The sequence below is a fragment of the Musca domestica genome, unplaced genomic scaffold (genome assembly GCF_030504385.1).
Source record: "Musca domestica strain aabys unplaced genomic scaffold, Musca_domestica.polishedcontigs.V.1.1 210, whole genome shotgun sequence".
Classification (NCBI taxonomy): Eukaryota; Metazoa; Arthropoda; class Insecta; order Diptera; family Muscidae; genus Musca; species Musca domestica.
The window spans coordinates 244,900-361,026 of record NW_026712259.1 but is presented as its reverse complement, the minus strand read 5'-3'; the positions used below and the strand labels follow the sequence as shown (position 1 = coordinate 361,026).

The 116,127-nt window shown below is 35.6% G+C and overlaps 2 protein-coding genes, 1 long non-coding RNA gene and 12 pseudogenes across 3 annotated transcripts; 1 reads left to right on the top strand and 14 right to left on the bottom strand.

Moving 5' to 3' along the window:
• Window positions 1–18,279: 18,279 nt before the first annotated feature.
• Window positions 18,280–23,076, bottom strand: LOC131802518 (male determiner protein Mdmd(V)-like; annotated as a pseudogene).
• Window positions 21,957–28,411, bottom strand: LOC131802540 (male determiner protein Mdmd(V)-like; annotated as a pseudogene).
• Window positions 24,673–31,239, bottom strand: LOC131802539 (male determiner protein Mdmd(V)-like; annotated as a pseudogene).
• Window positions 31,240–33,356: 2,117 nt separating this feature from the next.
• On the bottom strand, window positions 33,357–36,016 carry LOC131802538 (male determiner protein Mdmd(V)-like; annotated as a pseudogene).
• Window positions 36,017–38,106: 2,090 nt separating this feature from the next.
• LOC131802499 (uncharacterized) lies at window positions 38,107–42,447 on the bottom strand. Its single transcript, XM_059122851.1, has 3 exons — window positions 39,198–42,447; window positions 38,277–39,093; window positions 38,107–38,183 (listed from the first exon to the last, which is right to left on the bottom strand). Exon 1 carries the CDS (start codon window positions 42,445–42,447, stop codon window positions 40,840–40,842), a length of 1,608 nt encoding a protein of 535 aa, XP_058978834.1. The 3' UTR covers window positions 38,107–38,183; window positions 38,277–39,093; window positions 39,198–40,839.
• A 1,436-nt stretch (window positions 42,448–43,883) lies between these two features.
• LOC131802500 (uncharacterized) lies at window positions 43,884–44,409 on the top strand. Its single transcript, XR_009342249.1, has 2 exons — window positions 43,884–44,022; window positions 44,207–44,409. It is a non-coding gene; the product is annotated as an uncharacterized LOC131802500 (long non-coding RNA).
• Window positions 44,410–48,457: 4,048 nt separating this feature from the next.
• Window positions 48,458–49,411, bottom strand: LOC131802517 (male determiner protein Mdmd(III)-like; annotated as a pseudogene).
• Window positions 49,412–56,324: 6,913 nt separating this feature from the next.
• LOC131802512 (male determiner protein Mdmd(V)-like) lies at window positions 56,325–61,281 on the bottom strand. The gene is made up of 2 exons (XM_059122855.1): window positions 60,555–61,281; window positions 56,325–60,497 (listed from the first exon to the last, which is right to left on the bottom strand). Exons 1-2 carry the CDS (start codon window positions 61,279–61,281, stop codon window positions 60,283–60,285), a joined length of 942 nt encoding a protein of 313 aa, XP_058978838.1. The 3' UTR covers window positions 56,325–60,282.
• Window positions 61,282–68,451: 7,170 nt separating this feature from the next.
• LOC131802516 (male determiner protein Mdmd(Y)-like) lies at window positions 68,452–76,008 on the bottom strand (annotated as a pseudogene).
• LOC131802511 (male determiner protein Mdmd(V)-like) lies at window positions 73,302–80,576 on the bottom strand (annotated as a pseudogene).
• A 4,955-nt stretch (window positions 80,577–85,531) lies between these two features.
• Window positions 85,532–91,297, bottom strand: LOC131802515 (male determiner protein Mdmd(V)-like; annotated as a pseudogene).
• On the bottom strand, window positions 89,142–94,182 carry LOC131802549 (male determiner protein Mdmd(V)-like; annotated as a pseudogene).
• Window positions 94,183–97,391: 3,209 nt separating this feature from the next.
• LOC131802556 (male determiner protein Mdmd(V)-like) lies at window positions 97,392–101,278 on the bottom strand (annotated as a pseudogene).
• A 190-nt stretch (window positions 101,279–101,468) lies between these two features.
• Window positions 101,469–107,770, bottom strand: LOC131802552 (male determiner protein Mdmd(V)-like; annotated as a pseudogene).
• Window positions 107,771–110,758: 2,988 nt separating this feature from the next.
• Window positions 110,759–114,294, bottom strand: LOC131802554 (male determiner protein Mdmd(V)-like; annotated as a pseudogene).
• Between the last annotated feature and the right edge of the window lie 1,833 nt (window positions 114,295–116,127).

Genomic DNA, 116,127 nt, shown 5'->3' with positions numbered 1-116,127 from the left:
GTTTACCTTCGATGTTTCGTATGGATTGAGCTCAATTCAATTGGATTCGAAGAACTTCTGTAAAATGTTCAAAAGAATAATTATTTCAATGAAAATGGCTGTCTGTAAATTCATTACATTATTTATAACCCACGGCTTCTACCGTGCAATGTAGGGAATTTACTCGTATAAACTCACACATGCAATTTATATTAACAAAATTTTAAAGGTTAACAAAAAAAATAAAGTTATATTTTATAAGATTTACAGTTTTGAGATTTAACGAAATAAGCTTTTTGATTATTTCTGGTAATATACTTTAACTTTTGTACATTTTTCTTTTTAATTATAACTTCATAAAAATTTTGGTTTTCGTATTTTAACAATGGATACGTTATTATAGAATTTATTGACAAACATAATGATAAATTTAAATTTATTTATTATGTAATTGTGTGAATATGTAAGTTCCAAATGTGAGTAAATTAATAATGGTTGGAAATATTTAATAATATACTTAATAATTTCTTCTTCTATATGCAGAACCAAACCCGACGGTAAACAGGTAAAATTTTAAAAATTCACAAATCGGACCTCTGCATTGGCCATGCCCCACTTCACCTCATTGGAAATCCAGGCTTTAGGCTATAATTTTAGATGGTTATTTTCCTCCGCAATTTACTTTTTGAAACATCAATTTTCGTATTGGAGTTTAGCAAAAACATCTGACGTGGTAAACATTTTAACTTGATTTTGATTTTGTTTAGAGATTTTATTTGCGATTTTATTGTCTGTTAATACGTTAAAAATATATTTGGGTTTGGATAAATTCCATGTGCAACCTTCTTTTTTGAAAACAAAAATCACATTGCAGTGAGCACTTTTTATTGTAAAGTTTTTAAACTTGATGGTTTGGTGGTCAGAACAGAAGAGATCGATCTCAATATTAATATTTACAACCTAGCACTTAGCAACAGTCACATTTTCTTCTTTTCCTTATTCTTGTCGCTTTGCTTTGGTGTATGTCCAAAAATTGCTGTCGGTATTGGAATCGATCTGTGCAACAACAATACTATCTTTCTGGGTTTCTAACGCAAAGACATCATTAAATGTAGCTTGGAATGTAATGTTCGCAAGGTATTAGGGCAGAAGAGTGATACATGAACGATTAGTATAACACTATTAAATTGTTACCGCCTACTGAGCGAAGTGTACTAATTTACTTCATTCTTTATTACTAGACTTATGAGAGACCAAAGAGAGGAAGAGAGTTTATTTTATAGAGTTGGGGATATATACCCAAATTACAAAGATTAGATTCATATTTTTTTCTTTATACTTTTTTGTTATACTTTCGTTCTACCTGAACGAAGTACCATAACAAAACAACTCTTAAAACTAATTTCGACATGAACACATAAGAATAAAACTGGACTTTTAATACCGGAACGAAAATATTTGTGAGTCAATACTCAGATTACCTTTTTTTTACACCTAAAGGAGCTCGCTTAGACGAAAGTTTTGGGCATTCTAAATTCTTGTTCCAAAAAATATAGAAATGGTCTAGCTGTAAATTTTGAGAAAACCCTACACTCACTAAGGAAAAATTACCTGGGCATTAAATATCCTCACTATTATTTCTTAAGTACTATTTATCTAACTACTAACAATACATTTATCTTATATACTAAACTACACAATAACAAAAAAATATTTTTTATCATTAATCGACGAATTTCATATTTTTTTCTATTTTAATAGTTCAACTTCGACAAGGAAAAGGAACTTAATATGACTCTTTTAGCGGGATTTGGCTTTCATTCTTTAGGCTTTGTAAGTAAATTAATTTTTAAATTACATTAACTGCACAACGGCATACATATTCAACTTTTTTCTTCTTTTGCAGATTTTGATATAGGTGGGATCTACTGTTAGCTTCCTGGATCGGTACTGTCGCCCGTGTTACAATTTTTCACTGGCCGTTTCCCAACTGTTTCCAGGTCTTCTAGCAGTTTCCAGGACCTTTTCTGTGCCTGGAACCTCGGTGCCTCACTTGGCGATCTAACCAGTTCATTAAAACTATGTTTTCAATAAAAAATATATATTTCGCGTAAGCATGAAATTCAGAAATCTTGGTTCGCGTTAGCCGGTGTGGGACATACCCAGAGGAGAAAATCTCAAGCCCCGGCCGAAGGCCGTCTATTTACAAAAAGTGTCAAATTTAGAAAACTTTAGTTCGCGTTAGCCAGTGTGGGACATACCCAGAGAAGAAAATCTCAAGCCCCGACCGAAGACCGGCTTTTTACAAAAAGTGTCAAATTTAGAAAACTTTGGTTCGCGTTAGCCGGTGTAGGACATACCCAGAGCAGAAAATCTCAAGCCCCGGTCAAAGGCCGGCTACTTACAAAAGGTATCCAATTTAGAAAACTTTGGTTCGCGTTAGCCGGTGTGGGACATACCTAGAGGAGAAAAACTCAAGCCCCGGCCGAAGGCCGGCTATTTTCAAAAAGTGCCGAATTTAGAAACCTTTTGTTCGCGTTAGCCGGTGTCGGACATACCCAGAGGAGAAAATCTCAAGCTTCGGCCGAAGGCAGGCTATTTACAAAAAGTGCCAAATTTAGAAAACTTTTGTTATTCCGACGACTGCTACGCGACATAAACGATTTTTTTTATTGAAAACATCATTTTAATGAACTGGTTAGAATCGGAAACGGTATTAGCACAAATTGTAGCATTTTGGAAAGCTAAGAGTGTCAGCTATAATTTGGAAACAATTTTGTTAACCACCATAATGGGCCCTTTTCTTGACTTTTTGGGGTTTCATAAAAATTCCGGGTCCAAAAAATCGATATTTTGACTTTAACTTCCGAACCATGACAATTTCATGTGACCACTTGTTGGATAGGTATTTCCAAAAGCTTTCAATCGATACCCATATTGTCTATATCGGGTAAGTGGATCCGGGTCCAGGCTTTCCGGTCCAGACTTTCGGGTCAAAAATCTGCGGTCCTGGGTCCGTCCCCAAAGAAAAAAATAGTTTCCCGGGATCAGGGTAAAAATACCTATCCCTGGAAAAAAATTCGAAAAAATCGAAGAGTTAAACTCATTACGAATTTCAACGAAGACTCGTCTTTAAAAAAAAAAAAAAACAAAAAAAGATTTTAACAATTTATTTAAATTGCCAAACTTGTTGGGCGCCATTCTCTTTTGTAACAGTGGGGAGGGTTCTTTAACAAACTCATAACAAAAAAACTGTGCAAAGAGAAAAAAAGTTTAAAACCGTTCCAAGACTTAATAAAAAAAATCGATATTTGAACTTATTAGGTCATATAGTGAAAATCAAAGTAAACGAATGGGTTGTTCGCTGGGACACCTTTAAAAAAACCAAATGCAAACCGTGCCCTTGTGTTCTTTGAATTGTTTTCCCGAATTTAGGCCCATGAATCCTTCAGACAATCACAACCAACTATTCCAATGAAATTAATCTAGTACGTTTTCAAATCTTTACAATTCATTTATTAAAAATAATATAAACATTCGTTAACCGAATACTCTTTAGAGTTTCTAACAAATTAATGTCTTCTCAAATGAATATTTTAAGTAATTTTATATATGTAAGTTGCATGGTTTATTTACTTACAGTTGGATCGATGTAATATTATTAAATGTTCGATAGAATAGTTTACCTTCGATGTTTCGTATGGATTGAGCTCAATTCAATTGGATTCGAAGAACTTCTGTAAAATGTTCAAAAGAATAATTATTTCAATGAAAATGGCTGTCTGTAAATTCATTACATTATTTATAACCCACGGCTTCTACCGTGCAATGTAGAGAATTTACTCGTATAAACTCACACATGCAATTTATATTAACAAAATTTTAAAGGTTAACAAAAAAAAAAAAAAAAAAAAAATAAAGTTATATTTTATAAGATTTACAGTTTTGAGATTTAACGAAATAAGCTTTTTGATAATTTCTGGTAATATACTTTAACTTTTGTACATTTTTCTTTTTAATTATAACTTCATAAAAATTTTGGTTTTCGTATTTTAACAATGGATACGTTATTATAGAATTTTATTGACAAACATAATGATAAATTTAAATTTATTTATTATGTAATTGTGTGAATATATAAGTTCCAAATGTGAGTAAATTAATAATGGGTGGAAATATTTAATAATATACTTAATAATTTCTTCTTCTATATGCAGAACCAAACCCGACGGTAAACAGGTAAAATTTTAAAAATTCACAAATCGGACCTCTGCATTGGCCATGCCCCACTTCACCTCATTGGAAATCCAGGCTTTAGGCTATAATTTTAGATGGTTATTTTCTCCGCAATTTACTTTTTGAAACATCAATTTTGGTATTGGAGTTTAGCAAAAACATCTGACGTGGTAAACATTTTAACTTGATTTTGATTTTGTTTAGAGATTTTATTTGCGATTTTATTGTCTGTTAATACGTTAAAAATATAATTTGGGTTTGGATAAATTCCATGTGCAACCTTCTTTTTTGAAAACAAAAATCACATTGCAGTGAGCACTTTTTATTGTAAAGTTTTTAAACTTGATGGTTTGGTGGTCAGAACAGAAGAGATCGATCTCAATATTAATATTTACAACCTAGCCCTTAGCAATAGTCACATTTTCTTCTTTTCCTTATTCTTGTCGCTTTGCTTTGGTGTATGTCCAAAAATTGCTGTCGGTATTGGAATCGATCTGTGCAACAACAATACTATCTATCTGGGTTTCTAACGCAAAGACATCATTAAATGTAGCTTGGAATGTAATGCTCGCAAGGTATTAGGGCAGAAGAGTGATACATGAACGATTAGTATAACACTATTAAATTGTTACCGCCTACTGAGCGAAGTGTACTAATTTACTTCATTCTTTATTACTAGACTTATGAGAGACCAAAGAGAGGGAGAGAATTTATTTTATAGAGTTGGGGATATATACCCAAATTACAAAGATTAGATTCATATTTTTTTCTTAATCTGCTACATGGAGAACGATGCTTATGTTTACCAGAGGTAAGGTAGGGAATACCTAGGTTTCGAAAAGAGCCACCAATCCTCATCAGTTCCCTTGTTTTCCCCAGAAGTTATTTTAAAAATAACTTCTAAGACAAAAAACATTTTCTTACCCAAGTGACGAGATCGTAAGCTCAATAGAAGAGAAACCGAGGAATTAAATAAAACTAAAATTATTTTGGAAAATCTTCTAAATCTTACAACGGCACTTATAAACATTTACATCTTTAGCCACTTGTTATACTTTCGTTCTACCTGAACGAAGTACCATAACAGAACAACTCTTAAAACTAATTTCGACATGAACACATAAGAATAAAACTGGACTTTTAATACCGGAACGAAAATATTTGTGAGTCAATACTCAGATTACCTTTTTATTACACCTATGTTTCGTATGGATTGAGCTCAATTCAATTGGATTCGAAGAACTTCTGTAAAATGTTCAAAGAATAATTATTTCAATGAAAATGGCTGTCTGTAAATTCATTACATTATTTATAACCCACGGCTTCTACCGTGCAATGTAGAGAATTTACTCGTATAAACTCACACATGCAATTCATATTAACAAAATTTTAAAGGTTGACAAAAAAAAAATAAAGTTATATTTTATAAGATTTACAGTTTTGAGATTTAACGAAATAAGCTTTTTGATAATTTCTGGTAATATACTTTAACTTTTGTACATTTTTCTTTTTAATTATAACTTCATAAAAATTTTGGTTTTCGTATTTTAACAATGGATACGTTATTATAGAATTTTATTGACAAACATAATGATAAATTTAAATTTATTTATTATGTAATTGTGTGAATATATAAGTTCCAAATGTGAGTAAATTAATAATGGGTGGAAATATTTAATAATATACTTAATAATTTCTTCTTCTATATGCAGAACCAAACCCGACGGTAAACAGGTAAAATTTAAAAATTCACAAATCGGACCTCTGCATTGGCCATGCCCCACTTCACCTCATTGGAAATCCAGGCTTTAGGCTTAATTTTAGATGGTTATTTTCTCCGCAATTTACTTTTTGAAACATCAATTTTGGTATTGGAGTTTAGCAAAAACATCTGACGTGGTAAACATTTTTAACTTGATTTTGATTTTGTTTAGAGATTTTATTTGCGATTTTATTGTCTGTTAATACGTTAAAAATATAATTTGGGTTTGGATAAATTCCATGTGCAACCTTCTTTTTGAAAACAAAAATCACATTGCAGTGAGCACTTTTTATTGTAAAGTTTTTAAACTTGATGGTTTGGTGGTCAGAACAGAAGAGATCGATCTCAATATTAATATTTACAACCTAGCCCTTAGCAATAGTCACATTTTCTTATTTTCCTTATTCTTGTCGCTTTGCTTTGGTGTATGTCCAAAAATTGCTGTCGGTATTGGAATCGATCTGTGCAACAACAATACTATCTATCTGGGTTTCTAACGCAAAGACATCATTAAATGTAGCTTGGAATGTAATGCTCGCAAGGTATTAGGGCAGAAGAGTGATACATGAACGATTAGTATAACACTATTAAATTGTTACCGCCTACTGAGCGAAGTGTACTAATTTACTTCATTCTTTATTACTAGACTTATGAGAGACCAAAGAGAGGGAGAGAATTTATTTTATAGAGTTGGGGATATATACCCAAATTACAAAGATTAGATTCATATTTTTTTCTTAATCTGCTACATGGAGAACGATGCTTATGTTTACCAGAGGTAAGGTAGGGAATACCTAGGTTTCGAAAAGAGCCACCAATCCTCATCAGTTCCCTTGTTTTCCCCAGAAGTTATTTTAAAAATAACTTCTAAGACAAAAAACATTTTCTTACCCAAGTGACGAGATCGTAAGCTCAATAGAAGAGAAACCGAGGAATTAAATAAAACTAAAATTATTTTGGAAAATCTTCTAAATCTTACAACGGCACTTATAAACATTTACATCTTTAGCCACTTGTTATACTTTCGTTCTACCTGAACGAAGTACCATAACAGAACAACTCTTAAAACTAATTTCGACATGAACACATAAGAATAAAACTGGACTTTTAATACCGGAACGAAAATATTTGTGAGTCAATACTCAGATTACCTTTTTTATTACACCTATGTTTCGTATGGATTGAGCTCAATTCAATTGGATTCGAAGAACTTCTGTAAAATGTTCAAAAGAATAATTATTTCAATGAAAATGGCTGTCTGTAAATTCATTACATTATTTATAACCCACGGCTTCTACCGTGCAATGTAGAGAATTTACTCGTATAAACTCACACATGCAATTCATATTAACAAAATTTTAAAGGTTGACAAAAAAAAAATAAAGTTATATTTTATAAGATTTACAGTTTTGAGATTTAACGAAATAAGCTTTTTGATAATTTCTGGTAATATACTTTAACTTTTGTACATTTTTCTTTTTAATTATAACTTCATAAAATTTTGGTTTTCGTATTTTAACAATGGATACGTTATTATAGAATTTTATTGACAAACATAATGATAAATTTAAATTTATTTATTATGTAATTGTGTGAATATGTAAGTTCCAAATGTGAGTAAATTAATAATGGGTGGAAATATTTAATAATATACTTAATAATTTCTTCTTCTATATGCAGAACCAAACCCGACGGTAAACAGGTAAAATTTTAAAAATTCACAAATCGGACCTCTGCATTGGCCATGCCCCACTTCACCTCATTGGAAATCCAGGCTTTAGGCTATAATTTTAGATGGTTATTTTCTCCGCAATTTACTTTTTGAAACATCAATTTGGTATTGGAGTTTAGCAAAAACATCTGACGTGGTAAACATTTTTAACTTGATTTTGATTTTGTTTAGAGATTTTATTTGCAATTTATTGTCTGTTAATACGTTAAAAATATAATTTGGGTTTGGATAAATTCCATGTGCAACCTTCTTTTTGAAAACAAAAATCACATTGCAGTGAGCACTTTTTATTGTAAAGTTTTTAAACTTGATGGTTTGGTGGTCAGAACAGAAGAGATCGATCTCAATATTAATATTTACAACCTAGCCCTTAGCAATAGTCACATTTTCTTATTTTCCTTATTCTTGTCGCTTTGCTTTGGTGTATGTCCAAAAATTGCTGTCGGTATTGGAATCGATCTGTGCAACAACAATACTATCTATCTGGGTTTCTAACGCAAAGACATCATTAAATGTAGCTTGGAATGTAATGCTCGCAAGGTATTAGGGCAGAAGAGTGATACATGAACGATTAGTATAACACTATTAAATTGTTACCGCCTACTGAGCGAAGTGTACTAATTTACTTCATTCTTTATTACTAGACTTATGAGAGACCAAATAGAGGGAGAGAGTTTATTTTATAGAGTTGGGGATATATACCCAAATTACAAAGATTAGATTCATATTTTTTTTCTTAATCTGCTACATGGAGAACGATGCTTATGTTTACCAGAGGTAAGGTAGGGAATACCTAGGTTTCGAAAAGAGCCACCAATCCTCATCAGTTCCCTTGTTCTCCCCAGAAGTTATTTTAAAAATAACTTCTAAGACAAAAAACATTTTTTTACCCAAGTGACGAGATCGTAAGCTCAATAGAAGAGAAACCGAGGAATTAAATAAAACTAAAATTATTTTGGAAAATCTTCTAAATCTTACAACGGCACTTATAAACATTTACATCTTTATCCACTTGTTATACTTTCGTTCTACCTGAACGAAGTACCATAACAGAACAACTCTTAAAACTAATTTCGACATGAACACATAAGAATAAAACTGGACTTTTAATACCGGAACGAAAATATTTGTGAGTCAATACTCAGATTACCTTTTTTATTACACCTATGTTTCGTATGGATTGAGCTCAATTCAATTGGATTCGAAGAACTTCTGTAAAATGTTCAAAAGAATAATTATTTCAATGAAAATGGCTGTCTGTAAATTCATTACATTATTTATAACCCACGGCTTCTACCGTGCAATGTAGAGAATTTACTCGTATAAACTCACACATGCAATTTATATAAACAAAATTTTAAAGGTTAACAAAAAAAAATAAATTGTTTGTTTTCTCTTTCGAGACGAGCTTAATGATCTGAAATTTGCAGTGAAAAGGAACGGCGAAACGGCGAAACGCGTCGCATAGTGGTGAGTGTGTGATAGTGTCTATCTGGCTTTCCTTTTCACTGCAAATTTCAGATCATTAAGCTCGTCTCGAAAGAGAAAACAAACAATAAATCATAAAACATATGATCTTCGCCTTAACAAGGCAAAAACTCAAAAAAAAAATAAAGTTATATTTTATAAGATTTACAGTTTTGAGATTTAACGAAATAAGCTTTTTGATAATTTCTGGTAATATACTTTAACTTTTGTACATTTTTCTTTTTAATTATAACTTCATAAAAATTTTGGTTTTCGTATTTTAACAATGGATACGTTATTATAGAATATTATTGACAAACATAATGATAAATTTAAATTTATTTATTATGTAATTGTGTGAATATGTAAGTTCCAAATGTGAGTAAATTAATAATGGGTGGAAATATTTAATAATATACTTAATAATTTCTTCTTCTATATGCAGAACCAAACCCGACGGTAAACAGGTAAAATTTTAAAAATTCACAAATCGGACCTCTGCATTGGCCATGCCCCACTTCACCTCATTGGAAATCTAGGCTTTAGGCTATAATTTTAGATGGTTATTTTCTCCGCAATTTACTTTTTGAAACATCAATTTTGGTATTGGAGTTTAGCAAAAACATCTGACGTGGTAAACATTTTTAACTTGATTTTGATTTTGTTTAGAGATTTTATTTGCGATTTTATTGTCTGTTAATACGTTAAAAATATAATTTGGGTTTGGATAAATTCCATGTGCAACCTTCTTTTTTGAAAACAAAAATCACATTGCAGTGAGCACTTTTTATTGTAAAGTTTTTAAACTTGATGGTTTGGTGGTCAGAACAGAAGAGATCGATCTCAATATTAATATTTACAACCTAGCCCTTAGCAACTGTCACATTTTCTTCTTTTCCTTATTCTTGTCGCTTTGCTTTGGTGTATGTCCAAAAATTGCTGTCGGTATTGGAATCGATCTGTGCAACAACAATACTATCTATCTGGGTTTCTAACGCAAAGACATCATTAAATGTAGCTTGGAATGTAATGCTCGCAAGGTATTAGGGCAGAAGAGTGATACATGAACGATTAGTATAACACTATTAAATTGTTACCGCCTACTGAGCGAAGTGTACTAATTTACTTCATTCTTTATTACTAGACTTATGAGAGACCAAAGAGAGGGAGAGAGTTTATTTTATAGAGTTGGGGATATATACCCAAATTACAAAGATTAGATTCATATTTTTTTTCTTAATCTGCTACATGGAGAACGATGCTTATGTTTACCAGAGGTAAGGTAGGGAATACCTAGGTTTCGAAAAGAGCCACCAATCCTCATCAGTTCCCTTGTTCTCCCCAGAAGTTATTTTAAAAATAACTTCTAAGACAAAAAACATTTTTTTACCCAAGTGACGAGATCGTAAGCTCAATAGAAGAGAAACCGAGGAATTAAATAAAACTAAAATTATTTGGAAAATCTTCTAAATCTTACAACGGCACTTATAAACATTTACATCTTTATCCACTTGTTATACTTTCGTTCTACCTGAACGAAGTACCATAACAGAACAACTCTTAAAACTAATTTCGACATGAACACATAAGAATAAAACTGGACTTTTAATACCGGAACGAAAATATTTGTGAGTCAATACTCAGATTACCTTTTTTATTACACCTATGTTTCGTATGGATTGAGCTCAATTCAATTGGATTCGAAGAACTTCTGTAAAATGTTCAAAAGAATAATTATTTCAATGAAAATGGCTGTCTGTAAATTCATTACATTATTTATAACCCACGGCTTCTACCGTGCAATGTAGAGAATTTACTCGTATAAACTCACACATGCAATTTATATAAACAAAATTTTAAAGGTTAACAAAAAAAAATAAATTGTTTGTTTTCTCTTTCGAGACGAGCTTAATGATCTGAAATTTGCAGTGAAAAGGAACGGCGAAACGGCGAAACGCGTCGCATAGTGGTGAGTGTGTGATAGTGTCTATCTGGCTTTCCTTTTCACTGCAAATTTCAGATCATTAAGCTCGTCTCGAAAGAGAAAACAAACAATAAATCATAAAACATATGATCTTCGCCTTAACAAGGCAAAAACTCAAAAAAAAAATAAAGTTATATTTTATAAGATTTACAGTTTTGAGATTTAACGAAATAAGCTTTTTGATAATTTCTGGTAATATACTTTAACTTTTGTACATTTTTCTTTTTAATTATAACTTCATAAAAATTTTGGTTTTCGTATTTTAACAATGGATACGTTATTATAGAATTTTATTGACAAACATAATGATAAATTTAAATTTATTTATTATGTAATTGTGTGAATATGTAAGTTCCAAATGTGAGTAAATTAATAATGGGTGGAAATATTTAATAATATACTTAATAATTTCTTCTTCTATATGCAGAACCAAACCCGACGGTAAACAGGTAAAATTTTAAAAATTCACAAATCGGACCTCTGCATTGGCCATGCCCCACTTCACCTCATTGGAAATCCAGGCTTTAGGCTATAATTTTAGATGGTTATTTTCTCCGCAATTTACTTTTTGAAACATCAATTTTGGTATTGGAGTTTAGCAAAAACATCTGACGTGGTAAACATTTTTAACTTGATTTTGATTTTGTTTAGAGATTTTATTTGCGATTTTATTGTCTGTTAATACGTTAAAAATATAATTTGGGTTTGGATAAATTCCATGTGCAACCTTCTTTTTTGAAAACAAAAATCACATTGCAGTGAGCACTTTTTATTGTAAAGTTTTTAAACTTGATGGTTTGGTGGTCAGAACAGAAGAGATCGATCTCAATATTAATATTTACAACCTAGCCCTTAGCAACTGTCACATTTTCTTCTTTTCCTTATTCTTGTCGCTTTGCTTTGGTGTATGTCCAAAAATTGCTGTCGGTATTGGAATCGATCTGTGCAACAACAATACTATCTATCTGGGTTTCTAACGCAAAGACATCATTAAATGTAGCTTGGAATGTAATGCTCGCAAGGTATTAGGGCAGAAGAGTGATACATGAACGATTAGTATAACACTATTAAATTGTTACCGCCTACTGAGCGAAGTGTACTAATTTACTTCATTCTTTATTACTAGACTTATGAGAGACCAAAGAGAGGGAGAGAGTTTATTTTATAGAGTTGGGGATATATACCCAAATTACAAAGATTAGATTCATATTTTTTTTCTTAATCTGCTACATGGAGAACGATGCTTATGTTTACCAGAGGTAAGGTAGGGAATACCTAGGTTTCGAAAAGAGCCACCAATCCTCATCAGTTCCCTTGTTCTCCCCAGAAGTTATTTTAAAAATAACTTCTAAGACAAAAAACATTTTTTTACCCAAGTGACGAGATCGTAAGCTCAATAGAAGAGAAACCGAGGAATTAAATAAAACTAAAATTATTTTGGAAAATCTTCTAAATCTTACAACGGCACTTATAAACATTTACATCTTTATCCACTTGTTATACTTTCGTTCTACCTGAACGAAGTACCATAACAGAACAACTCTTAAAACTAATTTCGACATGAACACATAAGAATAAAACTGGACTTTTAATACCGGAACGAAAATATTTGTGAGTCAATACTCAGATTACCTTTTTTATTACACCTATGTTTCGTATGGATTGAGCTCAATTCAATTGGATTCGAAGAACTTCTGTAAAATGTTCAAAAGAATAATTATTTCAATGAAAATGGCTGTCTGTAAATTCATTACATTATTTATAACCCACGGCTTCTACCGTGCAATGTAGAGAATTTACTCGTATAAACTCACACATGCAATTCATATTAACAAAATTTTAAAGGTTGACAAAAAAAAAATAAAGTTATATTTTATAAGATTTACAGTTTTGAGATTTAACGAAATAAGCTTTTTGATAATTTCTGGTAATATACTTTAACTTTTGTACATTTTTCTTTTTAATTATAACTTCATAAAAATTTTGGTTTTCGTATTTTAACAATGGATACGTTATTATAGAATTTTATTGACAAACATAATGATAAATTTAAATTTATTTATTATGTAATTGTGTGAATATGTAAGTTCCAAATGTGAGTAAATTAATAATGGGTGGAAATATTTAATAATATACTTAATAATTTCTTCTTCTATATGCAGAACCAAACCCGACGGTAAACAGGTAAAATTTTAAAAATTCACAAATCGGACCTCTGCATTGGCCATGCCCCACTTCACCTCATTGGAAATCCAGGCTTTAGGCTATAATTTTAGATGGTTATTTTCTCCGCAATTTACTTTTTGAAACATCAATTTTGGTATTGGAGTTTAGCAAAAACATCTGACGTGGTAAACATTTTTAACTTGATTTTGATTTTGTTTAGAGATTTTATTTGCGACTTTATTGTCTGTTAATACGTTAAAAATATAATTTGGGTTTGGATAAATTCCATGTGCAACCTTCTTTTTTGAAAACAAAAATCACATTGCAGTGAGCACTTTTTATTGTAAAGTTTTTAAACTTGATGGTTTGGTGGTCAGAACAGAAGAGATCGATCTCAATATTAATATTTACAACCTAGCCCTTAGCAACAGTCACATTTTCTTCTTTTCCTTATTCTTGTCGCTTTGCTTTGGTGTATGTCCAAAAATTGCTGTCGGTATTGGAATCGATCTGTGCAACAACAATACTATCTATCTGGGTTTCTAACGCAAAGACATCATTAAATGTAGCTTGGAATGTAATGTTCGCAAGGTATTAGGGCAGAAGAGTGATACATGAACGATTAGTATAAAACTATTAAATTGTTACCGCCTACTGAGCGAAGTGTACTAATTTACTTCATTCTTTATTACTAGACTTATGAGAGACCAAAGAGAGGGAGAGAGTTTATTTTATAGAGTTGGGGATATATACCCAAATTACAAAGATTAGATTCATATTTTTTTTCTTAATCTGCTACATGGAGAACGATGCTTACGTTTACCAGAGGTAAGGTAGGGAATACCTAGGTTTCGAAAAGAGCCACCAATCCTCATCAGTTCCCTTGTTCTCCCCAGAAGTTATTTTAAAAATAACTTCTAAGACAAAAAACATTTTTTTACCCAAGTGACGAGATCGTAAGCTCAATAGAAGAGAAACCAAGGAATTAAATAAAACTAAAATTATTTTGGAAAATCTTCTAAATCTTACAACGGCACTTATAAACATTTACATCTTTATCCACTTGTTATACTTTCGTTCTACCTGAACGAAGTACCATAACAAAACAACTCTTAAAACTAATTTCGACATGAACACATAAGAATAAAACTGGACTTTTAATACCGGAACGAAAATATTTGTGAGTCAATACTCAGATTACCTTTTTATTACACCTAAAGGAGCTCGCTTAGACGAAAGTTTTGGGCATTCTAAATTCTTGTTCCAAAAAATATAGAAATGGTCTAGCTGTAAATTTTGAGAAAACCCTACACTCACTAAGGAAAAATTACCTGGGCATTAAATATCCTCACTATTATTTCTTAAGTACTATTTATCTAACTACAAACAATACATTTATCTTATATACTAAACTACACAATAACAAAAAAATATTTTTTATCATTAATCGACGAATTTCATATTTTTTTCTATTTAATAGTTCAACTTCGACAAGGAAAAGGAACTTAATATGACTCTTTTAGCGGGATTTGGCTTTCATTCTTTGGGCTTTGGTAAGTAAATTAATTTTTAAATTACATTAACTGCACAACGGCATACATATTCAACTTTTTTCTTCTTTTGCAGATTTTGATATAGGTGGGATCTACTGTTAGCTTCCTGGATCGGTACTGTCGCCCGTGTTACAATTTTTCACTGGCCGTTTCCCAACTGTTTCCAGGTCTTCTAGCAGTTTCCAGGACCTTTTCTGTGCCTGGAACCTCGGTGCCTCACTTGGCGATCTAACCAGTTCATTAAAACTATGTTTTCAATAAAAAAGATATATTTCGCGTAAGCATGGAATTCAGAAATCTTTGGTTCGCGTTAGCCGGTGTAGGACATACCCAGAGGAGAAAATCCCAAGCCCCGGCCGAAGGCCGGCTACTTACAAAAGGTATCCAATCTAGAAAACTTTGGTTCGCGTTAGCCGGTGTGGGACATACCTAGAGGAGAAAAACTCAAGCCCCGGCCAAAGGCCGGCTATTTTCAAAAAGTGCCGAATTTAGAAAACTTTAGTTCGCGTTAGCCAGTGTGGGACATACCCAGAGGAGAAAATCTCAAGCTTCGGCCGAAGGCAGGCTATTTACAAAAAGTGCCAAATTTAGAAAACTTTTGTTATTCCGACGACTGCTACGCGACATAAACGATTTTTTTTATTGAAAACATCATTTTAATGAACTGGTTAGAATCGGAAACGGTATTAGCACAAATTGTAGCATTTTGGAAAGGTAAGAGTGTCAGCTATAATTTGGAAACAATTTTGTTGACCACCATAATGGGCCCTTTTCTTGACTTTTTGGGGGTTTCATAAAAATTCCGGGTCCAAAAAATCGATATTTTGACTTTAACTTCCGAACCATGACAATTTCATGTGACCAGTTGTTGGATAGGTATTTCCAAAAGCTTTCAATCGATACCCATATTGTCTATATCGGGTAAGTGGATCCGGGTCCAGACTTTCGGGTCAAAAATCTGCGGTCCTGGGTCCGTCCCCCAAGAAAAAAATAGTTTCCCGGGATCAGGGTAAAAATACCTATCCCTGGAAAAAAATTCGAAAAAATCGAAGAGTTAAACTCATTACGAATTTCAACGAAGACTCGTCTTTAAAAAAAAAAAACAAAAAAAGATTTTAACAATTTATTTAAATTGCCAATCTTGTTGGGCGCCATTCTCTTTTGTAACAGTGGGGAGGGTTCTTTAACAAACTCATAACAAAAAAACTGTGCAAAGAGAAAAAAAGTTTAAACCGTTCCAAGACTTAATAAAAAAAATCGATATTTGAACTTATTAGGTCATATAGTGAAAATCAAAGTAAACGAATGGGTTGTTCGCTGGGACACCTTTAAAAAAACCAAATGCAAACCGTGCCCTTGTGTTCTTTGAATTGTTTTCCCGAATTTAGGCCCATGAATCCTTCAGACAATCACAACCAACTATTCCAATGAAATTAATCTAGTACGTTTTCAAATCTTTACAATTCATTTATTAAAAATAATATAAACATTCGTTAACCGAATACTCTTTAGAGTTTCTAACAAATTAATGTCTTCTCAAATGAATATTTTAAGTAATTTTATATATGTAAGTTGCATGGTTTATTTACTTACAGTTGGATCGATGTAATATTATTAAATGTTCGATAGAATAGTTTACCTTCGATGTTTCGTATGGATTGAGCTCAATTCAATTGGATTCGAAGAACTTCTGTAAAATGTTCAAAAGAATAATTATTTCAATGAAAATGGCTGTCTGTAAATTCATTACATTATTTATAACCCACGGCTTCTACCGTGCAATGTAGAGAATTTACTCGTATAAACTCACACATGCAATTTATATTAACAAAATTTTAAAGGTTAACAAAAAAAAAAAAAAAAAAAATAAAGTTATATTTTATAAGATTTACAGTTTTGAGATTTAACGAAATAAGCTTTTTGATAATTTCTGGTAATATACTTTAACTTTTGTACATTTTTCTTTTTAATTATAACTTCATAAAAATTTTGGTTTTCGTATTTTAACAATGGATACGTTATTATAGAATTTTATTGACAAACATAATGATAAATTTAAATTTATTTATTATGTAATTGTGTGAATATATAAGTTCCAAATGTGAGTAAATTAATAATGGGTGGAAATATTTAATAATATACTTAATAATTTCTTCTTCTATATGCAGAACCAAACCCGACGGTAAACAGGTAAAATTTTAAAAATTCACAAATCGGACCTCTGCATTGGCCATGCCCCACTTCACCTCATTGGAAATCCAGGCTTTAGGCTATAATTTTAGATGGTTATTTTCTCCGCAATTTACTTTTTGAAACATCAATTTTGGTATTGGAGTTTAGCAAAAACATCTGACGTGGTAAACATTTTTAACTTGATTTTGATTTTGTTTAGAGATTTTATTTGCGACTTTATTGTCTGTTAATACGTTAAAAATATAATTTGGGTTTGGATAAATTCCATGTGCAACCTTCTTTTTTGAAAACAAAAATCACATTGCAGTGAGCACTTTTTATTGTAAAGTTTTTAAACTTGATGGTTTGGTGGTCAGAACAGAAGAGATCGATCTCAATATTAATATTTACAACCTAGCCCTTAGCAACAGTCACATTTTCTTCTTTTCCTTATTCTTGTCGCTTTGCTTTGGTGTATGTCCAAAAATTGCTGTCGGTATTGGAATCGATCTGTGCAACAACAATACTATCTATCTGGGTTTCTAACGCAAAGACATCATTAAATGTAGCTTGGAATGTAATGTTCGCAAGGTATTAGGGCAGAAGAGTGATACATGAACGATTAGTATAAAACTATTAAATTGTTACCGCCTACTGAGCGAAGTGTACTAATTTACTTCATTCTTTATTACTAGACTTATGAGAGACCAAAGAGAGGGAGAGAGTTTATTTTATAGAGTTGGGGATATATACCCAAATTACAAAGATTAGATTCATATTTTTTTTCTTAATCTGCTACATGGAGAACGATGCTTACGTTTACCAGAGGTAAGGTAGGGAATACCTAGGTTTCGAAAAGAGCCACCAATCCTCATCAGTTCCCTTGTTCTCCCCAGAAGTTATTTTAAAAATAACTTCTAAGACAAAAAACATTTTTTTACCCAAGTGACGAGATCGTAAGCTCAATAGAAGAGAAACCAAGGAATTAAATAAAACTAAAATTATTTTGGAAAATCTTCTAAATCTTACAACGGCACTTATAAACATTTACATCTTTATCCACTTGTTATACTTTCGTTCTACCTGAACGAAGTACCATAACAAAACAACTCTTAAAACTAATTTCGACATGAACACATAAGAATAAAACTGGACTTTTAATACCGGAACGAAAATATTTGTGAGTCAATACTCAGATTACCTTTTTATTACACCTAAAGGAGCTCGCTTAGACGAAAGTTTTGGGCATTCTAAATTCTTGTTCCAAAAAATATAGAAATGGTCTAGCTGTAAATTTTGAGAAAACCCTACACTCACTAAGGAAAAATTACCTGGGCATTAAATATCCTCACTATTATTTCTTAAGTACTATTTATCTAACTACAAACAATACATTTATCTTATATACTAAACTACACAATAACAAAAAAATATTTTTTATCATTAATCGACGAATTTCATATTCTTTTCTATTTTAACAGTTCAACTTCGACAAGGAAAAGGAACTTAATATGACTCTTTTAGCGGGATTTGGCTTTCATTCTTTGGGCTTTGGTAAGTAAATTAATTTTTAAATTACATTAACTGCACAACGGCATACATATTCAACTTTTTTCTTCTTTTGCAGATTTTGATATAGGTAGGATCTACTGTTAGCTTCCTGGATCGGTACTGTCGCCCGTGTTACAATTTTTCACTGGCCGTTTCCCAACTGTTTCCAGGTATTCTAGCAGTTTCCAGGACCTTTTCTGTGCCTGGAACCTCGGTGCCTCACTTGGCGATCTAACCAGTTCATTAAAACTATGTTTTCAATAAAAAAGATATATTTCGCGTAAGCATGAAATTCAGAAATCTTTGGTTCGCGTTAGCCGGTGTAGGACATACCCAGAGGAGAAAATCCCAACCCCCGGCCGAAGGCCGGCTACTTACAAAAGGTATCCAATCTAGAAAACTTTGGTTCGCGTTAGCCGGTGTGGGACATACCCAGAGGAGAAAATCTCAAGCCCCGGCCGAAGGCCGTCTATTTACAAAAAGTGTCAAATTTAGAAAACTTTAGTTCGCGTTAGCCAGTGTGGTACATACCAGAGAAGAAAATCTCAAGCCCCGGCCGAAGACCGGCTATTTTCAAAAAGAGCCGAATTTAGAAACCTTTTGTTCGCGTTAGCCGGTGTCGGACATACCCAGAGGAGAAAATCTCAAGCTTCGGCCGAAGGCAGGCTATTTACAAAAAGTGCCAAATTTAGAAAATTTATGTTATTCCGACGACTGCTACGCGACATAAACGATTTTTTTTATTGAAAACATCATTTTAATGAACTGGTTAGAATCGGAAACGGTATTAGCAAATTGTAGCATTTTGGAAAGGTAAGAGTGTCAGCTATAATTTGGAAACAATTTTGTTGACCACCATAATGAGCCCTTTTCTTGACTTTTTGGGGGTTTCATAAAAAATCCGGGTCCAAAAAATCGATATTTTGACTATAACTTCCGAACCATGGCAAATTCATGTGACCACTTGTTGGATAGGTATTTCCATAATTTTTCAATCGATACCTATATCGTCTATATCGGGTAAGTGGATCCGGGTCCATGTGGGGTCTTGATCCCGGACTTTCGGGTCAAAAATCTGCGGTTCTGGGTCCGTCCCCCAAGAAAAAAATAAATGACAATTTCGACATAAACATTGAAATGTACATGGATAATAAAACTGACAGCACATATATAAAAAATATTCCCTCTGGTAGAGCCCTAATTTAGAACGTGTATATTCACGTGAGTGATTTTTTTCATGGTGGCGTTTTTTTTCGCTCTTCCCGGCGTCTTTTAATTTCACTATCATGACGTTGTGATATTTCATGATTCTGCTTATTACCATAGTTATCTTTCCTGCAATCTGGTCCGCCCTTCTTTAAATATTCCTCATTTCTTTTTTTATCTACAAGAGGTTCATATCCATATTCTGCCCTTTTCTTACGTTTAATATCTCGTTGATTGTCCGCGTCTACCCATTGAGATTGTTTAAACATCTTATTCCTTTTTGTTCTTGATTTCGATGTAACCCTTTCTTCCGTTTTTCATTCTCATTTTGGTTCGAGGCCGAACTATTTAATGATTTTGATTCACTGATGCTACTTTCAGAAGAAGAATCACTTGAAGAATCGTCGTCGGATGGTGCAGACAATTCCGATGATAAAGAACTTGATGATGAGGACGAGGGTGCAGATTTCGGAGCAATCTTTAGGAGTTGACACAATTCATTAGTTATACCGCCCAAACCAATGGATGTGAAAAAGTTAATGGAGAAGCGTATATTTCTGGGATTATCTTTAGAGAATAGTCCCGCCAAAGTTCCAGCTAAAACTTCAGTCTTAAGTTTTTTATTAAAGTGATCCAGACCCATGTATTCGACCAATTTTTGAAAGAAAATTTTTATAAAAATACAACGTGATGTTATTGCGTCATCTTCAGTTAGCTTTATGCAGTCTAAAACATCCCAACTAATTGCATCGGTAAACAACAAATGAGCAAAGAATTTGATTATATTCCGAAAACGATTTGTATCTAAACAATGCGTAGTCTGACAGATATCCTTGAAGATTTCTTTGAATGGTTCTATATAAGACTTGTTAATTTTACAAATTCGGTGGGCTAAAAGGCCATAGAACTTCTCATAGGTTCTTTGTTCAGCGCAGCAATCTAACAATATTTGGCAAAACTCATTTTCTTGGCAAGTTTCCAAATGCATTTTCATTGATTTTTGGGCACATTCCTCATAATCGAAACTGGAATTTAAGATAAGATATATTGTTCTTCTTAACGCAATCAGATTTGGTTTCGTTTCATCAATAATGTCACCACTCGTGTATTTATCATTAACCTCATTTTTGCCCTTATCACAGTCAGATAATGCAGTTTCGGAATTACTACCCGAACCGAAGGAGCCATCCGAATCTGAAGCATGGCTACCCAAAATATTCTTACTAAGTGCTTTATATTTCTCTTCATTGGTCTCGTACCGATCGTCGAATTTAAATTCGTCTAAAAATTAATAAATTTAATGACAAAAAAAAATAATTTATTAATTTCTATTAACTTACTCAATATATCTTTCGGGTATGTGACATCTTCCAACAATAGCAAATGAGTGAATTGAGCATATTCTTCTACCAATTCTAATGACTCAATAATCGATTGATGGTCCTTAAAGCCATCTCTGCGTACTTGAAATAAAACTTCAATCATATATTGTACAAGTTGGATAAAAACTTGCCTTGATGCAAGATATTTTAAGCAATTCAAAAATGCCTCCAACCCTATCCGATGATACCTCTGTCAATTTCATACCACATTCCTTAAGAAATGTTATGGCCACTTCAACATTATCATCAGTCGGCGATTCAATTAAGAGTGTTAGAATTTCTAGGGCCAAAATTTCATGGGCCACCATTTGATTAACCAAGTGGGCAATAAAATGTGAAGAAGACAAACAAACGGTCTCATCGTTACACCCAAATGCTCGTTTGAACTGTATGACCAAACGTTTCAATAGCAATTCCCCAATATTGGGAAATTTTGAATTAATAATGGCCACCATGGCGGCATAAACATGGGTAAATGTTGGCGATGCAGCTTGAGCTTGTATTATGGAATGGCAAAACAGGCCTCTAACACGTACTATATTTTCCTTAAGCAATTTTCGGGTGATAACTGCAACACAATCCACATTGACTTTATTGATGTAACCATGTATGTATTTCTCAAGAGCTTCCCGAGCTATACTTTGATATGCAGCCGATGATTTGTCCGTAATTTCTGCCTGTATCATACGCAATTTTTCGGGTGGTAAACAAACACCGCCTGTACGTGATGTTAGTATATCTAGACTTTTCCTTTGACGTTCTGTTATCTTGGCCTCGATTCTGCTACAGTACCATTATCGTTCCTCTTTCCTTTTTATACCCTCCACCATACTATGGAGGGTATATTAACTTTGTCATTCCGTTTGTAACTCCTCGAAATACTCATATCAGACCCAACAAAGTATATATATTCTTGATCAGCGTAAAATTCTAAGTCGATTTAGCGATGTCCGTCTGTCTGTCTGTCTGTCCGTCTGTCTGTCTGTCTGTCTGTCTGTCCGTCTGTCTGTCTGTCTGTTGTAATCACGCTATCTTTCGAATGAATTGAGATAGGTGGCTAAAATTTTGCACACATGTTTATTTTTCCAGTAGGCAGGTTAAGTTCGTAAATGGGCCATGTAGGTCCACGTTTTCATATAGCCCCCATATAACGGTACCTCCCTATATTCGGTATTTTGATGATTTTAGCGACATTATTCACGGGAATTGTTTCAAATTTGGTATTTGAAGCTCAAAATGGATACTACACCCTAAGACGGAAAATTATCCGTGCAGGTGCACGTCTTCGTGTAGCCCCCATATAACGGTACCTCCCGATACTCGGTATTTTGATGATTTTAGCGACATTATTCACGGGAATTGTTTCAAATTTGGTATTTGAAGTTCAAAATGGATACTACACCCTAAGACGGAAAATTATCCGTGCAGGTCCACGTCTTCGTGTAGCCCCCATATAACGGTACCTCTCGATATTCGGTATTTTGATGGTTTTAGCGACATTATTCACGGGAATTGTTTCAAATTTGGTATTTGAAGTTCAAAATGGATACTACACCCTAAGACGGAAAATTATCCGTGCAGGTCCAGGTCTTCGTATAGCCCCCATATAACGGTACCTCCCTATATTCGATGATTTTAGCTACATTATTCACCGTTTATTTAAAGTTTCGAATTTGAATATGGTAATGGCTTATGGCAAACAATGCCTATGTATGTCCACGTCGTATAGACCCCAAATTAACGGCTATATTCGGTATTTTTTAAATTTTAACAGAATTTTTTAAGGATTTTATTTTTTGAAAATTTCCAAATTCGTTGCAAATGGTGGAGGGTATTAAAAGTTCGGCCCGGCCGAACTTACTGCTTTTTAACTTGTTCATTCTCATCTTGGTCCGAGGTCGAACTATTTAAAGATTTTGATTCACTGATGCTACTTTCAGAAGAAGAAATGTCCTTTTCAGTCAATCGCTTCTTAGTATTTTTGTTTGGGGCTTTTTTATTTTTACTTAAAAAACTTCAGTCTTAAGTTTTTTATTAAAGTGATCCAGACCCATGTATTCGACCAATTTTTGAAAGAAAATTTTTATAAAAATACAACGTGACGTTATTGCGTAATCTTCAGTTAGCTTTATGCAGTCTAAAACATCCCAACTAATTGCATCGGTAAACAACAAATGAGCAAAGAATTTGATTATATTCCGAAAACGATTTGTATCTAAACAATGCGTAGTCTGACAGATATCCTTGAAGATTTCTTTGAATGGTTCTATATAAGACTTGTTAATTTTACAAAATCGGTGGGCTAAAAGGCCATAGAACTTCTCATAGGTTCTTTGTTCAGCGCAGCAATCTAACAATATTTGGCAAAACTCATTTTCTTGACAAGTTTCCAATTGCATTTTCATTAATTATTTTCTGGGCACATCCCTCATAATCGAAACTGGAATTTAAGATAAGATATATTGTTCTTCTTAACGCAATCAGATTTGGTTTCGTTTCATCAATAATGTCACCACTCGTGTATTTATCATTAACCTCATTTTTGCCCTTATCACAGTCAGATAATGCAGTTTCGGAATTACTACCCGAACCGAAGGAGCCATCCGAATCTGAAGCATGGCTACCCAAAATATTCTTACTAAGTGCTTTATATTTCTCTTCATTGGTCTCGTACTGATCGTCGAATTTAAATTCGTCTAAAAATTAATAAATTTAATGACAAAAAAAAATAATTTATTAATTTTTATTAACTTACTCAATATTTCTTTCGGGTATGTGACATCTTCCAACAATAGCAAATGAGTGAATTGAGCATATTCTTCTACCAATTCTAAGGACTCAATAATCGATTGATGGTCCTTAAAGCCATCTCTGCTTACTTGAAATAAAACTTCAATCATATATTGTACAAGTTGGATAAAAACTTGCCTTGATGCAAGATATTTTTAAGCAATTCAAAAATGCCTCCAACCCTATCCGATGATACCTCTGTCAATTTCATACCACATTCCTTAAGAAATGTTATGGCCACTTCAACATTATCATCAGTCGGCGATTCAATTAAGAGTGTTAGAATTTCTATGGCCAAAATTTCATGGGCCACCATTTGATTAACCAAGTGGGCAATAAAATGTGAAGAAGACAAACAAACGGTCTTATCGTTACACCCAAATGCTCGTTTGAACTGTATGACCAAACGTTTCAATAGCAATTCCCCAATATTGGGAAATTTTGAATTAATAATGGCCTCCATGTTGGTAAATGTTGGCGATGCAGCTTGAGCTTGTATTATGGAATGGCAAAACAGGCCTCTAACACGTACTATATTTTCCTTAAGCAATTTTCGGGTGATAACTGCAACACAATCCACATTGACTTTATTGATGTAACCATGTATGTATTTCTCAAGAGCTTCCCGAGCTATACTTTGATATGCAGCCGATGATTTGTCCGTAATTTCTGCCTGTATCATACGCAATTTTTCGGGTGGTAAACAAACACCGCCTGTACGTGATGTTAGTATATCTAGACTTTTCCTTTGACGTTCTGTTATCTTGGCCTCGATTCTGCTACAGTACCATTATCGTTCCTCTTTCCTTTTTTATATCTTATTGTTTTTGAAGAATTCATCTTCATCTCTTCTTTTGATTGGCTCAGATCGGCGTAACGCTATCCTTTCATAATCTGACTACATCGAACGACGTCGTTCATGTCGTCTTTCTTGTGAACGAATTCGTCGTGGAGATCTTGATGGAAGCTTCTTTTCCGGCCTTCAAAATCGACTGTGAGATCTAGTAGGGCTTCTGCTAGATCCTATTCTTCGTCTTAGTCGATTGTCCTTGTCCCTGGAGACAGATCTTTTGGTCGTAGAAGAATCTCGGCCGTGTCCAAAGGAAGTTCTTCGATTTCTTAATACACTTTTTTTATATCTTGATAGACTTTTTTCTACTGAATGAGTTCGGCTAATGTGTCCAGAATAACTTAAACGTGTGTTTCCAGAACGGCTTCTATAGGCGGATAGTTGTTTTTCTTTGGAGAGTGCTCGCAGAAGAGATTTTTTTTTAGTATTCTCTGTATTTTTACATTCTTCTGTCTTTGTCATTAGTTCTACTGGGTGTTCATTTGAATCCGTTGTGTAATTATGGTTAGTATTTATGCTATCTTCCTTGGGAAGCATTTCATTCGATCCATCCTCTCTAGGAAATCTTTCAACTAATTTTTCTTCTGCTTCCTTCCATATAGTATATGATAGATCACGTACTACTTCCAATACGACTTCCCTTTGCCCTGATAGAACTTTTGCTTTGTTATTTTTGAAATATGTTTTGGAAGACACTTCTCCATCACTTGATCCACTTGTGGACCCCGACATGTAATCAGAAGAACTAGGTTTATTTTTCGGTTTTCGAGATTCGGCGTCGGTGGCGTTCATTTCATTTTAATGAACTGGGAAGAATCGGGTTATGCGGATGGAAAGACCCACATCTCTGGACCCGGAAACGGTATTAGCACAAATTGTAGCATTTTGGAAAGGTAAGAGTGTCAGCTATAATTTGGAAACAATTTTGTTGACCCCCATAATGGGCCCTTTTTTTGACTTTTTGGGGGTTTCATAAAAAATCCGGGTCCAAAAAATCTATATTTTGACTATAACTTCCGAACCATGGCAAATTCATGTGACCACTTCTTGGATAGGTATTTCCATAATCTTTTAATCGATACCCATATTGTCTATATCGGGTAAGTGGATCCGGGTCCATGCGGGGTCTTGATCCCGGACTTTCGGGTCAAAAATCTGCGGTCCTGGGTCCGTCCCCCAAGAAAAAAAATAGTTTCCCGGGATTAGGGTAAAAATACCTATCTCTGGAAAAAAAAATTCGAAAAAATCGAAGAGTTTTTACTAGAGTTGTTCCAAAACTAGGAGTAGAATGTAAAATGACAATTTTGACATAAACATTGAAATGTACATGGATAATAAAACTGACAGCACATATATAAAAAATATTCCCTCTGGTAGAGCCCTAATTTAGAACGTGTATATTCACGTGAGTGATTTTTTTCATGGTGGCGTTTTTTTTTCGCTCTTTCCGGCGTCTTTTAATTTCACTATCATGACGTTGTGATATTTCATGATTCTGCTTATTACCATAGTTATCTTTCCTGCAATCTGGTCCGCCCTTCTTTAAATATTCCTAATTCCTTTTTCTATCTACAAGAGGTTCATATCCATATTCTGCCCTTTTCTTACGTTTAATATCTCGTTGATTGTCCGTGTCTACCCATTGAGATTGTTTAAACATCTTAATCCGTTTTGTTCTTGATTTCGACGTAACCCTTTTCTTCCGTTTTTCATTCTCATCTTGGCCCGAGGTCGAACTATTTAAAGATTTTGATTCACTGATGCTACTTTCAGAAGAAGAAATTTCCTTTTCAGTCATTCGCTTCTTAGTATTTTTGTTTGGGGCTTTTTTATTTTTACTTAATTTTTTTTTTTTTTTTGTTTTTTCCTTTTTATTCGAAGGATTTTTCTTTTTGGTCATCTTCTTATTTTTGCCTTTATGTTTTTCCTTACTTTCTGAATCATTTGAAGATTCCGACGACGAATAAGACGATGGTGCAAACAATTCCGAAGATAAACTATCTGAAGATATTGAATCGTTACTGCTACTTTCGCTTTTCAAAAAATTATCTTTGAAGAGTTGTCTTTGTCAGTCCTTCGCTTTATAGTTTTATTCTTAGCGGCTATTTTATTTTTACCTACAAATTTTTTAGTTTTTTCCTTTTTTTTCGAAGGATTTTTCTTTTTGGTCATTTTCTTATTTTTGCCTTTATGTTTTTTCTTATTTTACTGCTTACTGCTTTTTAACTTGTTATATCTTATTGTTTTTGAAGAATTCATCTTCATCTCTTCTTTTGATTGGCTCAGATCGGCGTAACGCTATCCTTTCATAATCTGACTACATCGAACGACGTCGTTCATGTCGTCTTTCTTGTGAACGAATTCGTCGTGGAGATCTTGATCTTTATGCTATCTTCCTTGGGAAGCATTTCATTCGATCCATCCTCTGTAGGAAATCTTTCAACTAATTTTTCTTCTGCTTCCTTGCATATAGTATATGATAGATCACGTACTACTTCCAATACGACTTCCCTTTGCCCTGATAGAACTTTTGATTTGTTATTTTTGAAATATGTTTTGGAAGACACTTCTCCATCACTTGATCCACTTGTGGACCCCGACATGTAATCAGAAGAACTAGGTTTATTTTTCGGTTTTCGAGATTCGGCGTCGGTGGCGTTCATTTCATTTTAATGAACTGGGAAGAATCGGGTTATGCGGATGGAAAGACCCACATCTCTGGACCCGGAAACGGTATTAGCACAAATTGTAGCATTTTGGAAAGGTAAGAGTGTCAGCTATAATTTGGAAACAATTTTGTTGACCCCCATAATGGGCCCTTTTTTTGACTTTTTGGGGGTTTCATAAAAAATCCGGGTCCAAAAAATCGATATTTTGACTATAACTTCCGAACCATGGCAAATTCATGTGACCACTTCTTGGATAGGTATTTCCATAATCTTTTAATCGATACCCATATTGTCTATATCGGGTAAGTGGATCCGGGTCCATGTGGGGTCTTGATCCCGGACTTTCGGGTCAAAAATCTGCGGTCCTGGGTCCGTCCCCCAAGAAAAAAATAGTTTCCCGGGATTAGGGTAAAAATACCTATCTCTGGAAAAAAAATTCGAAAAAATCGAAGAGTTTTTACTAAACTAGAGTTGTTCCAAAATTAGGAGTAGAATGTAAAATGACAATTTTGACATAAACATTGAAATGTACATGGATAATAAAACTGACAGCACATATATAAAAAATATTCCCTCTGGTAGAGCCCTAATTTAGAACGTGTATATTCACGTGAGTGATTTTTTTCATGGTGGCGTTTTTTTTCGCTCTTCCCGGCGTCTTTTAATTTCACTATCATGACGTTGTGATATTTCATGATTCTGCTTATTACCATAGTTATCTTTCCTGCAATCTGGTCCGCCCTTCTTTAAATATTCCTCATTTCTTTTTCTATCTACAAGAGGTTCATATCCATATTCTGCCCTTTTCTTACGTTTAATATCTCGTTGATTGTCCGCGTCTACCCATTGAGATTGTTTAAACATCTTAATCCGTTTTGTTCTTGATTTCGATGTAACCCTTTTCTTCCGTTTTTATACCCTCCACCATACTATGGAGGGTATATTAACTTTGTCATTCCGTTTGTAACTCCTCGAAATACTCATATCAGACCCAACAAAGTATATATATTCTTGATCAGCGTAAAATTCTAAGTCGATTTAGCGATGTCCGTCTGTCTGTCTGTCTGTCCGTCTGTCTGTCTGTCTGTCCGTCTGTCTGTCTGTCTGTTGTAATCACGCTATCTTTCGAATGAATTGAGATAGGTGGCTAAAATTTTGCACACATGTTTATTTTTCCAGTAGGCAGGTTAAGTTCGTAAATGGGCCATGTAGGTCCACGTTTTCATATAGCCCCCATATAACGGTACCTCCCTATATTCGGTATTTTGATGATTTTAGCGACATTATTCACGGGAATTGTTTCAAATTTGGTATTTGAAGCTCAAAATGGATACTACACCCTAAGACGGAAAATTATCCGTGCAGGTGCACGTCTTCGTGTAGCCCCCATATAACGGTACCTCCCGATATTCGGTATTTTGATGATTTTAGCGACATTATTCACGGGAATTGTTTCAAATTTGGTATTTGAAGTTCAAAATGGATACTACACCCTAAGACGGAAAATTATCCGTGCAGGTCCACGTCTTCGTGTAGCCCCCATATAACGGTACCTCTCGATATTCGGTATTTTGATGGTTTTAGCGACATTATTCACGGGAATTGTTTCAAATTTGGTATTTGAAGTTCAAAATGGATACTACACCCTAAGACGGAAAATTATCCGTGCAGGTCCAGGTCTTCGTATAGCCCCCATATAACGGTACCTCCCTATATTCGATGATTTTAGCTACATTATTCACCGTTTATTTAAAGTTTCGAATTTGAATATGGTAATGGCTTATGGCAAACAATGCCTATGTATGTCCACGTCGTATAGACCCCAAATTAACGGCTATATTCGGTATTTTTTAAATTTTAACAGAATTTTTTAAGGATTTTATTTTTTGAAAATTTCCAAATTCGTTGCAAATGGTGGAGGGTATTAAAAGTTCGGCCCGGCCGAACTTACTGCTTTTTAACTTGTTCATTCTCATCTTGGTCCGAGGTCGAACTATTTAAAGATTTTGATTCACTGATGCTACTTTCAGAAGAAGAAATGTCCTTTTCAGTCAATCGCTTCTTAGTATTTTTGTTTGGGGCTTTTTTATTTTTACTTAAAAAACTTCAGTCTTAAGTTTTTTATTAAAGTGATCCAGACCCATGTATTCGACCAATTTTTGAAAGAAAATTTTTATAAAAATACAACGTGATGTTATTGCGTAATCTTCAGTTAGCTTTATGCAGTCTAAAACATCCCAACTAATTGCATCGGTAAACAACAAATGAGCAAAGAATTTGATTATATTCCGAAAACGATTTGTATCTAAACAATGCGTAGTCTGACAGATATCCTTGAAGATTTCTTTGAATGGTTCTATATAAGACTTGTTAATTTTACAAAATCGGTGGGCTAAAAGGCCATAGAACTTCTCATAGGTTCTTTGTTCAGCGCAGCAATCTAACAATATTTGGCAAAACTCATTTTCTTGACAAGTTTCCAATTGCATTTTCATTAATTATTTTCTGGGCACATCCCTCATAATCGAAACTGGAATTTAAGGTAAGATTTATTGTTCTTCTTAACGCAATCAGATTTGGTTTCGTTTCATCAATAATGTCACCACTCGTGTATTTATCATTAACCTCATTTTTGCCCTTATCACAGTCAGATAATGCAGTTTCGGAATTACTACCCGAACCGAAGGAGCCATCCGAATCTGAAGCATGGCTACCCAAAATATTCTTACTAAGTGCTTTATATTTCTCTTCATTGGTCTCGTACTGATCGTCGAATTTAAATTCGTCTAAAAATTAATAAATTTAATGACAAAAAAAAAAATAATTTATTAATTTTTATTAACTTACTCAATATTTCTTTCGGGTATGTGACATCTTCCAACAATAGCAAATGAGTGAATTGAGCATATTCTTCTACCAATTCTAAGGACTCAATAATCGATTGATGGTCCTTAAAGCCATCTCTGCTTACTTGAAATAAAACTTCAATCATATATTGTACAAGTTGGATAAAAACTTGCCTTGATGCAAGATATTTTTAAGCAATTCAAAAATGCCTCCAACCCTATCCGATGATACCTCTGTCAATTTCATACCACATTCCTTAAGAAATGTTATGGCCACTTCAACATTATCATCAGTCGGCGATTCAATTAAGAGTGTTAGAATTTCTATGGCCAAAATTTCATGGGCCACCATTTGATTAACCAAGTGGGCAATAAAATGTGAAGAAGACAAACAAACGGTCTTATCGTTACACCCAAATGCTCGTTTGAACTGTATGACCAAACGTTTCAATAGCAATTCCCCAATATTGGGAAATTTTGAATTAATAATGGCCTCCATGGCGGCATAAACATGGGTAAATGTTGGCGATGCAGCTTGAGCTTGTATTATGGAATGGCAAAACAGGCCTCTAACACGTACTATATTTTCCTTAAGCAATTTTCGGGTGATAACTGCAACACAATCCACATTGACTTTATTGATGTAACCATGTATGTATTTCTCAAGAGCTTCCCGAGCTATACTTTGATATGCAGCCGATGATTTGTCCGTAATTTCTGCCTGTATCATACGCAATTTTTCGGGTGGTAAACAAACACCGCCTGTACGTGATGTTAGTATATCTAGACTTTTCCTTTGACGTTCTGTTATCTTGGCCTCGATTCTGCTACAGTACCATTATCGTTCCTCTTTCCTTTTTTATATCTTATTGTTTTTGAAGAATTCATCTTCATCTCTTCTTTTGATTGGCTCAGATCGGCGTAACGCTATCCTTTCATAATCTGACTACATCGAACGACGTCGTTCATGTCGTCTTTCTTGTGAACGAATTCGTCGTGGAGATCTTGATGGAAGCTTCTTTTCCGGCCTTCAAAATCGACTGTGAGATCTAGTAGGGCTTCTGCTAGATCCTATTCTTCGTCTTAGTCGATTGTCCTTGTCCCTGGAGACAGATCTTTTGGTCGTAGAAGAATCTCGGCCGTGTCCAAAGGAAGTTCTTCGATTTCTTAATACACTTTTTTTATATCTTGATAGACTTTTTTCTACTGAATGAGTTCGGCTAATGTGTCCAGAATAACTTAAACGTGTGTTTCCAGAACGGCTTCTATAGGCGGATAGTTGTTTTTCTTTGGAGAGAGCTCGCAGAAGAGATTTTTTTTTAGTATTCTCTGTATTTTTACATTCTTCTGTCTTTGTCATTAGTTCTACTGGGTGTTCATTTGAATCCGTTGTGTAATTATGGTTAGTATTTATGCTATCTTCCTTGGGAAGCATTTCATTCGATCCATCCTCTCTAGGAAATCTTTCAACTAATTTTTCTTCTGCTTCCTTCCATATAGTATATGATAGATCACGTACTACTTCCAATACGACTTCCCTTTGCCCTGATAGAACTTTTGCTTTGTTATTTTTGAAATATGTTTTGGAAGACACTTCTCCATCACTTGATCCACTTGTGGACCCCGACATGTAATCAGAAGAACTAGGTTTATTTTTCGGTTTTCGAGATTCGGCGTCGGTGGCGTTCATTTCATTTTAATGAACTGGGAAGAATCGGGTTATGCGGATGGAAAGACCCACATCTCTGGACCCGGAAACGGTATTAGCACAAATTGTAGCATTTTGGAAAGGTAAGAGTGTCAGCTATAATTTGGAAACAATTTTGTTGACCCCCATAATGGGCCCTTTTTTTGACTTTTTGGGGGTTTCATAAAAAATCCGGGTCCAAAAAATCGATATTTTGACTATAACTTCCGAACCATGGCAAATTCATGTGACCACTTCTTGGATAGGTATTTCCATAATCTTTAATCGATACCCATATTGTCTATATCGGGTAAGTGGATCCGGGTCCATGCGGGGTCTTGATCCCGGACTTTCGGGTCAAAAATCTGCGGTCCTGGGTCCGTCCCCCAAGAAAAAAAATAGTTTCCCGGGATTAGGGTAAAAATACCTATCTCTGGAAAAAAAATTCGAAAAAATCGAAGAGTTTTTACTAAACTAGAGTTGTTCCAAAACTAGGAGTAGAATGTAAAATGACAATTTTGACATAAACATTGAAATGTACATGGATAATAAAACTGACAGCACATATATAAAAAATATTCCCTCTGGTAGAGCCCTAATTTAGAACGTGTATATTCACGTGAGTGATTTTTTTCATGGTGGCGTTTTTTTCGCTCTTTCCGGCGTCTTTTAATTTCACTATCATGACGTTGTGATATTTCATGATTCTGCTTATTACCATAGTTATCTTTCCTGCAATCTGGTCCGCCCTTCTTTAAATATTCCTAATTCCTTTTTCTATCTACAAGAGGTTCATATCCATATTCTGCCCTTTTCTTACGTTTAATATCTCGTTGATTGTCCGTGTCTACCCATTGAGATTGTTTAAACATCTTAATCCGTTTTGTTCTTGATTTCGACGTAACCCTTTTCTTCCGTTTTTCATTCTCATCTTGGTCCGAGATCGAACTATTTAAAGATTTTGATTCACTGATGCTACTTTCAGAAGAAGAAATTTCCTTTTCAGTCATTCGCTTCTTAGTATTTTTGTTTGGGGCTTTTTTATTTTTACTTAATTTTTTTTTTTTTGTTTTTTCCTTTTTATTCGAAGGATTTTTCTTTTTGGTCATCTTCTTATTTTTGCCTTTATGTTTTTCCTTACTTTCTGAATCATTTGAAGATTCCGACGACGAATAAGACGATGGTGCAAACAATTCCGAAGATAAACTATCTGAAGATATTGAATCGTTACTGCTACTTTCGCTTTTCAAAAATTATCTTTGAAGAGTTGTCTTTGTCAGTCCTTCGCTTTATAGTTTTATTCTTAGCGGCTATTTTATTTTTACCTACAAATTTTTTAGTTTTTTCCTTTTTTTCGAAGGATTTTTCTTTTTGGTCATTTTCTTATTTTTGCCTTTATGTTTTTTCTTATTTTCCGAATCACTTGAAGAATCGTCGTCGGATGGTGCAGACAATTCCGATGATAAAGAACTTGATGATGAGGACGAGGGTGCAGATTTCGGAGCAATCTTTAGGGGTTGACACAATTCATTAGTTATTCTGCCCAAACCAATGGATGTGAAAAAGTTAATGGAGAAGCGTATATTTTTGGGATTATCTTTGGGGAATAGTCCCGCCAAAGTTCCAGCTAAAACTTCAGTCTTAAGTGTTTTATTAAAGTGATCCCGACCCATGTATTCGATCAATTCTTGAAAGAAAATTTTTATAAAAAATACAACGTGATGTTATTGCGTCATCTTCAGTTAGCTTTATGCAGTCTAAAACATCCCAACTAATTGCATCGGTAAACAACAAATGAGCAAAGAATTTGCTTATATTCCGCAAACGATTTGTATCTAAACAATGCGTAGTCTGACAGATATCCTTGAAGATTTCTTTAAATGGTTCTATATAAGACTTGTTAATTTTACAAAATCGGTGGGCTAAAAGGCCATAGAACTTCTCATTTTCATTGACAAGTTTTCAATTGCATTTTCAATAATTTTTGGGCACATTCCTCATAATCAAAACTGGAATTTAAGGTAAGATATATTGTTCTTCTTATCACAATCAGATGTGGTTTTGTTTCATCAATAATGTCACCACTCGTGTATTTATCATTAACCTCATTTTTGCCCTTATCACAGTCAGATAATGCAGTTTCGGAATTACTACCCGAACCGAAGGAGCCATCCGAATCTGAAGCATGGCTACCCAAAATCTCCTTACTGAGTGCTTTATATTTCTCTTCATTGGTCTCGTACTGATCTCGAATTTAAATTCGTCTAAAAATTAATAAATTTAATGACAAAAAATAATTTATTAATTTCTATTAACTTACTCAATATATCTTTCGGGTATGTGACATCTTCCAACAATAGCAAATGAGTGAATTGAGCTTCTTCTTTTACCAATTCTAATGACTCAATAATCGATTGATGGTCCTTAAAGCCATCTCTGCGTACTTGAAATAAAACTTCAATCATATATTGTACACGTTTATCCAACTTGCCTTGATGCAAGATATTTTTAAGCAATTCAAAAATGCCTCCAACCCTATCCGATGATACCTCTGTCAATTTCATACCACATTCCTTTAGAAATGTTTTGGCCACTTCAACATTATCATCAGTCGGCGATTCACTTAAGAGTGTTAGAATTTCTAGGGCCACCCTTTGATTAACCAAGTGGGCAATAAAATGTGAAGAAGACAAACAAACGGTCTTATCGTTACACCCAAATGCTCGTTTGAACTGTATGACCAAACGTTTCAACAGCAATTCCCCAATATTGGGAAATTTTGAATTAATAATGGCCACCATGGCGGCATAAACATGGGTAAATGTTGGCGATGAAGATACTTTCTTATTGTTTTTGAAGAATTCATCTCTTCTTTTGATTGGTTCAGATCGGCGTAACGCTATCCTTTCATAATCTGACGACATCGAACGACGTCGTTCATGTCGTCTTTCTTGTGAACAAATTCGTCGTGGAGTTCTTGATGGAAGCTTCTTTTCCGGCCTTCGAAATCGACTGTGAGATCTAGTACGGCTTCTGCTAGATCCTATTCTTCGTCTTAGTCGATTGTCCTTGTCCCTGGAGACAGACCTTTTGGTCATAGAAGAATCTCCGTGTCCAAAGGAAGTTCGTCGATTTCTTAATACACTTTTTTTATATCTTGATAAACTTTTTTTCTACTGAATGGGTTCGGCTAATGTGTTCAGAATAACTTAAACGTGTGTTTCTAGAACGGCTTCTATAGGCGGATAGTTGTATTTCTTTGGAGAGAGCTCGCACAAAAGATTTTTTTTAGTCTTCTCTGTATTTTTACATTCTTCTATCTTTGTCATTAGTTCTACTGGGTGGTCATTTGAATCCGTTGTGTAATTATGGTTAGTATCTTCCTTGGGAAGCATTTCATTCGATCCATCCTCTCTAGGAAATCTTTCAACTAATTTTTCTTCTGCTTCCTTCCATATAGTATATGATAGATCACGTACTACTTCCAATACGACTTCCCTTTGCCCTGATAGAACTTTTGATTTGTTATTTTTGAAATATGTTTTGGAAGACACTTCTCCATCACTTGATCCACTTGTGGACCCCGAAGACGAAGACTCAGAACTAGGTTTATTTTCCGGTTTTCGAGATTCGGCGTCGGTGGCGTTCATATTTTTGTTGTTGTCAGGCTCTGTTTATTGTTTATTCGAGAGTCGTTATTGAAATCCTATGAGAATATGATAAACTGATGGTGTTACGTCCAGATTAACCGCCAGGTTATTTTCTTAATATATCGACAAAAGGTTTCGAATCTAAGAAATATATTGCCATTAAGAGAACAAGGGTAGGTAGTCCGTCTTTTAATACCCAAAGTTCTGAAGCGAGTGAAGTTAGTAACGTTGCTACCTATCGATAGCATCGATTTTTTTCCTAATTATAAGGTGGCTCGGAACATCATAATTTTCCATTTAATCACTTTTTCAAATGTTCGACAGAAAAAGTAATGCAACATATTTTTAAACAATATTTATTTAAAAAAAAAATATGAGTGAAAATGTTCAAAAAAAAAAAAAAAAAAAAAAAATGTTGCTTGCTAATGAATTATCATACTCCATACATAATATAGCAAACGGAAATTGTTGGACTAACAATAAAATTTTGATTTCTCAAAGAAACATTAAACGGCACCGGGACACCTTAACAGAAGCTATATGCTACATGATATTTTAAGACCTAACGATTATTTTAGCACATAACATTCTCCAAATCAGTTTTTGGTAGAATAAATTTAGGGCTGTTTGCCTTGGGCTTGGTTTGTGTGTATTTTTTCTGCGCAAGAAAATTTGGATATACCTAAACAAAATTATTTAAAGCTAATCGTATATACCTAAAACAATTTTTTGTATAAAGCATGTCGATTAAGCGCAGTTACAATTTTTTAAACACAATTGATCGAAATCCGTTCTTAAAATTATTAAAAATCGTGTTTTTCTGAGGGCAAATTTTTGAGTTGATAAACTTGTTGTTGCAAAATGGTAAGCCTGACCCTTTATTGTTGTTTTTATAAAAACAACGTTTTTTTATTAGCGGAGAACGATGATAATATTTACCAGGGGTAAGGTAGGGAATACCGAGGTTTCGAAAAGAGCCACCAATCCTCGTCAGTTCCCTTGTTTTTTGTCTGGGATATTCTCCCCAGAAGTTATATTATAAAATAACTTCTAAGACAAAAAAACATTTTTTTTTTACCCAAGTGACGAGATCGTAAGCTCAATAGAAGAGGAACCAAGGAATTAAATAAAACTAAAATACTTTTGGAAAATCTTCTAAATCTTACAACGGCACTTATAAACATTTACATCTTTATCCACTTGTTATACTTTCGTTCTACCTGAACGAAGTAGCATAACCATTGTAACACTCAGTCTACGCGGCGTTGTGGTGGGGTTCCGCACTAGCTCAGGAGGGAGCGGTTATCCAGGTGGTTCTCAACCATGCCACAATCAACCCTAGGTAATGAACACTTAAAGAATTGAATCGAATAAACTCAAACTTAAAACTGAAAAACAAACATACACAACATACACCAATGACACAGGAGCTTGATATTATTGCTCCCCCACTATGCCCACCCATCCTTGAGCCTTTAGTCCATATACACACAAAAAATTTAAAAGGGCCCCAAAAAGCCACACACACTCTTCTTCTTCTTCTTCTAAATCTTACAACGGCTCTTACATCTTTATCCACTTGTTATACTTTCGTTCTACCTGAACGAAGTAGCATAACCATTGCAGCACTCAGTCTACGCGGCGTTATGGTGGGGTTCCGCACTAGCTCAGGAGGGAGCTGTTATCCAGGTGGTTTTCAACCATGCCACAATCAACCCTAGGTAATGAACACTTAAAGAATTGAATCGAATAAACACAAACAAAAAACTGAAAAAACAAACATACACAACATACACCAATGACACAGGAGCTTGATATTATTGCTCCCCCACTATGCCCACCCATCCCTGAGCCTTTAGTCCATATACACACAAAAAATTTAAAAGGGCCCCAAAAATCCACACACACTCTCTTACTTACAACATCATTGTTCTCTTAAAACTAATTTCGACATGAACACATAAGAATAAAACTGGACTTTTAATACCGGAACGAAAAAATTTGTGAGTCAATACTCAGATCAGATTTGGCGCTAGGAGCGCGAAATTTTGGTCAAAAAAAACTACTCTAAATTCTGCCTAAAGGAGCTCGCTTAGACGAAAGTTTTGGGCATTCTAAATTCTTGTTCCAAGAAATATAGAAATGGTCTAGCTGTAAATTTTGAGAAAACCCTACACTCACTAAGGAAAAATTATCTGGGCATTACATATCCTCACAATTATTTCTTAAGTACTATTTATCTAACTACAAACAATACATTTATCTTATATACTAAACTACACAATAACAAAAAATATTTTTATATAGTTTTTTTCTTTCTTTTGGTTAAATGCCGATAATCATTAATCGACGTATGTCCTTTTTTGTTATTTTCCAGGAATAAACCTAAACTCGGCTGGCTCCCAAATGACAAGACTGGCAGGATTTCGGCAAAATAAAAAGCTGCGTTTATTTGGTTTGTTTGTTTACAAATAGTGAGTTTAGTTGTCGTTGTTTATTCTCTGTAAGAATTTTAAAAATTTAACAAAAATTAAGTTTACAAAAAAAAAATAAAAATATTTAATTTAAAAACAATAAAAATTAACACGACTTACTTATTTTTGGGTTCTAACAAAAAAGGGAATAAACAATGGCCAGAAGGGCCTATTTATATAAAAAGTGACATTAAGCAAAACAACAAAAATAAACAAAATGAAGATGTTGGCATAAATTTAGTTTTGTCTCCCTCTTCGCTTGGGATATTTCGGCCATTTATGACAATGGTATTTCAAATTTGGCTACACTTTTTAGCTTTGGTAATTGCAGGGTTACCATCTCCAACATCCCCACCCTCGTGAACTGACCCAGAGGGGGAGGCTTCACCAACTCCGTCACCAACCGCTTCCACGTCCAAAATGGCAAGTTTGGACACAGGTCTGTGGTATACACCGGCACTCGTTCTCACCTTGGCTGATCGTGCCACTCCGCCTTTGCCCCTGAATACTTCGACCAACATCCAACGACCGAGAAGGAAGACACCATTTTGTTCTTCGAGTTAATTCTGGAAGATATTCCCGAAGCCACTGATGCCACATGCCATTCTTCAAATTTTGGGTGACGCGCCACTGCTTCCTTAAACACATCAGTCTAGGCTCAAACGGTGCTGGAGTCTGGGTTGAATTGGTACATCCAAGCAGAAAGTGGTTTGGAGTCAATGGATCTGGGTCTTCTGGAGTAACTGACAAATGCGTAAGTGGCCTGCTGTTGACCATATTTTCCGCTTCAATCAGGAACGCTTGTAGAGTCTCCAGTTTTGGGGCTTGCTCCTTTAGCATGATGTAAAGAGCCTTCTTAACAGATTGGACAAGACGAACCATACTCCGCCTTCGCTGGGATTCACTGGCGTATTGTAGACCCATTTTATTCCAAGAGCTGTCAGACCAGAAGAAACGGAATTAGTGTCTAAAAAATTGGTTATACCTTGCAGCTCCAAGTGGACAGCGCGAACTGTAAGTCATGTAAACAGTGCCACCCACCTCTTTTCTCGTTGTCTCCGGATTGACACTGTTACAGGACCAAAATAGTCAAGTCCTGTGTCGGTAAAGGCTCTGACATAAGGTGTGAAACGTTCCAAGGGTAACGGGGCCATTTGTGGTTGAATTGGTTTGGCCTTACGAATCTTGCAGACAAGACATCGGGACTGAACGCTTCTTAAAAGTTGACGAAGTGACGGAATCCAAAATCGCAGACGAATTTCGCTCATTGTAGTGGCAACATTTATGTGACAAAAACGAGAATGGTAAAATTCCACCAGCAAAAGTGTAAAACGATGACCTTTGTGTTGAATTATTGGTCATCTGGTATCCAGGGACAAAAAAACAGCATTTTCTATTCTTCAAGAAACCCGAAGCAAACCATCACTTCCAATTTGTGGATTTAAAGACTTTATGGAGCTGTTGGCAGACACTGATCCAGTTCTCTGTATGTCAAGAATTTCATCCCCATATACTTCTTGCTGTACGCAGCGACAGAGATACATTTCTGCCCGTGCTTCTTCTTCCACCGTCAAATCACCCGACACCACTGATTTCCTCTTCATATTTTCAACGAATCGGAATGTCCACGCCATTGCCCGTTTCAGCCTACGATATTTTGAAATCTATTAATATCTGGAATACAAAAACATACTTGGCAAGCCACCAAAACTTTGTATTTGTTTCTTAGCTGTGATCCACACAGGTTCCAATTTGTCCCTCGTCCGGCCAATACTTCTCTTCTTTTCTCAGGAATTCTGGCCCATTTTTCCAACGTCCTTCTGGCTGGTACTTCTTTGGTCTTTTAGCACGGGTCCCTTCGTCAGCTGGGTTTTCCGCTCCTGGACACCACCGCCACTGCTCCATACGGCTGCTTTCCAGAATCTCCGACACTCTATTTGCCACATATTGTTTGTATGTACGGTGTTCTGAACGGATCCAAATTATCACTGTTGAGGAATCTGACCAAAAATAAATGTTATTAATATTCTTCAAATGATTTTCCAAAATTTTTTCCTTCATTCGCACTCCAATTACTGCTGCTTGCAACTCAAGCTTAGGTATAGTATGGTATCTTGTTGGGGCACAGCTCGTCTTGCCCATAACGAACACAACACTTACACCACAATTTGTTACTATACGCCAGTATGCCACAGCAGCCATTGCATCTTCACTGGCATCCACAAACACATGCAAATCTACTATAGCATTAAAAAATCCATTACTGTAACACCTCGGAACTTTGAAATCCTTTAATTTAGGCAATTCCTCCAGCCAGGTCTTCCAGCGGCTATAAATCGCGGCCGGCAACTCCTCGTCCCACTTTATACCACTTTTCCACACATTTTGCATAATTATCTTCGACGTCACCATAAAATCACCAAGAAACCCGAATGGATCGAATACGGACATATTTAAAGACAACATTTCTCGTTTCGTTGGCACTTTTTGCAATTTCAATATCTTTTCATCCACTTTGTGTAATTTTAATTCAAAACAAAAAACATCTGATTTTGGCAGCCAATGAATACCGAGTACCCGTTCCATTCCATCATAAAAATAGGGGTTGCCATCACTTTCATCAGAAATAGGGTTGCCAAACATACGTTGTAAAACAAGGGAATTAGACTTGATGTTGCGGAGATTAAATCCACCCTCTTTGTGAATTTTTATGACATCCCACTTCAACTGCCTCACCTTCAGTCTGGAAACAGTCGACGTAATCGTCTACGTAATGACGATCGATGTTTCCTTGTACTGCTCTTGGCGACTCATTTATAAACCTTCGGGCATTTAGGTTTTTCACATATTGGGCTATGGTGGGCGAACAAGTGGCTCCAAAAATCATCCGTTCCATTACATAAGTTTCTAAGGGTTGGCTGGGATCCCCATTTCTCCATAGAAATCGCTGACTGTCCTGATCTTCTTTGGCGATTACAATTTGGTGGAACATCTCTTGTATATCTCCGCACACGGCTACAGGAAATTCTCTGAATTTAAAAAGAATAGAGATTAAAGAGTTATTTATGTCAGGTCCAGGTAATAAGGCTTTATTTAATGAAAATTGTTGAACTTCAGCAGCAGCATCGAAGACGATACAAATTCCATCTTTGTTGGGATTTTTAACGCCAAAATGTGGCAAATAAAACGTTCGGTCGCTCCTTCTTTCTCGTTCTGCTACTGAAAGTTTACGGCAATATCCTTTTTCCTCGTAGTCTCTTATCTTTTTGCAATATTGAGCTGCATATACACAGTCCTTTGCCATTTTTCGTTCCACAAACTGCAATCGGTTGTACGACAAATTGTACGATTCTGGAATTGGAGAAAAATGTTCTTTCCACAAAATCGGACACTGATATCGCCCATCGATTCTTTTCGTGTTTTCTCTCAATATTTTTAACGCTCGTTCATCATCTATGGACAGAATTGGTGTCACATTTACCTTGGTACCCAATGTCTCCACGTCGAAATATTGCCGCATCATGGTATGCATTTCCTTAAGCAAGTCACAATTTTCTTCCTCGAAACGTTTCCTAACGTGTAAAGCCCGCTTAAGATTGGAACTCTTCTCGCCTGGGATCGGTCCATAAATTACGGCGCCTAATCTCGTTAGGGTAATGATTGGTCCAACATCGGTCATCATACGAGGAGCTTCCAAGGGAACTGTTAAAAATGAATGTTGCAAGCTTAATATTAGTTTAGGTTGTACATTCGAATAATCCCGGAATGGGATTTCGGCGATTTGGTCGATTTCACGGGATTTAATTAAATGAGCCAGATGGCAACTCTGTATTGGCAATGACAGATTGGACGAAATGTAAACATTGGTTATCGGGTACTTGTTGTTGTACCCACCGACACCACTAATTGCCAAATTAATTTTTTCTGTTTTTTCGTTTATGTTTTGGTTATTAAGCCACTGAATTTTTAAAATCTCCGGTTTCCCGTGTACTCCGAGTTCGCGAGCAACGTCCTCGTCCAGCATGGACACATTGGCGCCGTCGTCAATGAACGCGTATGTCGTTATTTGTTTGTGTGTTCCGTATAGCGTCACGGGCAAAATCTGGAACAGTACGTTTTCGGTGTAGTGGGCGGCATGACAATTTCTTCGTTGTGTTTGTGACGGCGGCGCGTCGGGAAGAGATGGGGTGTTCGTTCGTGGCTCCAAATCGTGTGTGGGTAATGTTCGGTTCCTGGGATGGCGTCGCGAGTGTTTTGTGCAACAATTGGTGGTGTGATTTTTGGCAATCATTTATGCCACAACGACGCTTATAGTGGCAATTTTTAAGTTGGTGGCCTCTCTTTAAGCAACAAAAACAAGTTTTAATTTGTTTAATTTTATTCCATCGGTCATCGATGGTCATTTTTAAAAAGTGTGGACAGATTTTTATATTGTTGCACTCTCCCTGACAAATTGGACAGCTCGAACTGATAGCGACATATGCGTATTTTTTTTTTTTTTTTTGTTGTGTTTGTGTGTGCTGAAATTGGCTGTGTGTCGTGGACCATATGTGCGAGACGGCGTAATATTCCCAACCAATCGCTGAAATCAACTATAGTGGCGGGGTGCTGGAGTTGCAGACATTTTTCGGCCCATTGCATTTGGCGGTTTATCGGCAGTTTGGACACTAGCTCACTCAGCAACGATGGATTGGATAGATGGTGTTCACCCTTGGCGTTTTTTAGGAAAGTGGCCATATTGGAGAGTTTGTTGGCAAAGTTGACAAGTGCATCCAAATTATCATCTGCCAGCGGTGGAATGGCTCGGACATTTTCTACTTGGCTTCGGATAAGTTGCTCTGGTCGACCAAATGTTTCCTGCAGAATTTCCAAAATGGCGCTGACGTTGGCAGAACTCCCCAACATGGATTCCACTGTTTCCCTTGCTCGGCCCTTCAATGCGTCTCTCAAACGCATGATGTTATGGAGATTGGAGTAACCAAATTCGGTTGTGGTGCTCTCGTAGGCTTCGAAAAATGCCTGCCACTCCTCTGGAAGACCTGAAAAAATAGGCAAGGGATAAATTTTTTTATGTTCATTTCCGTTGGAGTTATTTGAAAGTGAATTTGGAAAAGACTCATCTGTGTTGATAGACAGTGGCGGCAGTTGATGCACTTGAGTCTGCAACTGTTGACTTGTTGTTGGCGGTACTGTTTGTGGTGGCAAAACTACTGAATGTAATGGCAGATTCAATGGCGGCTGTGGTGGCAGACTCAATGGCGGCTGTGGTGGCAGATTCAATGGCGGCTGTGGTGGCAGATTCCTTTGTGGCTGTTGCGGCGTATTCAATGGCGGTTGTTGTGTCGTTTGATTTGAGAAAATTGGTGGTTGTGACGTCAGTGTAGGCAATGCTTGCTGCGACATTGTGTTTTGCAAAGAAGCAAACTGCTGTGACGTATTTAATAGTTGTGCTTGCATTTTTGCTTGTGCTGCTAAAAATTCGTCTTGCATTGCTTTCATCTGACGTTGCATCTGTTCCATTTCAAATTTCATAAGTTTTCTCATCTCGGCTAATTCATTTGCAGGATTTGGTGTTTTGGCTGGTGTATTTGAAGGCGGTTTTTGGATCTGTAACTGAGAAGTAGAAGAAGAAGATTTAGAAGTATTGGCGAGCGGTGTATTGACGGCTGCGGCTGCCTCTGGTATTTGTTGCTGTTTTTGGTGGCTGCTGGTAGGCGTATCTCCTGTTGGTGAGCGAACGACAGACATATCGTAAGTGTCAGGGTTATATAGGGCTGGCGGAATTCCTTGAGTGCTGCGTCCACTGGTTCTTCTGGTTAGATCTTGGTTTTGTGGCATAAAACCGGCAGAAATTTCTTGAATACAGGTAAGAATTATTTTTTTTGTGACTTAAAGTGGTGACAGCTGTTTTTATAAAATGTCCGTCCGTTTTAATGAACAGCAACAATAAACACAAATTCAAAAAGACAATTGACGACAGAAATTAAATTGACATAAAACAAATAAACAAAGAGTAAAGAATAAAGTTGTCCTTTTTTGTTATTTTCCAGGAATAAACCTAAACTCGGCTGGCTCCCAAATGACAGGCAGGATTTCGGCAAAATAAAAAGCTGCGTTTATTTGGTTTGTTTGTTTACAAATAGCGAGTTTAGTTGTCGTTGTTTATTCTCTGTAAGAATTTTAAAAATTTAACAAAAATTAAGTTTACAAAAAAAAAAAAAAATAAAAATATTTAATTTAAAAACAATAAAAATTAACACGACTTACTTATTTTTGGGTTCTAACAAAAAAGGGAATAAACAATGGCCAGAAGGGCCTATTTATATAAAAAGTGACATTAAGCAAAACAACAAAAATAAACAAAATGAAGATGTTGGCTTAAATTTAGTTTCGTCTCCCTCTTCGCTTGGGATATTTCGGTCATTTATGACAGTGGTATTTCAAATTTGGCTACACTTTTTAGCTTTGGTAATTGCAGGGTTACCATCTCCAACAACGAATTTCATATTTTTTCTATTTTAATAGTTCATCTTCGACAAGGAAAAGGAACTTAATATGACTCTTTTAGCGGGATCTGGCTTTCATTCTTTTCTAGAGAGGAGAAAATCTCAAGCCCCTGCCGAAGGCGTCTTTTTACAAAAAGTGTCAAATTTAGAAAACTTTGGTTCACGTTAGCCGGTGTAGGACATACCCAGAGGAGAAAATCTCAAGCCCCGGTCAAAGGCCGGCTACTTAAAAAAGGTATCCAATTTAGAAAACTTTGGTTCGCGTTAGCCGGTGTGGGACATACCCAGAGGAGAAAATCTCAAGCCCAGGTCGAAGGCCGGCTATTTTCAAAAAGTGCCGAATTTAGAAACCTTTTGTTCGCGTTAGCCGGTGTAGGACATACCCATAGGAGAAAATCTCAAGCCCCGGCCGAAGGCCCACGACTGCTACGCGACATAAACCATTTTTATACCCTCCACCACATTATGGAGGCTATATTAACTTTGTCATTCCGTTTGTAACCCCTCGAAATACTCATATCAGACCCAATAAAGTATATATATTCTTGATCAGCGTAAAATTCTAAGTCGATTTAGCGATGTCTGTCTGTCTGTCCGTCTGCCTGTCTGTCTGTTGTAATCACGCTATCTTTCGAATGAATTGAGATAGGTGGCTAAAATTTTGCACACATGTTTATTTTTCCAGTAGGCAGGTTAAGTTCGTAAATGGGCCATGAAGGTCCACGTTTTCATATAGCACCCATATAACGGTACCTCCCTATATTCGGTATTTTGATCATTTTAGCGACATTATTCACGGGAATTGTTTCAAATTTGGTATTTGAAGTTCAAAATGGATACTACACCCTAAGACGGAAAATTATCAGTGCAGGTGCACGTCTTGGTATAGCCCCCATATAACGGTACCTCCCGATATTCGGTATTTTGATGATTTTAGCGACATTATTCACGGGAATTGTTTCAAATTTGGTATTTGAAGTTCAAAATGGATACTACACCCTAAGACAGAAAATTGTCTGTGCAGGTCCACGTCTTCGTGTAGCCCCCACATAACGGTACCTCCTTATATTCGGTATTTTGATGATTTTAGCGACATTATTCACCGGAATTGTTTTAAAATTGGTATTTGAAGTTCGTTATGGGAACTACAGTCTGTGGCAGAAAATTGTCTGTGCGGGTCCAGGTCTTCGTATAGCCCCCATATAACGGTACCTCCCTATATTCGGTAGTTTGATGATTTTAGCTACATTATTCACCGTTTATTTCAAGTTTCGAATTTGAATATGGTAGTGGCTTATGACAAACAATGCCTATGTATGTCCACGTCGCATAGACCCCAAAATAACGGCTATATTCGGTATTTTTAAAATTTTAACAGAATTTTTTAAGGATTTTATTTTTTGAAAATTTTCAAATTCGTTGCAAATGGTGGAGGGTATTTAAAGTTCGGCCCGGCTGAAATTACTGCTTTTTAACTTGTTTTTATTGAAAACATCATTTTAATGAACTGGTTAGAATCGGGTTATGCGGATGGAAAGACCCACATCTCTGGACCCGGAAACGGTATTAGCACAATTTGTAGCATTTTGGAAAGGTAAGAGTGTCAGCTATAATTTGGAAACAATTTTGTTGACTCCCATAATGGACCCTTTTTTTACTTTTTTGGGGTTTCGTAAAAAATCCGGGTGCAAAAAATCGATATTTTGACTATAACTTCCGGACCATGACAAATTCATGTAACCACTTGTTGGATAGGTATTTCCATAATCTTTCAATCGATACCCATATTGTCTATATCGGATAAGTCCATGTGGGGTCTTGGTCCCGAACTTTCGGGTCAAAATTCTGCGGTCCTGGGTCCGTCCCCCAAGAAAAAAAATAGTTTACCGGGATTAGGGTAAAAATACCTATCTCTGGAAAAAATTCGAAAAAATCAAAGAGTTTTTACTAAACTAGAGTTGTTCGAAAACTAGGAGTAGAATGTAAAATGACAATTTTGACATAAACATTGAAATGTACATGGATAATAAAACTGACAGCACATATATAAAAAATATTCCCTCTGGCAGAGCCCTAATTTAGAACGTGTATATTCACGTGAGTGATTTTTTTCATGGTGGCGTTTTTTTCGCTCTTCCCGGCGTCTTTTAATTTCACTATCATGACGTTGAGATATTTCATGATTCTGCTTATTACCATAGTTATCTTTCCTGCAATCTGGTTCGCCCTTCTTTAAATATTCCTCATTTCTTTTTCTATCTACAAGAGGTTCATATTCATATTCTGCCCTTTTCTTACGTTTAATATCTCGTTGATTGTCCGCGTCTACCCATTGAGATTGTTTAAACATCTTAATCCGTTTTGTTCTTGATTTCGATGTAACCCTTTTCTTCCGTTTTTCATTCTCATCTTGGTCCGAGGTCGAACTATTTAAAGATTTTGATTCACTGATGCTACTTTCAGAAGAAGAAATGTCCTTTTCAGTCATTCGCTTCTTAGTATTTTTGTTTGGGGCTTTTTTATTTTTACTTAATTTTTTTTTGGTTTTTTCCCTTTTATTCGAAGGATTTTTCTTTTTGGTCATCTTCTTATTTTTGCCTTTATGTTTTTCCTTACTTTCTGAATCATTTGAAGATTCCGATGACGAATAAGACGATGGTGCAAACAATTCCGAAGATAAACTATCTGAAGATATTGATTCGTTGCTGCTACTTTCGCTTTTCAAAAAATTATCTTTTGAAGAAGAGTTGTCTTTGTCAGTCCTTCGCTTTATAGTTTTATTCTTAGCGGCTATTTTATTTTTACCTACAAATTTTTTAGTTTTTTCCTTTTTTTTGAAGGATTTTTCTTTTTGGTCATTTTCTTATTTTTGCCTTTATGTTTTTTCTTATTTTCTGAATCACTTGAAGAATCGTCGTCGGATGGTGCAGACAATTCCGAAGATAAAGAACTTGATGATGAGGACGAGGGTGCAGATTTCGGAGCAATCTTTAGGAGTTGACACAATTCATTAGTTATTCCGCCCAAACCAATGGATGTGAAAAAGTTAATGGAGAAGCGTATATTTCTGGGATTATCTTTGGGGAATAGTCTCGCCAAAGTTCCAGCTAAAACTTCAGTCTTAAGTTTTTTATTAAAGTGATCCAAACCCATGTATTCGACCAATTCTTGAAAGAAAATTTTTATAAAAATACAACGTGATGTTATTGCGTCATCTTCAGTTAGCTTTATGCAGTCTAAAACATCCCAACTAATTGCTTCGGTAAACAACAAATGAGCAAAGAATTTGCTTATATTCCGCAAACGATTTGTATCTAAACAATGCGTAGTCTGACAGATATCCTTGAAGATTTCTTTGAATGGTTCTATATAAGACTTGTTAATTTTACAAAATCGGTGGGCTAAAAGGCCATAGAACTTCTCTCAGGTTCTTTGTTCAGCGCAGCAATCTAACAACTCATTTTCTTGACAAGTTTCCAATTGCATTTTCATTAATTTTTGGGCACATTCCTCATAATCGAAACTGATTTGGTTTCGTTTCATCAATAATGTCACCACTCGTGTATTTATCATTAACCTCATTTTTGCCCTTATCACAGTCAGATAATGCAGTTTCGGAATTACTACCCGAACCGAAGGAGCCATCCGAATCTGAAGCATGGCTACCCAAAATATTCTTACTAAGTGTTTTATATTTCTCTTCATTTGTCTCGTACTGATCGTCGAATTTAAATTTGTCTAAAAATTAATAAATTTAATGACAAAAAAATAATTTATTAATTTTTATTAACTTACTCAATATATCGTGACATCTTCCAACAAGAACAAATGAGTGAATTGAGCATATTCTTCTACCAATTCTAAGGACTCAATAATCGATTGATTGTCCTTAAAGCCATCTCTGCGTACTTGAAATAAAACTTCAATCGTATATTGTACACGTTTATCCAACTTGCCTTGATGCAAGATATTTTAAAGCAATTCAAAAATGCCTCCAACCCTATCCGATGATACCTCTGTCAATTTCATACCACATTCCTTAAGAAATGTTATGGCCACTTCAACATTATCATCAGTCGGCGATTCAATTAAGAGTGTTAGAATTTCTAGGGCCAAAATTTCATGGGCCACCCTTTGATTAACCAAGTGGGCAATAAAATGTGAAGAAGTCAAACAAACGGTCTTATCGTTACACCCAAATACTCGTTTGAACTGTATGACCAAACGTTTCAACAGCAATTCCCCAATATTGGGAAATTTTGAATTAATAATGGCCACCATGGCGGCATAAGCATGGGTAAATGTTGGCGATGTAGCTTGAGCTTGTATTATGGAATGGCAAAGCACGCCCCTACCACGTACTATATTTTCCTTAAGCAATTTTCGGGTGATAACTACAACACAATCCACATTGACTTTATTGATGTAACCATGTATGTATTTCTCAAGAGCTTCCCGAGCTATACTTTGATATGCAGCCGATGATTTGTCCGTAATTTCTGCCTGTATCATACGCAATTTTTCGGGTGGTAAACAAACACCGCCTGTACATGATGTTAGTATATCTAGACTTTTCCTTTGACGTTCTGTTATCTTGGCCTCGAGTTCTGCTACAGTACCATTATCGTTCCCCTTTCCCTTTTTTATATCGCCAGATACTTTCTTATTGTTTTTGAAGAATTCATCTTCATCTCTTCTTTTGATTGGCTCAGATCGGCGTAACGCTATCCTTTCATAATCTGACGACATCGAACGACGTCGTTCATGTCGTCTTTCTTGTGAACGAATTCGTCGTGGAGATCTTGATGGAAGCTTCTTTTCCGGCCTTCGAAATCGACTGTCCTATCCTTCGTCTTAGTCGATTGTCCTTGTCCCTGGAGACAAACCTTTTGGTCATAGAAGAATCTCGGCCGTGTCCAAAGGAAGTTCTTCGATTTCTTAATACACTTTTTTATATCTTGATAGACTTTTTTCTACTTAATGAGTTCGGCTAATGTGTCCAGAAGAACTTAAACGTGTGTTTCTAAAACTGCTTCTATAGGCGGATAGTTGTATTTCTTTGGAGAGAGCTCGCACAAAAGATTTTTTTTAGTCTTCTCTGTATTTTTTCATTCTTCTGTCTTTGTCATTAGTTCTCCTGGGTGTTCATTTGAATCCGTTGTGTAATTATGGTTAGTATTTATGCTATCTTCCTTGGGAAGCATTTCATTCGATCCATCCTCTCTAGGAAATCTTTCAACTAATTTTTCTTCTGCTTCCTTGCATATAGTATATGATAGATAACGTACTACTTCCAATACGACTTCCCTTTGCCCTGATAGAACTTTTGATTTGTTATTTTTGAAATATGTTTTGGAAGACACTTCTCCATCACTTGATCCACTTGTGGACCCCGACGACGAAGACTCAGAACTAGGTTTATGTTCCGGTTTTTTTTTTCTTTTTAAATCCCTAAGCGCGTTGGGAGCTAAAAGGGGGGAAAAGGGGAGGGGATACTTGGCGAACTCTCTTTTGGAGAGGTAGGGGGTATATTGCCACACGAAAAAACAGACTTTGTTTGTGTGCCTTCATGTTATATTTGCGATGTTGTTTCTTTTATGAACTTGACCATATCATACAGGTGTTCCCAGTGATGTTTGGCTATGAAATCTTCGACGGTGAAGATTCCATTGAAGGATTTGTACTTGCTTCTGATGTTGTCATGTTTGGTGCAACTGAACAATATGTGTGAAATGGTTTCTTCTGCGTTGCATGTTTCGCAGTCTGCTGCGGGTACCGCATTCATTTTATAAAGGGTGCTCTTGCTGAATGTATGGTTGGACAAAATTCGATTCATCATCTTCTGGTCGTCAGGGTGGTTTGGTGAAAATTTTGAAGAAGTGGGAATTACTGTGCTCTGCAATTCTGGAGTATTCTTCTGACCAGTCTTCCCATATTTTGTCTTGTATATGGTTTATGGCATCATTTATGGGCCATCTGATGTTTAGAAAGGTGCCTTCATTTCCTGCGTTTTTCGCTGCTAGGTCTACTGTCTCGTTTTGGGTTATGTTGAGATGCCCTGGAATGTAATGCATTTCAACTTTGATCTGTGCGCTGTTTGATATGTGTACTAAGTCATCGATTAAATAGCTCTTGTGGTTTTTGGATTTTATTGCTTGTATTCCACTTTTGCTGTCAGTTAATATTGCAATTTTGGTCAACGCGTTATTTTGAGCAAAGATTAGCACTTGATGGATGGCAATTATTTCCGCTGTCATGGACGCAAGCTTTTTGTCGGTATAGAAGGATTTTAAGGTATTGCTGTTGATATGCAAAAATGCGGTTCCACTGATATTGTCTATTACCGATCCGTCGGTAAAGAAGATTTCGAAGTTCTCTTCTTTCAGTTGCGCAATTTTCTCATTTATGAGTTGATTGACAATTTGAATGTTCGCTTCCGATTTTTTAGTGGCAATACCTTTAAAGAATTCTGTAACTATGTTGATGTATTTTGAAGACGCAGCTGTCGCTCTTGTTGGGGCAACGTTTAGGATGATCTCATTGAACTTTCTTAGGGTTAGTGCATAGCTGGAATTAATGTTCCCTAATTTTTGAACCTGCTCTATTACAGGGAGGCCGTATGCTTTGCTTTTTATTAACTCTTTAGCTGTACTTATCTGAAATCTGTACCGTGGTGGAAGATCGTCTGCCAATTGGTAAATGATTGGAGTTGGGGTGGATCTGATAAGGCCCAGAGATTTGCGAAGCCATCCATGAATACATGTTTTAATTCTTGTTTCTGCGGTTTTTGTCAGATTTGACAAGGCTGCTGCACCATATTCGATTTTGGGACGCGCAAAGACTTTATAGAAATGAAGCGCCCTGTATGGGGCCACACCAAATCTACATCCGCTGAGAATTTTAAGGAAATCGCAGGTATGGTCCACTTTATGCACGGTTTCATCCACATGGACCCTAGCAGACCCACTGGCTGTGATATGTATACCAAGGTATTTAATACGGTTTGTTTGGTTCAATTGTTCATTGTTGATGCTTATGTCCAGATCGCGTGGCCGCCTACAGAAATGAATGATGTTGACTTTGCTCATGTTGAAGGTGAGATCAAGGTTGGCACATTTAGAAAACATATTATGTAGCCCTTGAGTTAAAAATTCTTTGGCTTTGTTGAAAAGTTTATCATGACAAAGGATAAAAAAGTCGTCCGCAAACTGAAAAATGGTGGTTCTATCTGATGTGGTGTGATGCAACTGTGCTGTGTATATGTTAAATAACACAGGGCTAAGTCAGCTGCCTTGAGGAATACCATTTGTTATGGTTTTGGTACATTTACCCAATTCTAATCTTCTGGATCTCATGCCGTCGAATATCCACTTGATTATATGCATGTTAAAGCCTTTCTCGAAAAGGATTCTTGATAGTTTGTGTACGTTGGTGTTGTCAAAGGGGTCTTTGCCCCTTTTTGGAATTGGCGTTATTCTGATTTTCCGCCATTCTTCTGGAAAGTCACCTTTTTTCCATATTTCTAATAAAATGTTATAGAATTTCTGTCTTTCTTCTCCTTTAAGACTGGCGATCATGCCGTAGGTGATATTGTCTGGTCCAGCAGCAGATCTGGAACTACGACTGGTCAAAAAACGTTCGAATGATTCCTTATTCAGTAGAGGGCGGTCACTGATTATATTTCCAAATGCGATTTCCATTGATCCTGTACTTGAATTTGCTTGTTCCGCTACTAGGTTTAGATAGTCGATTTGTTGTTTCTCGTTCCACACGTTGTTGACGGGCTTTTCTTGACCATATTTTTTAGTGTTTTTGACCATGTCCCACATGTCTTTGGTTGAGTTTGCGGTGTTGAGCTGGCATTGAAAGATTTTAAAAAGTTTCCTCTATTTCTTTGCTATTCTATTGTACAGCTTCCGTTCTGCTTCACCAAGGGCTAGAGCATCTGTCCATGATTTACTTCTGGTGTATCTTCTTCTAGCAGCCGTGCGTGCTTGATAGAGCTCCCGAATCTCCTCATCCCACCATGGTTTCGGTACGTAGTTGTTGTTGGGGCCCAGTTTGATCGTGTTTTCTTGTATTATTGTATTGACTTTACTGTTGAAATCTTGTAGTGTGTCACCCACTGACATTTCGCCCATCTGCGACATAATTTTGGCATGTTGGATTTTTTTGCGTTTTCTTGGTACATTGGCATTGGCGGATGTTTCCCTTAAAATGGGCAAATGGTTGCTGCTGGTGATTTTGTCGGGCAGGACTTTCCATGATATTGCAAAATCTGTTGAGTTTATGAAAGATAGATCAATAGCCGAATGTGTGTCACTAAGAGTGAAGGTGGGGTTACCATCATTTAAGCAGAATATATTGTATTCGTTTATGTGGGTTGTTATAATATGGCCCTTCGCCTCAGTGATTGAGTTGCCCCAACTGACCGCTTTCGCATTGAAATCTCCAGTGATTAGAGTGACACCACTTAGCCTTGATGCGGTTTCAAAGATAGCCTTGCTCATAGTTTTGAAGGCGTCTCTTTGAGTACTGGGCGGAATGTATGCAGTGATTATGTTTATGTTTTTCCGTAGATTGTGGGTTGTGATACCCATTATTTCGTATTTCGGGTCGAAACCGATGATACTGTAGGTGATATTGCGTCGTATGGCGATACCAACTCCACCATATCCATCCGATCTCCCCTTGCTCAGAAAATTATAGTTGCATAGACTGACTTCCGCATTGTTTTTGACCCAGGTTTCGGCTAGCAGGGCTATGTCTATATCTTCGTTTTGTAAAAATAATTCAAGAAGATCCTTGTTTTCTTTTTTGTTGATACTTTGTATATTGTATTGGAGAATTTTCATTTTGTTATTTGTTATTTTATGGAAAAGAAGAGTAACGTGATTAATTGGTTACATATTCTTGAGATGATTCCATCTCCTGTACTTTGGATCTCATTATGAAGGTGTCTATGTCAGCTAGCTGCCTATCGATCTTTTGCTTAAGTTGAATGAGAAAGCGCATATGTTCGTTTGTAGTTTTGCCAGTGTTATTTCTGTTGATGGCTCCGAGATCTGCTGAGATTCCAGTTAAGAAGTTTCCTAATTCCTCAACTTTGTTGGGGTTGATTAGTGCCGTGCCGTTGCCGGATTTGTATACGTTATCCACTTCAAGTGCTTTTTTGTACTCTAACATAGTTTTGGCAGCGTTCTCTTGCTCACGTTGTCGATTTATGTTTACTTTTGCCACCTTAGCATAGGGTTGTTTGGCATGGATTAGTTTTGCCGACTCCACATAGCTATGTATTGTTTCAGTCTTTTCTCCTTTACTTTTGTTGGACGACTTTGAGAGTGCCGGGAAATTGTCCTCTAGCTCCTCATCGAGTAAACTATAGCGATTTGAGAAATGTTTAGCGTACTTGATGCGAGCTTCGCCTTGGGACACATTCTCCATGGTCATGATTCTTTTAATCTGATAGGCTCTTTCCCTTGCCGGGCAGTCCTTAACGATGGGTGAGTGGTTACCTTCGCAGTTGGGGCAGACAATTGGGAGAATGCATGGTGCATTTTCTTCATGTCTGTGGTAACATTTACGGCATGAGCTAATTTTTTGCTTGCAATGCTGTGCATAGTGGTTGTGCCGGTAACACTTTAGGCACGTTCCAAAAGAGATGAAATGTTTAACATCACGTTTGGTGCATTCGTACAGTCTTATCGTCTTGGGTAGATCGAGGCCTTTGAAAAGAATTTTAACCCGGGGTGTATTGACACGCACACCTTGTTCCATTTTGGTTACTCGGATCACCTTGAGGATGTCCACATCAGACTGGATGGCTTTTGTGAGTTCATCTTCAGTGGTGTCGACTGGAACTCCAAAAATGATTCCCATTTTCGAAACGAACTGTCCAAATATTTTTTCTTGGTATCCTGACTCCATCAATTTTTTATTGCCAGCTAGAATGTTCGCCGCAGCAGCATTTCTGCATACAACTTTGGCCCTGCCAAAGCCAATCTTGTTTACGTCTAGGACGCCAGCGAAACCTAGATCTTTAATAATTCTGGATAGTGCGACACTGTTTATGGAGGATATCTTTCCGTTTTGGTCTACTTTGTCCACGTACCACCATTATTTTTTTTCTAGGTTTGAGATCTGAGAGTTTCCACCCTCAACAGAAAGTACGTTAAAATCGTCTTTGGTTTGGCCCATTTTATGATCTTCTGAATTTTGCTGTTTATTTTTATTTCAATAATCCAGTTATTTCTAGAGGGTTCATCATCTACGCATGGTCTTTTTTCTCGCATTCCACTACGGCTTCTATCCCTACTTTTGGGTGGTTGTTTGCTCTCCCGCTTATAAAGCGGAGGAGAGATGTTAACCCCCTCCTCCATTAGGATTTAGAAAGTTACCTATTGTCCGTTATTTACGTGTTCGAGAATGATCTCGACCCAGCAAATTCGTTTCGGTTTACCCGCACACACACACACACTGTTCTGGAGTTTTTAGAATAGAGCCGAAAAAGTAACGTGCGTCTACGCACAAATACACACACACACAAAGTACGCCAACAGCAGCCCGGCCACAACGAACACCAAACTTCTCAAAGAAACATTAAACAGCACCGGGGCACCTCTAACAGAAGCTATATGCTACATGATATTTTAAGACCTAACGATTATTTTAGCACATAACATTCTCCAAATCAGTTTTTGGTAGAATAAATTTAGGGCTGTTTGCCTTGGGCTTGGTTTGTGTGTATTTTTTCTGCGCAAGAAAATTTGGATATACCTAAACAAAATTATTTAGAGCTAATCGTATATACCTAAACCATTTTTTTGTATAAAGCATGTCGATTAAGCGCAGTTACAGTTTTTTAAACACAATTGATCGAAATCCGTTCTTAAAATTATTTAAAATCGTGTTTTTCTGATGGCAAATTCTTGAGTTGATAAACTTGTTGTTGCAAAATGGTAAGCCTGACCCTGTATTGTTGTTTTTATAAAAACAACGTTTTTTATTAGTGGAGAACGATGATAATGTTTATCAGGGGTAAGGTAGGGAATACCTAGGTTTCGAAAAGAGTCACCAATCCTCATCAGTTCCCTTGTTTTTTGTCTGGGATATTCTCAATAGAAGAGGAACCAAGGAATTAAATAAAACTAAAATTCTTTTGGAAAATCTTCTAAATCTTACAACGGCACTTATAAACATTTACATCTTTATCTTTATCCACACTATACACTCGTTCTACCTGAACGAAATAGCATAACCATTGTAACACTCAGTCTACGCGGCGTTATGGTGGGGTTCCGCACTAGCTCAGGAGGGAGCGGTTATCCAGATGGTTCTCAACCATGCCACAATCAACCCTAGGTAATGAACACTTAAAGAATTAAATCGAATAAACACAAACAAAAAACTGAAAAAAAAACAAACATACACAACATACACCAATGACACAGGAGCTTGATATTATTGCTCCCCCACTATGCCCACCCATTCTTGAGCTTTTAGTCCATATACACACAAAAAAAAAATTAAAAGGGCCCCAAAAAGCCACACACACTTTCTTACTTACAACGCCTCTCTCTCTCTCACAACAAAATTTAGCACAACATATTATTCTTGAAACTATTAGACATTAAATTTATTTATTTTAAACATCATTGTTCTCTTAAAACTAATTTCGACATGAACACATAAGAATAAAACTGGACTTTTAATACCGGAACGAAAAAATTTGTGAGTCAATACTCAGATCAGATTTGGCGCTAGGAGCGCCAAATTTTGGTCAAAAAACTACTCTAAATTCTGCCTAAAGGAGCTCGCTTAGACGAAAGTTTTGGGCATTCTAAATTCTTGTTCCAAAAAATATAGAAATGGTCTAGCTGTAAATTTTGAGAAAACCCTACACTCACTAAGGAAAAATTACCTGGGCATTAAATATCCTCACAATTATTTCTTAAGTACTATTTATCTAACTACAAGCAATACATTTATCTTATATACTAAACTACACAATAACAAAAAAATATTTTTATATAGTTTTTTTTCTTTCTTTTGGTTAAATGCCGATAATCATTAATCGACGAATTTCATATTTTTTTCTATTTTAATAGTTCATCTTCGACAAGGAAAAGGAACTTAATATGACTCTTTTAGCGGGATCTGGCTTTCATTCTTTTCTAGAGAGGAGAAAATCTCAAGCCCCGGCCGAAGGCCGGCTTTTTACAAAAAGTGTCAAATTTAGAAAACTTTGGTTCACGTTAGCCGGTGTAGGACATACCCAGAGGAGAAAATCTCAAGCCCCGGTCAAAGGCCGGCTACTTAAAAAAGGTATCCAATTTAGAAAACTTTGGTTCGCGTTAGCCGGCGTGGGACATACCCAGAGGAGAAAATCTCAAGCCCAGGTCGAAGGCCGGCTATTTTCAAAAAGTGCCGAATTTAGAAACCTTTTGTTCGCGTTAGCCGGTGTAGGACATACCCATAGGAGAAAATCTCAAGCCCCGGCCGAAGGCCCACGACTGCTACGCGACATAAACCATTTTTATACCCTCCACCACACTATGGAGGGTATATTAACTTTGTCATTCCGTTTGTAACTCCTCGAAATACTCATATCAGACCCAATAAAGTATATATTTTCTTGATCAGCGTAAAATTCTAAGTCGATTTAGCGATGTCTGTCTGTCTGTCTGTCCGTCTGTTGTAATCACGCTATCTTTCGAATGAATTGAGATAAAATTTTGCACACATGTTTATTTTTCCAGTAGGCAGGTTAAGTTCGTAAATGGGCCATGAAGGTCCACGTTTTCATATAGCACCCATATAACGGTACCTCCCTATATTCGGTATTTTGATCATTTTAGCGACATTATTCACGGGAATTGTTTCAAATTTGGTATTTGAAGTTCAAAATGGATACTACACCCTAAGACGGAAAATTATCCGTGCAGGTCCACGTCTTGGTATAGCCCCCATATAACGGTACCTCCCGATATTCGGTATTTTGATGATTTTAGCGACATTATTCACGGGAATTGTTTCAAATTTGGTATTTGAAGTTCAAAATGGATACTACACCCTAAGACAGAAAATTGTCTGTGCAGGTCCACGTCTTCATATAGCCCCCATATAACGGTACCTCCCTATATTCGGTATTTTGATGATTTTAGCGACATTATTCACCGGAATTGTTTTAAAATTGGTATTTGAAGTTCTTTATGGGAACTACAGTCTGTGGCAGAAAATTGTCTGTGCGGGTCCAGGTCTTCGTATAGCCCCCATATAACGGTACCTCCCTATATTCGGTAGTTTGATGATTTTAGCTACATTATTCACTGTTTACTTCAAGTTTCGAATTTGAATATGGTAGTGGCTTATGACAAACAATGCCTATGTATGTCCACGTCGCATAGACCCCAAAATAACGGCTATATTCGGTATTTTTAAAATTTTAACAGAATTTTTTAAGGATTTTATTTTTTGAAAATTTCCAAATTCGTTGCAAATGGTGGAGGGTATTAAAAGTTCGGCCCGGCCGATCTTACTGCTTTTTAACTTGTTTTTATTGAAAACATCATTTTAATGAACTGGTTAGAATCGGGTTATGCGGATGGAAAGACCCACATCTCTGGACCCGGAAACGGTATTAGCACAATTTGTAGCATTTTGGAAAGGTAAGAGTGTCAGCTATAATTTGGAAACAATTTTGTTGACCCCCATAATGGACCCTTTTTTTGACTTTTTTGGGGTTTCGTAAAAAATCCGGGTGCAAAAAATCGATATTTTGACTATAACTTCCGAACCATGACAAATTCATGTGACCACTTGTTGGATAGGTATTTCCATAATCTTTCAATCGATACCCATATTGTCTATATCGGGTAAGTCAATATGGGGTCTTGATCTCGGGTCAAAAATCTGCGGTCCTGGGTCCGTCCCCCAAGAAAAAAAATAGTTTCCCGGGATTACGTTAAAAATACCTATCTATGGAAAAAATTCGAAAAAATCGAAGAGTTTTTACTAAACTAGAGTTGTTCCAAAACTAGGAGTAGAATGTAAAGTGACAATTTTGACATAAACATTGAAATGTACATGGATAATAAAACTGACAGCACATATATAAAAAATATTCCCTCTGGCAGAGCCCTAATTTAGAACGTGTATATTCACGTGAGTGATTTTTTCATGGTGGCGTTTTTTTCGCTCTTCCCGGCGTCTTTTAATTTCACTATCATGACGTTGTGATATTTCATGATTCTGTTTATTACCATAGTTATCTTTCCTGCAATCTGGTCCGCCCTTCTTTAAATATTCCTGATTTCTTTTTCTATCTACAAGAGGTTCATATCCATATTCTGCCCTTTTCTTACGTTTAATATCTCGTTGATTGTCCGCGTCTACCCATTGAGATTGTTTAAACATCTTAATCCGTTTTGTTCTTGATTTCGATGTAACCCTTTTCTTCCGTTTTTCATTCTCATTTTGGTTCGAGGCCGAACTATTTAAAGATTTTGATTCACTGATGCTACTTTCAGAAGAAGAAATGTCCTTTTCAGTCATTCGCTTCTTAGTATTTTTGTTTGGGGCTTTTTTATTTTTACTTAATTTTTTTTTTGGTTTTTTTCCCTTTTATTCGAAGGATTTTTCTTTTGGTCATCTTCTTATTTTTGCCTTTATGTTTTTCCTTACTTTCTGAATCTTTTGAAGATTCCGACGACGAATAAGACGATGGTGCAAACAATTCCGAAGATAAACTATCTGAAGATATTGATTCGTTGCTGCTACTTTCGCTTTTCAAAAAATTATCTTTTAAAGAAGAGTTGTCTTTGTCAGTCCTTCGCTTTATAGTTTTATTCTTAGCGGCTATTTTATTTTTACCTACATATTTTTTAGTTTTTTTTTTTTTTTTTGAAGGATTTTTCTTCTTGGTAATTTTCTTATTTTTGCCTTTATGTTTTTTCTTATTTTCTGAATCACTAGAAGAATCGTCGTCGGATGGTGCAGACAATTCCGATGATAAAGAACTTGATGATGAGGACGAGGGTGCAGATTTCGGAGCAATCTTTAGGAGTTGACACAATTCATTAGTTATTCCGCCCAAACCAATGGATGTGAAAAAGTTAATGGAGAAGCGTATATTTCTGGGATTATCTTTGGGGAATAGTCCCGCCAAAGTTCCAGCTAAAACTTCAGTCTTAAGTTTTTTATTAAAGTGATACAGACCCATGTATTCGACCAATTCTTGAAAGAAAATTTTTATAAAAATACAACGTGATGTTATTGCGTAATCTTCAGTTAGCTTTATGCAGTCTAAAACATCCCAACTAATTGCATCGGTAAACAACAAATGAGCAAAGAGTTAGCTTATATTCCGCAAACGATTTGTATCTAAACAATGCGTAGTCTGACAGATATCCTTGAAGATTTCTTTGAAATTTTACAAAATCGGTGGGCTAAAAGGCCATAGAACTTCTCTTAGATTCTTTGTTCAGCGCAGCAATCTAACAATATTTGGCAAAACTCATTTTCTTGACAAGTTTCCAATTGTATTTTTATTAATTTTTGTGCTCATTCCCCATAATCGAAACTGGAATTTAAGGTAAGATATATTGTTCTTCTTAACGCAATCAAATTTGGTTTCGTTTCATCAATAATGTCACCACTCGTGTATTTATCATTAACCTAATTTTGCCCTTATCACAGTCAGATAATGCAGTTTCGGAATTACTACCCGAACCGAAGGAGCCATCCGAATCTGAAGCATGGCTACCCAAAATATTCTTACTAAGTGCTTTATATTTCTCTTCATTGGTCTCGTACTGATCGTGGAATTTAAATTCGTCTAAAAATTAATAAATTTAATGACAAAAAAATAATTTATTAATTTCTATTAACTTACTCAATATATCTTTCGGGTATGTGACATCTTCCAACAATAGCAAATGAGTGAATAGAGCATATTCTTCTACCAATTCTAAGGACTTAATAATCGATTGATGGTCCTTAAAGCCATCTCTGCGTACTTGAAATAAAACTTCAATCATATATTGTACACGTTTATCCAACTTGCCTTGATGCAAGATATTTTTAAGCAATTCAAAAATGCCTCCAACCCTATCCAATGATACCTCTGTCAATTTCATACCACATTCCTTAAGAAATGTTATGGCCACTTCAACATTATCATCAGTCGGCGATTCAATTAAGAGTGTTAGAATTTCTAGGGCCAAAATTTCATGGGCCACCATTTGATTAACCAAGTGGGCAATAAAATGTGAAGAAGACAAACAAACGGTCTTATCGCTACACCCAAATGCTCGTTTGAACTGTATGACCAAACGTTTCAATAGCAATTCCCCAATATTAGGAAATTTTGAATTAATAATGGCCACCATGGCGGCATAAACATGGGTAAATGTTGGCGATGCAGCTTGAGCTTTTATTATGGAATGGCAAAACACGCCTCTACCTCGTACTATATTTTCCTTAAGCAATTTTCGGGTGATAACTGCAACACAATCCACATTGACTTTATTGATGTAACCATGTATGTATTTCTCAAGTGCTTCCCGAGCTATACTTTGATATGCAGCCGATGATTTGTCCGTAATTTCTGCCTGTATCATACGCAATTTTTCGGGTGGTAAACAAACACCGCCTGTACGTGATGTTAGTAAATGTAGACTTTTCCTTTGACGTTCTGTTATCTTGGCCTCGATTCTGCTACAGTACCATTATCGTTCCTCTTTCCTTTTTTATATCGCCAGATACTTTCTTATTGTTTTTGAAGAATTCATCTTCATCTCTTCTTTTGATTGGCTTAGATCGGCGTAACGCTATCCATTCATAATCTGACGACATCGAACGACGTCGTTCACGTCGTCCTTCTTGTGAACGAATTCGTCGTGGAGATCTTGATGGAAGCTTCTTTTCCGGCCTTCGAAATCGACTGTGAGATATAGTACGGCTTCTGCTAGATCCTATTCTTCGTCTTAGTCGATTGTCCTTGTCCCTGGAGACAGACCTTTTGGTCGTAGAAGAATCTCGGCCCTGTCCAAAGGAAGTTCTTCGATTTCTTAATACACTTTTTTTATATCTTGCAATGAATAAAAATGACTACAGACAAAGAATGAATAATATAATAAATGACATTATGATATATCAGCGTATAAATAAGGACCCTACAACACATTTAATAAAAAGAAATAATGAACTGGTAGATGAACTGTTTAAAAACAATATAATTTCAGTTTTAGAAAAGAAAAGACTTAAAACAGACGTGGCCACAGCTCCTAGATTATACGGACTTCCTAAAATCCACAAGGAAGATTACCCTTTGCGTCCAATTTGCTCATCAGTCAATTCTCCATCAATTAAACTCCGCAGATATATCGTCAACATTTTGAAAAATCTTACCAGCAATTCCAGATACAACGTCAAAGACTCTATAGCTTTTAAGGATAAACTACAGAAGGTCACCATCAAAAAAACGGAAAGAATGGTGTCCTTTGATGTTGTTTCCCTGTTTCCTAGCATTCCCGTAGACTTAGGAATTCGTTTAGTAGAAGATAGATGGGACGAAATAAAAGAATATACAAGTATGACAAAGGGCTTATTTTTCAATATTCTTACTTTCTGCATCAAGGACAACCGCTATTTCAAATTTGACGACAAAGTGTACAAACAAAAGAGAGGACTTCCAATGGGTTCGCCGGCTTCTCTGATTGTAGCCGATTTGGTGATGGAGAAATTACTTGACACCTGTTTGGAAAAACTTACAACAAAACCGACGATTGTGACGAAGTATGTTGACGATCTTTTTGTGATTCTTGAAGCAAGTGCAATACAAGACACATTGACAATATTAAACAGCTTTAATAACAATATCAAATTTACGATGGAGGAAGAATTACATGGAAGATTACCCTATTTGGATACAATAGTCTGTAGGAACAATGAGAAAATAGAATTTGATTGGTACCAAAAACCGACAGCTTCCGGCAGAATCATTAATTTCTTTTCAAAGCATCCGAAACAAATATTAATTAACACTCAGCGACACTAAAAGCAAAATAAACACCGAAGACAAACACAACGTAATTTACCAAATTGAATGTGAGGGAAACAACAACGAAGAATGTCGGAAACTGTACGTTGGGACAACAAAAAACAGACTTAAAACGAGAATGTCTGCTCACAAATCAAACATCAAATGCAGAAACGAAAATGAGATACAAAAGACAGCTCTTGCTGAGCATTGCAGGAGAAATAACCACACACCAAACTTTGAGAATATTAAAATACTACAAACGGAGAGTAACTACAACAGGAGTTTGACTTTAGAAATGTTACATATTAATAACCTACCAACAACAAAGAGAATAAACTATAAGAGCGACACCGACAACGCAGCTTATTGCTACCGCCATCTCATACAGAAAAATAGATCGTGCAATATGTAAAACAACTCAGTGCAATATTTACCACAGACGATGATAGTGAAATTCTATCCTAGGTTTAAGTAAAACTTGACACTTTTATAGATGTTTTACATGTAAGCAATATATTTATTTTCTGTGTATTTTCTGTTTGTCTTTCATTGTTTTGTTAAATAATTTAATGCTGTTATAACATGAAATATAAAAATCAAAATGTATTTTTGTAGATCTCCCTGAAGATGCAATGTAACCCATTGCGAAATATCGGATTTTAATAAAGAAAAAACCCAGACCTAAAGCTCAAAGAAATATTTATTTATTGAAATTACATTGGAAAAGGTCGATTAAAAAAGCAAACTTGAATTATACTTAACACGGAGAGCACGCCGGAAAACAACAACAAAATGATTTACAAAAATATTAAAAGCAAAGGTAACATCAAACACAGCATAAATAAACACAAGAACACAAAAGTTAAAGCGGAAAAAATCAAATTTTCAATAACTTTCCTGATAAGATGTCGCAATCATGGTGTCATACCAAACTTTATAAAAAATGCTCTAAAAAACATTTACAAACTGTTTAAAAATTCATACAGATTGGACATTCACAAAACTTTAAGAGGACATATTGATATATTTCAAAACAAAATTCTCAGCCTAATCATAAAACAAAAGCACTTAGAACTAAAAAACATTTAAACAACCATTTAACAGAAGAAGAGAAGAATTGCATTACGCTCAACGAACAAAATATAACATCAAATATACAAAACAAAATCAAGAACACACAGAAAGTGAAATTTGATAAACTAAAAAAACAACAAATGATAGACCTTAACTTAAAACATAATGAAAAATGGTTCGTTAACAAAACAGAAACCCAAATTCCACAAGATGTAAAGTGGCTTCTATCTCTTGGTGACAAATTCGGTCTACCAACAAAAAAATCACAGTTCCCGTTATTTAAGCTCATAGCAGACGGGGATGATGTTATTCAAACATGGAAGGACAAAGAGAAACAAGAAGTTATGAGAACGAAGTGTACGACAATGATTGACTCACACATCAATAAGATGAGAGAAGACGGGAGAGATAAGTTTATAAATAACACAGTGGAACACACTCGAGATTTTTTGAATAAAAACAAAAATATTTTAATATTAAATGTTGATAAAGGGAATGTTACAGTTGCAATGAATAAAAATGACTACAGACAAAGAATGAATAATATAATAAATGACATTATGATATATCAACGTATAAATAAGGACCCTACAACACATTTAATAAAAAGAAATAATGAACTGGTAGATGAACTGTTTAAAAACAATATAATTTCAGTTTTAGAAAAGAAAAGACTTAAAACAGACGTGGCCACAGCTCCTAGATTATACGGACTTCCTAAAATCCACAAGGAAGATTACCCTTTGCGTCCAATTTGCTCATCAGTCAATTCTCCATCAATTAAACTCTGCAGATATATCGTCAACATTTTGAAAAATCTTACCAGCAATTCCAGATACAACGTCAAAGACTCTATAGCTTTTAAGGACAAACTACAGAAGGTCACCATCAAAAAAACGGAAAGAATGGTGTCCTTTGATGTTGTTTCCCTGTTTCCTAGCATTCCCGTAGACTTAGGAATTCGTTTAATAGAAGATAGATGGGACGAAATAAAAGAATATACAAATAGGACAAAGGGCTTATTTTTCAATATTCTTACTTTCTGCATCAAGGACAACCGCTATTTCAAATTTGACGACAAAGTGTACAAACAAAAGAGATGACTTCCAATTGGTTCGCCGGCTTCTCCAATTGTAGCCGATTTGGTGATGGAGAAATTACTTGACACCTGTTTGGAAAAACTTACAACAAAACCGACGATTGTGACGAAGTATGTTGACGATCGTTTTGTGATTCTTGAAGCAAGTGCAATACAAGACACATTGACAATGTTAAACAACTTTAATATCAATATCAAATTTACGATGGGGGAAGAATTACATGGAAGATTACCCTATTTGGATACAATAGTCTGTAGGAACAATGAGAAAATAGAATTTGATTGGTACCAAAAACCGACAGCTTCCGGCAGAATCATTAATTTCTTTTCAAAGCATCCGAAACAAATAATAATTAACACTGCTAAAAATTTTGTACACAGAGTATTGAATATAACTGACGAAAAATTCCACAGCCGAAACAAAAACAAAATCAGAGAAATATTGACAATGAATAATTTTCCAATGAACATGATCAACAACTTTATTGAATATAGATCCATAAGACCAAAGCAGGAAAAAGAGGAAAAAACATACAAGTCGATGATTTACATACCACACATGTCAGAAAGGTTCTTAAAATCTAACATATACGACAAGAATACATTTGCAATAGCGCAAAAAACGAACAACACTCTAAAAAAGTTTTTCAGCGACACTAAAAGCAAAATAAACACCGAAGACAAACACAACGTAATTTACCAAATTGAATGCGAGGGAAACAACAACGAAAAATGTGGGAAACTGTACGTTGGGACAACAAAAAATAGACTTAAAACGAGAATGTCTGCTCACAAATCAAACATCTCTTGCTGAGCATTGCAGGAGAAATAACCACATACCAAACTTTGAGAATATTAAAATACTACAAACGGCGAGTAACTACAACAGGAGATTGACTTTAGAAATGTTACATATTAATAACCTACCAACAACAAAGAGAATAAACTATAAGAGCGACACCGACAACGCAGCTTATTGCTACCGCCATCTCACACAGAAAAATAGATCGTGCAATATGTAAAACAACTCAGTGCAATATCTACCACAGACGATGATAGTGAAATTCTATCCTTGGTTTAAGTAAAACTTGACACTTTTATAGATGTTTTACATGTAAGCAATATATTTCTTTTCTGTGTATTTTTCTGTTTGTCTTTTATCGTTTTGTTAAATAATTTAATGCTGTGATAAGATGAAATATAAAAATCAAAATGTATTTTTGTAGATCTCCCTGAAGATGCAATGTAACCCATTGCGAAATATCGGATTTTAATAAAGAAAAAACCCAGACCTAAAGCTCAAAGAAATATTTATTTATTGAAATTTTTTTATATCTTGATAGACTTTTTTCTACTGAATGAGTTCGGCTAATGTGTCCAGAATAACTTAAACGTGTGTTTCTAGAACGGCTTCTATAGGCGGATAGTTGTTTTTCTTTGGAGAGAGCTCGCGCAAAAGATTTTTTTAGTATTCTCTGTATTTTTACATTCTTCTGTCTTTGTCATTAGTTCTACTGGGTGTTCATTTGAATCCGTTGTGTAATTATGGTTAGTATTTATGCTATCTTCCTTGGGAAGCATTTCATTCGATCCATCCTCTCTAGGAAATCTTTCAACTAATTTTTCTTCTGCTTCCTTGCATATAGTATATGATAGATCACGTACTACTTCCAATACGACTTCCCTTTGCCCTGATAGAACTTTTGATTTGTTATTTTTGAAATATGTTTTGGAAGACACTTCTCCATCACTTGATCCACTTGTGGACCCCGACATGTAATCAGAAGAACTATGTTTATATTTCGGTTTTCGAGATTCGGCGTCGGTGGCGTTCATTTCATTTTAATGAACTGGTTAGAATCGGGTTATGCGGATGGAAAGACCCACATCTCTGGACCCGGAAACGGTATTAGCACAAATTGTAGCATTTTGGAAAGGTAAGAGTGTCAGCTATAATTTGGAAGCAATTTTGTTGACCCCTATAGTGGGCCCTTTTTTTTTGACTTTTTGGGGGTTTCATAAAAAATCCGGGTCCAAAAAATCGATATTTTGACTATAACTTCCGAACCATGACAAATTCATGTCACCACTTGTTGGATAGGTATTTCCATAAGCTTTCAATCGATACCCATATTGTCTATATCGGGTAAGTGGATCCAAGTCCATGTGGAGTCTTGATCTCGGGTCAAAAATCTGCGGTCCTGGGTCCGTCCCCCAAGAAAAAAAATAGTTTCCCGGGATTAGGGTAAAAATACCTATCTCTGGAAAAAAATTCGGAAAAATTGAAGAGTTTTTACTAAACTAGAGTTGTTCCAAAATTAGGAGTAGAATGTAAAATGACAATTTTGACATAAACATTGAAATGTACATGGATAATAAAACTGACAGCACATATATAAAAATATTCCCTCTGGCAGAGCCCTAATTTAGAACGTGTATATTCACGTGAGTGATTTTTTTCATGGTGGCGTTTTTTTCGCTCTTTCCGGCGTCTTTTAATTTCACTATCATGACGTTGTGATATTTCATGATTCTGCTTATTACCATAGTTATCTTTCCTGCAATCTGGTCCGCCCTTCTTTAAATATTCCTCATTTCTTTTTCTATCTACAAGAGGTTCATATCCATATTCTGCCCTTTTCTTACGTTTAATATCTCGTTGATTGTCCGCGTCTACCCATTGAGATTGTTTAAACATCTTAATCCGTTTTGTTCTTGATTTCGATGTAACCCTTTTCTTCCGTTTTTCATTCTCATTTTGGTTCGAGGCCGAACTATTTAAAGATTTTGATTCACTGATGCTACTTTCAGAAGAAGAAATGTCCTTTTCAGTCATTCGCTTCTTAGTATTTTTGTTTGGGGCTTTTTTATTTTTACTTATTTTTTTTTTTTTTTTTTTTTTGGTTTTTTCCCTTTTATTCGAAGGATTTTTCTTTTTGGTCATCTTCTTATTTTTGCCTTTATGTTTTTCCTTACTTTCTGAATCATTTGAAGATTCCGACGACGAAAAAGACGATGGTGCAAACAATTCCGAAGATAAACTATCGAAGATATTGACTCGTTGCTGATACTTTCGCTTTTCAAAAAATTATCTTTTGAAGAAGAGTTGTCTTTGTCAGTCCTTCGCTTTATAGTTTTATTCTTAGCGGCTATTTTATTTTTAACTACATATTTTTTAGTTTTTTTCCTTTTTTTTCGAAGGATTTTTCTTCTTGGTAATTTTTTTATTTTTGCCTTCATGTTTTTTTTTTATTTTCTGAGTCACTTGAAGAATCGTCGTCGGATGGTGCAGACAATTCCGATGATAAAGAACTTGATGATGAGGACGAGGGTGCAGATTTCGGAGCAATCTTTAGGAGTTGACACAATTCATTAGTTATTCCGCCCAAACCAATGGATGTGAAAAAGTTAATGGAGAAGCGTATATTTCTGGGATTATCTTTGGGGAATAGTCCCGCCAAAGTTCCAGCTAAAACTTCAGTCTTAAGTTTTTTATTAAAGTGACCCAGACCCATGTATTCGACCAATTCTTGAAAGAAAATCTTTATAAAAATACAACGTGATGTTATTGCGTCATCTTCAGTTAGCTTTATGCAGTCTAAAACATCCCAACTAATTGCATCGGTAAACAACAAATGATCAAAGAATTTGCTTATATTCCGCAAACGATTTGTATCTAAACAATGCGTAGTCTGACAGATATCCTTGAAGATTTCTTTGAATGGTTCTATATAAGACTTGTTAATTTTACAAAATCGGTGGGCTAAAAGCTCATAGGTTCTTTGTTCAGCGCAGCAATCTAACAATATTTGGCAAAACTCATTTTCTTGACAAGTTTCCAATTGCATTTTCATTAATTATTTTCTGGGCACATCCCTCATAATCGAAACTGGAATTTAAGATAAGATATATTGTTCTTCTTAACGCAATCAGATTTGGTTTCGTTTCATCAATAATGTCACCACTCGTGTATTTATCATTAACCTCAGATAATGCAGTTTCGGAATTACTACCCGAACCGAAGGAGCCATCCGAATCTGAAGCATGGCTACCCAAAATATTCTTACTAAGTGCTTTATATTTCTCTTCATTGGTCTCGTACTGATCGTCGAATTTAAATTCGTCTAAAAATTAATAAATTTAATGACAAAAAAAATAATTTATTAATTTCTATTAACTTACTCAATATATCTTTCGGGTATGTGACATCTTCCAACAATAGCAAATGAGTGAATTGAGCATATTCTTCTACCAATTCTAAGGACTCAATAATCGATTGATGGTCCTTAAAGCCATCTCTGCGTACTTGAAATAAAACTTCAATCATATATTGTACAAGTTGGATAAAAACTTGCCTTGATGCAAGATATTTTTAAGCAATTCAAAAATGCCTCCAACCCTATCCGATGATACCTCTGTCAATTTCATACCACATTCCTTAAGAAATGTTATGGCCACTTCAACATTATCATCAGTCGGCGATTCAATTAAGAGTGTTAGAATTTCTAGGACCAAAATTTCATGGGCCACCATTTGATTAACCAAGTGGGCAATAAAATGTGAAGAAGTCAAACAAACGGTCTTATCGTTACACCCAAATACTCGTTTGAACTGTATGACCAAACGTTTCAACAGCAATTCCCCAATATTGGAAAATTTTGAATTAATAATGGCCACCATGGCGGCATAAACATGGGTAAATGTTGGCGATGTAGCTTGAGCTTGTATTATGGAATGGCAAAGCACGCCTCATTGACTTTATTGATGTAACCATGTATGTATTTCTCAAGAGCTTCCCGAGCTATACTTTGATATGCAGCCGATGATTTGTCCGTAATTTCTGCCTGTATCATACGCAATTTTTCGGGTGGTAAACAAACACCGCATGTACGTGATGTTAGTATATCTAGACTTTTCCTTTGACGTTCTGTTATCTTGGCCTGCTACAGTACCATTATCGTTCCTCTTTCCTTTTTTATATCTTATTGTTTTTGAAGAATTCATCTTCATCTCTTCTTTTGATTGGCTCAGATCGGCGTAACGCTATCCTTTCATAATCTGACTACATCGAACGACGTCGTTCATGTCGTCTTTCTTGTGAACGAATTCGTCGTGGAGATCTTGATGGAAGCTTCTTTTCCGGCCTTCGAAATCGACTGTGAGATATAGTACGGCTTCTGCTAGATCCTATTCTTCGTCTTAGTCGATTGTCCTTGTCCCTGGAGACAGACCTTTTGGTCGTAGAAGAATCTCGGCCCTGTCCAAAGGAAGTTCTTCGATTTCTTAATACACTTTTTTTATATCTTGAATGAATAAAAATGACTACAGACAAAGAATGAATAATATAATAAATGACATTATGATATATCAACGTATAAATAAGGACCCTACAACACATTTAATAAAAAGAAATAATGAACTGGTAGTTGAACTGTTTAAAAACAATATAATTTCAGTTTTAGAAAAGAAAAGACTTAAAACAGACGTGGCCACAGCTCCTAGATTATACGGACTTCCTAAAATCCACAAGGAAGATTACCCTTTGCGTCCAATTTGCTCATCAGTCAATTCTCCATCAATTAAACTCTGCAGATATATCGTCAACATTTTGAAAAATCTTACCAGCAATTCCAGATACAACGTCAAAGACTCTATAGCTTTTAAGGACAAACTACAGAAGGTCACCATCAAAAAAACGGAAAGAATGGTGTCCTTTGATGTTGTTTCCCTGTTTCCTAGCATTCCCGTAGACTTAGGAATTCGTTTAGTAGAAGATAGATGGGACGAAATAAAAGAATATACAAGTATGACAAAGGGCTTATTTTTCAATATTCTTACTTTCTGCATCAAGGACAACCGCTATTTCAAATTTGACGACAAAGTGTACAAACAAAAGAGAGGACTTCCAATGGGTTCGCCGGCTTCTCTGATTGTAGCCGATTTGGTGATGGAGAAATTACTTGACACCTGTTTGGAAAAACTTACAACAAAACCGACGATTGTGACGAAGTATGTTGACGATCTTTTTGTGATTCTTGAAGCAAGTGCAATACAAGACACATTGGCAATATTAAACAGCTTTAATAACAATATCAAATTTACGATGGAGGAAGAATTACATGGAAGATTACCCTATTTGGATACAATAGTCTGTAGGAACAATGAGAAAATAGAATTTGATTGGTACCAAAAACCGACAGCTTCCGGCAGAATCATTAATTTCTTTTCAAAGCATCCGAAACAAATATTAATTAACACTCAGCGACACTAAAAGCAAAATAAACACCGAAGACAAACACAACGTAATTTACCAAATTGAATGCGAGGGAAACAACAACGAAGAATGTGGGAAACTGTACGTTGGGACAACAAAAAACAGACTTAAAACGAGAATGTCTGCTCACAAATCAAACATCAAATGCAGAAACGAAAATGAGATACAAAAGACAGCTCTTGCTGAGCATTGCAAGAGAAATAACCACACACCAAACTTTGAGAATATTAAAATACTACAAACGGAGAGTAACTACAACAGGAGTTTGACTTTAGAAATGTTACATATTAATAACCTACCAACAACAAAGAGAATAAACTATAAGAGCGACACCGACAACGCAGCTTATTGCTACCGCCATCTCATACAGAAAAATAGATCGTGCAATATGTAAAACAACTCAGTGCAATATTTACCACAGACGATGATAGTGAAATTCTATCCTAGGTTTAAGTAAAACTTGACACTTTTATAGATGTTTTACATGTAAGCAATATATTTATTTTCTGTGTATTTTCTGTTTGTCTTTCATTGTTTTGTTAAATAATTTAATGCTGTTATAACATGAAATATAAAAATCAAAATGTATTTTTGTAGATCTCCCTGAAGATGCAATGTAACCCATTGCGAAATATCGGATTTTAATAAAGAAAAAACCCAGACCTAAAGCTCAAAGAAATATTTATTTATTGAAATTACATTGGAAAAGGTCGATTAAAAAAGCAAACTTGAATTATACTTAACACGGAGAGCACGCCGGAAAACAACAACAAAATGATTTACAAAAATATTAAAAGCAAAGGTAACATCAAACACAGCATAAATAAACACAAGAACACAAAAGTTAAAGCGGAAAAAATCAAATTTTCAATAACTTTCCTGATAAGATGTCGCAATCATGGTGTCATACCAAACTTTATAAAAAATGCTCTAAAAAACATTTACAAACTGTTTAAAAATTCATACAGATTGGACATTCACAAAACTTTAAGAGGACATATTGATATATTTCAAAACAAAATTCTCAGCCTAATCATAAAACAAAAGCACTTAGAACTAAAAAACATTTAAACAACCATTTAACAGAAGAAGAGAAGAATTACATTACGCTCAACGAACAAAATATAACATCAAATATACAAAACAAAATCAAGAACACACAGAAAGAGAAATTTGATAAACTAAAAAAACAACAAATGATAGACCTTAACTTAAAACATAATGAAAAATGGTTCGTTAACAAAACAGAAACCCAAATTCCACAAGATGTAAAGTGGCTTCTATCTCTTGGTGACAAATTCGGTCTACCAACAAAAAAATCACAGTTCCCGTTATTTAAGCTCATAGCAGACGGGGATGATGTTATTCAAACATGGAAGGACAAAGAGAAACAAGAAGTTATGAGAACGAAGTGTACGACAATGATTGACTCACACATCAATAAGATGAGAGAAGACGGGAGAGATAAGTTTATAAATAACACAGTGGAACTCACTCGAGATTTTTTGAATAAAAACAAAAATATTTTAATATTAAATGCTGATAAAGGGAAAGTTACAGTTGCAATGAATAAAAATGACTACAGACAAAGAATGAATAATATAATAAATGACATTATGATATATCAACGTATAAATAAGGACCCTACAACACATTTAATAAAAGAAATAATGAACTGGTAGATGAACTGTTTAAAAACAATATAATTTCAGTTTTAGAAAAGAAAAGACTTAAAACAGACGTGGCCACAGCTCCTAGATTACACGGACTTCCTAAAATCCACAAGGAAGATTACCCTTTGCGTCCAATTTGCTCATCAGTCAATTCTCCATCAATTAAACTCTGCAGATATATCGTCAACATTTTGAAAAATCTTACCAGCAATTCCAGATACAACGTCAAAGACTCTATAGCTTTTAAGGACAAACTACAGAAGGTCACCATCAAAAAAACGGAAAGAATGGTGTCCTTTGATGTTGTTTCCCTGTTTCCTAGCATTCCCGTAGACTTAGGAATTCGTTTAATAGAAGATAGATGGGACGAAATAAAGAATATACAAATATGACAAAGGGCTTATTTTTCAATATTCTTACTTTCTGCATCAAGGACAACCGCTATTTCAAATTTGACGACAAAGTGTACAAACAAAAGAGAGGACTTCCAATTGGTTCGCCGGCTTCTCCGATTGTAGCCGATTTGGTGATGGAGAAATTACTTGACACCTGTTTGGAAAAACTTACAACAAAACCGACGATTGTGACGAAGTATGTTGACGATCGTTTTGTGATTCTTGAAGCAAGTGCAATACAAGACACATTGACAATGTTAAACAGCTTTAATATCAATATCAAATTTACGATGGAGGAAGAATTACATGGAAGATTACCCTATTTGGATACAATAGTCTGTAGGAACAATGAGAAAATAGAATTTGATTGGTACCAAAAACCGACAGCTTCCGGCAGAATCATTAATTTCTTTTCAAAGCATCCGAAACAAATAATAATTAACACTGCTAAAAATTTTGTACACAGAGTATTGAATATAACTGACGAAAAATTCCACAGCCGAAACAAAAACAAAATCAGAGAAATATTGACAATGAATAATTTTCCAATGAACATGATCAACAACTTTATTGAATATAGATCCATAAGACCAAAGCAGGAAAAAGAGGAAAAAACATACAAGTCGATGATTTACATACCACACATGTCAGAAAGGTTCTTAAAATCTAACATATACGACAAGAATACATTTGCAATAGCGCAAAAAACGAACAACACTCTAAAAAAGTTTTTCAGCGACACTAAAAGCAAAATAAACACCGAAGACAAACACAACGTAATTTACCAAATTGAATGCGAGGGAAACAACAACGAAAAATGTGGGAAACTGTACGTTGGGACAACAAAAATAGACTTAAAACGAGAATGTCTGCTCACAAATCAAACATCTCTTGCTGAGCATTGCAGGAGAAATAACCACATACCAAACTTTGAGAATATTAAAATACTACAAACGGCGAGTAACTACAACAGGAGATTGACTTTAGAAATGTTACATATTAATAACCTACCAACAACAAAGAGAATAAACTATAAGAGCGACACCGACAACGCAGCTTATTGCTACCGCCATCTCACACAGAAAAATAGATCGTGCAATATGTAAAACAACTCAGTGCAATATCTACCACAGACGATGATAGTGAAATTCTATCCTTGGTTTAAGTAAAACTTGACACTTTTATAGATGTTTTACATGTAAGCAATATATTTATTTTCTGTGTATTTTTCTGTTTGTCTTTTATCGTTTTGTTAAATAATTTAATGCTGTGATAACATGAAATATAAAAATCAAAATGTATTTTTGTAGATCTCCCTGAAGATGCAATGTAACCCATTGCGAAATATCGGATTTTAATAAAGAAAACCCCCAGACCTAAAGCTCAAAGAAATATTTATTTATTGAATTTTTTTATATCTTGATAGACTTTTTTCTACTGAATGAGTTCGGCTAATGTGCCCAGAATAACTTAAACGTGTGTTTCTAGAACGGCTTCTTTAGGCGGATAGTTGTTTTTCTTTGGAGAGAGCTCGCGCAAAAGATTTTTTTAGTATTCTCTGTATTTTTACATTCTTCTGTCTTTGTCATTAGTTCTACTGGGTGATCATTTGAATCCGTTGTGTAATTATGGTTAGTATTTATGCTATCTTCCTTGGGAAGCATTTCATTCGATCCATCCTCTCTAGGAAATCTTTCAACTAATTTTTCTTCTGCTTCCTTGCATATAGTATATGATAGATCACGTACTACTTCCAATACGACTTCCCTTTGCCCTGATAGAACTTTTGATTTGTTATTTTTGAAATATGTTTTGGAAGACACTTCTCCATCACTTGATCCACTTGTGGACCCCGACATGTAATCAGAAGAACTATGTTTATATTTCGGTTTTCGAGATTCGGCGTCGGTGGCGTTCATTTCATTTTAATGAACTGGTTAGAATCGGGTTATGCGGATGGAAAGACCCACATCTCTGGACCCGGAAACGGTATTAGCACAAATTGTAGCATTTTGGAAAGGTAAGAGTGTCAGCTATAATTTGGAAGCAATTTTGTTGACCCCTATTATGGGCCCTTTTTTTTGACTTTTTGGGGGTTTCATAAAAAATCCGGGTCCAAAAAATCGATATTTTGACTATAACTTCCGAACCATGACAAATTCATGTGACCACTTGTTGGATAGGTATTTCCATAAGCTTTCAATCGATACCCATATTGTCTATATCGGGTAAGTGGATCCAAGTCCATGTGGGGTCTTGATCCCGGACTTTCGGGTCAAAAATCTGCGGTCCTGGGTCCGTTCCCCAAGAAAAAAAATAGTTTCCCGGGATTAGGGTAAAAATACCTATCTCTGGAAAAAAATTCGAAAAAATCGAAGAGTTTTTACTAAACTAGAGTTGTTCCAAAATTAGGAGTAGAATGTAAAATGACAATTTTGACATAAACATTGAAATGTACATGGATAATAAAACTGACAGCACATATATAAAAAATATTCCCTCTGGCAGAGCCCTAATTTAGAACGTGTATATTCACGTGAGTGATTTTTTCATGGTGGCGTTTTTTTCCCTCTTTCCGGCGTCTTTTAATTTCACTATCATGACGTTGTGATATTTCATGATTCTGCTTATTACCATAGTTATCTTTCCTGCAATCTGGTCCGCCCTTCTTTAAATATTCCTCATTTCTTTTTCTATCTACAAGAGGTTCATATCCATATTCTGCCCTTTTCTTACGTTTAATATCTCGTTGATTGTCCGCGTCTACCCATTGAGATTGTTTAAACATCTTAATCCGTTTTGTTCTTGATTTCGATGTAACCCTTTTCTTCCGTTTTTCATTCTCATTTTGGTTCGAGGCCGAACTATTTAAAGATTTTGATTCACTGATGCTACTTTCAGAAGAAGAAATGTCCTTTTCAGTCATTCGCTTCTTAGTATTTTTGTTTGGGGCTTTTTTATTTTTACTTATTTTTTTTTTTTTTGGTTTTTTTCCCTTTTATTCGAAGGATTTTTCTTTTTGGTCATCTTCTTATTTTTGCCTTTATGTTTTTCCTTACTTTCTGAATCATTTGAAGATTCCGACGACGAAAAAGACGATGGTGCAAACAATTCCGAGGATAAACTATCGAAGATATTGACTCGTTGCTGATACTTTCGCTTTTCAAAAAATTATCTTTTGAAGAAGAGTTGTCTTTGTCAGTCCTTCGCTTTATAGTTTTATTCTTAGCGGCTATTTTATTTTTAACTACATATTTTTTAGTTTTTTCCTTTTTTTTCGAAGGATTTTTCTTCTTGGTCATTTTTTTTATTTTTGCCTTCATGTTTTTTTTTTATTTTCTGAGTCACTTGAAGAATCGTCGTCGGATGGTGCAGACAATTCCGATGATAAAGAACTTGATGATGAGGACGAGGGTGCAGATTTCGGAGCAATCTTTAGGAGTTGACACAATTCATTAGTTATTCCGCCCAAACCAATGGATGTGAAAAAGTTAATGGAGAAGCGTATATTTCTGGGATTATCTTTGGGGAATAGTCCCGCCAAAGTTCCAGCTAAAACTTCAGTCTTAAGTTTTTTATTAAAGTGACCCAGACCCATGTATTCGACCAATTCTTGAAAGAAAATCTTTATAAAAATACAACGTGATGTTATTGCGTCATCTTCAGTTAGCTTTATGCAGTCTAAAACATCCCAACTAATTGCATCGGTAAACAACAAATGATCAAAGAATTTGCTTATATTCCGCAAACGATTTGTATCTAAACAAGACTACGCTGACAGATATCCTTGAAGATTTCTTTGAATGGTTCTATATAAGACTTGTTAATTTTACAAAATCGGTGGGCTAAAAGCTCATAGGTTCTTTGTTCAGCGCAGCAATCTAACAATATTTGGCAAAACTCATTTTCTTGACAAGTTTCCAATTGCATTTTCATTAATTTTTGGGCACATTCCTCATAATCGAAACTGGAATTTAAGGTAAGATATATTGTTCTTCTTAACGCAATCAGATTTGGTTTCGTTTCATCAATAATGTCACCACTCGTGTATTTATTATTAACCTCATTTTTGCCCTTATCACAGTCAGATAATGCAGTTTCGGAATTACTACCCGAACCGAAGGAGCCATCCGAATCTGAAGCATGGCTACCCAAAATATTCTTACTAAGTGCTTTATATTTCTCTTCATTGGTCTCGTACTGATCGTCGAATTTAAATTCGTCTAAAAATTAATAAATTTAATGACAAAAAGATAATTTATTAATTTCTATTAACTTACTCAATATATCCTTCGGGTATGTGACATCTTCCAACAATAGCAAAAGTGAATTGAGCATATTCTTCTACCAATTTTAAGGACTCAATAATCGATTGATGGTCCTTAAAGACATCTCTGCGTACTTGAAATAAAACTTCAATCATATATTGTACAAGTTGGATAAAAACTTGCCTTGATGCAAGATATTTTTAAGCAATTCAAAAATGCCTCCAACCCTATCCGATGATACCTCTGTCAATTTCATACCACATTCCTTAAGAAATGTTATGGCCACTTCAACATTATCATCAGTCGGCGATTCAATTAAGAGTGTTAGAATTTCTAGGACCAAAATTTCATGGGCCACCATTTGATTAACCAAGTGGGCAATAAAATGTGAAGAAGTCAAACAAACGGTCTTATCGTTACACCCAAATACTCGTTTGAACTGTATGACCAAACGTTTCAACAGCAATTCCCCAATATTGGGAAATTTTGAATTAATAATGGCCACCATGGCGGCATAAACATGGGTAAATGTTGGCGATGCAGCTTGAGCTTGTATTATGGAATGGCAAAGCACGCCTCTACCACGTACTATATTTTCCTTAAGCAATTTTCGGGTGATAACTACAACACAATCCACATTGACTTTATTGATGTAACCATGTATGTATTTCTCAAGAGCTTCCCGAGCTATACTTTGATATGCAGCCGATGATTTGTCCGTAATTTCTGCCTGTATCATACGCAATTTTTCGGGTGGTAAACAAACACCGCCTGTACGTGATGTTAGTATATCTAGACTTTTCCTTTGACGTTCTGTTATCTTGGCCTGCTACAGTACCATTATCGTTCCTCTTTCCTTTTTTATATCTTATTGTTTTTGAAGAATTCATCTTCATCTCTTCTTTTGATTGGCTCAGATCGGCGTAACGCTATCCTTTCATAATCTGACTACATCGAACGACGTCGTTCATGTCGTCTTTCTTGTGAACGAATTCGTCGTGGAGATCTTGATGGAAGCTTCTTTTCCGGCCTTCAAAATCGACTGTGAGATCTAGTACGGCTTCTGCTAGATCCTATTCTTCGTCTTAGTCGATTGTCCTTGTCTCTGGAGACAGATCTTTTGGTCGTAGAAGAATCTCGGCCGTGTCCAAAGGAAGTTCTTCGATTTCTTAATACACTTTTTTTATATCTTGATAGACTTTTTTCTACTGAATGAGTTCGGCTAATGTGTCCAGAATAACTTAAACGTGTGTTTCCAGAACGGCTTCTATAGGCGGATAGTTGTTTTTCTTTGGAGAGAGCTCGCACAAAAGATTTTTTTTAGTATTCTCTGTATTTTTACATTCTTCTGTCTTTGTCATTAGTTCTACTGGGTGTTCATTTGAATCCGTTGTGTAATTATGGTTAGTATTTATGCTATCTTCCTTGGGAAGCATTTCATTCGATCCATCCTCTCTAGGAAATCTTTCAACTAATTTTTCTTCTGCTTCCTTGCATATAGTATATGATAGATCACGTACTACTTCCAATACGACTTCCCTTTGCCCTGATAGAACTTTTGATTTGTTATTTTTGAAATATGTTTTGGACGACACTTCTCCATCACTTGATCCACTTGTGGACCCCGACATGTAATCAGAAGACGACGAAGACTAAGAACTAGGTTTATTTTTCGGTTTTCGAGATTCGGCGTCGGTGGCGTTCATATTTTGGGCTTAACTCTAGAAATTTTTTTCAGTGGTAGGTATTTTAACCATGATCCCGGGAAACTATTTTTTTCTTGGGGGACGGACCTGGGACGCCAGATTTTTGACCCGAAAGTCCGGATTCGAGACCCCGACTAGACCCGGATCCACTTACCCGATATAGGCAATATCGGTATCGTTGGAAAGCTTATGAAAATACCTATCCAACAATTGGTCACATGATGGGATAAGATCTTACGATTCAGAAGTTATAGTCAAATTATCGATTTTTTGGACCCGGATTTTTTATAAAACCCCCAAAAAGTCAAAAAAGGGTCCATTATGGGGGACAACAAAATTGATGCCAAATTATAGCTGACACTTCTACCTTTCCAAAAAGGTTCAATTTGTGCTAATACCTTTACTGAGTCCAGAGATATGGGTCTTTCCATCCGCATAACCCGATTCTAACCAGTTCATTAAAACTATGTTTTCAATAAAAAAGGTATATTTTGCGTAAGAATGAAATTCAGAAATCTTGGTTCGCGTTAGCCGGCGTAGGACATACCCAGAGGAGAAAACCTCAAACCCCGGCCGAAGGCCGGCTACTTACAAAAGGTATCCAATTTAGAAAACTTTGGTTCGCGCTAGCCGGTGTGGGACATACCCAGAGGAGAAAATCTCAAGCCCCGGCCGAAGGCCGGCTATTTACAAAAAGTGTCAAATTTAGAAAACTTTGGTTCGCGTTAGCCGGTGTGGGACATACCCAGAGGAGAAAATCTCAAGCTCCGGCGGAAGCCGGCTATATACAAAAAGTGTCAAATTTAGAAAACTTTGGTTCGCGTTAGCCGGTTTAGGACATACCCAGAGAAGAAAATCTCAAGCCCCGGCCGAAGGCCGGCTACTTACAAAAGGTATCCAATTTAGAAAACTTTGGTTCGCGTTAGCCGGTGTAGGACATACCCTGAGGAGAAAATCTCAAGCCCCGGCCGAAGGCCGGCTATTTACAAAAAGTGCCGAAATTATGAACCTTTTGTTCGCGTTAGCCGGGGTCGGACATACCCATAGGTGAAAATCTCAAGCCCCGGCCGAAGGCCGGCTATTTACAAAAAGTGCCAAATTTATAAAACTTTTGTTATTCAGACGACTGCTTCTCGAAATAAACACTTTTTTTCATTAAAAACATAATTTTAATGAACTGGTTAGAATCGGGTTATGCGGATGGAAAGACCCATATCTCTGGACTCAGTAAAGGTATTAGCACAAATTGAACCTTTTTGGAAAGGTAGAAGTGTCAGCTATAATTTGGCATCAATTTTGTTGTCCCCCATAATGGACCCTTTTTTGACTTTTTGGGGGTTTTATAAAAAATCCGGGTCCAAAAAATCGATAATTTGACTATAACTTCTGAATCGTAAGATCTTACCCCATCATGTGACCACTTGTTGGATAGGTATTTTCATAAGCTTTCCAACGATACTGATATTGTCTATATCGGGTAAGTGGATCCGGGTCTAGTCGGGGTCTTGATCCCGGACTTTTGGGTCAAAAATCTGGGGTCCCGGGTCCGTCCCCCAAGAAAAAAATAGTTTCCCGGGATCAGGGTAAAAATACCTACCTCTGGAAAAAATTTCGAAAAAATCTAAGAGTTTTTACCAAACTAGAGTTGTTCCCTGAGGATGTTACGTCCAGATTAACCGCCAGGTTATTTTCTTAATATATCGACAAAAGGTTTCGAATCTAAGAAATATATTGCCATTAAGAGAACAATGGTAGGTAATCCGTCTTTTAATACCCAAAGTTCTGAAACGAGTGAAGTTAGTAACGTTGCTACCTATCGATAGCATCGATTTTTTTCCTAATTATCGGGTGGCTCAGAACATCGTAATTTTCCATTTAATCCCTTTTTCAAATGTTCGACAGAAAAAGTAATGCTAGGAACACAATTGGAGCGAACGACGATGTTCGCCCTACGCGGCGACAAAATGAGCCGCGAAAATTCGTCGTATGGAACACAATACCGACGATATTATAAAACAGCTGATGAAGTTGTTTACTTTTTGCTCATTTGTTGACTACAATGAATTATACAAGAACACATAATTCTTTACGTTCTCTATTATAATTTCACTTATGTCCATCTTCTCTATTATAAATTCACTGATATCCATCTTCACTCAGGCGCAAGTACACAAATAAATAAACAAATTAATTATGTTTTTTTATACGAGTAACAGATAGTAGAGTGACCATAACAAATTTTAAAGTAAAAAGTAACTTTATTTACTAAAACACATAAAATTCGTACAAGTATGGCCACCTTGTACTGTTTTGTTCGCCGGTCGCCGGCGTATGAAATAGAAATAAAGCTAATTGAGTTCGCGGCGACCGACGAAATTTTCGCCGGTGCCGTGATTGTGTGCACTTCCATATACACATATGTGTTTTATTTTTGACGACGAACATACGCCGCGAAAATTGTGTTCCTAGCATAATGCAGCATATTTTTACACAATATTTATTTATAAAAAAAATATGAATGAAAATGTTAAAAAAAAACTTTATGCTTGCTAATGAATTATCATACTCCATACTTAATATATCAAACGGAAATTGTTGGACTAACAATAAAATTTTGACTTCTCAAAGAAACATTAAACGGCACCGGGACACCTCTAACAGAAGCTATATGCTAAATGATATTTTAAGACCTAACGATTATTTTAGCACATAACATTCTCCAAATCAGTTTTTGGTAGAATAAATTTAGGGCTGTTTGCCTTGGGCTTGGTTTGTGTGTATTTTTTCTGCGCAAGAAAATTTGGATATACCTAAAAAAAATTATTTAGTGCTAATCGTATATACCTAAACCATTTTTTTGTATAAAGCATGTCGATTAAGCGCAGTTACAATTTTTTAAACACAATTGATCGAAATCCGTTCTTAAAATTATTTAAAATCGTGTTTTTCTGATGGCAAATTTTTGAGTTGATAAACTTGTTGTTGCAAAATGGTAAGCCTGACCCTGTATTGTTGTTTTTATAAAAACAACGTTTTTATTAGTGGAGAACGATGATAATGTTTACCAGGGGTAAGGTAGGGAATACCTAGGTTTCAAAAAGAGCCACCAATCCTCATCAGTTCCCTTGTTTTTTGTCTGGGATATTCTCCCCAGAAGTTATATTAAAAATACCTTCTAAGACAAAAACATTTTTTTACCCAAGTGACGAGATCGTAAGCTCAATAGAAGAGGTACCAAGGAATTAAATAAAACTACAATTCTTTTGGAAAATCTTCTAAATCTTACAACGGCACTTATAAAAATTTACATCTGTATCCACTTGTTATACTTTCGTTCTACCTGAACGAAGTAGCATAACCATTGTAACACTCAGTCTACGCGGCGTTATGGTGGGGTTCCGCACTAGCTCAGGAGGGAGCGGTTATCCAGGTGGTTCTCAACCATGCCACAATCAACCCTAGGTAATGAACACTTAAAGAATTGAATCGAATAAACACAAACAAAAAAACTGAAAAAACAAACATACACAACATACACCAATGACATAGGAGCTTGATATTATTGCTCCCCCACTATGCCCATCCATTCTGGAGCCTTTAGTCCATATACACACAAAAAATTTAAAAGGGCCCCAAAAAGCCACACACACTCTTCTTCTTCTTCTTCTAAATCTTACAACGGCTCTTATAAACATTTACATCTTTATCCACTTGTTATACTTTCGTTCTACCTGAACGAGAGTTTTTACTAAACTAGAGTTGTTCCAAAATTAGGAGTAGAATGTAAAATGACAATTTTGACATAAACATTGAAATGTACATGGATAATAAAACTGACAGCACATATATAAAAATATTCCCTCTGGCAGAGCCCTAATTTAAAACATGTATATTCACGTGAGTGATTTTTTTCATGGTGGCGTTTTTTTCGCTCTTCCCGGCGTCTTTTAATTTCACTATCATGACGTTGTGATATTTCATGATTCTGCTTATTACCATAGTTATCTTACCTGCAATCTGGTCCGCCCTTCTTTAAATATTCCTCATTTCTTTTTCTATATACAAGAGGTTCATATCTATATTCTGCCCTTTTCTTACGTTTAATATCTCGTTGATTGTCCGCGTCTACCCATTGAGATTGTTTAAACATCTTAATCCGTTTTGTTCTTGATTTCGATGTAACCCTTTTCTTCCGTTTTTCTTTCTCATTTTGGTTCGAGGCCGAACTATTTAAAGATTTTGATTCACTGATGCTACTTTCAGAAGAAGAAATGTCCTTTTCAGTCATTCGCTTCTTAGTATTTTTGTTTGGGGCTTTTTTATTTTTACTTAATTTTTTTTTTGTTTTTTCCTTTTTATTCTTTTTGGTCATCTTCCGGCGTATGAAATAGAAATAAAGCTAATTGAGTTCGCGGCGACCGACGAAATTTTCGCCGGTGCCGTGATTGTGTGCACTTCCATATACACATATGTGTTTTATTTTTGACGACGAACATACGCCGCGAAAATTGTGTTCCTAGCATAATGCAGCATATTTTTAAACAATATTTATTTATAAAAAAAAAATATGAATGAAAATGTTAAAAAAAAAACTTTTTGCTTGCTAATGAATTATCATACTCCATACATAATATATCAAACGGAAATTGTTGGACTAACAATAAAATTTTGACTTCTCAAAGAAACATTAAACGGCACCGGGACACCTCTAACAGAAGCTATATGCTAAATGATATTTTAAGACCTAACGATTATTTTAGCACATAACATTCTCCAAATCAGTTTTTGGTAGAATAAATTTAGGGCTGTTTGCCTTGGGCTTGGTTTGTGTGTATTTTTTTCTGCGCAAGAAAATTTGGATATACCTAAAAAAAATTATTTAGTGCTAATCGTATATACCTAAACCATTTTTTTGTAAAAAGATATACAAACATACACAACATACACCAATGACATAGAAGCTTGATATTATTGCTCCCCCACTATGCCCATCCATTCTTGAGCCTTTAGTCCATATACACACAAAAAATTTAAAAGGGCCCCAAAAAGCCACACACACTCTTCTTCTTCTAAATCTTACAACGGCTCTTATAAACATTTACATCTTTATCCACTTGTTATACTTTCGTTCTACCTGAACGAAGTAGCATAACCATTGTAACACTCAGTCTACGCGGCGTTATGGTGGGGTTCCGCACTAGCTCAGGAGGGAGCGGTTATCCAGGTGGTTCTCAACCATGCCACAATCAACCCTAGGTAATGAACACTTAAAGAATTGAATCGAATAAACACAAACTTAAAACTGAAAAAAAACAAACATACACCAATGACACAGGAGCTTGATATTATTGCTCCCCCACTATGCCCACCCATTCTTGAGCCTTTAGTACATATACACACAAAAAATTTAAAAGGGCCCCAAAAAGCCACACACACTCTTCTTCTTCTTCTTCTTCTAAATCTTACAACGGCTCTTATCAACATTTACATCTTTATCCACTTGTTATACTTTCGTTCTACCTGAACGAAGTAGCATAACCATTGTAACACTCAGTCTACGCGGCGTTATGGTGGGGTTCCGCACTAGCTCAGGAGGGAGCGGTTATCCAGGTGGTTCTCAACCATGCCACAATCAACCCTAGGTAATGAACACTTAAAGAATTGAATCGAATAAACACAAACTTAAAACTGAAAAAAAAACAAACATACACAACATACACCAATGACACAGGAGCTTGATATTATTGCTCCCCCACTATGCCCACCCATCCTTGAGCCTTTAGTCCATATACACACAAAAAATTTAAAAGGGCCTCAAAAAGCCACACACAATCTTCTTCTTCTTCTAAATCTTACAACGGCTCTTATAAACATTTACATCTTTATCCACTTGTTATACTTTCGTTCTACCTGAACGAAGTAGCATAACCATTGTAACACTCAGTCTACGCGGCGTTATGGTGGGGTTCCGCACTAGCTCAGGAGGGAGCGGTTATCCAGGTGGTTCTCAACCATGCCACAATCAACCCTAGGTAATGAACACTTAAAGAATTGAATCGAATAAACACAAACAAAAAACTGAAAAAACAAACATACACGACATACACCAATGACACAGGAGCTTGATATTATTGCTCCCCCACAATGCCCACCCATCCTTGAGCCTTTAGTACATATACACACAAAAAATTTAAAAGGGCCCCAAAAAGCCACACACACTCTCTTACTTACAACGCCTCTCTCTCTCTCTCACAACAAAATTTAGCACAACATATTATTCTTGAAACTATTAGACATTAAATTTATTTATTTTAAACATCATTGTTCTCTTAAAACTAATTTTGACATGAACACATAAGAATAAAACTGGACTTTTAATACCGGAACGAAAAAATTTGTGAGTCAATACTCAGATTACCTTTTTTATTACACCGCTAGGAGCGCCAAATTTTGGTCAATAAAACTACTCTAAATTCTGCCTAAAGGAGCTCGCTTAGACGAAAGTTTTGGGCATTCTAAATTCTTGTTCCAAAAATATAGAAATGGTCTAGCTGTAAATTTTGAGAAAACCCTACACTCACTAAGGAAAAATTACCTGGGCATTAAATATCCTCACAATTATTTCTTAAGTACTATTTATCTAACTACAAACAATACATTTATCTTATATACTAAACTACACAATAACAAAAAAATATTTTTATATAGTTTTTTTCTTTCTTTTGGTTAAATGCCGATAATCATCAATCGACGAATTTCATATTTTTTTCTATTTTAATAGTTCATCTTCGACAAGGAACTTAATATGACTCTTTTAGCGGGATTTGGTTTTCATTCTTTTCTCCTGAAGAGAAAATCTCAAGCCCCGGCCGAAGGCCGTCTTTTTACAAAAATATGACTCTTTTAGCGGGATTTGGTTTTCATTCTTTTCTCCAGAGGAGAAAATTTCAAGCCCCGGCCGAAGGCCTTCTTTTTTCAAAAAGTGTCAAATTTAGAAAACTTTGGTTCGCGTTAGCCGGTGTGGGACATACCCAGAGGAGAAAATCTCAAGCCCAGGCCAAAGGCCGGCTATTTTCAAAAAGTGCCGAATTTAGAAAACTTTTGTTCGCGTTAGCCGGTGTAGGACATACCCATAGGAGAAAATCTCAAGCCCCGGCCGAAGGCCGACGACTGCTACGCGACATAAACCATTTTTTTTTATTGAAAACATCATTTTAATGAACTGGTTAGAATCGGGTTATGCGGATGGAAAGACCCACATCTTTGGACCCGGAAACGGTATTAGCACAAATTGTAGCATTTTGGAAAGGTAAGAGTGTCAGCTATAATTTGGAAACAATTTTGTTGACCCCCATAATGGGCCCTTTTTTTGACTTTTTGGGGGTTTCATAAAAAATCCGGGTCCAAAAAATCGATATTTTGACTATAACTTCCGAACCATGGCAAATTCATGTGACCACTTCTTGGATAGGTATTTCCATAATCTTTCAATCGATACCTATATCGTCTATATCGGGTAAGTGGATCCGGGTCCATGCGGGGTCTTGATCCCGGACTTTCGGGTCAAAAATCTGCGGTTCTGGGTCCGTCCCCCAAGAAAAAAATAGTTTCCCGGGATTAGGGTAAAAATACCTATCTCTGGAAAAAAAAATTCGAAAAATCGAAGAGTTTTTACTAAACTAGAGTTGTTCCAAAATTAGGAGTAGAATGTAAAATGACAATTTTGACATAAACATTGAAATGTACATGGATAATAAAACTGACAGCACATATATAAAAAATATTCCCTCTGGCAGAGCCCTAATTTAAAACGTGTATATTCGCGTGAGTGATTTTTTTCATGGTGGCGTTTTTTTCGCTCTTCCCGGCGTCTTTTAATTTCACTATCATGACGTTGTGATATTTCATGATTCTGCTTATTACCATAGTTATCTTACCTGCAATCTGGTCCGCCCTTCTTTAAATATTCCTCATTTCTTTTTCTATCTACAAGAGGTTCATATCTATATTCTGCCCTTTTCTTACGTTTAATATCTCGTTGATTGTCCGCGTCTACCCATTGAGATAGTTTAAACATCTTAATCCGTTTTGTTCTTGATTTCGATGTAACCCTTTTCTTGCTTTTTACAATTCCGAAGATAAACTATCTTATTTTTGCCTTTATGTTTTTTCTCATTTTCTGAATCACTTGAAGAATCGTCGTCGGATGGTGCAGACAATTCCGATGATAAAGAACTTGATGATGAGGACGAGGGTGCAGATTTCGGAGCAATCTTTAGGGGTTGACACAATTCATTAGTTATTCTGCCCAAACCAATGGATGTGAAAAAGTTAATGGAGAAGCGTATATTTTTGGGATTATCTTTGGGGAATAGTCCCGCCAAAGTTCCAGCTAAAACTTCAGTCTTAAGTGTTTTATTAAAGTGATCCCGACCCATGTACTCGACCAATTTTTGAAAGAAAATTTTTATAAAAATACAACGTGATGTTATTGCGTCATCTTCAGTTAGCTTTATGCAGTCTAAAACATCCCAACTAATTGCATCGGTAAACAACAAATGAGCAAAGAATTTGATTATATTCCGAAAACGATTTGTATCTAAACAATGCGTAGTCTGACAGATATCCTTGAAGATTTCTTTGAATGGTTCTATATAAGACTTGTTAATTTTACAAAATCGGTGGGCTAAAAGGCCATAGAACTTCTCATAGGTTCTTTGTTCAGCGCAGCAATCTAACAATATTTGGCAAAACTCATTTTCTTGACAAGTTTCCAATTGCATTTTCATTAATTATTTTCTGGGCACATCCCTCATAATCGAAACTGGAATTTAAGATAAGATATATTGTTCTTCTTAACGCAATCAGATTTGGTTTCGTTTCATCAATAATGTCACCACTCGTGTATTTATCATTAACCTCATTTTTGCCCTTATCACAGTCAGATAATGCAGTTTCGGAATTACTACCCGAACCGAAGGAGCCATCCGAATCTGAAGCATGGCTACCCAAAATATTCTTACTAAGTGCTTTATATTTCTCTTCATTGGTCTCGTACTGATCGTCGAATTTAAATTCGTCTAAAAATTAATAAATTTAATGACAAAAAAAATAATTTATTAATTTCTATTAACTTACTCAATATATCTTTCGGGTATGTGACATCTTCCCACAATAGCAAATGAGTGAATTGAGCATATTCTTCTACCAATTCTAAGGACTCAATAATTGATTGATGGTCCTTAAAGCCATCTCTGCGTACTTGAAATAAAACTTCAATCATATATTGTACAAGTTGGATAAAAACTTGCCTTGATGCAAGATATTTTTAAGCAATTCAAAAATGCCTCCAACCCTATCCGATGATACCTCTGTCAATTTCATACCACATTCCTTAAGAAACGTTATGGCCACTTCAACATTATCATCAGTCGGCGATTCAATTAAGAGTGTTAGAATTTCTAGGGCCAAAATTTCATGGGCCACCATTTGATTAACCAAGTGGGCAATAAAATGTGAAGAAGACAAACAAACGGTCTTATCGTTACACCCAAATGCTCGTTTGAACTGTATGACCAAACGTTTCAATAGCAATTCCCCAATATTGGGAAATTTTGAATTAATAATGGCCACCATGGCGGCATAAACATGGGTAAATGTTGGGGATGCAGCTTGAGCTTGTATTATGGAATGGCAAAACAGGCCTCTAACACGTACTATATTTTCCTTAGCAATTTTCGGGTGATAACTGCAACACAATCCACATTGACTTTATTGATGTAACCATGTATGTATTTCTCAAGAGCTTCTCGAGCTATATTTGGTATGCAGCCGATGATTTGTCCGTAATTTCTGCCTGTATCATACGCAATTTTTCGGGTGGTAAACAAACACCGCCTGTACGTGATGTTAGTATATCTAGACTTTTCCTTTGACGTTCTGTTATCTTGGCCTCAATTCTGCTACAGTACCATTATCGTTCCTCTTTCCTTTTTATATCTTATTGTTTTTGAAGAATTCATCTTCATCTCTTCTTTTGATTGGCTCAGATCGGCGTAACGCTATCCTTTCATAATCTGACTACATCGAACGACGTCGTTCATGTCGTCTTTCTTGTGAACGAATTCGTCGTGGAGATCTTGATGGAAGCTTCTTTTCCGGCCTTCAAAATCGACTGTGAGATCTAGTAGGGCTTCTGCTAGATCCTATTCTTCGTCTTAGTCGATTGTCCTTGTCCCTGGAGACAGATCTTTTGGTCGTAGAAGAATCTCGGCCGTGTCCAAAGGAAGTTCTTCGATTTCTTAATACACTTTTTTTATATCTTGATAGACTTTTTTCTACTGAATGAGTTCGGCTAATGTGTCCAGAATAACTTAAACGTGTGTTTCCAGAACGGCTTCTATAGGCGGATAGTTGTTTTTCTTTGGAGAGAGCTCGCACAAAAGATTTTTTTTTAGTATTCTCTGTATTTTTACATTCTTCTGTCTTTGTCATTAGTTCTACTGGGTGTTCATTTGAATCCGTTGTGTAATTATGGTTAGTATTTATGCTATCTTCCTTGGGAAGCATTTCATTCGATCCATCCTCTCTAGGAAATCTTTCAACTAATTTTTCTTCTGCTTCCTTGCATATAGTATATGATAGATCACGTACTACTTCCAATACGACTTCCCTTTGCCCTGATAGAACTTTTGATTTGTTATTTTTGAAATATGTTTTGGAAGACACCTCTCCATCACTTGATCCACTTGTGGACCCCGACATGTAATCAGAAGAACTAGGTTTATTTTTCGGTTTTCGAGATTCGGCGTCGGTGGCGTTCATTTCATTTTAATGAACTGGGAAGAATCGGGTTATGCGGATGGAAAGACCCCCATCTCTGGACCCGGAAACGGTATTAGTACAAATTGTAACATTTTGGAAAGGTAAGAGTGTCAGCTATAATTTGGAAACAATTTTGTTGACCCCCATAACGGGCCCTTTTTTTGACTTTTTGGGGGTTTCATAAAAAATCCGGGTCCAAAAAATCGATATTTTGACTATAACTTCCGAACCATGACAAATTCATGTGACCACTTGTTGCATAGGTATTTCCATAATCTTTCAATCGATTCCCATATTGTCTATATCGGGTAAGTGGATCCGGGTCCATGCGGGGTCTTGATCTCGGGTCAAAAATCTGCGGTCCTGGGTCCGTCCCCCAAGAAAAAAATAGTTTCCCTGGATTAGGGTAAAAATACCTATCTCTGGAAAAAAATTCGAAAAAATCGAAGAGTTTTTACTAAACTAGAGTTGTTCCAAAATTAGGAGTAGTATGTAAAATGACAATTTTGACATAAACATTGAAATGTACATGGATAATAAAGCTGACAGCACATATATAAAAAATATTCCCTCTGGCAGAGCCCTAATTTAGAACGTGTATATTCACGTGAGTGATTTTTTTCATGGTGGCGTTTTTTTCGCTCTTCCCGGCGTCTTTTAATTTCACTATCATGACGTTGTGATATTTCATGATTCTGCTTATTACCATATTTATCTTTCCTGCAATCTGGTCCGCCCTTCTTTAAATATTCATTTCTTTTTCTATCTACAAGAGGTTCATATCCATATTCTGCCCTTTTCTTACGTTTAATATCTCGTTGACTGTCCGCGTCTACCCATTGAGATTGTTTAACCATCTTAATCCGTTTTGTTCTTGACTTCGATGTAACCCTTTTCTTCCGTTTTTCATTCTCATTTTGGTTCGAGGCCGAACTATTTAAAGATTTTGATTCACTGATTCTACTTTCAGAAGAAGAAATGTCCTTTTCAGTCATTCGCTTCTTAGTATTTTTGTTTGGGGCTTTTTTATTTTTACTTAATTTTTTTTTGTTTTTTCCCTTTTATTCGAAGGATTTTTCTTTTTGGTCATCTTCTTATTTTTGCCTTTATGTTTTTCCTTACTTTCTGAATCATTTGAAGATTCCGACGACGAAAAAGACGATGGTGCAAACAATTCCGAAGATAAACTATCTGAAGATATTGATTCGTTGCTGCTACTTTCGCTTTTCAAAAAATTATCTTTTGAAGAAGAGTTGTCTTTGTCAGTCCTTCGCTTCATAGTTTTATTCTTAGCGGTTATTTTATTTTTACCTACAAATTTTTTAGTTTTTTCCTTTTTTTCGAAGAATTTTTCTTCTTGGTCATTTTCTTATTTTTGCCTTTATGTTTTTTCTTATTTTCTGAATCACTTGAAGAATCGTCGTCGGATGGTGCAGAAAATTCCGATGATAAAGAACTTGATGATGAGGACGAGGGTGCAGATTTCGGAGCAATCTTTAGGAGTTGACACAATTCATTAGTTATTCCGCCCAAACCAATGGATGTGAAAAAGTTAATGGAGAAGCGTATATTTCGGGGATTATCTTTGGGGAATAGTCCAGCCAAAGTTCCAGCTAAAACTTCAGTCTTAAGTTTTTTATTAAAGTGATCCAGACCCATGTATTCGACCAATTCTTGAAAGAAAATTTTTATAAAAATACAACGTGATGTTATTGCGTCACCTTCAGTTAGCTTTATGCAGTCTAAAACATCCCAACTAATTGCATCGGTAAACAACAAATGAGCAAAGAATTTGCTTATATTCCGCAAACGATTTGTATCTAAACAATGCGTAGTCTGACAGATATCCTTGAAGATTTCTTTGAAATGATTTTCTTTCTTTCTTGTTAATTTTACAAAATCGGTGGGCTAAAAGGCCATAGAACTTCGCATAGGTTCTTTGTTCAGCGCAGCAATCTAACAATATTTGGCAAAACTCATTTTCTTGACAAGTTTCCAATTGCATTTTCATTAATTTTTGGGCACATTCCTCATAATCGAAACTGGAATTTAAGGTAAGATATATTGTTCTTCTTAACGCAATCAGATTCGGTTTCGTTTCATCAATAATGCCACCACTCGTGTATTTATCATTAACCTCATTTTTGCCCTTATCACAGTCAGATAATGCAGTTTCGGAATTACTACCCGAACCGAAGGAGCCATCCGAATCTGAAGCATGGCTACCCAAAATATTCTTACTAAGTGCTTTATATTTCTCTTCATTGGTCTCGTACTGATCGTCGAATTTAAATTCGTCTAAAAATTAATAAATTTAATGACAAAAAAATAATTTATTAATTTCTATTAACTTACTCAATATATCTTTCGGGTATGTGACATCTTCCAACAATAGCAAATGAGTGAATTGAGCATATTCTACTACCAATTCTAAGGACTCAATAATCGATTGATGGTCTTTAAAGCCATCTCTGCGTACTTGAAATAAAACTTCAATCATATATTGTACACGTTTATCCAACTTGCCTTGATGCAAGATATTTTTAAGCAATTCAAAAATGCCTCCAACCCTATCCGATGATACTCTGTCAATTTCATACCACATTCCTTAAGAAATGTTATGGCCACTTCAACATTATCATCAGTCGGCGATTCAATTAAGAGTGTTAGAATTTCTAGGGCCAAAATTTCATGGGCCACCCTTTGATTAACCAAGTGGGCAATAAAATGTGAAGAAGACAAACAAATGGTCTTATCGTTACACCCAAATGCTCGTTTGAACTGTATGACCAAACGTTTCAACAGCAATTCCCCAATATTGGGAAATTTTGAATTAATAATGGCCACCGTGGCGACATAAACATGGGTAAATGTTGGCGATGCAGCCTGAGCTTGTATTATGGAATGGCAAAGCACGTCTCTACCACGTACTATATTTTCCTTAAGCAATTTTCGGGCGATAACTGCAACACAATCCACATTGACTTTATTGATGTAACCATGTATGTATTTCTCAAGAGCTTCCCGAGCTATACTTTGATATGCAGCCGATGATTTGTCCGCAATTTCTGCCTGTATCATACGCAATTTTTCGGGTGGTAAATTCAATTCATCTCTTCTTTCATCTTCATCTCTTCTTTTGATTGGCTCAGATCGGCGTAACGGTAGCCTTTCATAATATGACGACATCGAACGATGTCCTTCATGTCGTCTATCTTGTGAACGAATTCGTCGTGGATATCTTGATGGAAGCTTCTTTTCCGGCCTTCGAAATCGACTGTGAGATCTAGTACGGCTTCTGCTAGATCCCATTCTTCGTCTTAGTCGATTGTCCTTGTCCCTGGAGACAGACCTTTTGGTCGTAGAAGAATCTCGGCCGTGTCCAAAGGAAGTTCTTCGATATCTTAATACACTTTTTGGAGAGAGCTCGCACAAAAAAATTTTTTTTAGTCTTCTCTGTATTTTTACATTCTTCTGTCTTTGTCATTAGTTCTACTGGGTGTTCATTCGAATCCGTTGTGTAATTATGGTTAGTATTTATGCTATCTTCCTTGGGAAGCATTTCATTCGATCCATCCTCTCTAGGAAATCTTTCAACTAATTTTTCTTCTGCTTCCTTGCATATAGTATATGATAGATCACGTACTACTTCCAATACGACTTCCCTTCGCTCTGATAGAACTTTTGATTTGTTATTTTTGAAATATGTTTTGGAAGACACTTCTCCATCACTTGATCCACTTGTGGACCCCGACATGTAATCAGAAGACGACGAAGACTCAGAACTAGGTTTATTTTTCGGTTTTCGAGATTCGGCGTCGGTGGCGTTCATATTTTTGTTGTTGTCAGGCTCTGTTTATTGTTTATTCGAGAGTCGTTATTGAAATCCTATGAGATTTATATTTATCTTATGATAAACTGAGGGTGTTACGTCCAGATTAACCGCCAGGTTATTTTCTTAATATATCGACAAAAGGTTTCGATTCTAAGAAATATATTGCCATTAAGAGAACAAGGGTAGGTAATCCGTCTTTTAATACCCAAAGTTCTGAAACGAGGGAAGTTAGAAACGTTGCTACCTATCGATAGCATCGATTTTCCCTAATTATAGGGTGGCTCAGAACATCGTAATTTTCCATTTAATCTCTTTTTCAAACGTTCGACAGAAACAGTAATGCAACATACTTTTAAACAATATTTATTTATAAAAAAAAATATGAATGAAAATGTTCAAAAAAAAAAAATTTTTTGCTTGCTAATGAATTGTCATACTTCATACATAATATAGCAAACGGAAATTGTTGGACTAACAATAAAATTTTGACTTCTCAAAGAAACATTAAACGGCACCGGGACACCTCTAACAGAAGCTATATGCTAAATGATATTTTAAGACCTAACGATTATTTTAGCACATAACATTCTCCAAATCAGTTTTTGGTAGAATAAATTTAGGGCTGTTTGCCTTGGGCTTGGTTTGTGTGTATTTTTTCTGCGCAAGAAAATTTGGATATACCTAAAAAAATTATTTAAAGCTAATCGTATATACCTAAAACATGTTTTTGTATAAAACATGTCGATTAAGAGCAGTTACAATTTTTTAAACACAATTGATCGAAATCCGTTCTTAAAATTATTAAAAATCGTGTTTTTCTGAGGGCAAATTTTTGAGTTGATAAACTTGTTGTTGCAAAATGGTAAGCCTGACCCTGTATTGTTGTTTTTATAAAAACAACGTTTTTTTATTAGTGGAGAACGATGATAATATTTACCAGGGGTAAGGTAGGGAATACCTAGGTTTCGAAAAGAGCCACCAATCCTCATCAGTTCTCTTGTTTTTTGTCTGGGATATTCTCCCCAGAAGTTATATTAAAAATAACTTCTAAGACAAAAAACATTTTTTTACCCAAGTGACGAGATCGTATGCTCAATAGAAGAGGAACCAAGGAATTAAATGAAACTAAAATTCTTTTGGAAAATCTTCTAAATCTAACAACGGCACTTATAAACATTTACATCTTTATCCACTTGTTATACTTTTGTTCTACCTGAACGAAGTAGCATAACCATTGTAACACTCAGTCTACGCGGCGTTATGGTGGGGTTCCGCACTAGCTCAGGAGGGAGCGGTTATCCAGGTGGTTCTCAACCATGCCACAATCAACCCTAGGTAATGAACACTTAAAGAATTGAATCGAATAAACTCAAACTTAAAACTGAAAAACAAACATGCACAACATACACCAATGACACAGGAGCTTGATATTATTGCTCCCCCACTTTGTCCACCCATCCTTGAGCCTTTAGTCCATAAACACACAAAATTTAAAAGGGCCCCAAAAAGCCACACACACTCTTCTTCTTCTTCTTCTAAATCTTACAACGGCACTTATAAACATTTACATCTTTATCCACTTGTTATACTTTCGTTCTACCTGAACGAAGTAGCATAACCATTGTAACACTCAGTCTACGCGGCGTTATGGTGGGGTTCCGCACTAGCTCAGGAGGGAGCGGTTATCCAGGTGGTTCTCAACCATGCCACAATCAACCCTAGGTAATGAACACTTAAAGAATTGAATCGAATAAACACAAACAAAAAACTGAAAAAACAAACATACACAACATACACCAATGACATAGGAGCTTGATATTATTGCTCCCCCACTATGCCCATCCATTCTTGAGCCTTTAGTCCATATACACACAAAAAATTTAAAAGGGCCCCAAAAAGCCACACACACTCTTCTTCTTCTAAATCTTACAACGGCACTTATAAACATTTACATCTTTATCCACTTGTTATACTTTCGTTCTACCTGAACGAAGTAGCATTACCATTGTAACACTCAGTCTACGCGGCGTTATGGTGGGGTTCCGCACTAGCTCAGGAGGGAGCGGTTATCCAGGTGGTTCTCAACCATGCCACAATCAACCCTAGGTAATGAACACTTAAAGAATTGAATCGAATAAACACAAACTTAAAACTGAAAAAACAAACATACACAACATACAACAATGACACAGGAGCTTGATATTATTGCTCCCCCACTATGCCCACCCATCCTTGAGCCTTTAGTCCATATACACACAAAAAAATTAAAAGGGCCCCAAAAAGCCACACACACTCTCTTACTTACAACGCCTCTCTCTCTCTCACACACACAACAAAATTTAGCACAACATATTATTCTTGAAACAATTAGACATTAAACTTATTTATTTTAAACATCATTGTTTTCTTAAAACTAATTTCGACATGAACACATAAGAATAAAACTGGACTTTTATACCGGAACGAAAAAATTGTGAGTCAATACTCAGATTACTTTTTTTATTACACCGCTAGGAGCGCCAAATTTTGGTCAAAAAAACTACTCTAAATTCTGCCTAAAGGAGCTCGCTTATACGAAAGTTTTGGGCATTCTAAATTCTTGTTCCAAAAAATATAGAAATGGTCTAGCTGTAAATTTTGAAAAAACCCTACACTCACTAAGGAAAAATTACCTGGGCATTAAATATCCTCACAATTATTTCTTAAGTACTATTTATCTAACTACAAACAATACATTTATCTTATATACTAAACTATACAATAACAAAAAATATTTTATATAGTTTTTTTTTTTTCTTTCTTTTGGTTAAATGCCGATAATCATTAATCGACGAATTTCATATTTTCTATTTTAATAGTTCATCTTTGACAAGGAAAAGGAACTTAATATGACTCTTTCAGCGGGATTTGGATTTCATTCTTTTCTCCAGAGGAGAAAATCTCAAGCCCCGGCCGAAGGCCGGCTACTTACAAAAGGTATCCAATTTAGAAAACTTTGGTTCGCGTTAGCCGGTGTGGGACATACCCAGAGGAGAAAATCTCAAGCCCCGGTCAAAGGCCGGCTACTTAAAAAAGGTATCCAATTTAGAAAACTTTGGTTCGCGTTAGCCGGTGTGGGACATACCCAGAGGAGAAAATCTCAAGCCCCGGCCGAAGGCTGACGACTGCTACGCGACATAAACCATTTTTTTTTATTGAAAACATCATTTTAATGAACTGGTTAGAATCGGGTTATGCGGATGGAAAGACCCCCATCTCTGGACCCGGAAACGGTATTAGTACAAATTGTAACATTTTGGAAAGGTAAGAGTGTCAGCTATAATTTGGAAACAATTTTGTTGACCCCCATAACGGGCCCTTTTTTTGACTTTTTGGGGGTTTCATAAAAAATCCGGGTCCAAAAAATCGATATTTTGACTATAACTTCCGAACCATGACAAATTCATGTGACCACTTGTTGGATAGGTATTTCCATAATCTTTCAATCGATACCCATATTGTCTATATCGGGTAAGTGGATCCGGGTCCATGCGGGGGTCTTGATCTCGGGTCAAAAATCTGCGGTCCTCCGTCCCCCAAGAAAAAAATAGTTTCCCGGGATTAGGGTAAAAATACCTATCTCTGGAAAAAAATTCGAAAAAATCGAAGAGTTTTTACTAAACTAGAGTTGTTCCAAAATTAAGAGTAGTATGTAAAATGACAATTTTGACATAAACATTGAAATGTACATGGATAATAAAACTGACAGCACATATATAAAAAATATTCCCTCTGGCAGAGCCCTAATTTAGAACGTGTATATTCACGTGAGTGATTTTTTTCATGGTGTCGTTTTTTTTCGCTCTTCCCGGCGTCTTTTAATTTCACTATCATGACGTTGTGATATTTCATGATTCTGCTTATTACCATATTTATCATTCCTGCAATCTGGTCCGCCCTTCTTTAAATATTCCTCATTTCTTTTCTATCTACAAGAGGTTCATATCCATATTCTGCCCTTTTCTTACGTTTAATATCTCGTTGATTGTCCGCGTCTACCCATTGAGATTGTTTAACCATCTTAATCCGTTTTGTTCTTGACTTCGATGTAACCCTTTTCTTCCGTTTTTCATTCTCATTTTGGTTCGAGGCCGAACTATTTAAAGATTTTGATTCACTGATTCTACTTTCAGAAGAAGAAATGTCCTTTTCTGTCATTCGCTTCTTAGTATTTTTGTTTGGGGCTTTTTTATTTTTACTTAATTTTTTTTTTGTTTTTTCCCTTTTATTCGAAGGATTTTTCTTTTTGGTCATCTTCTTATTTTTGCCTTTATGTTTTTCCTTACTTTCTGAATCATTTGAAGATTCCGACGACGAAAAAGACGATGGTGCAAACAATTCCGAAGATAAACTATCTGAAGATATTGATTCGTTGCTGCTACTTTCGCTTTTCAAAAATTATCTTTTGAAGAAGAGTTGTCTTTGTCAGTCCTTTGCTTCATAGTTTTATTCTTAGCGGTTATTTTATTTTTACCTACAAATTTTTTAGTTTTTTCCTTTTTTTTCGAAGAATTTTTCTTCTTGGTCATTTTCTTATTTTTGCCTTCATGTTTTTTCTTATTTTCTGAATCACTTGAAGAATCGTCGTCGGATGGCGCAGACAATTCCGATGATAAAGAACTTTATGATGAGGACGAGGGTGCAGATTTCGGAGCAATCTTTAGGAGTTGACACAATTCATTAGTTATTCCGCCCAAACCAATGGATGTGAAAAAGTTAATGGAGAAGCGTATATTTCGGGGATTATCTTTGGGGAATAGTCCAGCCAAAGTTCCAGCTAAAACTTCAGTCTTAAGTTTTTTATTAAAGTGATCCAGACCCATGTATTCGACCAATTCTTGAAAGAAAATTTTTATAAAAATATAACGTGATGTTATTGCGTCACCTTCAGTTAGCTTTATGCAGTCTAAAACATCCCAACTAATTGCATCGGTAAACAACAAATGAGCAAAGAATTTGCTTATATTCCGCAAACGATTTGTATCTAAACAATGCGTAGTCTGACAGATATCCTTGAAGATTTCTTTGAAATGATTTTCTTTCTTTCTTGTTAATTTTACAAAATCGGTGGGCTAAAAGGCCATAGAACTTCGCATAGGTTCTTTGTTCAGCGCAGCAATCTAACAATATTTGGCAAAACTCATTTTCTTGACAAGTTTCCAATTGCATTTTCATTAATTTTTGGGCACATTCCTCATAATCGAAACTGGAATTTAAGGTAAGATATATTGTTCTTCTTAACGCAATCAGATTCGGTTTCGTTTCATCAATAATGCCACCACTCGTGTATTTATCATTAACCTCATTTTTGCCCTTATCACAGTCAGATAATGCAGTTTCGGAATTACTACCCGAACCGAAGGAGCCATCCGAATCTGAAGCATGGCTACCCAAAATATTCTTACTAAGTGCTTTATATTTCTCTTCATTGGTCTCGTACTGATCGTCGAATTTAAATTCGTCTAAAAATTAATAAATTTAATGACAAAAAATAATTTATTAATTTCTATTAACTTACTCAATATATCTTTCGGGTATGTGACATCTTCCAACAATAGCAAATGAGTGAATTGAGCATATTCTACTACCAATTCTAAGGACTCAATAATCGATTGATGGTCTTTAAAGCCATCTCTGCGTACTTGAAATAAAACTTCAATCATATATTGTACACGTTTATCCAACTTGCCTTGATGCAAGATATTTTTAAGCAATTCAAAAATGCCTCCAACCCTATCCGATGATACTCTGTCAATTTCATACCACATTCCTTAAGAAATGTTATGGCCACTTCAACATTATCATCAGTCGGCGATTCAATTAAGAGTGTTAGAATTTCTAGGGCCAATATTTCATGGGCCACCCTTTGATTAACCAAGTGGGCAATAAAATGTGAAGAAGACAAACAAATGGTCTTATCGTTACACCCAAATGCTCGTTTGAACTGTATGACCAAACGTTTCAACAGCAATTCCCCAATATTGGGAAATTTTGAATTAATAATGGCCACCGTGGCGACATAAACATGGGTAAATGTTGGCGATGCAGCCTGAGCTTGTATTATGGAATGGCAAAGCACGTCTCTACCACGTACTATATTTTCCTTAAGCAATTTTAGGGCGATAACTGCAACACAATCCACATTGACTTTATTGATGTAACCATGTATGTATTTCTCAAGAGCTTCCCGAGCTATACTTTGATATGCAGCCGATGATTTGTCCGCAATTTCTGCCTGTATCATACGCAATTTTTCGGGTGGTAAATTCAATTCATCTCTTCTTTCATCTTCATCTCTTCTTTTGATTGGCTCAGATCGGCGTAACGGTAGCCTTTCATAATATGACGACATCGAACGATGTCCTTCATGTCGTCTATCTTGTGAACGAATTCGTCGTGGATATCTTGATGGAAGCTTCTTTTCCGGCCTTCGAAATCGACTGTGAGATCTAGTACGGCTTCTGCTAGATCCCATTCTTCGTCTTAGTCGATTGTCCTTGTCCCTGGAGACAGACCTTTTGGTCGTAGAAGAATCTCGGCCGTGTCCAAAGGAAGTTCTTCGATATCTTAATACACTTTTTTTATATCTTGATAGACTTTTTTCTACCGAATGAGTTCGGCTAATGTGTCCAGAATAACTTAAACGTGTGTTTCCAGAACGGCTTCTATAGGCGGATAGTTGTTTTTCTTTGGAGAGAGCTCACACAAAAGATTTTTTTTTAGTCTTCTCTGTATTTTTACATTCTTCTGTCTTTGTCATTAGTTCTACTGGGTGTTCATTCGAATCCGTTGTGTAATTATGGTTAGTATTTATGCTATCTTCCTTGGGAAGCATTTCATTCGATCCATCCTCTCTAGGAAATCTTTCAACTAATTTTTCTTCTGCTTCCTTGAATATAGTATATGATAGATCACGTACTACTTCCAATACGACTTCCCTTCGCTCTGATAGAACTTTTGATTTGTTATTTTTGAAATATGTTTTGGAAGACACTTCTCCATCACTTGATCCACTTGTGGACCCCGACATGTAATCAGAAGACGACGAAGACTCAGAACTAGGTTTATTTTTCGGTTTTCGAGATTCGGCGTCGGTGGCGTTCATAGTTTTGTTGTTGTCAGGCTCTGTTTATTGTTTATTCGAGAGTCGTTATTGAAATCCTATGAGATTTATATTTATCTTATGATAAACTGAGGGTGTTACGTCCAGATTAACCGCTAAGAAATATATTGCCATTAAGAGAACAAGGGTAGGTAACCCGTCTTTTAATACCCAAAGTTCTGAAACGAGGGAAGTTAGTAACGTTGCTACCTATCGATAGCATCGATTTTCCCTAATTATAGGGTGGCTCAGAACATCGTAATTTTCCATTTAATCTCTTTTTCAAATGTTCGACAGAAACAGTAATGCAACATACTTTTAAACAATATTTATTTATAAAAAAAAATTATGAATGAAAATGTTCAAAAAAAAAAAAAAAAAATTTTTGCTTGCTAATGAATTGTCATACTTAATACATAATATAGCAAACGGAAATTGTTGGACTAACAATAAAATTTTGACTTCTCAAAGAAACATTTAACGGCACCGGGACACCTCTAACAGAAGCTATATGCTAAATGATATTTTAAGACCTAACGATTATTTTAGCACATAACATTCTCCAAATCAGTTTTTGGAAGAATAAATTTAGGGCTGTTTACCTTGGGCTTGGTTTGTGTGTATTTTTTCTGCGCAAGAAAATTTGGATATACCTAAAAAAATTATTTAAAGCTAATCGTATATACCTAAAACATGTTTTTGTATAAAACATGTCGATTAAGCGCAGTTACAATTTTTTAAACACAACTGATCGAAATCCGTTCTTGAAATTATTAAAAATCGTGTTTTTCTGAGGGCAAATTTTTGAGTTGATAAACTTGTCGTTGCAAAATGGTAAGCCTGACCCTGTATTGTTGTTTTTATAAAAACAACGTTTTTTTATTAGTGGAGAACGATGATAATATTTACCAGGGGTAAGGTAGGGAATACCTAGGTTTCGAAAAGAGCCACCAATCCTCATCAGTTCCCTTGTTTTTTGTCTGGGATATTCTCCCCAGAAGTTATATTAAAAATAACTTCTAAGACAAAAAACATTTTTTTACCCAAGTGACGAGATCGTATGCTCAATAGAAGAGGAACCAAGGAATTAAACAAAACTAAAATTCTTTTGGAAAATCTTCTAAATCTAACAACGGCACTTATAAACATTTACATCTTTATCCACTTGTTATACTTTTGTTCTACCTGAACGAAGTAGCATAACCATTGTAACACTCAGTCTACGCGGCGTTATGGTGGGGTTCCGCACTAGCTCAGGAGGGAGCGGTTATCCAGGTGGTTCTCAACCATGCCACAATCAACCCTAGGTAATGAACACTTAAAGAATTGAATCGAATAAACTCAAACTTAAAACTGAAAAACAAACATACACAACATACACCAATGACACAGGAGCTTGATATTATTGCTCCCCCACTTTGTCCACCCATCCTTGAGCCTTTAGTCCATAAACACACAAAAATTTAAAAGGGCCCCAAAAAGCCACACACACTCTCTTACTTACAACGCCTCTCTCTCTCTCTCACACACACAACAAAATTTAGCACAACATATTATTCTTGAAACAATTAGACATTAAACTTATTTATTTTAAACATCATTGTTTTCTTAAAACTAATTTCGACATGAACACATAAGAATAAAACTGGACTTTTTATACCGGAACGAAAAAATTGTGAGTCAATACTCAGATTACTTTTTTTATTACACCGCTAGGAGCGCCAAATTTTGGTCAAAAAAACTACTCTAAATTCTGCCTAAAGGAGCTCGCTTATACGAAAGTTTTGGGCATTCTAAATTCTTGTTCCAAAAATATAGAAATGGTCTAGCTGTAAATTTTGAAAAAACCCTACACTCACTAAGGAAAAATTACCTGGGCATTAAATATCCTCACAATTATTTCTTAAGTACTATTTATCTAACTACAAACAATACATTTATCTTATATACTAAACTATACAATAACAAAAAATATTTTATATAGTTTTTTTTTTTTTTTCTTTCTTTTGGTTAAATGCCGATAATCATTAATCGACGAATTTCATATTTTCTATTTTAATAGTTCATCTTTGACAAGGAAAAGGAACTTAATATGACTCTTTCAGCGGGATTTGGATTTCATTCTTTTCTCCAGAGGAGAAAATCTCAAGCCCCGGCCGAAGGCCGGCTACTTACAAAAGGTATCCAATTTAGAAAACTTTGGTTCGCGTTAGCCGGTGTGGGACATACCCAGAGGAGAAAATCTCAAGCCCCGGTCAAAGGCCGGCTACTTAAAAAAGGTATCCAATTTAGAAAACTTTGGTTCGCGTTAGCCGGTGTGGGACATACCCAGAGGAGAAAATCTCAAGCCCCGGCCGAAGGCTGACGACTGCTACGCGACATAAACCATTTTTTTTTATTGAAAACATCATTTTAATGAACTGGTTAGAATCGGGTTATGCGGATGGAAAGACCCCCATCTCTGGACCCGGAAACGGTATTAGTACAAATTGTAACATTTTGGAAAGGTAAGAGTGTCAGCTATAATTTGGAAACAATTTTGTTGACCCCCATAACGGGCCCTTTTTTTGACTTTTTGGGGGTTTCATAAAAAATCCGGGTCCAAAAAATCGATATTTTGACTATAACTTCCGAACCATGACAAATTCATGTGACCACTTGTTGGATAGGTATTTCCATAATCTTTCAATCGATACCCATATTGTCTATATCGGGTAAGTGGATCCGGGTCCATGCGGGGTCTTGATCTCGGGTCAAAAATCTGCGGTCCTCCGTCCCCCAAGAAAAAAATAGTTTCCCGGGATTAGGGTAAAAATACCTATCTCTGGAAAAAAATTCGAAAAAATCGAAGAGTTTTTACTAAACTAGAGTTGTTCCAAAATTAAGAGTAGTATGTAAAATGACAATTTTGACATAAACATTGAAATGTACATGGATAATAAAACTGACAGCACATATATAAAAAATATTCCCTCTGGCAGAGCCCTAATTTAGAACGTGTATATTCACGTGAGTGATTTTTTTCATGGTGTCGTTTTTTTCGCTCTTCCCGGCGTCTTTTAATTTCACTATCATGACGTTGTGATATTTCATGATTCTGCTTATTACCATATTTATCATTCCTGCAATCTGGTCCGCCCTTCTTTAAATATTCCTCATTTCTTTTCTATCTACAAGAGGTTCATATCCATATTCTGCCCTTTTCTTACGTTTAATATCTCGTTGATTGTCCGCGTCTACCCATTGAGATTGTTTAACCATCTTAATCCGTTTTGTTCTTGACTTCGATGTAACCCTTTTCTTCCGTTTTTCATTCTCATTTTGGTTCGAGGCCGAACTATTTAAAGATTTTGATTCACTGATTCTACTTTCAGAAGAAGAAATGTCCTTTTCTGTCATTCGCTTCTTAGTATTTTTGTTTGGGGCTTTTTTATTTTTACTTAATTTTTTTTTTGTTTTTTCCCTTTTATTCGAAGGATTTTTCTTTTTGGTCATCTTCTTATTTTTGCCTTTATGTTTTTCCTTACTTTCTGAATCATTTGAAGATTCCGACGACGAAAAAGACGATGGTGCAAACAATTCCGAAGATAAACTATCTGAAGATATTGATTCGTTGCTGCTACTTTCGCTTTTCAAAAAATTATCTTTTGAAGAAGAGTTGTCTTTGTCAGTCCTTTGCTTCATAGTTTTATTCTTAGCGGTTATTTTATTTTTACCTACAAATTTTTTAGTTTTTTCCTTTTTTTTTCGAAGAATTTTTCTTCTTGGTCATTTTCTTATTTTTGCCTTCATGTTTTTTCTTATTTTCTGAATCACTTGAAGAATCGTCGTCGGATGGCGCAGACAATTCCGATGATAAAGAACTTTATGATGAGGACGAGGGTGCAGATTTCGGAGCAATCTTTAGGAGTTGACACAATTCATTAGTTATTCCGCCCAAACCAATGGATGTGAAAAAGTTAATGGAGAAGCGTATATTTCGGGGATTATCTTTGGGGAATAGTCCAGCCAAAGTTCCAGCTAAAACTTCAGTCTTAAGTTTTTTATTAAAGTGATCCAGACCCATGTATTCGACCAATTCTTGAAAGAAAATTTTTATAAAAATATAACGTGATGTTATTGCGTCACCTTCAGTTAGCTTTATGCAGTCTAAAACATCCCAACTAATTGCATCGGTAAACAACAAATGAGCAAAGAATTTGCTTATATTCCGCAAACGATTTGTATCTAAACAATGCGTAGTCTGACAGATATCCTTGAAGATTTCTTTGAAATGATTTTCTTTCTTTCTTGTTAATTTTACAAAATCGGTGGGCTAAAAGGCCATAGAACTTCGCATAGGTTCTTTGTTCAGCGCAGCAATCTAACAATATTTGGCAAAACTCATTTTCTTGACAAGTTTCCAATTGCATTTTCATTAATTTTTGGGCACATTCCTCATAATCGAAACTGGAATTTAAGGTAAGATATATTGTTCTTCTTAACGCAATCAGATTCGGTTTCGTTTCATCAATAATGCCACCACTCGTGTATTTATCATTAACCTCATTTTTGCCCTTATCACAGTCAGATAATGCAGTTTCGGAATTACTACCCGAACCGAAGGAGCCATCCGAATCTGAAGCATGGCTACCCAAAATATTCTTACTAAGTGCTTTATATTTCTCTTCATTGGTCTCGTACTGATCGTCGAATTTAAATTCGTCTAAAAATTAATAAATTTAATGACAAAAAAATAATTTATTAATTTCTATTAACTTACTCAATATATCTTTCGGGTATGTGACATCTTCCAACAATAGCAAATGAGTGAATTGAGCATATTCTACTACCAATTCTAAGGACTCAATAATCGATTGATGGTCTTTAAAGCCATCTCTGCGTACTTGAAATAAAACTTCAATCATATATTGTACACGTTTATCCAACTTGCCTTGATGCAAGATATTTTTAAGCAATTCAAAAATGCCTCCAACCCTATCCGATGATACTCTGTCAATTTCATACCACATTCCTTAAGAAATGTTATGGCCACTTCAACATTATCATCAGTCGGCGATTCAATTAAGAGTGTTAGAATTTCTAGGGCCAATATTTCATGGGCCACCCTTTGATTAACCAAGTGGGCAATAAAATGTGAAGAAGACAAACAAATGGTCTTATCGTTACACCCAAATGCTCGTTTGAACTGTATGACCAAACGTTTCAACAGCAATTCCCCAATATTGGGAAATTTTGAATTAATAATGGCCACCGTGGCGACATAAACATGGGTAAATGTTGGCGATGCAGCCTGAGCTTGTATTATGGAATGGCAAAGCACGTCTCTACCACGTACTATATTTTCCTTAAGCAATTTTAGGGCGATAACTGCAACACAATCCACATTGACTTTATTGATGTAACCATGTATGTATTTCTCAAGAGCTTCCCGAGCTATACTTTGATATGCAGCCGATGATTTGTCCGCAATTTCTGCCTGTATCATACGCAATTTTTCGGGTGGTAAATTCAATTCATCTCTTCTTTCATCTTCATCTCTTCTTTTGATTGGCTCAGATCGGCGTAACGGTAGCCTTTCATAATATGACGACATCGAACGATGTCCTTCATGTCGTCTATCTTGTGAACGAATTCGTCGTGGATATCTTGATGGAAGCTTCTTTTCCGGCCTTCGAAATCGACTGTGAGATCTAGTACGGCTTCTGCTAGATCCCATTCTTCGTCTTAGTCGATTGTCCTTGTCCCTGGAGACAGACCTTTTGGTCGTAGAAGAATCTCGGCCGTGTCCAAAGGAAGTTCTTCGATATCTTAATACACTTTTTTTATATCTTGATAGACTTTTTTCTACCGAATGAGTTCGGCTAATGTGTCCAGAATAACTTAAACGTGTGTTTCCAGAACGGCTTCTATAGGCGGATAGTTGTTTTTCTTTGGAGAGAGCTCACACAAAAGATTTTTTTTTAGTCTTCTCTGTATTTTTACATTCTTCTGTCTTTGTCATTAGTTCTACTGGGTGTTCATTCGAATCCGTTGTGTAATTATGGTTAGTATTTATGCTATCTTCCTTGGGAAGCATTTCATTCGATCCATCCTCTCTAGGAAATCTTTCAACTAATTTTTCTTCTGCTTCCTTGAATATAGTATATGATAGATCACGTACTACTTCCAATACGACTTCCCTTCGCTCTGATAGAACTTTTGATTTGTTATTTTTGAAATATGTTTTGGAAGACACTTCTCCATCACTTGATCCACTTGTGGACCCCGACATGTAATCAGAAGACGACGAAGACTCAGAACTAGGTTTATTTTTCGGTTTTCGAGATTCGGCGTCGGTGGCGTTCATAGTTTTGTTGTTGTCAGGCTCTGTTTATTGTTTATTCGAGAGTCGTTATTGAAATCCTATGAGATTTATATTTATTTTATGATAAACTGAGGGTGTTACGTCCAGATTAACCGCTAAGAAATATATTGCCATTAAGAGAACAAGGGTAGGTAACCCGTCTTTTAATACCCAAAGTTCTGAAACGAGGGAAGTTAGTAACGTTGCTACCTATCGATAGCATCGATTTTCCCTAATTATAGGGTGGCTCAGAACATCGTAATTTTCCATTTAATCTCTTTTTCAAATGTTCGACAGAAACAGTAATGCAACATACTTTTAAACAATATTTATTTATAAAAAAAAATTATGAATGAAAATGTTCAAAAAAAAAAAAAAAAATTTTTGCTTGCTAATGAATTGTCATACTTAATACATAATATAGCAAACGGAAATTGTTGGACTAACAATAAAATTTTGACTTCTCAAAGAAACATTTAACGGCACCGGGACACCTCTAACAGAAGCTATATGCTAAATGATATTTTAAGACCTAACGATTATTTTAGCACATAACATTCTCCAAATCAGTTTTTGGAAGAATAAATTTAGGGCTGTTTACCTTGGGCTTGGTTTGTGTGTATTTTTTCTGCGCAAGAAAATTTGGATATACCTAAAAAATTATTTAAAGCTAATCGTATATACCTAAAACATGTTTTTGTATAAAACATGTCGATTAAGCGCAGTTACAATTTTTTAAACACAACTGATCGAAATCCGTTCTTGAAATTATTAAAAATCGTGTTTTTCTGAGGGCAAATTTTTGAGTTGATAAACTTGTCGTTGCAAAATGGTAAGCCTGACCCTGTATTGTTGTTTTTATAAAACAACGTTTTTTTATTAGTGGAGAACGATGATAATATTTACCAGGGGTAAGGTAGGGAATACCTAGGTTTCGAAAAGAGCCACCAATCCTCATCAGTTCCCTTGTTTTTTGTCTGGGATATTCTCCCCAGAAGTTATATTAAAAATAACTTCTAAGACAAAAAACATTTTTTTACCCAAGTGACGAGATCGTATGCTCAATAGAAGAGGAACCAAGGAATTAAACAAAACTAAAATTCTTTTGGAAAATCTTCTAAATCTAACAACGGCACTTATAAACATTTACATCTTTATCCACTTGTTATACTTTTGTTCTACCTGAACGAAGTAGCATAACCATTGTAACACTCAGTCTACGCGGCGTTATGGTGGGGTTCCGCACTAGCTCAGGAGGGAGCGGTTATCCAGGTGGTTCTCAACCATGCCACAATCAACCCTAGGTAATGAACACTTAAAGAATTGAATCGAATAAACTCAAACTTAAAACTGAAAAACAAACATACACAACATACACCAATGACACAGGAGCTTGATATTATTGCTCCCCCACTTTGTCCACCCATCCTTGAGCCTTTAGTCCATAAACACACAAAAATTTAAAAGGGCCCCAAAAAGCCACACACACTCTCTTACTTACAACGCCTCTCTCTCTCTCTCACACACACAACAAAATTTAGCACAACATATTATTCTTGAAACAATTAGACATTAAACTTATTTATTTTAAACATCATTGTTTTCTTAAAACTAATTTCGACATGAACACATAAGAATAAAACTGGACTTTTTATACCGGAACGAAAAAATTGTGAGTCAATACTCAGATTACTTTTTTTATTACACCGCTAGGAGCGCCAAATTTTGGTCAAAAAAACTACTCTAAATTCTGCCTAAAGGAGCTCGCTTAGACGAAAGTTTTGGGCATTCTAAATTCTTGTTCCAAAAAATATAGAAATGGTCTAGCTGTAAATTTTGAAAAAAACCCTACACTCACTAAGGAAAAATTACCTGGGCATTAAATATCCTCACAATTATTTCTTAAGTACTATTATCTAACTACAAACAATACATTTATCTTATATACTAAACTATACAATAACAAAAATATTTTATATAGTTTTTTTTTTTCTTTCTTTTGGTTAAATGCCGATAATCATTAATCGACGAATTTCATATTTTCTATTTTAATAGTTCATCTTTGACAAGGAAAAGGAACTTAATATGACTCTTTTAGCGGGATTTGGCTTTCATTCTTTTCTCCAGAGGAGAAAATCTCAAGCCCCGGCCGAAGGCCGGCTTTTTACAAAAAGTGTCAAATTTAGAAAACTTTGGTTCGCATTAGCCGGTGTAGGACATACCCAGAGGAGAAAATCTCAAGCCCCGGTCAAAGGCCGGCTACTTACAAAAGGTATCCAATTTAGAAAACTTTGGTTCGCGTTAGCCGGTGTGGGACATACCCAGAGGAGAAAATCTCAAGCCCCGGCCAAAGGCTGACGACTGCTACGCGACATAAACCATTTTTTTTTTATTGAAAACATCATTTTAATGAACTGGTTAGAATCGGGTTATGCGGATGGAAAGACCCCCATCCCTGGACCCGGAAACGGTATTAGTACAAATTGTAACATTTTGGAAAGGTAAGAGTGTCAGCTATAATTTGGAAACAATTTTGTTGACCCTCATAATGGGCCCTTTTTTTGACTTTTTGGGGGTTTCATAAAAAATCCGGGTCCAAAAAATCGATATTTTGACTATAACTTCCGAACCATGACAAATTCATGTGACCACTTGTTGGATAGGTATTTCCATAATCTTTCAATCGATACCCATATTGTCTATATCGGGTAAGTGGATCCGGGTCCATGCGGGGTCTTGATCCCGGACTTTCGGGTCAAAAATCTGCGGTACTGGGTCCGTCCCCAAGAAAAAAATAGTTTCCCGGGATTAGGGTAAAAATACCTATCTCTGGAAAAAAATTCGAAAAAATCGAAGAGTTTTTACTAAACTAGAGTTGTTCCAAAATTAGGAGTAGTATGTAAAATGACAATTTTGACATAAACATTGAAATGTACATGGATAATAAAACTGACAGCACATATATAAAAAATATTCCCTCTGGCAGAGCCCTAATTTAGAACGTGTATATTCACGTGAGTGATTTTTTTCATGGTGGCGTTTTTTTCGCTCTTCCCGGCGTCTTTTAATTTCACTATCATGACGTTGTGATATTTCATGATTCTGTTTATTACCATATTTATCTTTCCTGCAATCTGGTCCGCCCTTCTTTAAATATTCCTCATTTCTTTTTCTATCTACAAGAGGTTCATATCCATATTCTGCCCTTTTCTTACGTTTAATATCTCGTTGATTGTCCGCGTCTACCCATTGAGATTGTTAAACCATCTTAATCCGTTTTGTTCTTGACTTCGATGTAACCCTTTTCTTCCGTTTTTCATTCTCATTTTGGTTCGAGGCCGAACTGTTTAAAGATTTTGATTCACTGATTCTACTTTCAGAAGAAGAAATGTCCTTTTCTGTCATTCGCTTCTTAGTATTTTTGTTTGGGGCTTTTTTATTTTTACTTAATTTTTTTTTGTTTTTTCCCTTTTATTCGAAGGATTTTTCTTTTTGGTCATCTTCTTATTTTTGCCTTTATGTTTTTCCTTACTTTCTGAATCATTTGAAGATTCCGACGACGAAAAAGACGATGGTGCAAACAATTCCGAAGATAAACTATCTGAAGATATTGACTCGTTGCTGCTACTTTCGCTTTTCAAAAAATTATCTTTTGAAGAAGAGTTGTCTTTGTCAGTCCTTCGCTTTATAGTTTTATTCTTAGTGGCTATTTTATTTTTACCTACAAATTTTTTAGTTTTTTTCCTTTTTTTTTCGAAGAATTTTTCTTCTTGGTCATTTTCTTATTTTTGCCTTTATGTTTTTTCTTATTTTCTGAATCACTTGAAGAATCGTCGTCGTATGGTGCAGACAATTCCGATGATAAAGAACTTGATGATGAGGACGAGGGTGCAGATTTCGGAGCAATCTTTAGGAGTTGACACAATTCATTAGTTATTCCGCCCAAACCAATGGATGTGAAAAAGTTAATGGAGAAGCGTATATTTCTGGGATTATCTTTGGGGAATAGTCCCGCCAAAGTTCCAGCTAAAACTTCAGTCTTAAGTTTTTTATTAAAGTGATCCAGACCCATGTATTCGACCAATTCTTGAAAGAAAATTTTTATAAAAATACAACGTGATGTTATTGCGTCACCTTCAGTTAGCTTTATGCAGTCTAAAACATCCCAACTAATTGCATCGGTAAACAACAAATGAGCAAAGAATTTGCTTATATTCCGCAAACGATTTGTATCTAAACAATGCGTAGTCTGACAGATATCCTTGAAGATTTCTTTGAAATGATTTCCTTTCTTTCTTGTTAATTTTACAAAATCGGTGGGCTAAAAGGCCATAGAACTTCGCATAGGTTCTTTGTTCAGCGCAGCAATCTAACAATATTTGGCAAAACTCATTTTCTTGACAAGTTTCCAATTGCATTTTCATTAATTTTTGGGCACATTCCTCATAATCGAAACTGGAATTTAAGGTAAGATATATTGTTCTTCTTAACGCAATCAGATTCGGTTTCGTTTCATCAATAATGCCACCACTCGTGTATTTATCATTAACCTCATTTTTGCCCTTATCACAGTCAGATAATGCAGTTTCGGAATTACTACCCGAACCGAAGGAGCCATCCGAATCTGAAGCATGGCTACCCAAAATATTCTTACTAAGTGCTTTATATTTCTCTTCATTGGTCTCGTACTGATCGTCGAATTTAAATTCGTCTAAAAATTAATAAATTTAATGACAAAAAAAAAAATATTAATTTCTATTAACTTACTCAATATATCTTTCGGGTATGTGACATCTTCCAACAATAGCAAATGAGTGAATTGAGCATATTCTACTACCAATTCTAAGGACTCAATAATCGATTGATGGTCTTTAAAGCCATCTCTGCGTACTTGAAATAAAACTTCAATCATATATTGTACACGTTTATCCAACTTGCCTTGATGCAAGATATTTTTAAGCAATTCAAAAATGCCTCCAACCCTATCCGATGATACTCTGTCAATTTCATACCACATTCCTTAAGAAATGTTATGGCCACTTCAACATTATCATCAGTCGGCGATTCAATTAAGAGTGTTAGAATTTCTAGGGCCAATATTTCATGGGCCACCCTTTGATTAACCAAGTGGGCAATAAAATGTGAAGAAGACAAACAAATGGTCTTATCGTTACACCCAAATGCTCGTTTGAACTGAATGACCAAACGTTTCAACAGCAATTCCCCAATATTGGGAAATTTTGAATTAATAATGGCCACCGTGGCGGCATAAACATGGGTAAATGTTGGCGATGCAGCCTGAGCTTGTATTATGGAATGGCAAAGCACGTCTCTACCACGTACTATATTTTCCTTAAGCAATTTTCGGGCGATAACTGCAACACAATCCACATTGACTTTATTGATGTAACCATGTATGTATTTCTCAAGAGCTTCCCGAGCTATACTTTGATATGCAGCCGATGATTTGTCCGCAATTTCTGCCTGTATCATACGCAATTTTTCGGGTGGTAAATTCAATTCATCTCTTCTTTCATCTTCATCTCTTCTTTTGATTGGCTCAGATCGGCGTAACGGTAGCCTTTCATAATATGACGACATCGAACGATGTCCTTTATGTCGTCTATCTTGTGAACGAATTCGTCGTGGATATCTTGATGGAAGCTTCTTTTCCGGCCTTCGAAATCGACTGTGAGATCTAGTACGGCTTCTGCTAGATCCCATTCTTCGTCTTAGTCGATTGTCCTTGTCCCTGGAGACAGACCTTTTGGTCGTAGAAGAATCTCGGCCGTGTCCAAAGGAAGTTCTTCGATTTCTTAATACACTTTTTTTATATCTTGATAGACTTTTTTCTACTGAATGAGTTCGGCTAATGTGTCCAGAATAACTTAAACGTGTGTTTCCAGAACGGCTTCTATAGGCGGATAGTTGTTTTTCTTTGGAGAGAGCTCGCACAAAAGATTTTTTTTAGTCTTCTCTGTATTTTTACATTCCTCTGTCTTTGTCATTAGTTCTACTTCATTCGATCCATCCTCTCTAGGAAATCTTTCAACTAATTTTTCTTCTGCTTCCTTGCATATAGTATATGATAGATCACGTACTACTTCCAATACGACTTCCCTTTGCCCTGATAGAACTTTTGATTTGTTATTTTTGAAATATGTTTTGGAAGACACTTCTCCATCACTTGATCCACTTGTGGACCCCGAAGACGAAGACTCAGAACTAGGTTTATTTTCCGGTTTTCGAGATTCGGCGTCGGTGGCGTTCATATTTTTGTTGTTGTCAGGCTCTGTTTATTGTTTATTCGAGAGTCGTTATTGAAATCCTATGAGATTTATATTTATCTTATGATAAACTGAGGGTGTTACGTCCAGATTAACCGCCAGGTTATTTTCTTAATATATCGATAAAAGGTTTCGATTCTAAGAAATATATTGCCATTAAGAGAACAAGGGTAGGTAACCCGTCTTTTAATACCCAAAGTTCTGAAACGAGGGAAGTTAGAAACGTTGCTACCTATCGATAGCATCGATTTTCCCTAATTATAGGGTGGCTCAGAACATCGTAATTTTCCATTTAATCTCTTTTTCAAATGTTCGACAGAAACAGTAATGCAACATACTTTTAAACAATATTTATTTATAAAAAAAATTATGAATGAAAATGTTAAAAAAAAAAAAAAAAAAATTTTGCTTGCTAATGAATTGTCATACTTCATACATAATATAGCAAACGGAAATTGTTGGACTAACAATAAAATTTTGACTTCTCAAAGAAACATTAAACGGCACCGGGACACCTCTAACAGAAGCTATATGCTAAATGATATTTTAAGACCTAACGATTATTTTAGCACATAACATTCTCCAAATCAGTTTTTGGTAGAATAAATTTAGGGCTGTTTGCCTTGGGCTTGGTTTGTGTGTATTTTTTCTGCGCAAGAAAATTTGGATATACCTAAAAAATTATTTAAAGCTAATCGTATATACCTAAAACATGTTTTTGTATAAAACATGTCGATTAAGAGCAGTTACAATTTTTTAAACACAATTGATCGAAATCCGTTCTTAAAATTATTAAAAATCGTGTTTTTCTGAGGGCAAATTTTTGAGTTGATAAACTTGTTGTTGCAAAATGCTAAGCCTGACCCTGTATTGTTGTTTTTATAAAAACAACGTTTTTTTATTAGTGGAGAACGATGATAATATTTACCAGGGGTAAGGTAGGGAATACCTAGGTTTCGAAAAGAGCCACCAATCCTCATCAGTTCCATTGTTTTTTGTCTGGGATATTCTCCCCAGAAGTTATATTAAAAATAACTTCTAAGACAAAAAACATTTTTTTACCCAAGTGACGAGATCGTATGCTCAATAGAAGAGGAACCAAGGAATTAAATAAAACTAAAATTCTTTTGGAAAATCTTCTAAATCTAACAACGGCACTTATAAACATTTACATCTTTATCCACTTGTTATACTTTTGTTCTACCTGAACGAAGTAGCATAACCATTGTAACACTCAGTCTACGCGGCGTTATGGTGGGGTTCCGCACTAGCTCAGGAGGGAGCGGTTATCCAGGTGGTTCTCAACCATGCCACAATCAACCCTAGGTAATGAACACTTAAAGAATTGAATCGAATAAACTCAAACTTAAAACTGAAAAACAAACATACACCAATGACACAGGAGCTTGATATTATTGCTCCCCCACTTTGCCCACCCATCCTTGAGCCTTTAGTCCATAAACACACAAAAATTTAAAAGGGCCCCAAAAAGCCACACACACTCTTCTTCTTCTAAATCTTACAACGGCACTTATAAACATTTGCATCTTTATCCACTTGTTATACTTTCGTTCTACCTGAACGAAGTAGCATAACCATTGTAACACTCAGTCTACGCGGCGTTATGGTGGGGTTCCGCACTAGCTCAGGAGGGAGCGGTTATCCAGGTGGTTCTCAACCATGCCACAATCAACCCTAGGTAATGAACACTTAATGAATTGAATCGAATAAACTCAAACTTAAAACTGAAAAACAAACATACACAACATACACCAATGACACAGGAGCTTGATATTATTGCTCCCCCACTTTGCCCACCCATCCTTGAGCCTTTAGTCCATAAACACACAAAAATTTAAAAGGGCCCCAAAAAGCCACACACACTCTTCTTCTTCTTCTAAATCTTACAACGGCACTTATAAACATTTACATCTTTATCCACTTGTTATACTTTCGTTCTACCTGAACGAAGTAGCATAACCATTGTAACACTCAGTCTACGCGGCGTTATGGTGGGGTTCCGCACTAGCTCAGGAGGGAGCGGTTATCCAGGTGGTTCTCAACCATGCCACAATCAACCCTAGGTAATGAACACTTAAAGAATTGAATCGAATAAACTCAAACTTAAAACTGAAAAACAAACATACACAACATACACCAATGACACAGGAGCTTGATATTATTGCTCCCCCACTTTGTCCACCCATCCTTGAGCCTTTAGTCCATAAACACACAAAAATTTAAAAGGGCCCCAAAAAGCCACACACACTCTCTTACTTACAACGCCTCTCTCTCTCTCACACACACAACAAAATTTAGCACAACATATTATTCTTGAAACAATTAGACATTAAACTTTTTTACAAAAAGTGTCAAATTTAGAAAACTTTGGTTCGCATTAGCCGGTGTAGGACATACCCAGAGGAGAAAATCTCAAGCCCCGGTCAAAGGCCGGCTACTTACAAAAGGTATCCAATTTAGAAAACTTTGGTTCCGGTGT

Excerpts from the sequence above, each read along its gene's own strand:
- LOC131802499 (XM_059122851.1), bottom strand. The coding sequence starts at position 42,447 with ATGATTGCCAAAAATCACACCACCAATTGTTGCACAAAACACTCGCGA.
- LOC131802512 (XM_059122855.1), bottom strand. The coding sequence starts at position 61,281 with ATGATACAGGCAGAAATTACGGACAAATCATCGGCTGCATATCAAAGT. Across the intron at positions 60,498-60,554 it reads ATACCCGAAAGATATATTGA|ACGAATTTAAATTCCACGAT; the intron begins GTAAGTTAATAG and ends ATTAATTTTTAG.